Source organism: Bos taurus, chromosome 21, assembly GCF_002263795.3.
Source record: "Bos taurus isolate L1 Dominette 01449 registration number 42190680 breed Hereford chromosome 21, ARS-UCD2.0, whole genome shotgun sequence".
In the NCBI taxonomy this organism is placed as follows: domain Eukaryota; kingdom Metazoa; phylum Chordata; class Mammalia; order Artiodactyla; family Bovidae; genus Bos; species Bos taurus.
In genome coordinates this window covers 46013256-46157434 of record NC_037348.1, presented here as the reverse complement: position 1 = coordinate 46157434, position 144179 = coordinate 46013256, and the positions used below count along the sequence as shown (strand labels likewise).

Sequence of the window (144179 nt, the reverse complement as noted above, 5' to 3'; positions counted from 1 at the left end):
AATTTCACGGCTGCAGTCACCAACTGCAGTGATTTTGGAGCCCAGAAAAATAAAGTCTGACACTGTTTCCACTGTTTCCCCATCTATTTCCCATGAAGTGATGGGACCGGATGCCATGAACTGCCATATGACCCAGCAATCCCACTGCTGGGCATACACACTGAGGAAACCAGAATCAAAAGAGACACGTGTACCCCAGTGTTCATTGCAGCACTGTTTATAATAGCCAGGACATGGAAGCAACCTAGATGTCCATCAGCAGATGAATGGATAAGAAAGCCATGGTACATATACACAATGGAATATTACTCAGCCATTAGAAAGAATATATTTGAATCAGTTCTAATGAGGTAGATGAAATTGGAGCCTATTATACAGAGTGAAGCCAGAAAGAAAAACACCAATACAGTATACTAAGGCATATATATGGAATTTAGAAAGATGGTAACAATAACTCTGTATGCGAGATAGCAAATGAGACACAGATGTATAGAACAGTCTTTTGGATTCTGTGGGAGAGGGAGAGGGTGGGATGATTTAGGAGAATGGCATTGAAACATGTATATTTATCATATGTGAAACGAATCGCCAGTCCAGGTTCAATGCATGACACAGGGTGCTTGGGGCTGGTGCACTGGGATGACCCAGAGGGGTGGGATGGGGAGGGAGGTGGGAGGCAGGTTCAGGATGGGGAACACATGCACACTCATGGCAGATTCAAGTCAATGTATGGCAAAACCAATACAATAATGTAAAGTAATATAAATAAATTTAAAAAATTTTTTAATTAAAAAAAAAGATTTCAGACAAACAGTAAATTTTACAATATTACAAAAAAAAAAAGAATGAAAGGTAAAGTGGAAGCACTATCTTCTTATGATCTTGCCTCAGAAGTAACATAGCCTCAGTTCTACCATAGCCTATTGGTTGGAATAGTTCCTACCCATATTAAAGTGAGGGAGAGGGGAAAGGACAACATAGACCTCACCGCTCAGCAAGGAGAATTTCAGTTACTTTGTAAGAATATGTACAATCAGGTATAGTGATGTGTGAAGCCATCTTTGGAAAATACAATCTGCCACAGCCACTGACTACTTTAACTGTTATTTTACAGATAAGGAAACAGAGGCCCAAAGAAGTCTATAGGATCCAAATCACAGTCACTAGCAGAACAAGACTCTTCAGTTCAGTTGCTCAGTCATGTCCGACTCTTTGCAACCCCATGGACTGCAGCATGCTAGGCCTCCCTGCCCATCACCAACTCCCAGAGTTTACTCAAACTCATGTCCATTGAGTTCGTGATGCCATCCAGCCATCTCATCCTCTGTCGTCCACTTCTCCCACCTTCAATATTTCCCAGCATCAGGGTCTTTTCAAATGAGTCAGTTTGAATCAGGTGGCCAAAGTATTGGGAGTTTCAGCTTCAGCGTCAATCCTTCCAATGAATATTCAGGACTGATCTCCTTTAGGATGGACTGGTTGGATCTCCTTGCAGTCCAAGGGACTCTCAAGAGTCTTCTCCAAGACCACAGTTCAAAAGCATCAATTCTTCAGCGCTCAGCTTTATTTGTAGTCCAACTCTCACATCCATACATGACTACTGGAGAAACCATAGCCTTGACTAGACGGACCTTTGTTGGCAAAGTAGTCTTTTTAATATGGTAAAGTAGTAGCTTTTTAATATGCTGTCTCGTTTGGTCATAACTTTCCTTCCAAGGAATAAGCGTCTTTCAATTTCGTGGCTGCAGTCACCATCTGCAATGATTTTGGAGCCCAGAAAATAAAGTCTGCCACTGTTTCCACTGATTCCCCATCTATTTGCCATGAAGTGACGGGACCGGATGCCATGATCTTCATTTTCTGAATGTTGAGCTTTAAGCCAACTTTTTCACTCTCCTCTTTCACTTGCATCAAGAGGCTCTTTAGTTCTTCAATGTCTGCCATAAGGGTGGTGTCATCTGCATATCTGAGGTTATTGATATTTCTCCCAGCAATCTTGATTCCAGCTTGTGCTTCCTCCAGCCCAGCGTTTCTCATGATGTACTCTGCATATAAGTTAAATAAGCAGAGTGACAATATATAGCCTTGATGTACTCTTTTTCCTATTTGGAACCAGTCCTTGTGGTTCCATGTCCAGTTCTAACTGTTGCTTCCTGACCTGCATACAGATTTCTCAAGAGGCAGGTCAGGTGGTCTGGTATTCCCATCTCTTTCAGAATTTTCCACAGTTTGTTGTGATCCACACAGTCAAAGGCTTTGGCATAGTCAATAAACTAGAAACTGCATATCTCAACTCCTAGTCTATGTTCTTTTCCACTAAGTCACATTGTCTCATAATTTTTATAAAATTCACACTGGCGAGATTTATAGGGTTATTGCATAGACAGTATTTAGTATAGGTGAAGTCTGACCTGGCTCCTAGATAAGGTTTTCTTGATTCAGTAAATTCAGGACATAAAGAAACCGCTATTAGCCAGCAGAGCAATAAAAGTTAGGGATTTTTTTTTTTAAATAATTCTCTGACTGAAAAATTTAAATCAATGGAGAAATGTTTTACAAGTTAATCTTCCTCACTGCTGAGGACATTTAATGACATTACAAAATCTACAAGTATGTTTTCCATTGATAGTTTCATCCTTTTTTCAGGGAAATGGAGTAATAACAAGTAATTCTAGTGTGATTTAAATATCTAACCACAAGAATCAGGTATAGTTATCTAACCATTCTAAATTTCAACTGCATTACTCATTTTGATATGTTTTACTCTTTCTAATGTATACATTATTATAAATGAATCAGCTAGAGGTCCACCAACTATTGTAATGAATCAAAGTGTCGTTTTAAAACAGTTTTAAGTCATCCACAACAGAAAAGAGCAATTGGAAAAGGAGATCAGAAACTTCTGCCAGAGTAGCTTATATAAGACAAACACTCATATGCTAGTAATAACTAGAAAATCTCAATAAGCTACCTAAAAAAGTCATTTTCTAAGGCACTGGAGAGCAATCAAGACTGCCAGAACTTGAGAGCTAATCCTTGAGAGAAAGCAGATGCACTAGACTGACCATGACACCTCCTATTACCATTTCTTTCCTAAAAGGCTCAGGGCTAGGCAGTCAAGAAAGGAAACAGTGGTTCAGAGATTGTGTCAATTACATAGGGTTAGAAGATAAAAATTGACACTTACGATAGCCAGGAATGAGAAGGAGCAGGATCCAGGAGAAAAAGGAATCACAGAGAAGTGAGTTAAAAATTTTCTGCCAGTTTGCTAATTCCTAAATTACAAGTGAGCTATATTGCTGGCTGTCTTTTGGTGCTGAAGAGATAAAAAAAAAAATTGAGGGGACTTCCCTGGTGGTCCAGTGGTTAAGAATCTGCCTTCCAATGTAGGGTCTGGGCGTTCAGTCCCTGGTCTGGAAACTAAGATCTCATATGCCATGGGGCAACTAAGCCCACAAGCTGCAATGAAGACTCAGCACACCCAGGGGAAAAAAAAAACAAAACCAACACATTTTAATTTGAGCTCCACCAAAGAAGAGATGATCTGATAAACACCTCAGGCTTTCAGTTCAGACTCCCCAAAGTCTCTGCTTTTGTGGTAAAGCAAAACAAAAAATAGACCAGCCCTCACAAAAACTTAAATTCAGCTTTGAATCATCTTCCTTAGTGACTGAATCAAGATGGCCATTCTATCGTCCATTTTTTAAAAAAAGGAAAAAATAACTCATATTTTGAATAGGGTAACATTATCCAGAGCCTTTACAATTTTTTATATAATGTATACATTCTTTTTAAAAAAACTATTTAGCATACCAGGCATAGAAAAAAATCACCAAAACCAAAGTGGGGGTGGTGGGGGGGGGGGAATAGAAAATAGACAGTAGACCAGAAGGTGATCCAGATATTGGAGCTATCAGACATAAACTTTAAAATAATTTTAATTAAAAATTTCAATAAGATAAATGACAAAATAGAGACTTTGATCATGGTAATAGAATCTATAAAATACGATAGCTGAAAATAAGAACTCAGTAAACAGAGTTAAAGGCATATTAGATACAGAAGAAGAAATTAGGAAACTGAAAGATAGGTTAATAGAAAACTAAGACTAGAACATGGAGGGGGAGAAATATACAAGAGGAGCACAAGAGATATGTAGGATGTGGTAAAATGGCTAATATCTCTACAACTGCAGTTTCAGAGAAGTGGTAAGAAACAATGATTCTAAAACTGAATGAGAGTTTTCAAAAAATGATAAAAGATCTCAAGTCACAGATTAAAGAAACTATTTAAACACAATTGAGGTAAATACACCCCCCTCCCCCCAAAAAAATCACACTTAAATATTTTGGGCAAAGCTATTTAAAGCTAAAGTCAAAGAGAACATCTTAAAAGCAACCAGAGAAGACAGACACACCTCCTTTAGAGAACAAGAGTTGTCAACAGAAAAAAAGAAGCCAAGGAATTAAAGTGCAGAAAAAAATAAATTCGTTTGGCACTACATACCTGGCAAAAGATCCTTCAAATTTGAAATTGAAACAAAGATATTTTCAGGCAAATAAGAACTCTGAAACCTTATTCCAAAAGATCCACACTAAATATTCAAGTGAGTTCTTCAGGCAAAAGTACAAAGATTCCGGATGTAAGCAGAGAAATACAGGACAGAATGTAGAGCAAGAGAAGGTAAATATGTAGTTATATTCAAATGATTGTTGACTTTATAAAACAATAATACTGTAGGCTTAAAATACATGGAGAAATAAAATGATAACCATAGCACAAAATGGAAAGAGGTTAAATAGACCTCTTACTGACTGGACAGAGGTAAAAGCATCAATTTTTAGTGTATCTACTTAGTCAAGGATATCTGTGGTAATCTTAAGGATAATCACTAAAGGAATAGCATTGAGAGGGAAATTGATAATAAGAGGGAAATTTTTAAAACTTTAAATATTTTATTCATGAAAGTCAAAAAAGGAGAAAAAACAGAATAAAGAACATAAGACAAATACAAAAAAAGAATGTAACTATAACCTGAATATATCAGTAATTAAATATGTGAGTATACAGTAATACATTGTTATAGTCTTGATGTCTATGTCCCTTCAAAATTTATATTTTGAAACCCTAATGTCCAAGGTGATGGCATTGGAAGGTGGGACCTTTGGGACGTGCTTAGGTCATGAGAGTAGAACTCTCATGAATGGAATTGGTGCTCTTATAAAAGAGGCTTCTGAGGATGTGAGATCAAAGGGAGAAGATGCCAGCTATAAACCAGGAAGAGGGCCCACACCAATTGGCCAGACCATGCTGATGCCTTGATCTTGGACCACCAGCCTCCAGAGCAGTGAGTAATAAGTTTCTGTTGAGAAAGGAATGTGTAAATTTCCCTTTACATATTTCTTGCTCAAGGAAGTTTCAGATGTTACAAGTTTTTGCCATTACAACTCTTATACAAGTATGAGTTTCTCCAAGGTGTTATAAAACTAGAATCACTAAAGGCTGTACATCTTTATCAGTTCTTACCAACTTGCCTCCATCATATGACAGCTCCCCTTTCAGGACATTCTTGCCAATGCTTGGTACTACCAGACTTGTAGAAACTTGCCAGTCTGGTGGACAGGAACTAACACCTTATTGTTTTCATTTTGCTCATGCATGCTCAGTCACTCAGTTTCTTCTGACTCATTGGGACTCCATGGACTGTAACCCGCCAGTCTCCCCTGCCCATGGATTTATGCAGGAAAGAATACTGGAGTGGGTTGCCATTTCCTCCTCCAGGGGATCTTCCCCACCCAGGGATCAAACCCTTATCTCCTGCAGCTCCTGCACTGGCAGATAAGGATTCTTTACCACTGAGCCACTTGGGAAGCCTGGCATTGTTTTAATTCCGTTTACCTTATCACTGGTGAAGCCGAAATGTCTTTCATGTGTTAACTCTTAGGGTTTCTTTTACTGTTTGGCTTTTTCTTTTTCTTTCTTTCTTTTTTTTTTTTTTTTGCATCATTGCCCCTTTTTGGGGAGTTATTTTTATTTTTCGTATTGACTTGTCCCTTAATTTATTTCATCAACTAGTTGTTGGCTTGCGTGAGTAGGTCCATAATGATGCTCTTCATCAAGGTGGGAACTAAAGAAATTCAGGCACATTTTCCACGAACAATGAGTTCAGTATCAGATAATGTACTGCAAATAATTACTCAAAATGACTAACTTTTTTTTTTAATTTTTATTTTATTTTTTAACTTTACAATATTGTATTGGTTTTGCCATATATCAACATGAATCCACCACAGGTATACATGTGTTCCCCATCCTGAACCCTCCTCCCTCCCCGTACCATCCCTCTGAGTCATCCCAGTGCACCAGCCCCAAGCATCCAGTATCGTTCATTGAACCTGGACTGGCGACTCATTTCATATATGATATTATTCATGTTTCAATGCCATTCTCCCAAATTATCCCACCCTCTCCCTCTCCCACAGAGTCCATAAGACTGTTCTATACATCAGTGTCTCTTTTGCTGTCAAAATGACTAACTTTTAACTTTATAATACCTTTTGCATACAAATTTTAATATGGCTAACATATTCATTTTCCTCCTTGATGGGCTTTTAAAAAAATATTTATTTATCTAATTATTTACTTACTTGGCTGAGTCAGGTCTTAGTTGTAGGATGTGGGATCTAGTTCCCTGACCAGTGATCAAACCCAAGCACCCTGCATTGGGAGCCCAGAGTCTCAGCCAGGGAAGTCCCTTGATGTGCTTTTAATATAATAAATTTTCTTAGCCTGTAGATTAAAGATATTCTCTTGTTTTAAAGTTTTATTTTCTCTCTAGATCTTTATCTTTACGAATTTCATTTTGCATGTGACATGAAATAAAAATCCAATTCTTTTCCCATACTCAGAGCCAATTGTCTCAGTATTATTTATAAAAAGATCTATACTTTCCTTATTGATTTATCCTTCCAGCTCTATTACACATAATGTCACACTTGCATATGGGGTCTAACTGCCTGTCCTGTGCCAAAATCACACTATTTTAATTGCTATCATTTCATATTAAATCTTGTTATTCAACAAGGTAAACTCCCAATTTATTCTTTAAATTATTTTGGCTCTTTTGGACACTTTATTATTCCATATAAATTTTTATTTCAATTTGTCAAATTTCAAGATTAAAAAAAATTGGAATTTTATTAGAATAAAGTGACTTTATGGATTAGAGAGAAATGACAGATATTGTCTTCTCATTCATAATCTCTTTCGTATGTCCATTTATTTAATTCTATCTTGTCAGTCAGTCAGTTCAGCCGCTCAGTCATGCCCGACTCTTTGCGACCCCCATGGACTGCAGCATGCCAGGCCTCCCTATCCATTGCCAACTCCTGAATTTTACTCAAACTCATGTCCATTGAGTTGGTGATGCCATCCAGCCATCTCATCCTCTGTCATCCCCTTCTCCTCCCTCCTTCAATCTTTCCCAGCATCAGGGTCTTTTCAAATGAGTCAGTTCTTCTAGATTATCACAGAATACCTGACTTGAGCTCCCTACGTCATACAGCAAATCTCCACTGGCTATCTATTTTACTTGCTGTGTATGTTTCCATGCTCAGGTGGCACTAGTGGTAAAGAACCTACCTGCCAATGCAGGAGACGTTAAGGGATGTGTGGGTTAGATCCCTGATCAGGATGTCCCCCTGCAAGAGGGCATGGCAACCCACCCCAGTATTCTTGCCTGGAGAATCCCATGGACAAAGGAGCCTGGAGTGCTACGGTGCATAGGGTTGCAAAGAGTTGGACACAGTGGAAGCCACTTACCATAGTACAGCACAATGGATACGTTTCCATGCTGCTCTCTCAATCCGTCCCACCCTCTCCTTCCCTCATTGTGTCCAAAAGTCTGTTCTGTATGTCTGTGTCTCCTTTGCTGCCTTGCTAATAGGTTATCAGTACCATCTTTCTAGATTCCATATATATGTTTTAACATATGATATTTTTCTCTTTCTGACTTACTGCATTCTGTGTAACAGGCTGTAGGTTCATCCACCGCAAATACATAAAAATCCATGATTTCACCCTTCTATGAAGTCAGACATATATAAGAATACTAATTTTCAGCAGTGGCTTTGGAAGATGGCTCACTCTTCAGTCACTCTTTAAGTAACTATAGTGAAAAAAATGAGCCTGAAGACAGAGGGAGGAGCCAGGTCATGAATGACTCGTGTGCCAAGCTGAGGAGTTTGTATTTCATCCTGTAAACAATTAACTTAAATCAGATTTGCATCTTGCATTTGAATTTTAGAAACGGATTCAAGCTCACAGACTGAGCGTGTATTCTAAAAGTAGACACCCCAGTTAAGGGACTTCTCTGGTGGTCCAGTGGCTAAGACTCCACATTCCCAATGCAGGAGTTCAATCCCTGGTCAGGGTACTGCTGCTGCTGCTGCTAACTCACTTCAGTCATGTCCGACTCTGTATGACCCCATAGACGGCAGCCCACCAGGCTCCCCAATCCCTGGGATTCTCCAGGCAAGAACACTAGAGTGGGTTGCCATTTTCTTCTCCAATGCATGAAAGTGAAAAGTGAAAGGGAAGTTGCTCAGTCGTGTCTGACTCTTAGCGACCCCATAGACTGCAGCCCACCAGGCTCCTCCGTCCATGGGATTTTCCAGGTAAGAGTACTGGAGTGGGGTGCCACTGCCCTCTCCAATCTCACACGCTAGTAATGCTCAAAATTCTCCAAGCCAGGCTTCAGCAATACGTGAACCGTGAACTTCCAGATGTTCAAGCTGGTTTTAGAAAAGGCAGAGGAACCAGAGATCAAATTGCCAACATCCACTGGATCATCGAAAAAGCAAGAGAGTTCCAGAAAAACATCTATTTCTGCTTTATTGACTATGCCAAAGCCTTTGACTGTGTGGATCACAATAAACTGTGGAAAATTCTGAAAGAGATGGGAATACCAGACCACCTGACCTGCCTCTTGAGAAACCTATATGCAGGTCAGGAAGCAACAGTTAGAACTGGACATGGAACCACAAGGACTGGTTCCAAATAGGAAAAGGAGTACATCAAGGCTGTATATTGTCACCCTGTTTATTTAACTTATATGCAGAGTACATCATGAGAAACGCTGGGCTGGAAGAAGCACAAGTTGGAATCAAGATTGCCAGGAGAAATATCAATAACCTCAGATATGCAGATGACACCACCCTTATGGCAGAAAGTGAAGAGGAACTAAAAAGCCTCTCAATGAAAGTGAAAGAGGAGAGTGAAAAAGTTGGCTTAAAGCTCAACATTCAGAAAACGAAGATCATGGCATCTGGTCCCATCACATCATGGCAAATAGATGGAGAAACAGTGGAAACAGTGTCAGACTTTATTTTTGGGGACTCCAAAATCACTGCAGATGGTGATTGCAGCCATGAAATTAAAAGATGCTTACTCCTTGGAAGGAAAGTTATGACCAATCTAGATAGCATATTCAAAAGCAGAGACATTACTTTGCCAACAAAGGTCCATCTAGTCAAGGCTACGGTTTTTCCAGTAGTCATGTATGGATGTGAGAGTTGGACTATGAAGAAAGCTGAGCACCAAAGAATGGATGCTTTTGAACTATGGTGTTGGAGTAGACTCTTGAGAGTCCCTTGGACTGCAAGGAGATGCAACCAGTCCATTCTAAAGGAGATCAGTCTTGGGTGTTGATTGGAAGGACTGATGCTAAAGCTGAAACTCCAGTACTTTGGCCACCTCATGCAAAGCGTTGACTCATTGGAAAAGACTCTGATGCTCGGAGGGATTGGGGGCAGGAGGAGAAGGGGACGACAGAGGATAAGATGGCTGGATGGCATCACGAACTCGATGGACATGAGTCTGAGTAATCTCCAGGAGTTGGTGACAGACAGGGAGGCCTGGAGTGCTGCAATTCATGGGGTTGCAAAGAGTCGGACACAACTGAGTGACTGAACTGGAACTGGATGACAAATAATTAGCACAGAACCAAAAACAGAGGTCATGAAGATAGAGTGGGGAAGACAAAATCTCTAAATTGTAAGAGAGGGGCAATTGTATTATATACTCGTAGTGAGCAAAGGGAGAAATCTAGAATGCTTCCCAGGTTACCAGCTGGGATGACTAGATAGATAGAGGTACCCTAAAAAGACAGAGGGAGATGGTGAAGGACAGGGAAGCCTGGCATGCTGCAGTCCATGGGGTCATAAGAGTCAGACACACACACACACACACACACACACACACACACACAAAAAGTCAGACACAACTGCACAACAAAACTAGAGAGGGAATAAAGGAATACAGACAGGTGTTCAGGAACATATACTGAGTTAAGAAGTACTTGCAGACAGATTAGTCAAAAGGCATTTGGAACTCTGGATCTATAGCTGCTCAAGGGGAACCCAGACCTGGGAGATTGCTAAGGTTGTAGATGTCAGTGAGGTGTCACTGACATGTAGGTGTCACATGGAAGTGTAAACTAGTTCCAGTCTCTTTTCCCTATGACATGCTGTATCCATCTTACGTTACCCTAAGGTCTCAGTAAAGTACATTCAAGGACTTAAGCAGATGAGAAGTTGCCTCTTGAAGAAAATTTGGCCTCAGCTTCAGGGACCTTCATGACCCATCTCCATTTGCAAGTGAGTTGACCTTTCATTCTGGTAAAAACACAATTGAGCATTATCTTTATCTTTCATAAGATGTCACCCTGCCATCTGCTCATCTATAATCCAAAGCATATCGTTCTGCCATCAATAGTATATGCACACTTAACTTCTCATCACAGAAGTTCACCTGGAATAGTCAAGGCCCTTAGGTTGATAGGCTAACGCCTGAGATTTGTCCTCTGTCCACGCCTCTAAGCCTTCCATAGGCTACTTTAGTATTAATGGAGCACCACATTAGCTTAGTTCCTCTACCAAGTACCACTCCAGTGTTATTCCCAGACTGCAACAAAGCTCAGCATAAGAACTAGACACTTGAATAAGGCCCAGTGCATTTGCTTTTCTGGAGATACTGTCTTCTGTATTGTTCAATGTCTCCTATACAAATTTTTTCATGATACATTTTTCCTGCCTTTATTTCCAGTAGGATTTTTATTACAAATACAGTAAGTGCTTATTGTTTAAAAAGTTTTTTTCCCCCAAGCAATATAAAAGCTCCCGTATCCTTCTTTTCTTGCCCACACAGTTCTAACTCCCAGGGGTATTCAAGTAGTCAAGATTCTTTCTATTGTAAGTGACAGACCTGTAATTTGATGGAAGTTAAATGCCGGAGAAGAAGGGAAGGCCGCTAGGGATAAGGCAAGAAATCAAAGCAAACACTGCTGAAACCAGAGTGGTACCAAAGGCCTCAGGGAATGAGCCTGGGGTGTGAGCTTCTGGTCTCTGCTTCGACATGCACATTAGTTATTCTTAGTTATCTTGGGTGGTGAAGAACAGGGCTTCACATGACTAAGGGAACATACCCTGCATCACTGTCATCCAATGAGAAAAGGGATGTTTTTTTCTCCCTTAGAAAAATCCCAGGGATATGCTCTGATTAGCTTGGTTTGGGTCAAAGGAGTACCTGCAGTTGGCAGTGCTCAGAAACTCATGACTAAAATAGAAGGGGAGCTGTTCCCTTAAGGAAGAGGGACACTGTTATCAAAGTAAGGGGAAAGCATGCTAGGCAGCAAAAGTGTCAGGCAACTTAATATTACCATCAATAGTTTCCTGAGTATCTTCCAAACATTTTCTCTATATTTACAAGCATATAAAAATACTTTTTATGTTTTACACAAATAAAACATACTATGAAAAGTTCCTTTTAGGAGTTTAACAAGCAAAAAAATGTCCTTTCACTAAGTATACTTAGATGATATGCTTTCTCTTGATCAGATAATGATCATTTTCTAATCCACCATTTTTTTCTTGGATATAAAGAAGCTCAGAGCTAAATTTAATGTTCAATTACCATAACCATACTAAATCTCACGGTTAGAGTATTTACTTCCTTTTTTCATGCTTTTAGATTTCTAATTCCTAGCTCATCTAGCTTTATTGTATAAATGTTTTTTTATTGTAAACCATCTAAAATTCTTCCTCAAAGAAGACAGGATTTTTACAAGTTCGTCTAACACTTATTTTTCAACTTTATTATTTTTCATGATGAATGTTTATTATACAAAATTTAGAAAATAAGTGGGAAAGTAGGAGAAAAAAGAATAATCCATGTTCCCACCCCTCAATATTAACATTTTAGTGTACCACTTAATTTCAAGACTAGGAGAAACAACCAAGACATATAACCAGCTCAACTGAATAGACTCCTTGCTAATCAAAAAAAATCTCTGGAGCTTTTGACTTATGGGGAGATCCAAGGAAAGGAAAACACTGAACAGGAAAAAAGATCTCTGAAATTTTGACAGTGGTTGTCCAGAATCTATTCTCATAAAATTAGTACTAATATAGTCTATTAATCCATCCTCCCAAATGTAGTCAATCAGCACCTAAATTAAGATAGAATTGAAAAACAAAATGCTGCCTTTTTGTTAAGCTTCTGCAATTGTATCCAGCCACAAAAATAAGTGGGAAAATTATTGCAACTAAAACAAAAGGTCTTATTTTTCTAGGTTTCATAGCCAAAATAGTGTTTTTAAACACATTTAATAACTGTATTAGAAACCTTCAGATTCCAAATTATGTAAAGTTAAGGTAACAGTAACAAAAGACCAGTCCTAGAAAAACTTTGAGAATCATGTGCATACCTGCCCCCCTTTAACCTCTGACTCTAAAAGAAAATTAAGTAATCATACAAGTGTTTTTAAGTCTGTATCAGCTGGCTTGGGCTGCCATAACAAAATGCCACAGACTAAATGGCTTACGCTTATTTTGTCATGGTTCTGGAGATGGGGAGTCTGATATTAGGATGCCAACATGGTTACCTCCTAGTGAGGCCTATTTTCCTGACACAGATGGCTGCTTTCTCACTGTGTGGTCACGTGGCCTTTCCTCAGTACATGCACACAAACAGAAAGCTCTGGTCTCTCGTCTTAAAGAACACTAATCCTATTGGATCAGGGTCCTACCATTATGACCTCACTTAGCCTTAATCACTTCCACAAACACCTTGTCTCCAAATAAGAGTCACATTCAGGGTTAGGGCTTCAAGATATCAATTTGGGTGGGGGAGAAATAATCCAGTCCATGGCAGCCCCTTTGCTCTGATAATCACACTTGCATGTGTGCTCACACATGCCCAGTTGTGTCTGACTCTTTGTGGCCCCATGGACTGTAGTCTGCCAGGCCCTTCTGTCCATAGGATTTTCCAGGCAAAAACACTGGAGAGAGTTGTCATTTACTATTCCAGGGGGGTCTTCCTGACCTAGGGGTCAAACCTGCGTCTCTTCCGTCTCCTGCATTGGCAGGTGGATTCTTTACCACTGCACCACCTGGGAAGTCACATCTCTGCAATAATTTAATTTAGCTCTTCATATATTGAAAATCAGCATTAGAGAGGGGTGAGTTCTTTACCTCTTTTCAGAATAACAGTTCACCCACCAATAACTTCACACAATAAAAAAAGATGTTTCTTAAAACTTAAATGTGATATATAGGTGTTCTTTGGAAGGAATGATGCTAAAGCTGAAACTCCAATACTTTGGCCACCTCGTGTGAAGAGTTGACTCATTGGAAAAGACTCTGATGCTGGGAGGGATTGGGGGCAGGAGGAGAAGGGGACGACAGAGGATGAGATGGCTGGATGGCATCACCGACTCAATGGACATGAGTTTGAGTGAACTCCAGGAGTTGGTGACAGACAGGGAGGCCTGGCGTGCTGCAATTCATGGGGTCGCAAAGAGTCAGACACGACTGAGCGACTGAACTGAACTGATAGTTGTGAAAATATACATGTATATATACATGTATGTAGGTGTGTTGGTGGGTAGAGAGAGACAGAGTCAAAGTTCTCTATTTCTGCATCATCTGAAACCTTTATCCATCATCCTAAGATATGGGTCCTAAAATACCCAGTATAATATAACATAGCTAGGTTAGTAGGTAGATAGGCACTTTTCACTTTCTTCATGCATTGGAGAAGGAAATGGCAACCCACTCCAGTGTTCTTGCCTGGAGAACCCCAGGGACAGGGGAGCCTGGTGGGCTGCCGTCTATGGGGTCACACAGAGTTGGACACGACTGAAGAGACTTGGCAGCAGCAGCAGGCAGTTATGGAGAAATCACTAGGAACTAGAACTCAGTGACCAAAGTGGGTACACATAAAAATAACTGGATTCAGAACAGACAGTGCAAGCTGAAATTACAGTACTTTGTTTTGTCCCATATTTTACGTAAAGTCTGCTATGTTTAAATATAGAACCAGGGACTTTCCTGGTAGTCCAGTGGTTAAGACTCCATGCTCCCACTGTAGGGGGTATGGGTTCAATCCCTGGTCAAGGAACTAAAATCCCGCATGCAGTGCAGCATGGCCAAAAAACTTATAAATAACAAAAAGACTATGTTCGGTCAAATTTTAAATAGTCCTATTTTCTGTATGTCTGAGTAGCATGTTTTTCTTTGAATTCTTTCATCCAAAGTAAAAAATTAAACAAACAAACAAAAAACATAAATCAAACATTTCGGCCCTTTCCTGGTCCTCCTACCATGGCCTGACTCTATTCAGAAAGTCTATATTTTTCCCCATGACATCTGAAGTACAATATAGAAATTCATCCCTTTAATGAACTGGGCCTTTGCCCAAGATTTTTATTTTGCATTTAACAAAATAACAGCAAATTTCAGGTATTAGAAGGATCGAAACAACCTCTTTCTATTCTGTTGTCCTTAGAACACCATCTTTTATTCATAGCTTCTCTTGTGGTGCTAGGAGGCAGATTCTGTTGCTATAGTAACGCCCTGCATATCCTTGGGGATAGCTTACAGTTTTACTTTTTTTTTGAACAACAAAGAGCCATTGATACTACATGTTGCCAAAGGTTACAAAAGTTGAATTCTAAAATGAAAATATTTCTTCTATAGAAGTGGTACACCATATGCGTCCCACAAATTCAAAGAAATATGTACGGATATGACCTTTGTGTGAACACTGATGAATCTAGTATAATACTGTTTGGCTTCAATGGATTATTCACAGCAGAAGTAGTTGAAGTGTATGCCTTGTTTTCTAAGACTACTGTGGGGGATAAGGGGTTTACTCCCAGTATCTGTTAAGATCCAGGAGCAGGAAAGAAAAAAAAAAAAAAATCAAAGGTACCATCACTTACATTTTGTTACTTTGTAATCACCTTCCCTTGCCCACCCCCACTAAAATGAACTGCTATATCAAAATCCAATTACACTTTGACAGTAAATAGATCCTTAAAGAGTGGTTGTGACTGAATCCTTGTTCCTCGGGATAGATATTAAATATATGAGAGTCTCAAGAGCTCTGAAATCTGTATTCCTAGCTTCATTTTAACTTGATTCTCTTCATCTGTGAAAAAATAATATTCCTTAGCTAGCTGTTTTTTTAAAACTAGGAAAAAGTATTTCTTTTCAAGTATCTTTTCAGGATAAGTTATCTCATCCCCCTAGAAGTCTGAAGGGATGCTCTGAGAACCACTGGTGAAAAGTTAGAGGCTCCAAGGAATCACTTCCTGGGGAAACAGCTACAAGAGCTTATAAAGGGTCTGGAGGTAGGAATCTGGATTTTTCTTCTTAACAGGAGAGACAGCTACAGACTGAAAAAATGCAGATAAGATGCATATACAAATACATATACAAGGAATGATGTCAATCTCCTCCACTCACTACAGCCTGGGCAAATTCTCCTCCTAGCAAACTAAGCAAACCCCACAATTCAAGGCCATTTATTCACTCATTTATCAATATTTATTTACTAAGTACATGCTACATTCCAAGCCACTCAAAGGCTTTTCAAATGTTACTAAATGCCTGATTGTACTCTTGAAGAGTTAATCTCTAATTCAATAAAGTCTTTTTTGGTACAGTTTTTATAGCTACCATATGGAGAAATCTATTAAAAATAACAGATTCACAAGGTAATCAGAGCTAGCAACATAAGCTCAAAGACAGTGTTTCTAAATACCATCTCCCACCAAAAGGAACAAGGTTTCCTTAGAGAAATGACTGATTCCAGAAATGATTGGGATAGGAAAAACACAAGGTAGACTAGAATATCTTATTCAAGAAAGGAAGGAAGTGCTTAAACATCGATAGAGTCATATGGAAACATACTGGGGCTAGTTTGAAGAACCTCCCACTGGCCACATCTTGGACAATTTGATCACCGTGAAAAATGACAGAAACAGGTCATAATGCAGTTGATGAAAAATAACTCAATGAATCCATCATGAAACTCAGAAGAGGAGAAAATATGGTAGAGGTGGAGAAGGAAGAGGAGGAGGGAAGGGGTGGGGAGAAGAAAGCTCAGTTTTACAGAACACTATCTGTTATAATTGAATTGTCTCCCACCCAAAGTCCATATGCTGAAGCCCTAAGTCCCAATGTGACTGTATTTGAAGACGGGACCTGTAGGAAGGTAATTAAGGTTAAATGAGGTCACAAGGGTAGAGCTTTGATCCTACAGGACTAGTGTTCTGTAGGAAGAGGAGAGGAAGACACACCAAAGGGTTCTCTCCCTCCACAAGTCACACGGGAGAGGCCAGGGGGGACACCTTGAGAAGACAGCTGCCTACAAGTCAGAGGGAGGATTCACCAGAAACCAACCCTGACGAGACTTTGGTCTTGGACTTCCAGCTTCCAGAACCATGAGAAAATACATTTCCGTTGTTTAAGCCACCAAGCGGTGGTAGTTTGTTGTGGTAGCCTGAGGCAACTAATATGCCAACTATTGAATGTCAAGAAAATGATAGAAATAGAAAATCTCTATTTTCAACCCACAGTGAAAAAATCATAACAGATGCCAAAACCAAAGGGCAAAAAACTATTGGTTTTAAAATATCACCACACAGGTTAACTGTACAACAGGGGCTTTAGGCATGATACCAACTTAACCAAATGACCAAACTTAGCATCACCAATAGTGGGACAATCTGATATGAACCTCTTGATGGATCCACTAAGAATTATAGACCAGCTATCCAGTATCCTTGCCATGAATATTTAATCTGTATCTAATAATGAGAAAACAATCAAATAAATTCCAGAAAGGGATTTATACAGCATTTGGTGTCCTATTCATTCAACTTTCCTGTGGTTTGGAATTCCTCAAAATACACAGTTTAAAAACAAGAAATGTAAATGTATAAAAGGTTAAACGTTTTATGGCACATAGCTCACCCTAACTGCTACTGACCAGGCACCTACCAAGACCAACCTGTACAACTTAATGGTTAGAGAGCATGGATGCTGGTCCCCATAGACCTACCTTCCAAGCTTGCTGCTCAGACCTTCCACAAGTAACAGGATCACCAAGCCTTAGTTTTCTGCGGTAAAATGAGACCACCACCTAAGTGATAAGCAGTTGAGAAGATGAAATGAGGCAGATAAACTATCTGGCACACAGGAGACAGTGATTATTATTACCCAGAAGGATGAGGGTAGGAATTGGAGGCTATTTAGTCTCCATTACATACTGCATACTCTGTGGTAACCTCTCTCACTTACCAATCAGTTACTAATAACAAGTGACCGCACTGCATTATTAGTAACCATTTTTGTGGCAGGAGTGTTTTGAACCACATTAAAAGGCAAGGTCCAAGTCTTAACTCTAATATCTCCATCTCCCAAAGGACCTTGTACCACGTTATATGGTGATTTCTGATCTACATGCAGTGCTAGACCGGTGCTTCTCAACCCTGGCTATACATTGGCATCACTCAGGAAGCTTTTCAAAAAATCTGATGCCTGGACTCTACCTCCAAATATTTTTATTTAGTTATTAGTCTGGGGTACAGACAACATATTAAAAAGAGACATTACTTTGCCAACAAAGGTCCGTCTGGTCAAGGCTATGGTTTTTCCAGTGGTCATATATGGATGTGAGAGTTGGACTATAAAGAAAGCTGAACACCAAAGAACTGATGCTTTTGAACTGTGGTGTTGGAGAAGACTCTTGAGAGTCCTTTGGACTGCAAAGAGATCCAACCAGTCCATCCTAAAGGATATCAGTCCTGAGTGTTCATTGGAAGGATTGATGTTGAAGCTGAAACTCCAATATTTTGGTCACCTGATGCGAAGAACTGACTCACTTGAAAAGACCCTGATGCTGGGAAAGATTGGGGACAGGAGGAGAAGGGGACAACAAAGGATGAGATGGTTGGATGGCATCACCGACTCAATGAACATGAGTTTGAGTAAACTCTGGGAGTTGGTGATGGACAGGGAGGCCTGGCGTGCTGCGGTCGATGGGGTCTCAAAGAGTCGGACACGACTGAGCAACTGAACTGAACTGAGTCTGGGGTAGGACCCTGGCCTCAAGATTTTTTTTAATTCCTAGGGTGATTGTAAAAGCTCATGTTTTGTTTGTGTATCTCCTTAGTGAAATGGCACCAGCCATTGCTGCCAACTTTCTACCTTCTCTGGAGAAAGCTGGTGTGTAAGGTAAAGCTGGGTTTGCATTTTGACGTCATCCTTCTCATACAAGCAATGCTTAGCCTCTTGTCTCCTGAGAGAGAGTAGAAGCCAATTTCAGACAATCTGTCAGACTTTTATGTAGGTTGTATCAGTGAAGAAAAACATCTTTCTCCTCTACCCTTCTAAGTTCTTGACTGGGACCCCTGTAACAAAAGACAGATTTAACAGGGACTTCCCTGGTGGCTCAGATGGTAAAGCATCTGCCTACAATGTAGAAGATCCGGGTTCAATCCCTGGGTCAGGAAGATCTCCTGGAGAAGGAAATGGCAACCCACTCCAGTACTCTTGCTTGGAAAATCCCATGGATGGAGGAGCCTGGTAGGCTACAGTCCATGGGGTCGCAAAGAGTCGGACACAACTGTTACTTCACTTTCCCTGTGGTCCAGCAGTTAAGACCCTGTACTTCCACATCATGGGGCACAGGTTCAATCCCTAGTGGGGAAACTAAGATCCCATACGTGGCACAGTGTGGCCAAACTTTTTTTAAATAAATAAGTGATATAAATCCATATTCAGTTCAGTTGCTCAGTCGTGTCCAACTCTTTGCAACCCCATGAATCGCAGCACGCCCGGACTCCCTGTCCATCACCAACTCCCGAATCCATATGAGTCATCCACAAAAATAAAGAATATTGTAATGAAGTTTAACTCACGCATAAAAAAAATTTTTTTTAAGATTAACAAAAGAAAAGCATACAAATTTATTTAGCATACTTTTCATGTGATGTGGGAACCTTCAAAAGGAAGACCCAAAGAAATGGTTAAACCTGAGCATTTTTATATTAGGTTTGATGAAGAGCAGAAAGTCATGAAAAAGCAGCAGAGGGCAAAGGGCATGAAGCAAGTAGATAGGGAAGCTTAGCAATAATTGTTCATTCAGAATCCTCTCTGGTCCCTAGATTTTAAGACATAAGGATGCTCCTTTCCTCCAGATATAATGAGGGCATCTCTAATATGAAATTTTTTATCTACTTCAGGGGAAGGTCAGAAGGTCCTTCTTGCACATGCTGGTTTCTCAAATTCCTTCAGTTTAAAATACTCAATATGACAAAATACCATATTTGGCAGCAGCATGTCCTGAACCCCATCTGTTAACCTAAAATGTGACACAGTTATGCTTTACTTTATCAAAATTTATAATTACACCTAATGTGGCTCTTTTTTCAGTTGATGAAAACTGTAAAGGTGACTTTTCCTAAACCAGAAGTTTGGGTGAGGCTTCACAGCAGAATAATCATATAAACAGCAGAAATGTAACCATAATATTGCAATATTTGATAATTTGGACTTCTACAATTCAGAAAATATTTTCATATATTTCCTAGAGAAACTGAATCAGAAAGCAGACCATTTGAACTCTAAAAGAAATGGAAAAGTGTGAGATCAGAAATCAGAATCAGTGAGCATCAGAATATGAGAATAAGAACATGTTAGCACATACATCTAGCCAGTGGCCGATGCTGAAGAAGAAATTCAAATAAAAAGTACCGAGGCATTGGTTGGAATGCTGAGTATGCCCCTTCCCACAATCCTCCAGCCACAGTGGCCCCTCTGGCTGTAGATCTTAGCTGCAACCCTAGTAATATGACTTATCCAAGTACCATTTCCCTGCCCTTGGCTGTGCCCTTACAGACCTTGAACTGCTGGAAAAGTACCATGTGTCATCAATAAAGTATAAAGGGAAAGACATTCACAAAGCATAGTAAGATATAATTACTAATGATGGTCTTGTTTCTTCAAAGGAACCAGGTTGAGACCACTTCCAAAAACTATTCAATTTCCCACTTAATAGCCAGGTAACCATGGGCAAGTCATTTAACCTCTCAAAGTTCAAGTTTTCCTTGTCTGTCAAACAGAGATGATAAAGTACTTATTTTATAGGATTGTTATGAGGATTCAATAACAGAATGTATGTCAAATGCTTAACTCAGTTCTTCATACACAGTATCATTGCTAAATGGAAATTATTATTATATTATTAACATAATAAACCCAAACCCAGCAGTTTCTTATATGGAAAAGTAAAGATATGGAACCCAAACTAACCCTTATACCCATTAATTGATGTATGAGAAAGATTTAAAATTTCCAGACAGTAGTCAACTGATTCATCTCAACTTTGCTTTAACAGTATCTTCAAACAAAATTTAGATATCTAAAGCCATTGTCCTTTAAAACCCAAAGACTTTATTGCTTGTAGAAAAGATAGCTTAAGATTTTACAAATGAATTCCCATTCTTTTTACCATAAGACATGCCCTCCAAAAATAACAGAGGTGACATGATAGTGGGATCACATCCACTCATTGCCAAGATATTTCTAGCTAATAATAAGGCATTTGAGATCTAAAATTTTTAACTGAAAAGAAAAACTAATCAAACTCATCAAGAAGACCTAAAGAGCCTCTTGATGAAAGTGAGAGAGGAGAGTGAAAAAGCTGGCTTAAAACTCAACATTCAGAAAACAAAGATCATGGCATCCAGTCCCATCACTTCATGGCAAATAGATGGGGAAACAATGGAAACAGTGAGAGACTTTATTTTTCTGGGCTCCAAAATCACTGCAGATGGTGACTGCAGCCATGAAATTAAAAGTTGCTTGCTGCTTGGTAGAAAAGCTATGACCAACCTAGACAGCATAATGGAAAGCAGAGACTACTTTGCCAACAAAGGTTTTCCAGTAGTCATGTATGAGTGTGAGAGTTAGACTATAAAGTTCAGCGCTGAAGAATTGATGCTTTTGAACTGTGGTGTTGGAGAAGACTCTTGACAGTCCCTTGGACTCCAAGGAGATCCAACCAGTTTATCCTAAAGGAAACCAACTCTGAATATTCCCTGGAAGGACTGATGCTGAAGCTGAAGCCCCAATACTTTGGCCACCTGATGCAAAGAACTGAATCCTTGGAAAAGACCCTGATAGTGGGAAAGATTGAAGGCAGGAGGAGAAGGGGACGATAGAGGATGAGATGGCTGGATGGCATCACTGACTCGACAGACATGAGTTTGAGCAAGCTCCAGGAGTTGGTTCAGGGAAGCCTGGCATACTGCAGTCCGTGGGATTGCAAAGAGTCGGACATGACTAAGCGACTGAACTGTAGTGAACTGAAAAGGATGCAAATGAGAGGAAAACTGCTGGGTAAGACAACATGCAACAACAATGTACTAAAGAGTTGGAAACTGGAGGAGAAAAAGCAATATGACAGGCTTGATTGGAACAGAAGAGAAAATTTAGTGATTACCTAGTGTAGGGAAAGAAAAAACTTTTCCTCTATCCTCTCAGATTCCGAACATAGGGGCCTGTGAATCAAACAGAAAAAAGGGAACAGGAGAAAAGGCATACAAACTTTATAGATGTTAGTATTTTACAGACATGAGGGCTTCACAGAAAAAGTTAAAATGGAAAGCAGCAAACAGGGGAGGGGAATGCTTCTCAACCATTTTAACAAAGAATAAAACTGTGGAGGAGTGACTAGACACAGAAAAGGAGGCAAGAGCTCCCAGGAGCGGTGAGTTGTGGGAAGCTGGCTGTTTAACATGGTTTATTGTAAAGACCCACCCAGAGCTGCCTTCAGGATCTTGGTGGTGTAAGAGAGGGGACGCCTCTACAAATTTATGCCATGTTTACAAAGGAAGATTTATGCCCTTTTCTTTTTCAGGCCAGAGGGACTATGGTAGAGAACATTTCCTGTGACTTCCTCAACTGCCACAAAATAATCTTTATGCCAAAGTGGCATATTTGGGGGTGGCATATTCTGGACCCCTTCTCTAGAAAGCAACGGAGGACCCAGACGGAAGCGTTTCCAGAGACAACTTGCTCTGAATCACAGAGATCGACAAAACTGTCGATCGACAAAATCACAGAGATCGACAAATTTTACCACACATTATGAAGTGGCTTAAAGGAGAAATAAATGGCAACCTACTCTAGTACTGTTGCCTGGAAAATCCCATGGACAGAGGAGGCTGACGGGCTACAGGGTTGCATAGAGTCGGACACAACTGAACACGCACACACAGGCAGACAGAGAAGAAACAGAAGTAACCTAGACAGGGTATATACCTAAAGGAAGCTAAAGATTCTTAATACAAAGGTGGAAAGAAAGGGAATTGATTTTAGAAATGCTTTAAAAATAAAAGGGGCAAAGCAAAACTGGTACAAAGGTTTTGGGGAGAAAAGTGGAGTTTTGAAATTGTTGTTATCTTTTACTAGCGCTTTTTGAAAGTTTAGGAAACATATAACAAAAGTATCATAACCAAGACAGACATATAAATATAGATAGCATGTAAATCAATTTTACATTTAGTCAACTCAATATGAGGTAAAGTGAAGTTGCTCAGTTGTGTCCAACTCTTTGCGACCCCATGGGCTGCAGCCTACCATGCTCCTCCATCCATGGGATTTTCCAGGCAAGAGTACTGGAGTGGATTGTCATTTCCTTCTCCAGAGGATCTTCCCAACCCAGGGATCAAACCCAGGTCTCCTGCATTGTAGGCAGATGCTTTACCATCTGAGCCACCAGGGAAATCCCAATATGAGGTAAAACAGCTTCTAAATGTAAGGATTCTAGCCTTTAACAAAGAAAGATCTATTACTGTTGTAATGAAACAATTCCCACAAGATGAAGTGCTACTTTTAAGTCCAGATACTGAGTGGGTCTCTGGCAAACTACTAAACCCCTGGAGGCCTCAATCATACTATGGCTACAATAGGCTAAATGGACCCAGAAGCCCCCACCCTCATAAAATGCTGTTTCAGTATAAATGGATATGACTCGAGGTATATAACTCAATGGATATGATCTCAAGGTATGATTCTTCCTTTTCCTTCAGTTCCACTTTTTTTTTTTTAACATTTATTTATTTATTTTGCTGCACTGGGTCTTAATTGCAGCATATGGGATCTCTGTTGTGGTGATTTCGACTTGCAGGCTTAGTTGCTCTTTCTGTGATCTTAGTTCCCAGACCAGGGATCAAATCGGTATCTCTTGCAATGCAAGGCAGACTCTTAACCATCAGACCACCAGAGAAGTCATTCAGTCACATTTTTAAAATAGAATACTTCCCGCATAAAAACCATTCCCTTACTTATGACAGGATTTAAAACACACACACACACACACACGTTCTTCTCAGCTCCTTTTATGGAACAAGATTACAGGTATTACTAGGTTCCCCAAATCTCACAAAACCAAAATTCTGAATATTTTAAAACATATTGCTATCTCAAAAAGTTGTAAAAATTCTAATCATTTTAATAAAGCTGGTTTGGAATAAAGTATTCATATGTTATTAAAATACCATCTTGAAAAAATTACAGAACACTTTTCAAATTTCACATGCATCTGAGAATTAGTTCTTTAGACATCTACATTGATGACATCTAAATACGGGACGAATGTCTCTCCCATAGAATTGAGAAGCAACAGTGTAGGGTTAATCAGTATTAAGCAAGCTGTTATTATAATTAATCATGTAGATAGATCACAAATGACTCCTTAAGCTTTTTCAGTTATTCTTTTGTGTTTTTTGCAAAATTTCAAAACAATATATTTTTTATCCTATATCTTGAGTAAAAATGAAATCTACTAAAGTTATAATACTAAACATGCACAAATTCTGGTTCCCAAAGCACACTTTCTGGTCCCTTTAGACCCTGGAAATAATTCAGAGTACCAGCGACATTGGAAATGCTGTCCATGATCTTTCACTTTTAAGCATGTTTTTTCCAGTCAATTTTGCAACCCTTTCTTCTCATTCTAGTTATCGGGGGCCTTTTCTAAGTACTGCCAAATAGGAAATTACCACAAAGACAAGTGGAAGGAGAAAACATTTTTAAAATAACTTCACACACCGCCTGCAATTCTGGTAAATGCCTTCCTCTCAGAGAGGGAGGGCATTTTTGAGATTTCTGTCAAATAGCTCTAGCGGAGCAACCCCACAGGGATCCGTGTTCCCTTTTCAGCTCAGTAATCAAAAACTTTGACTGGTCCATGTCTGCTTTTGTCCACTTCTGACCTACATGTTCCTGTGAGGGATATCTTTGTCTCACTTTTCTTTGGTCACTGAGTTCATGTACCTCAATAGGCTAAGTCTCACAGTCCATTAACAAGAATTCTCAGCTCAGCCCCAGGCCACCCAGAAACCCTGGTTGCATGTTCTCGCTGAATGGCTTCACCGGTGGCCCATTCAAATGTGCTCATGTCGGAAAAAAGGGTTGAATGGGGCACCAATGTACACCATTGCCCAGGCAAAGTGACTGGTCTTCTAATAAAGCCTCCCCCAGGGTGATGTTAAGCAGAGTTATCAATGGTGCGGAGGCTGAGCCAGGACTAATGCTCCCATCATGCCATCAACAGGTGGCACAGATGCAGCCACTTCAATATGAAATCACAGTGCAAAGTTCACTGGCAATTCAATCCCCTCTCCAGCTTCCAACCTCCGGATGAAAGTGTAGTTACGTCTCCTTCCCTTGCTGGTTCCTGGGCAAGCTTGCAGAAGACCTTCTGGGTGGGAGAGGAAGTGGGTACGACTTGTTTCCAATTGTTCTAAGGTTTACACCCTCGTCTGAGAAGCTTTCTTAAAGCCCTTTTCTCATAGAAACAGATAAAGCATTGCCTCAGGTAACACCCTCAAAGCACTAAAAGGCCATTTTAGTTCAGCACAAGAATATTTTGATTATGCAAAACAGATGTTACATTATGGCCCTGGGTGCTAATTCTCATAAGAAAACATCTTGAATTGCAGCTAATTTTTGAAGGTATGATAACCAAACCAAGTCTGCAGCACCTCTTTCCCTAGTCAGGGCAGATGAAAGATACAAGAAAAAAAGTTGAAGTAGCTCCTAATTTTTCCTTCTAAGCAGGTATGTTTGAGAAGAAACATAAAAGGAACCAACCAGTTAAGATGTTCACAACTTTTTTTCCAAACTCACTTGACGACCCCTGGATTTCCAAATTATTCACAAACACACAGCATTCCCACTCACCAGAATAGTCCAAAATTAAGTCCCCCTATCACTCAAACTTGACACCAAGACGACCCACAGCACTGAAACAGTGACCCATAGAGTTAACAGAAGTTGATAACAGAAATTCTTAAGCTTGTCTCACAGAACAGAGAAGGGAATAGCTTGTTAAAATCCTTTCTTCATTGATTAACCTCAGTTTACTTAGCTTTTCGGGCCCCCCCCTCCTTTCTTTTTTCTCTTAAATTGCGTACCTTCCCAGCTTCATACAGTCCACTTGGATTACAGGAACCTGTAGTCAGCTCCTGTCCAATGCAGGCCAGCTGGGGCAGGCTGAGACCACGGGCCCCAAAACTGAGCCTGCGCAGATGTCTTAACCCTCACCTGGTGACATCAGAGGACTTGAAAACTCCATTCTCCAATCATGGCTCAGAGCCTGCATTTTGATATGCAGAAACGTCTAATCTAGATACACCTGTGTAGAACACCAATTACCTCACCTTTTCCCCTGCCTCCAATCAACTTCCCCTCTTCCCCTAAGACCACCCTTCTCAGTCCATAAATATCCCCACCCCCACACCTTCAGGGAAGCAGCTCAGGGACTTGTTTTCCAGTCTCCTGGCTTGATTGCTTTGTCAATATACCCCTTCTCAGCTGTAAACCTTATTTTTAATTTGGGGCGGGTGGGCCAAATGAATCTAATTTAGTAACACCATGGGCCCAATGTACCTAATAGTAGTAACACTGCTGCCTCCCAGATTCTTAATCCTTAAACCCTTGTGACAGTCTTCTGAGCCAGGTCATCATCAGAGCAACCTCAGCCTTGCAGGAAGGCTCAACATTCTGCTTGGCCCCTCCCTACAAGTCAAACATATGAAAACTGCCTCAGTTCTTTCAAACCATTTTTTCACTCTTAAAAAATGAATAGAGAATCTTACCATCACATCTTCCCCAGTGTGGAACTCATTAATTCATCCCTAATTTCTTATAATGGACATAGATTGTTTTTATACTTGGAAAAAGTTATTTTTAAAATAGTAAAGTCACTTAGTCTTCAATCTTCTATTGCTCAGAATTGGAATTTTTGTCCCCAATTCCCTAAGAAAATACTTGCATGACATGTTAGTAAGAGAAGCAACTGCTTCAGTTTTAGAAATGAAATACAAGTCCACTGAGAAAAAAATTTCCTGCCTTCTCTCTTCATAATTTCCCTCCTTAATCACATTTAACCCGAAGCTATTTAAGGTGTAAACTTAAATTTTTTTTTTTTTAATCTATGGCTTCTTGTCAGAATAGGTGTTTCTAGAATCCATACTCCTCTAACTGGGATAGCATTTGAGGGAACCTACTTAGGTCTTGGTCCAGGACCACAACCATGTTATGGGATGTGTGTGTGTCTGTGTGTTAATCGCTCAGTCGTGTCTGACTGTGCGTGTGTGTGTGTGTGTGTGTGTGAATCACTCAGTCATGTCTGACTCTTTGTGACCCCATGGACTGTAACCGACCAGGATCCTCTGTCTGTGGAATTCTCCAGGCAAGAATCCTGAAGTGGGTTGCCATTCCCTTCTCCAGGGGATCTTGCTGACCCAGGAATCGAACCGAGGTCTCCTGCATTGCAGGCAGATTCTTTACCATCTGAGCCACCAGGGAAGCCCCATGTGATACTGTAGCTCTCCTGTTTTGGTTCCTCTGGTATACTGCCAAATAGAGAATGTAATGGTCCCTTTAAAAAATAGCAAAGGTAAGTGAAAATAGGGTTGGGTTCATAGCTGGCCCACTGACTGGCATTATTTCTCTCATCTCTATTCCTTATGTAGATCAGCTTAAGAAGTCAGAACCTTTACAGCATTTTTTAAAAGATGCCTCTGAATTTTACTTTCTTCACTGCCTCCAAAGAGGCTTCACAGAATGCTCAGAAGAACCGGCCAATCCCCCAGCTGTCCCTTTGCTTACAATTCCTTCCCTCCTCCCTGTTGTCCCCTGCGCTACTTCCCCTCCCCCAACCACCCAAACTTCACTTTGAAGGCATCCTTGACTTCAGAGAAGTTAGAGCATGTCACGAACGTCTTCTTTCTCTATGGCAGGCTAACAGAGATAATGGGTCCCTTGGGAGACAGGAAGCTGAGGAAAGACAGGGATTCCTTTGGACACTTAAGCGACTTACTGACAAGGCTCAGCAGACTGGGATTAACAAATGAAAAAACGGAAAGCAGCTGAGGTCGTTCCACTAACCCCTTTTTGCTATCAGGAAAAGGCTGCTGGGGGTTGCTCCTCTTGCTTGGTAAGAGGAGGGGAGGTTGTTGTTGCCAAGGGAGTGATTTTCTAAACTATCTTTAGGTCACTTATTGAAGACTCTAAATAAATGTTTCAGATTATTGAGACTATTAATTAAGACTACACCCAGGAAAAGCTGTAGAGCATTTTTGCTCACTGGACAGAAATGGAACAAATGAATGAATTCTAGTTAAGGAAAATTCAATATCAATTTGCAGCTGCTGAGCAAATCAGAAAGAATCTAGCAGAAACCTTTTTCCCCCCACCAGTCTACATTTTTCACTGGAGATAAAGGACAAAGTTACTCTCCCAATCTCCCTAACTTCAGTAAAGAACTCTTAATAACATTCCTTTGATGTTAAAACCTGTCCTTTTCTTACATGAACTAGATAACACATGTAGGGACTTTAACTTAAGAATGTATCTACCAATCTGTCTCTTCAGAATAAAATCTGCCTCCATTAACCTTTATGCTGGAGCTCACTGACCATTGTTCTTATTGGATCTTAACTCCAAAATTTACTCAAACTTGCCACCTCCTTTCCAAAGAAAGACTAAATTGGAGGTTGCAATAGGGAAACATTCCAAATAGGAATTAGACTTCACGTTGGCTCTAATTCTTCCTTTGTGGCGACATAGTAGCCAGATGTTGATGATGCTGGTGAAGGCTGCATAACCATCCTTCACATAAACAGCCCAGTTTGGAAGGCAGAGGGAATAGATATTCATCCCAAAGTACAAAAATAGTATAGATCACATTTAAGGCATTAATACAGATACATAATGAACATTCTTCGTGTATTCTGTTATTGTTGTTCCAAGCAAGTGGTATTTATTTGGGAAAACTTGTATTTTTTTTACCTTTTTCCCTTGTGACCCTAGAGCAGAATTAGCTTGGCATTGTGTCATCTCTACCCCTAAGGGGAAAATCCCTTCACTGAAGAAAAATCTTGCTCCAAGAATCATATGCTCAGCTGCTAGAATAAGAGAACTAACCTAAAAAAGATGCAAAGAAGGTATGGGTGTGTGCTCAGTCATATCTGACTCTTTGCAACCACATGGACTGTAGCTCGCCAGGCTCCTCTGTCCATGGGTATTCTCCAGACAAGTACACTAGAATGGGCTGCCATGCCCTTCTCCAGGGGATCCTCCCAAACCAGGGATTGAACCCAGATCTCTGGAATTACAAGCGGATTCTTTACCGTCTGAGCCACCAGGGAAGCCCCAAGCTCCTAATGCAGTGGCATGGGTGGTGCCCCCTCTGGTGGGGGAACTAAGATCCTGCATGCCACACAGTGTGGCCTAGAAAATAAAACAAAATAAATTTTAAAATAAGTAAAAATACATAAAAATAATGATAAATAAATTTAAAAATGACAAATCAATTATGCCAACACCCCTAGCAAATTTGTCTACGTTTCCAGAGTTGGCCATAAGCTGCAGATGCCATCTTTCTGGACTGCCTTTGAAATTCTGATGTTTTTGCACTTCAAAGAGGTACCAAGACAATGGATGGGATGTAGAGAGTGGGTCCTAGTCCGCAATTCAGAAAATGTTAGACTTATTTTATGAGCCTAAATGACTTTGTTTCATTGTCAAAATCTTCCTTCACCAAAGGATTAAAACTAGCCAGAACACAATAAATTGTTAATTATGTAGTCTATTAATTCAGACTTTCTACATAAAATAATTATCAATGAAGTCTCTATCTCAACTGGTTAGTGAACATCTTTATTATTGATGTGGCAAAACAAATAGGAGGGCCTTTAACAAAATTATTTTAAATCTACTGTCACTTCCCTTTCTTGTAGCATTCTTAAAGACTCTTTATCATCATCAAATGAACCTTCTGTTCACTTCAATTCCATTGACAAGAACTGTAAGCTCCTGTGTTAATTCTATGTAATAAATCAACACTTCTAAATAAGATTTATATATTTAAAAATAAATATTGGTAACGTTACTGCTCAGTACAATTTTCTATATTAGAAAGGCCACATAAAGTTTTTAATCTTTTAACGGCTTAAAAAGTAAGTGGTGACTGGCACCCAAACCTAAAAGAAAGCCAGCAACAGGTCTCAAGAAAATTGCGCAGAGAGCCCATCAGACATTAAGTAAATATACTTTACTTCTGTTTCCAATCCCTTTTTGTTTGGTTACCATGGCAACCTGTTTTGTGGGGGTCACTTGGAATGTATAAGAATTTGCTGCAATTAGATGCTTGCATCCTATTGGCCAGTATGAGTAGTAGTAAAACTAGAAAGAAATAAAAGACAGCAAAAGGCCCTGATGAATGTGGACAAAGCCAACATGAACTTTAGGAACCAAAGAAAAAATTTGTAAGCCTAATTATCTTTCAGAGCTATTTTCAAAGTTGTTCTTAATAAAACATCCACATCCTCTAGCCTGTGATTTCTCACCTTGTTGACCTTCCAAACTACCCTTCAGCTGTAAGACCTATATTGCAATTGATTGTATTTTTGTTATTCTTTAATTGTTTTATGCATATGTCTTATGCCTTTAAGAGATTACAAAAGTCTGTTCGTGGTAGGGGCCACATCTTAAACTTTTGAGGCAGCAAAAAGGAGAAACCCACAGAAGGGGAATTACATGTGATGGGTTGGGGTCTAGGTTCTGAAACCAATGCATTGTACAGCATTTAGCCATGTCCCTTTAACTTCACTAAGTCTTGATTTCTTAACTGATTTTATTGAAGTATAGTTGATTTCCAATGTTGTGTTAATTTCTACTGTATAGCAAAGTGATTCACTTAAAAATATTCTTTTCCATATTCTTTTCCATTGTGGTTTATCACAGAATATTGAATATAATTCCCTATGCTACACAGTAGGACTTTACTGTTTATCTAGTCTCTATATAATAGTTTATATGTGCTAACCTCTGTTTCTATAAGAGTCACCATTTAGGGATGTCATTTTTAGATTATTTTCTTCTCTCTGCAGTGTTAGGCCTATGATATACTGTTTATTTCCTGAATTAAGTTTTAATTGCTCAATATTTTCTTTTAAAATTGTCTTAGGCAACCCTAAATATATAAAGATAATTGCCTTTTCTTCAATACTCACTTTGTTATGGACTCAGACTGTAAATTTTAAATCCATAGTTGGAGGGAGTGAAGGTGTTCTACTTCTAGGATGCAAAGAGGAAGCAAGTTAAATATATAGTTATATTCAGAGAAAAAAATAATAACAGCATCAGTACATGCTCAAAACCTTGCTTAGCCTGACTCATGAGAGGCAAAGCTACATTACTGTTGTGTGTCATCCAGGTCTAGAGATTCTGAATGACAGAAATTGTTTACTTACAATAGCCTCATTGTGGTGTGTGTGTTTTTTTATTTGAAATAGTATCTACTAAAGTTTAGACTTATCACTAGACATATCAAATGATTTCAATTCTCAGCTTGATTGTTTACAATTCAAAGATTATCTAAATTCTCCTCCACTCACTATGATCACTCCAAATGCTTTAAGCCCTTGTTCAGCCTGCTCAAGGAGGTTATCCACTCAGGCTTTATTTCAACACCTTCAATGGCAAGAAACCCACCATGTCCCAAAGCCGTTCATCCTGTGTTCAAGCAGCTCTGTTAGATAATTCTTCCTTATATTAAAACCAAAATCCCCCTTCCCTGTTATTCTCAGGCTAGAACTGGTCTCATGACATTGTTTGGAATTCTTTTCCTTTGAGTACATATAAGTTTTCCAAGACTTTCTTAAAAAGGCACCCAGAGCTACACACAATCCTCTGTGCTGACTAATGTTCAGTCGCCCAGTTTGCCCAAGTTCATGTCCATGATACTGTGCATATAATAGATGACTATCACCTCCAGAGGTTAATTCAACAAGCATGATTATGCGTCTGTTTGGGGCTCTGTGCTGGAGATACAAAGATAAATTAGACAACATCTCTGTTTTCAGGGAGACAATGGTCTAGAGGAAGAGCCAAGAATGTCAGCAAATATGTTCAACAGAAGGGATGAGGGCTAAGGCGGAGAATACAGTAACGTTTCAAGAGTATGTTTTCAGTGCTCCCTGGGGAGTAGGAAAGAGCCAGGAAAAGTTTCATAAAAGAGGTATTACCAAGGAATCCACACAGAAAGAGCTTTCTGGGAAGAAGCAATAGTATAAGCAAAGGCCCTGACATAAAGACTCAACATGATAAATTCAGGGAACTCCAAAAAGTTCATTATAACTGGGTATGAAATGCTGGGTATGAAGCATGGGAAGTATGAGCTCATATACATACTCAAAGAAGCATTTGAGTATGAGAACATCTATTTTAATTGATTTTTACCCCAAGAACTAGTCAAATATTAAGCATTACTGATATTTCATTTGAATTGACACTGGCACCCTCAATAGGTTTAAATGTCAAACTGTCACATATCACAAACAGTGACATGTAAGCAAAGCAACTTGAAAGAAAAATGGGAATTCCACACATGAAGCCCTGGACAGTTAGCCATCACCATTTTGTTTTTATTTAAAATGCTGTATATATTAGCTACTTTAAAGTAGATAATCCTCACAAAATAGACAAGTGACTTTTTTTTTTAATTTTATTTTTAAACTTTACAATATTGTATTAGTTTTGCCAAATATCAAAATGAATCTGCCACAGGTATACATGTGTTCCCCATCCTGAACCCTCCTCCCTCCTCCCTCCCCATACCATCCCTCTGGGTCGTCCCAGTGCACTACCCCAAGCATCCAGTATCGTGCATTGAACCTGGACTGGTGACTCATTTCATACATGATATTATACATGTTTCAATGCCATTCTCCCAAATCTTCCCACCCTCTCCCTCTCCCACAGAGTCCATAAGACTGTTCTATACATCAGTGTCTCTTTTGCTGTCTCGTACACAGGGTTATTATTACCATCTTTCTAAATTCCATATATATGTGTTAGTATACTGTATTGGTGTTTTTCTTTCTGGCTTACTTCACTCTGTATAATAGGCTCCAGTTTCATCCACCTCATTAGAACTGATTCAAATGTATTCTTTTTAATGGCTGAGTAATACTCCATTGTGTATATGTACCACTGCTTTCTTATCCATTCATCTGCTGATGGACATCTAGGTTGCTTCCATGTCCTGGCTATTATAAACAGTGCTGTGATGAACATTGGAGTACACGTGTCTCTTTCAATTCTGGTTTCCTCAGTGTGTATGCCCAGCAGTGGGATTGCTGGATCATAAGGCAGTTCTATTTCCAGTTTTTTAAGGAATCTCCACACTGTTCTCCATAGTGGCTGTACTAGTTTGCATTCCCACCAACAGTGTAAGAGGGTTCCCTTTTCTCCACACCCTCTCCAGCATTTATTGCTTGTAGACTTTTGGATCGCAGCCATTCTGACTGGTGTGAAATGGTACCTCATAGTGGTTTTGATTTGCATTTCTCTGATAATGAGTGATGTTGAGCATCTTTTCATGTGTTTGTTAGCCATCTGTATGTCTTCTTTGGAGAAATGTCTATTTAGTTCTTTGGCCCATTTTTTGATTGGGTCATTTATTTTTCTGGAGTTGAGCTGCAGGAGTTGCTTGTATATTTTTGAGATTAGTTGTTTGTCAATTGCTTCATTTGGTATTATTTTCTCCCATTCTGAAGGCTGCCTTTTCACCTTGCTGATAGTTTCCTTTGATGTGCAGAAGCTTTTAAGTTTAATTAGGTCCCATTTGTTTATTTTTGCTTTTATTTCCAGTATTTCTGGGAGGTGGGTCATAGAGGATCCTGCTGTGATGTATGTCAGAGAGTGTTTTGCCTATGTTCTCCTCTAGGAGTTTTATAGTTTCTGGTCTTATGTTTAGATCTTTAATCCATTTTGAGTTTATTTTTGGTGTTAGAAAGTGTTCTAGTTTCATTCTTTTACAAGTGGTTGACCAGTTTTCCCAGCACCACTTGTTAAAGAGATTGTCTTTAATCCATTGTATATTCTTGCCTCCTTTGTTAAAGATAAGGTGTCCATATATGCGTGGATTTATCTCTGGGCTTTCTATTTTGTTCCATTGATCTATATTTCTGTCTTTGTGCCAGTACCATACTGTCTTGATGACTGTGGCTTTGTAGTAGAGCCTGAAGTCAGGTAGGTTGATTCCTCCAGTTCCATTCTTCTTTCTCAAGATAGCTTTGGCTATTTGAGGTTTTTTGTATTTCCATACAACTTGTGAAGTTATTTGTGACAAGTGACTTTTGAAAGATCTCATCAAACAAAGGCAAAACTAAAAACTCTAATAAGATAAGCAAAATAAGAGTTTAAAAAAAAAAGGGGAGCGCTAATCCTTCTACTCTATGTAGAATCTTTTTGTCAGGTAAAAATACTAACAACACATTCAAATCTGTTAAGTCATTGACATATGACTTAAGATGTGAATTTACATGTAGAATATGAAGACTTTACAAAGTTTACTAAACTCAATAAAGTTTATAAGCCTCTTTTGCAGAGTTTTTACTTAATAACTTTGATTATTTTCTTCCTGCCTTAGGAAACATGGTCAAAAGCATTCTCAAGGCCATGTGGAGACCTCAGCAGATGATGCAGTGACTCTACCCAGAACTTTTTGTTGTTGTTCAGTCGCTCAGTCATGTCTGACTCTTCTTGACCCTGTGGACTGCAGCACGCCAGGCTTCCCTGTCCTTCATCATCTCCCGGAGCTTGCTCAAACTCATGTTTGTTGAGTCAGTGATGCCATCCAACCATCTCATCCTCTATCATCCCCTTCTCCTCCTGCCTTCAATCTTTCCCAGCATCAGGGTCTTTTCCAATGAGCCAGCTCTTCACATCAGGTGGCCAAAGGACTGGAGCTTCAAGTTCAGCATCAGTCCTTCCAATGACTATTCAAGGCTGATTTTCTTTAGGATTGACTGGTTTGATTTCCTTGCAGTCCAAGGGACTCTCAAGAGTCTTCTTCCTCCTGTGGACATCTTACAACAGCACCAGTATCCCTGTATCTGAGGGTTCACTCTAGATCTGCAAATAGGTAGGCCAAAAGTTTGTGTCAGGTGTGTGCAGGCTCAGTTATGTCTGACTCTTTGTAACTCCATGGATTATAGCCCGCCAGGCTCCTCTATCCATGGAATTTTTTACTGGGTGATTAATGTTTAGCCAATGACAGACAAGAGTCAGAGAGTATTTACTCTGCTTCAAGTGGAACAATTGAAAAAAATTCTTTAAAAAAAAAATTCTTTTTATTTTCGGCTGCGCTGGGTCTTTGTTGCCGTGCAGGCTTTTCTCTAGTAGCGGTGAGCGGGGGCTACTCTTGGTTGCAGTGTGTGGGCTTCTCGTGGTGACTGCTCGTCTTGCAGAGCACAGGCTCTCAGGAGCATGGGCTCTTCAGGAGCTGTGGCACGTGGGCTCAGTAGTTATGCCTCCCAGGATCTAAAGCAAAGGCTTAACAGTGTGGCACACAGGCTTAGTTGCTCCCAGGCATGATCAAGCTCCCGTCTCCAGCATTGGTAGGGTTGCGGATTCTTTACCCCTGAGCCACCAGGGCAGCCCTCAGAAAAATTCTGTACTGGCTCCTAAGCTCTCCATGGGAGTGAACCCTAGTTTCCCACAGCAGGAACTCACTTGATAACATCTCCTTTATTGGATCATCCCCTGCTTTCTTTTCTCACATCTGCCATCCCTCATCCATGCTTCCTGGGATCTACTCCTCCCAAATAAATTACCACCACTCAAATCCTTGCCTCAAGATCAGCTTCTTTGGGAACCCAGCCTAAGACGGTGACTAGTTCAAATGTTAAATAGATAGATAGATAAAGAGCTAAATATTTGAAGAAATAAGTACTAGAAAATTCACTAAACCATTGGATAAACTATAGATGTTTCTAACAAGTTTCTATTTTTAATGTTTGTTAGGCACTGTGTCAATAATAAAATATGTGAAGAACTTTTTTGCAAGCCAATACAGTGAAGTGTAGTGGAGAATATATGTTCTCATTAGTGGTACCGACCTCTTTTAAAAAGGCTACATTAAGGAAATACTGAGTGGAAATACAAACTTGACTAAAAGAAAAAAAAAAGGAAATCTTAAGATAAATGGAAAATGTTCATTACCTGCATAATTAAAGGCAAATTTGGGTACAAAAATGATGAATCCAGATGAATATTTTGCTGATGGCATTAATTTTACAAAAACAAATCCTTTAAAATGTAGCCCATATCTTAAAAATATTTTAAAATCACCTTTTAATGAGGTGAAAGTTATCATGCAAATTTGAGGTTAGTAGACATTTATCTCACAGCAAAGAATGTAAAAGGAACTTTCACATATAAAGATGAGTTGTACATTTTTCTGTTACAAATAAACAAATGTTCAAAATTTGTTTACCTATTCTATGATGAAAAAAGATTGTCATTAGCATACTACCCAGATTTTTTTAAAAGTAAACGAACACCAATCAAACTCCCAGCAAGTTATTTCATGGATATTCACAAACTAATTTTAAAGTTTTTATGGAGAGGTAAAAGGCCCAGAAAACTCAGCAGTGGCCACAGGACTGGAAAGGGTCAGTTTTTATTCCAATCCCAAAGAAAGGCAATGCCAAAGAATGCTCAAACTACCACACAATTGCACTCGTCTCACACGCTAGTAAAGTAATGCTCAAAATTCTCCAAGCCAGGCTTCAGCAATACATGGACCATGAACTTACAGATGTTCAAGCTGGTTTTAGAAAAGGCAGAGAAACCAGAGATCAAATTGCCAACATCCTCTGGATCGTCGAAAAAGCAAGAGAGTTTCAGAAAAACATCTATTTCTGCTTTGTTGACTATGCCAAAGCCTTTGACTATGTGGACCACAATAAACTGTGGAAAATTCTGAAAGAAATGGGAATACCAGACCACCTGACTTGCCTCTTGAGAAACCTATATGCAGGTCAGGAAGCAACAGTTAGAACTGGACATGGAACAGCAGACTGGTTCCAAATAGGAAAAGGAGTACATCAAGGCTGTATATTGTCACCCTGCTCATTTAACTTATATGCAGAGTACATCATGAGAAACGCTGGGATGGAAGAAGCACAAGCTGGAATCAAGATTGCTGGGAGAAATATCAATAACCTCAGATATGCAGATGACACCACCCTAATGGCAGAAAGTGAAGAGGAACTAAAAAGCCTCTTGATGAAAGTGAAAGAGGAGAGTGAAAAAGTTGGCTTAAAGCTCAACATTCAGAAAACGAAGATCATGGCATCTGGTCCCATCACTTCATGGGAAATAGATGGGGAAACAGTGAAAACAGTGGCTGACTTTATTTTGGGGGGCTCCAAAATCACTGCAGATGGTGACTACAGCCATGAAATTAAAAGATGCTTACTCCTTGGAAGGAAAGTTATGACCAATCTAGATAGCATATTCAAAAGCAGAGATGTTACTTTGTCAACAAAGGTCCATCGAGTCAAGGCTATGGTTTTTCCAGCGGTCATGTATGGATGTGACAGTTGGACTGTGAAGAAAGCTGAGTGCCGAAGAATTGATGCTTTTGAACTGTGGTGTTGGAGAAGACTCTTGAGAGTCCCTTGGACTACAAGGAGATCCAACCAGTCCATCCTAAAGGAGATCAGTCCTGGGTGTTCATTGGAAGGACTGACGCTGAGGCGGAAATTCCAATACTTTGGCCACCTCATGCAAAGAGTTGACTCATTGGTAAAGACCCTGATGCTGGGAGGGATTGGGGGCAGGAGGAGAAGGGGACGACAGAAGATGAGATGGCTGGATGGCATCACTGACTCAATGCACATGAGTTTGGGTGAACTCCGGGGGTTGGTGATGGACAGGGAGGCCTGGCCTGCTGTGATTCATGGGGTCACAAAGAGTCAGACACGACTGAGCGACTGAACTGAACTGAAGTGAAAAGGCCCAGGCTAGCCAACACAGTTTTGGAGAACAGAGTTAGAGCACTGATGACACTACACTTCAAGACTTACTGTAAAACTACTTATCAAGGACATGGAAGCAACCTAGATGTCCATTAGCAGACGAATGGATAAGAAAGCTGTGGTACATATCCACAATGGAGTATTACTCAGCCATTAAAAAGAATACATTTGAATCAGTTCTAATCAGGTGGATGAAACTGGAGCCTATTATACAGAGTGAAGTAAGCCAGAAAGAAAAACACCAATACAGTATAATAATGCATGTATATGGAATTTAGAAAGATGGTAATGATAACCCTGTGTACGAGACAGCAAAAGAGACACTGATGTATAGAACAGTCTTATGGACTCTGTGGGAGAGGGTGAGGGTGGGATGATTTGGGAGAATGGCATTGACATGTATATCATATATGTGAAACAAATCGCCAGTCCAGGTTCAATGCATGATACAGGGTGCTCGGGGCTGGTGCACTGGGATGACCCAGAGGGATGGTATGGGGAGGGAGGAGGAAGGGGGGTTCAGGATGGGGAACACATGTATACCCGTGGTGGATTCATGTCAATGTGTGGCAAAATCAATACAATATTGTAAAGTAATTAGCCTCCAATTAAAATAAATAAATTTATATTAAAAAAAACTATTTATCAAGACAGTGTGGCACTGGCAAAAGAATAAACAAATAGATCAATGCACAGAATAGAGAACCCAGAAATAGACACACATAAAGATAATTGGTCTTTGACAAAGGAGCAAAGGCAAAACAATGGAGTAAAGATTATATTTTAAACTAATTGTGCTGGAACAACTGGAAATTTACATGCCAAAAAAAATTAATTTAGACACATGCCGATACCTTTCACAAAAATTAACTCAAAATGGATCATAGATCTAAATGTAAAACAAAATACTGTAAAACTCCTAGAAGATAATAGGAGCAAACCTAGATGACCTTTGGCATGGTGATGTCTTCTCAGATACAACACCAGAGACATGATCCATGAAAGAAACAATTGATAAGCTGGACTTCTTTAGAATTTAAAACTTCCGCTTTGCAATAGACAACATCAATAGAATTAGAAGACAAATCACAGACTGGGAGACAGTACTTTAAAAAGACACCATCTGATAAAGGACTGTTATTGAAAATATACAAAGAACTCTTAAAACTCAGCAAGAAAACAAACAACTCAGTTGAAAAGTGGGATCTGAACACACACCTCACCACAGAAGATATATAGATGGAAAATAAACATATGAAAAGATGCTCCCCATCTCATGTCATCACGAAAATGCAAACAATGAGAAACATAAAACAATAATTGATAATACTACACACCAATTAGAATGGCCAAAATGTGAGATACTGACAACACCAACTGTAACCTTTGTGTAGAGTTCTACATTTGGGTCTTGTGCCTCAAAAACCAACAGTGCCTCCTCAAACAGAAAATCCCTTTGCCGTTTCCTGCTCTACTTGTAGACAATGCACACGTTTGACAATATAAACCAAACACACAAACTAACTTACATGACTGGACATGTGAACACACGTTCACATCTTTGAAAGTTCACAATTTGAAGGTTCATTCATATGTGGGTGACTTACTGTAATACTAAATGAAAGAGGCCAAAATGAAAAGGCTACATATTGTATGATTTCAACTATATGACATTCTGAGAAAGGTAAAACTGCTGCTGCTGCTAAGTCACATCAGTCGTGTCCGACTCTGCAACCCAAAGACGGCAGCCCACCAGGCTCCCCGTCCCTGGGATTCTCCAGGCAAGAACACTGGAGTGGGTTGCCATTTCCTCTCCAATGCAGGAAAGTGAAAAGTGAAAAGTGAAGTCACTCAGTCGTGTCTGACCCTCAGCGACCCCATGGACTGCAGCCTTCCGAGCTCCCCCGTCCCTGGGATTCTCCAGGCAAGAACACTGGAGTGGGTTGCCATTTCCTTCTCCAATGCATGAAAGTGAAAAGTCAAAGTGAAGTCGCTCAGTCATGTCCAACTCTTCTCGACCCCATGGACTGTAGCCTTCCAGCCTCCTCCATCCATGGGATTTCCCAGGCAAGAGTACTGGAGTGGGTTGCCATTGCCTTCTCCGAAGGTAAAACTATGGAGACAACAAAAACATCAGGGGTTGCCCAGAGTGGGGGATAGAAGAGAGATTAATAGAACAAAGAGGATTTTTAGGGCACTGAAATACTATGAATGGTATTAGCATGGATATATTTCATTATATATTTGTCAAAACCCATAGAATATACAGCATCAAAAGTGAACCCTAAGGTAAACCATGGACTTTGGGTTATTATGATGTCAAAATGTTGAATTTTAATGTCAAAAATGTTCATTTTTGGTCAAAAGTGTACCACTCTGGTGAATGATGCTGATAATTAAGGAGGCACTGTATACGGAGGTGTATGTGGAATCTCTGAACCTTCCTCTCAATTTTGTTATAAATCTAAAACTGCTGCAGAAAAATTGTCCTTAATAAATAAATAGACTCAATCTGTCCTTTCAGAACAAAGGTGAGAGTTTAGCCATGAGTGAGAAAGAAACAATTTTTCAAAAGAAACATGTATGGACAGAGCATATTTGAAATGGCACCATTTCTATTATTATGCAATTTCATTAGCAAAAACAATGTGAAAGTGTTGTTCTCACACCTGCACACTTAAAAGCACAAAAATGATTTTCTAACATTCTCAAATTTTGTAAATAAAGGATTTCATGGGAGCTCTTTTTGTTCAAAAAAAAAACATTAAAATGTAATGCCTTTTAGTTAGTTCACAAGAACAACTGATTGAAATTATCGAAGTTGGAAATGTATTACTCAAATTTTAGAAAAAAGGTTGGATAATTGTTGGATGTGACTGAAAAATACAAACTGTTTTAATCATAGCCAATGATGCATTTCTCTTTTTGTTTTTGAAGTACGCTGTGTTTAGCCACTGTAGCAATCAAAAGCAAGCATCAGAAATAAAAACCAAAAACTGTATCACTGTATCAAAAAAAAATTGTTTTTAAAAATTAATGAAGCCTATTTAAATACATTGCAAAATAGATGTTCTATTAATAAATGATATTTTGAACGAGTTAAATTCTTAGAGTACCTCATTTTAAAAAAATTTCTGTTTTGCGTATGTTTTATCATGTACTAAATAAACATTTATATATGTACATTTATACTTATATTGGATATGCATGCTCCAAATACTGTTATGGATAGAGCACAGGTAATGAGAAGGAAGAATGAAAACCAATGGAAGTGTTTCAAGTTGGGAAATATGATCATATTTGCATTTTAAGAACGCATACCCTAGAAATTGTGTAGCTAGTCATGCAAGTTTGGAGACTGACAAGCTAGGAAACTGAGAGTTGAGTAGGATAGAGAACAGAGGAGCCCGGCGGGCTACAGTCCATGAGGTCACAAAAGAGTTGGACACAACTTTGTCCACAACTAAACAACCACAGAGTAGTTAGGCCTAAAACAACATGATAGCAAGGGAGAGAGAGATGAACAATGGCTAACATGAAAAACAAAAACACGGAAAACCAAATGTATGTGGGGATAAGGAAAAGATCTGAAATAAGGACGACTTGACTCAATAGTTAGGGGCATAAGGAATTTCACTGGTAGTGTAGTACTTACGAAGACAGGCCCTCCCAGACAAGAAATATCAAGAGAACAGTGGATTTAGGAGAGAAAGCTCATATCTGTTGAATCTGAATTGCTATGAGAGATAAGTATTGATATCAGAAGACTGGGCTTACAGAGTCAAGAGTTTCAGCTTATATACTGCTAAGTCATTTCAGTCGTGTCCAACTCTGTGTGACCTCATAGACGGCAGCCCACCAGGCTCCCCCATCCCTGGGATTCTCCAGGGAAGAGTACTGGAGCGGGTTGCCATTTCCTTTTCCAATGCATGAAAGTGAAAAGTCAAAGTGAAGTCGCTCAGTCGTGTCCGACTCTTAGTGACCTCATAGACTGCAGCCCACCAGGCTCCTCCGTCCATGGGATTTTCCAGGCAAGAGTACTGGAGTGGGGTGCCATCTCAGCTTATATAATTATACTTTATTTCTTGATTAATGTGGCCTAAAAATGATTGTTTTGCTTTATTTGGGGAAGGAGAAGGGTCAGTTATTTCATCCTGTTAATTCATACTGAGCTTAAAATTAACTAAACTCTTAAATTTTTTACATGTGGTAATGTTAAGGCATTTCTCTTATACTGTGTTTTTGTCATTGAGTCTTTGGACTTAAGAACAAGGCTTCCCCCTTGTGCTTATCCTATTTTATTTTGTTCAAGACAATCCATCAACTGACTCATCAAGTGCTGTTTGGATAGTGACAACTATCAAGGCCATCAGAGTCTCCAATTTTATTTCATTACTTGCTGCTGCTGCTGCTAAGTCACTTCAGTTGTGTCTGACTCTGTGCAACCCCATAGATGGCAGCTCACCAGGCTCCTCTGTCCCTGGGATTCTCCACACAAGATAGCTTCTGTTAATTGAAAATTGTATTATTTCATTTTGCCCCTCCTGGCTCCCAAGCACCTGTTACTGAGTTGATTGGAGGAGAAGGGGACGCCAGAGGATAAGATAGCTGGATGGCATCACTGACTCGATGGACGTGAGTCTCAGTGAACTCCGGGAGTTGGTGATGGACAGGGAGGCCTGGCGTGCTACAATTCATGGGGTCGCAAAGAGTCGGACACGACTGAGTGACTGATCTGATCCTATTATCATCAATATCTGCCCAGCTGCTAATTTATTTTATGTTGTTGTTGCTGTTGTGTGCGTGTTCAGTCACTAAGTTGTGTCTGACTCTTTGTGACCCCATGGACTGTAGCCCACTAGGCTCCTCCGTCCATTGAATTTCCCAGGCAAGAATACTGGAGTGGGTTGTCATTTCCTTCTCCAGGGGATCTTCCCCACCCAGGGGTCGAATCCACGTCTTCTCATTACTACGCAGGTTCTTTACCACTGAGTCACCAGGGAGGCCCATTGTTGCCGTTACTCTCCCTTATACAACCTTTCCAATCCCACTTATCCTCCTTAAAGCTTCCCTCTACCATATTGGAACTGCACTGGAAGAAGAATTAAGGGCTCTACAACCTTTACTTTCCCACTGATTACAATGATGTATCTCTTCATTTTTTCAGATTCATTAATTCAACAAATATTTCTTCAGTGTCTACCATGTCTCAAACTCTTTTCTAAAAGCTATGATCAGGGCTTCCCTGGTGGTTCAGTGATGAGGACCCGGTGCTTTCACTGCCGTGGGCCCGGGTTTGATCCCTGACCAGGGAACTAAGATGCCATGCAACGTGACCAAATAAATAAAAATAAATAAATAAATAAAAGCTGTGATCATATTAGACAAAAGTTTTTTTGGGCCTTTTCATAGAATTTTAATATTTTTCTACAAGTATTTTCTACATTTTGTTAGATCACTTTCTAGATATTTCAAGTTTTGTTGCTATAATGAAGGCACAGTTTCTATTATTTTTTAATTGACCAGTGCAAATATAAAAACTCTGTTGTTGTTATAGTTGGTCTGCTATCCAGCATGTCATTGAACTCTTCCATCTGTTTTAATACTCTGCTGGCTGTTTTAAGTTTTCTGTGTCTTTCTTTTTCGTCCTTAACATTTCTTACATCTTTGTCTTGCCTTACTACATTGGCCAATGGCAATTACTTTTGCAAGAATTCACAAACCACTCTCTGGACAATTTAATACAAATCGATAGTGACTACCAGTTTACAGTTTATAAATTAGCTTTTCTTCTTTTTCTGGGAAGAAAGTCTGTTAAATTCTCTAGAACCTCTTTCTCCTCAGAATCTTTAAAAAATCTCAGTCCATATTGTACTGCATATGTGAAAGTTGCTAAAAGAGTAGATTTTAAAATTTCTTATCACAAGAAAAAAAATTCTGTAGTTATGGTGATGAATGTCAAATAGACTTATGGTGATCAATTCACAATATATACAAATATCAAATCATTATGTTGTACACCTGAAACTAATACAATGCTGTGTACCAATCAAACCTCAACAACAAAAAAATCTCAGCCCAGATTTTAAACAATTTTCTAAATGAGATTTTGTATACATTCCCTGAGACTACTTTATCTGCCTAAAGTCATGTTTCAATTTGTCTTATAAGAGATTCAGGTAAAGACTCTATAATAGCAGCTATAAACATAGGTTAAATATATTTAATTCCTGTCTAGCAATAGATGTATTCCTATCACATTATTATACTCAGAGTTGGCCCCTCCAAAAATGATGAGTGGAAAAAGAATGGAATGCATCATAAGGACTATAGCGTGCATGCATGCTCAGTCACTAAGTCATGTCTGACTCTCTGCGACTCCATGGACTATATCCCACCAGGTTCCTCTGTCCATGGGATTCTCCAGGCAAAAATACTGGAGTGGGTTGCCATTTCTTCCTCCAGGGAATCTTCTTGACCCATGGATTGAACCCATGTCTCCTGCATCTCCTATGTTGGCAGGAGGATTCTTTACCATTGAGTCACCTGGATAATGACAAATTTTAATAAGACACCAAATATTATAGTAAAAGGATGAGGGCTCTGAAGCTGAAGTTAATTTAGTATGTCATGGTTGCTGCTGCTGCTAAGTTGCTTCAGCCGTGTCCGACTCTGTGCGACCCCATAGACGGCAGCCCACCAGGCTCCCCCATCCTTGGGATTCTCCAGGCAAGAACACTAGAGTGAGTTGCCATTTCCTTCTCCAATGCATGAAAGTGAAAAGTGAAAGGGAAGTCGCTCAGTCGTGTCCGACTCTTAGCGACCCCATGGACCGCAGCCTACCAGGCTCCTCCGTCCATGGGATTTTCCAGGCAAGAGTGCTGGAGTCGGGTGCCATTGCCTTCTCCAATGTCATGGTTAGTTCAGAGTAAAATCAGTAGTTAGTGCCTAATTTGTACACATTGTGTGAAGAAAGAGATAACCTCTGTATTTTGTTATTTTTCAAAAGCACTAAATTTTTGTTCAGTTGAAAATATTTTCAGAATAAACCTATCTGGCCATTTCATGGACATGACACATTTGTTTATGAATCAATTATTGTAAATGAGATTGAATTATTATGCTTCTTTTCATTATGCAAATTCATTCATTACACTTTTTGGTTTGGGGGTGCTGTATTTCAGTGTCTGGTTATATTAACACTAAAACAAATACTTGACATATATTTGGAGTGTACTCAGAATAAAATTTAAGTGGTTTGTTGTGAAGTCAGGAAAATTGTTGAGACAGCAAACACATAAAAACAGATTTACTCAGCTAATACATGTTACTATCCATTGCTTGGGTAAAGAAATTTACTAAGAAATAGTACATATATATATATATAGAGAGAGAGAGAGCGAGAGAAAGAAAATATTTGAGCAGAGTTCAAGGTAACAATTATAGAAAAGCTGCCATATTAATAGGAATCAATAAACTGACCAACTTTTTTCTCTCTACTTTCTGCCAGAGAGACTATTATAAGCAAAATGACAGAAATGGAAAAGGGGAGAAATCCATACACTACATGTAGAGTATATTCTCCAGGATTATATTTCATTTTTTAAGTGATGATATTGTACTTTTTCATCTTCACAAGTTTGAATCACCTCCTCTAATAAAGTTTATTTATCATTTGCAATGACCACTTTCATACTCAAAAATAATAATAATTACATCAAGAAAATAGCAGGTGATACTCCTGATTTTAGCGTTTGCTTTCCAAGAAATGTAAACCATTCATTTAATTTTTTTTCCTGCCATCAATTTACTTAATAATTTGGATCATTCAACATCTCCATTAAAAAACCATAATGTGGCTATAAAAAGGATAAGAAAAACTCATACTAAAAGGAGAGCCAAGCAGCAGATAAGAACAGAGCTGGTTAAAAGCACTAAAAGCAGAAATATTTACAGATCATTCATCTTCAGCTTTTTCTAGAGCAACAAATCCAAACAGTGCTATGCCTTCTGTCGCTTTCTTTCACTTTACAGATGCTGAAAACTTTCAAGTTTCTATCTCCTAGAAGTGGGATAGGAAAAAAAAAGCTGGTTATTATTCCTAAACCCATTGAAATTGCATTTGTGGCATCAAAATGGATTTTTTTTTAAGCAGGATGTTGGATTGACAGTAAAGCAGCTGCTCTGCAGCAAACGAAAGCAAAAATTAATAAGAGACCTTAGCAAAAGAAAGACTATTGGTTTTGCACACCCAGAGCAAATTGGCTGGATTTAGAAGAGCACACTTTGATCTTTTCCAGACTAATTACTGCTCTGTGGTTTGACTGTTTTGTGCATTAGTTGCCCTTCATACAAAACCGAAACTGCTGTGGTACACAGCTGTAATACAAATGAAAATTTGACATTCAGTAAACAAAGCATGGCAAGGGTCATTCTTTTAGCACAATAACTGCATAATACAATTTTAGAATGCCTTTTGTATACAAAAAATTACACATTTTAAGGCAGTTTTGAACTCAGAGTAGGCAGTCAAGGCTGTTTGTAAAGGATAGAGAAATTGCTCCCAACTCTAATCTATAAATACAGATTGAAAACAGTTTATTTCAACATTTAGAAATGCTGAGGAATTTACATATTTACAGAAATAAGTGTGTCTGTTTTTAGAAGATGGTTTTTCATTTGTCTATAAGGTTAATTGGGAGCAGATTTCTTAAGTAGCTGTTTGCAGTGGCAATAATGGTGTTGATTCACCAATTTGATTCTAGATTTGCTTCTGGGAAAGAATTCAGATTATTTTATGTGGAGACTCTATATTAAAGTATTTAATGCTTTCTTTATGTTTCAGAAAATATAATGAATTAACATTTTCAACAACTACCAAAATTGAAGAACTTTCCATTTTTCATTATATAAATATCACCATAATTATTAAAGCATAAATCTCTATCTGCATAAGAAATACATTTACCTTACAACTGAGTTTTCCTTCAAAAAGGGCCTGACTTTATGCAGTTTGTATTTTTAATGTATTTTGACAATCACTCTAACAAGCTGTACAATAACTTATCATCATATTCCCAAAAAGTAGATCAAATATATTGAAAGGCTTTTATAATACCTGACTCAGTTTGTATTTAAACCAAATTAACCTTTGGAGCTAGCTATACAAATGTTACCTAGTTTTTTTTCCAACACACATATTTATGCAACTTTGAGAATATCTATAAATTCAAACAATTTACAATAATCCCATTATTTAATGCTGAAATATGTAAAATACAGAGAAATATTTGATCAAAGAATTGACTTATCAAAAAACATTGCTTTTTGCTTTGTTTATGCTTTGTTTCAAATGTTTCAAACATTTGAAAAGAGGTGATTTAAAGAAGATTAATGATACAGTTTACTCAATTAACTGTTCATTAGAAACTGAAAAAAAATTTATCCAGGATTGATTAATAACCAATAACCATAACCAAGCCAGTATACCATGAGTGTTGAAAATACTGAATTCTTCCATTCAACCATTTAAAAATACCACACATTAGATGTTGAGCAAGTTTTATTTCAGTCATTATTTCTTTAATTGCTATATGATTTATATAAATTTTATGACCTTCAGAGCCTCCCCTTTTTGCTTTCAAAATTTAGCTGGATACATTTTTCATAGACACACAAAGCTGCTTCATAAATGCCTGTTTCTCTGGCTCATTTACCTTTACCTCACAGAACAGCTATCTTGGGTGGGGGTTGAGGGGGGTAGTTACCTATTCACAGCAAGACTTGAGAATTCAGCACAAAAGATTTTCACAATATGTTTAGGAGAGGCCCAAAGCTCCGGTGCTAAGCGCCATGTGGAAAGGTAGATAAATACATAGAGACAGAACTGTAGACTTTAGCCAAGTGGCTTGAAGAATAACAGAGAATCTATAATGCTTTCTGCTTCAGTGGCAATCAAACTCAACCTCTGCAAATTAATCAGCCTGCAAAACACCAAGAATGGAGAAAAGAGGATATTGATTCCTGGAGAAGTCACCTATATTTTATTTTCCCATTAAAAATAATCACAGAACGCTATCTAAAATGTGAACATTTTCCCCTCCCTGAAGTATAAAATAGACCAGTTCCTTTTTGATAATATTTCAAAGATTATCTCAGAATGACTCCATGAAACACTTTGGTTTTAATTTTTATCATGGGAGAAAATTATTAAGTATACCCATAAAAGCATTATTGGCCATGCACTTTTTCCGAGGGTGTTAGTGTCCTGGGGTTATAGTAATTTACTGATGACACTGTTCGGTGTGCTTTCTTTCCTATGACCACTGACTCCTTAATGTCCCTTTCCATTTAATTTTATCCTCAGTTGTCCCTTCAGGTTTGGAAACTATCTGCAAAGAAACAAGAAATTTTAAATTAGTTTTATTTTTCCCTTTTCAAAATAAGTTTCCTGGTTAAACACCCAAATGAAAGACCCCCTTCTGACTTACCTTAACTCATAAATCTAAAGCAAATACGTTCATTGGGTTAAAATTTTTTACAACAAAACTTCTGAAAAACGGAAGTTGGGTTTTACTTAGCAGTGGAAGCTGTTTTTCATGTTTCCATAATTATCCTGTAAAACAATAAATAATTCTTTCATGTGCTATACAATCAATTACAGCCTTGTGATTGAAAGACTTTTTGAATACCACCCCCCACAATAGTTAATGTCCCAAGTTTGTGCTTTGGGAGTTATTAGAGTTAGTTATCATAAACACTGTTTTAAATTTTAAAAACACCTAATTAAATGGAAGCCATTCATAAATAGCAACAAGCACAAATCAGAATGAAATAATAAAGTCTCCATGTCTGTCCTCTTTTCCCACAAGACTCTTAGAACATTTTGTCCCCAGGGAAAAACTGAAATTTGTCAGCTAGCTAGACAGCTTTGTTGAGTAAACTGGCCACCACTGTCACCAGCGTGTTTGGATATTAAAAAATGGCAGCAACTATCATCCACCGCTAGAAATACTCCCCAAAGCAAGATGGCGCCAGGTCATTCCGAGACCAGGTCATATTGGTCATGCCACTCTGCTTCCTTCTGGCAAGAACTTAACTCCATCCAGATCAAGAGAGGAAAAAAACTCTCAACCTCTGGGTGAAATGTGTTTGCAAGAACTCTCATTGAAAAAACTTATCTTCATTTTCTTAAGGTTGGAGGTTACAGGGTAGTTTTAAAATGGACTTAATACTTGCTGATTACTGAGAAGATTAAAGGCAGAAATGGCCAAGACTGGATGGCAGGGTCACTACCAAAAACTTCACACCACCACTCTCTTTTAGCCTGCTTTTCACTCCTGTGTATTCAGATGCTCAACTAGATTTGAAAATTTCAGGATTTATCAAGAGCTAGGCAAGATAACATATTTCAAACATTTCATCATCAAATGAAGGTTGGTTATAGAGCTGATTGGCCTTTCGCCTTAGGGAAATTATTTCACATTTCTCTTCCTCATTTATAAAGTGGGGTAATAGACAGTTTGTGGAATAAAGCCTCACAAGGGCAAATGAATGAAATTGTACCTTTAAATGGTTTCAAGTCAGGAACAATTTGAGTTAAAAATATTACTTTTCACACATTGTGATCTTACATCAAAGCAAGGGGAATATGCTGCTTATTCATTTGAACAAATCCAGTAGCAATCATGCTTATTAAATCCTTGTACATAGTTCTGTGATAAAAGCTGTGTTGTCATACAGGAGGCTAATCATCTCAAATGAGAGACCTTATATGAAAGTAGTGTATAAAGTATAAAAATATAAAATACTACACTTGTAATAAAAATAGTAATAGTATTAAGTGCTTGTGTGTGAGTGCTAAGTCATGTCCGACTCTGTGACCGCATGGACTGTAACCCCACCAGGCTGCTCTGTCCACGGAACTTCCCGGGCAAGAATATTACAGTGGGTTGTCATTTCTTCCTCTAGGGGATTAAGTACTTATCCTGTACCAAACAGTATATTCTACAAGGGTTTATTTACCATCACAGCAACCTTGGGAGATAAATGCTTTTGTGTGTGTGTTAGTCACTCAGTCGTGTCAGACTCTTTGCCACCCCATGGACTGGGGCCTACCAGGCTCCTCTGTTCATGGGATTTCCCAGGCAAAAATACTGGATTGGGTTGCCATTTCCTTCTCCAGGGGATCTTCCTGACCCAGGGATTGAACCCGGGTCTCCCTCATTGCAGCCAGATTCTTTACCATCTGAGCCACACCCTAGGGCTGAAATGTTTTTATCACCATTTAAAAATCTGTACACCTAAGACCAAAGGACCCTGAGTCACTTGGCTGTTTCACACAGCAAGAAGGAGAAACTAGGGAAGAGAGAAACAAGGTCCGTCTGATTTCCAAAGCCCAGGACATGGAACACCCCACACTATGTACACGATGGCTCTGGCAATGATGTTTGCCTTTCCGCTGTATTAGATGGCAATATGGTGGTTTTGTCATGATTGACAATTTATACCTTTGAAAATGCAGATGCTGTTTTGAGTTAAAATGTTGAAACATGGCATATTTTGTACATAAAAGGTATTTTTCTAAATTACTCTTCTAGTGCAGCATTTACTTTTAGAGGAAAGGAAGTAAATAATGGATCCCAGAAGAAATTACTTTTGTTCTTATTTTGTTGTTCATATGGGTACAATAAGTGCTAGAAACACAAACCAATTACATCATTACTTGTTAACTAACAGTCACATTTTTAAGTGTTTAGTGCTAACCTTTGAGGCACCAGAAAATATTGCTGACAGTGGCTGTAATCACATCATTGTGTATTCAAATAAACACATGATTGCCAATTCTGCATATGAAATTTCTAACCTGGAAATTTCTTGGTATGAAAATAACAGCTCCAACAGTAATTCACTAAGTCATCTGAGTCAAGAATTTATAGTTAGTCGTAGTTCAGTCGCTCAGTCGTGTCCGACTCTTTGTAACACCATGGACTGCAGCATGCCAGGCTTCCCTGTCCAACACCAACTCCTGGAACCTACTCAAACTCGTCCATTGAGTCGGTGATGCCATCCAACCATCTCATCCTCTGTTGTCCCCTTTTCCTCCCACCTTCAATCTTTCCCAGCATCAGGGTCTTTTCAAATGAGTCAGTTCTTTGCATCAAGTGGCCAAAGTATTGGAGTTTCAGCTTCAACGTCAGTCCTTCCAATGAGTATTCAGGATTGATTTCCTTCAAGATTGTCTAGTTGGATCTCCTTGCTGTCCAAGGGACTCTCAAGAGTCTTCTCCAACACCACAGTTCAAAAGCATCAATTCGAAAAAAAAAAAATCTAAAAACAAAACAAAAGCATCAATTCTTCGGCGCTCAGTTTTCTTTATAGTCCAACTCTCGCATCCACACATGACCACTGGAAAAACCATAGCCTTGACTAGATGGACCTTTGTTGGCAAAGTAATGTCTCTGCTTTTGAATATGCTGTCTGGGTTGGTCATAGCTTTTCTTTCAAGGAGCAAGTGTCTTTTAATTTCATGGCTGCAGTCACCATCTGCAGTGATTTTGGAGCCCCAAAAAATAAAGTCAGTCACTGTTTCCACTGTTTCCCCATCTATTTCCCATGAAGTGATGGGACCAGATGCCATGATCTTAGTTTTCTGAATGCTGAGTTTTAAGCCAACTTTTGTACTCTCCTCTTTCACTTTCATCAAGAGGCTCTTTAGTTCTTCACTTTCTGCCATAAGAGTGATGTCATCTGCGTATCTGAGGTTATTGATATTTGTCCTGGCAATCTTGATTTCAGCTTGTGCTTCATCCAGTTCAGCATTTCTCATGATGTATTCTGCATATAAGTTAAATAAGCAGGGTGACAAAATACAGGCTTGACATATTCCCTTTCCGATTTGGAACCAGTCTGTTCTTCCATATCCAGTTCTATCTGTTGCTTCTTGACGTGCATACAGATTTCTCAGGAGGCAGGTCAGGTGGTCTGGTATTCCCATCTCTTTAAGAATTTTCCACTGTTTGTTGTGATCCACAGTCAAATGCTTTGGCATAGTCAATAAAGCAGAAGTAGATGTTTTTCTGGAACTCTCGCTTTTTCATTGATCCAACGGATGTTGGCAATTTGATCTCAGGTTCCTCTGCCTTTTCTAACTCCAGCTTGAACATCTGGAAGTTCACAGTTCACGTACTGTTGAAGCCTGGCTTGGAGAATTCTGAGTCAAGAATTTATAAGAATCCTGTTTTTCAAATATACATTCTATCATTTTGATTATGATAACAACAAGCTATATTCTTTACAACAGAAGAAACTGACAAAGAAAAGCTATAATAGATGGTGAAACAAAGTGCTTTAGTTTCTTCTAAAAGTGAAGTCATCTTAAACTGGTTCAACCACTTAAGGCTACTTCTAACTTCTAAAATATTTTATAAGAAAAAATCAATTCCAAACACTCATTCACCACAATTTATACTTCAGACTATTGTAATTAATTTTGGAAAGTGGTATATAAAAGAAAAACGGACTACAAGTTCACCTACAGTAATATAAATCTTGCTAAAATAGTGAAAATGATAACTAGAAGTTTCATTATGATGCAGAGGAAATATCTCCTAATATCAAATATTTTCCTTATTCTACCATTATAGATCTATGAAAAGCTTGGAGAAACATTAGGAGCTGTGTTTTGAAGAAACTTAGTGTGAACTTCGCTAACCATGATCCAAATTAGTTTTTTGATTACTCTTTCAAGAAATTGCAGTATTTCATGCAAAATGGTATCACTTTACTACTAAGGTAATTTTTTTTTACTCATCATGAAATAAAAATCTATATTTTGCTCTTCCTTGCATGTCTCTTTAAAACCTCAAACCAGAAGAATGAGTCATATTTTAAACCATTTTCTTTTTTAATCTTCTTCATTCTTCTATTTCTAAAGGGATATTTAGTTTTAACTAGATTGCAATTTCATTTGAAAAGACCTGAACAGGGTTTCTAGAAGGTTTTAAAGATTACCCACGGACAGTATTTTTGGCTGCTGCTGCTGCTGCTAAGTTACTTCAGTTGTGTCAGACTCTGTGCAACCCCATAGACAGTGGCCCACGAAGCTCCCCTGTCCCTGGGATTCTCCAGGCAAGAACACTGGAGTGGGTTGCCATTTCCTTCTCCAATGCATGACAGTGAAAAGTGAAAGTGAAGATGCTCAGTAGTATCCGACTCTTAGTGACCCCATGGACTGCAGCCTACCAGGCTCTCCCATCCCTGGGATTCTCCAGGCAAGAACACTGGAGTGGGTTGCCATTTCCTTCTCCAATGCATGTATGCATGCTAAGTCGCTTCAGTTGTGTCCGACTCTGTGCAACCCCATGGACAGCAGCCCACCAGGCTCCTCCGTCCACAGGATTCTCTAGGCAAGAATACTGGAGTGGGTTGCCATTTCCTTCTCTGGTATTTTTGGCAGCTACCTTTAAAGATGCAAGGAGCTGTAAAAAATGGTACATCTAGATTTAATACAGATAATATTTGGTTCTTTGAGATAGAAACAATGTAATGGTGATATTGCAGAAAAGATAGGTAAAATGTGCTTTTACATCTAACATCTCTTTGGACAAGCCGAGTGTTCTTTGTAGAATTGTATTATATTGACTGCTAACTACATGAGTGAATTTCTCATACAATGACAACAGAAACATCTGGTATTGTTTTTAATTCAAATAGTTAAATATACACAATATTATTTCATGTTTACTTACAATGAGAGTATGAAACTCAATGCATGTGGCAAAAATTATTGTCATATCATTTCTATGAAAAATAAAGGGGCAAGTATTAAACTCCTCATTTTTCAAATACTTAAAGCTAGCTATGAAAAGCCAAAGGTAAATATAAGAACTAATAATAACAAATTATAAATAATTAAGAAAAGTTTTTTTCTTCTTTTTTTATTGTATCTATATGAGATGACAAATTCTAATTAAATTTATTTAGCAATCATTTCACAATATATTCAGTTCAGTTCAGTTCAGTTGCTCAGTCGTGTCTGACTCTTTGCGACCCCATGAATCGCAGCACTCCAGGCCTCCCTGTCCATCACCAACTCCCGGAGTTCACTCAGACTCACGTCCATCGAGTCAGTGATGCCATCCAGCCATCTCATCCTCTGTCGTCCCCTTCTCCTCCTGCCCCCAATCTCTCCCAGCATCAGAGTCTTTTCCAATGAGTCTACTCCTCACGTGAGGTGGCCAAAGTACTGGAGTTTCAGCTTTAGTATCATTCCTTCCAAAGAAATACCAGGGCTGATCTCCCTCAGAATGGACTGGTTGGATCTCCTTGCAGTCCAGGGGACTCTCAAGAGTCTTCTCCAACACCACAGTTGAAAAGCATCAATTCTTCAGTGCTCAGCCTTCTTCACAGTCCAACTCTCACATCCATACATGACCACTGGAAAAACCATAGCCTTGACTAGATGGACCTTTGTTGGCAAAGTAATGTCTCTGCTTTTTAATATGCTATCTAGGTTGGTCATAACTTTCCTTCCAAGGAGTAAGCATCTTTTAATTTCATGGCTGCAGTCACCATCTGCAGTGATTTTGGAGCCCCCAAAAATAAAGTCTGACACTGTTTCCACTGTTTCCCCATCTATTTCCCATGAAGTGATGGGACCGGATGCCATGATCTTCATTTTCTGAATGTTGAGCTTGAAGCCAACTTTTTCACTCTCCACTTTTACTTTCATCAAGAGGCTTTTTAGTTCCTCTTCACTTTCTGCCAATATGTAAGTCAACCATTAAAAAATTCATTGTTTTCCTTTGTCCAGGTACTGTGCTATTTTACAAAAAAAATTAGTTAATGGGGCTTCCCAGGTGGTTCAGTGGTAAAGAATCTGTCTGCCAATGTAGGAGACACAAGGGACACAGATTTGACCCCTGGGTTGGAAAAGATCCCCTGGAGCAGGAACTGGCAACCTGCTCCAGTATTCTTGCCTAGAAAATCCCATGAACAGAGGAGGCTGGAGGGCTACATGGGGTTGCAAAGACTCAGACACGACTGAGCACACAAACATAGTTAATTCCTTATAACAATCACATGAGGTAGGTAGGCATCCATTTTAAAGATGAAGATAAGCTTAAAAAGATTAAACAACTTGTCAAAGGTCACAGGCTGACTTTAAGTCTACTAAAATCTTAAATATAGTCTAGTAACTGTCCCTCACTGTTCAACAGCTATGAAAATAATGAGAAGCATAACTTTCTTAAACACACTACAAATTACGGTAACAAAATACAAATTGGGGATTTTTGCGTGGAAAATATAGAAATTGGGATTTCTGGAATATATTAAATAAACATTTATTAGCAAATATATAGTAAATACCTTCTATGGTCTAGGTACTGGGCCAGGTGTCTATGATACAATGATGAAAAAGGACATAGTCCTTGCTCTCCAAATAAGCACTGTCTAAACAAATATTTAACAGATGATTGCAATACAACAAGAGAGGTGCTATCATAATTAGAATGCATGTGTGTGTGCTCAGTCATGTCCAACTCTTTGTGACACCATAAGCTATGGCCTGCCAGGCTCCTCTGTCCGTGGAATTTTCCAGGCAAGAATGCTGGAGTGGGTTGCCATTTCCTCCTCCAGGGGATCTTCGTGACCCAGGGATGGAACCCACATCTACTACATCTCTTGCATTGGCAGGAAGATTCCTTACCACTGAGCCACCTGGGAAGCCCCAGTGATGAGAATAGCTAATCCTTTTTGAGGACTTATAATGTGCCAGCTATTGTTAATAAGCACTTTATCTATTTACCCAAGTAACCCTCGCAGCAATCTATGGATACTATAGAGATAAAGAGGTAGGTTTAACATCTATTGGAACACAGAGAAGAAAATCTTCCACTGTCTAGAGAAGTCAGGAATTTGAGCTGAGTCTATAGGATGCATATCTCGACAAGAGGGAGTAACATATCCATCAGTATAACATAAATTATCCCCCAGGAACCCCAAATCCCCAAGTCTTGGTGGCTTATAACAACAAAGATTTATAGGTCCCAAACCTGTCAGCTTAGCTTGGGGACTCACTCCGGGACCCAGACAGAGTCTCCTTTGTCCAGAGCACCACTAATTACTACAGCAAGAAAAGGGGATTTCACAAATTATTCAATGGCTCTTCGAGTCTCTATCTATGAGATATTTGTCACTTCTGCTCTGTTTTCATTTGCCAAAACAAGTTACATGGCCATACCTACCTTTATTGGAGAAGGGAAGTGCCATCTTACAATATACCCGGAAGTAAGACACAGGAACACCAGGAAATAACCCTACTGCCTACAAGGTGGTGGAAAGGATAAGCAATCCGAGGAAAAGGACACATACAAAGGCATGGGAGTGAAAGAGTGTTTGGCACACAGTGGTTTCCACTGTAAAAGCACAGGATGCACAAGAGAAGTGTGAGGAGGAGAGGAAAAGGTAGGTGAGTGCCAGGGCAGGAAGGTTCTTAACACACTCGGCAAGTGTCAACGTCATCTTTTAGACCATGGAGAGTTATTGCAAGATTTTACGCAGAGGAGAAATCTCAATACTACCAAAATTTTCATTCAGAAAAACCATGCTATCCGAAGCATGAAAGAAAAATTAGAAGAGATTAGAGACGAGGGGACTGTGTGAGGTCACTGTTGCTGTGTGACAAGTTACCACAGACTTAGCAGTTACATAAAACACATCCATTACCTCACAGTTTCTGGAGGTCAGAAGCGAACTGAGTTGAGCTCTCTGCTTTCAGGGTTCACCGAGTTGCAATCCAAGCATCCACTGGGTCATCAGAGGCTCGACTGGGCAGAGTTCCACTTCCAAGCTCCCTCACACTGTCAGGAGAATTCTGTTCCTTGCAGTACAGAACTGAGGGTTTTAGTTTCTTGCTGAAGGCCACCCTCGGCTCCAAAGGAGTCACTCACAGTTCTTTGCTACCTGGGCTTCTCCACATGACCACTATTTTGTGACAGCTTATTTATTCAAAGCCAGCAAGGAAGAAAGTTTCTCACCTCAGGGAGGGTCCAGACCAGCTTTTAAGAGTCTCACCTGATTAAGCCAGGCCCATTTAGGATAATCTTGATGATCTACTGATTTTGAAGTCAATTGATTAGGAACCTTGAAAAGATATTTCAAGATTCAAGGTGAAAAGTATGAGATCCCAGACTGTTGGGTTCAAAAATGTTTGATTCACATACACCTTAAATTTATATAATTTGACTTTTTATTAAACTTTAATTATCAGTTTGGTCCTTTTTCTCTTATATGTAGAACTGAACTCTGATAATTCTTAAAGTAAATATTCTTTTAAAATATTTTGATCTTTATAAGAAAAAAGCCACAAATATTTCAAATATTTCTGGACATTCTTGCTGTTGTTGTTATTGTTCCATCATTAAGTCGTGTCCAACTCTTTGTGATGCTATGGACTACGGTATTGCTGAGTTTTCCAAATTTGCTGCCACGTTGAATGTAACATTTAAACAGCATTATCTTTTAGGATTTTAAATAGCTCAGCTAGAATTCGATCACCTTCACTATCTTTGTTCATAGTAATGCTTCCTAAGGCCCACTTGACTCCACATTCCAGGATGTCCAGCTCTGAGTGACCACATCATCATGGTTATCCAGGTCATTAAGATATTTTTTGCATAGTTTTTCTGTGTGTTCTTGCCACCTCTTCTTAATCTCTTTTGCTTCTGTTAGGTCCTTATTCATTTCTGTCCTTTATCATTGCAGGTAAGCTATTTAAAATCTTAAAAGATGATGCTGTTAAAGTGATGCACTCAATATGTCAGCAAATTTGGAAAACTTAAATAGTGGTCACAGGACTGGAAAAGGTCAGTTTTCATTCCAATCCCAAAGAAGGGCAATGCCAAAGAATGTTCAAACTACTATACAGTTGGGTTAATTTCACATGCTAGCAAGTTTATGCTCAAAATCCTTCAAGCTAGCCTTCATCAGTACATGAACCAAGAACTTACAGATGTACAAGCTGGGCCTTTAGCGGATTCATTTTGATATTTGGCAAAACTAATACAATTATGTAAAGTTTAAAAATAAAATAAAATTTAAAAGTAAAAAAAAAAAGAATAAAAATAAAATAAAATAAAAAAGAAAAGGAAGAGGAAGCAGAGATCAAATTGCCAATATTCACTGGATCATAGAGAAATTTCGCAAAGGAATTCCAGGAAAACAACTACTTCTGCTTCATTGACTACACTAAAAGCTTTGACTATGTAGGTCACGACAAGTCGTGGAAAACTCTTAGAGATGGGAATACCAGACCACCTTACCTATCTCCTAAGAAACGTGTATGCAGGTCAAGAAGAAGACATGGAATAACTGACTGGTTCAAAATTGGGAAAGGAGTACAACAAGGCTGTATACTGTCACCCTGCTTATTTAATTTATATGCAGAGTACATTATGTGAAATGCCGGGCTGGATAAAGCACAAGCTGGAATCAAGATTGTCAGAAGAAACATCAACAACCTCAGATACACAAATGATACTACTCTAATGGCAGAAAGTGAAGAGGAACTGAAGATTCTCTTGATGAAAGTGAAAGAGGACAGTGAAAAGAGCTGGCTTAAAACTCAATTCAAAAACTAAGATCATGGAATCTGGTCCCATCTCTTCATGGCAAATAGAAAGGGAAAAAATGGAAACAGTGACAGATTTTCTTTTCTTGGGCTTCAAAAATTACTGTGGATGCTGACCGCAGCCATGAAATTCAAAGATGTTTGCTCCTTGGAAGAAAAGCTATGAAAACCTAGACAGCATATTAAAAAGCAGAGACGTCACTTTGCCAACAAAGGTCCATATAGTCAAAGCTATGGCTTTTCCAGTAGTTAGGTATGGATACAAGAACTGGACCATAAAGAAGGAAGTCTGCCGAAGAACTGATGCTTTAAAATTGTGGTGCCAGAGAAGACTCTTGAGAGTCCCCTGGACAGCAAGATCACACCAATCAACCCTGAAGGAAATCAACCCTAAATATTCATTGGAAGGACTGTTGCTGAAGCTGATGCTCCAATACTTTGGCCACCTGATGCTAAGAGCTGACTCACTGGAAAAGACCCTGATGCTGGGAAAGACTGAAGGCGGGAGGAGAAGGGGACGACAGAGGATGAGATGGTTGGATGGCATCACTGACTCAATGGACATGAGTTTGAACAAAATCCAAGAGGCAGTGGAGGACAGAGGAACCTGGCGTGCTGCAGTATGAGGTCATAAAGAGGGGGACATGTCATAGCAACTGAACGACAATATTGTAGCATTTCCACAGCTTCCTATCAAAACAGTTGTTTTAAAACATGTACATATATATGCATAGGCTAACTTATACATATTTGTGCTATTTTTAAAGGGTAAAATAATTTAATGAGTATTGTGCAAAACTTCAGCTTATATAATCAGAATTCCGATTCTAAAAAAAATGAAAACCAAACATATTAAAAGGTGTTAGTTGAGCCAAAGGCATGCATTTAGGGCTTAAATGCAGAGACATTTAATAGCTACATTAGAAAGTGATGAACCATCTGCTTCAATTGGCTCTAACTAGAAATATCAGAAAGTGTGCTCATTATGAGCCATAAATGTACATAACTGACTAAAGGGAGAGAAAAAGCCAGGTAATGTCAACGGATGTCTGCACATCCACTGCCCTGTTTCACTTTCAGAGACGTTCTTAATGCTTGCATTTTTCAAATGTGACAAAAATGCCCAATACAATTATTTTAGATTCTGTGTCAGATACCATATAGTTTAGCTGAAATTAGAAATAGCCAGCAATTGAGGGAGATCAGTTGAGAACAGATGTTAAACTCACTGTAAAGAGGTTGATTTCACTCCTTTAGGAATGAAAAACACTAGTTAAGAAAGTTTTAAAATAATCTTTAAGTGAAGACTCAATCTCTCAACTAATCTTTACACCTGGGAGTAGGGGAGAAAAAAAGCTCCCAATTGTCGCTGTTCTTCAAAAAGAAAGTTCACAAAGAATCTCTGCTATCCAGAATTTCTAGGAATCCCAAATACTTACTGTTCAGAAATATTTTTTACATCCTGAGATTTGAAAAATGTCATATTATTTGCACCAAAGAAAACAACTTATTTCATAGAAAACAAACTATACTCCCATAAAAATTAATTTAAATAAATAAAGTGTGTTTCTTGTAAGCAGCATATAATTGAGTTTTACTCTTAATCCAATCTGGTAATCGATGCCTTACAATTATTAGAGTGTTCAAACATTTACATTTCATGCCATAATTGGTATGTTAAAGTCTATCATGTTACTATGTTTTCTGTATATCCCATTTGCTTTTTTTCCTTCTCTTTTTTGTCTTATTTGAGATTGAATAAAATATATATATTTTGATGGGTATTGAATTCTAATTAACAATTTTTTCCCTCAGTACTTGAAAGAGGCTGCTCCACTATTTTCTCATTTGTCTTGTTTCAGATGAGAAATATACTGTCATTTCTTTATCTTGATCTACTTATGCTCATTCCTCAGTAGGTAACATGTATGTGGTAGGCAGAAAAATCCCCCATACATGATTTAGATGATAGTTGTGATTGGGATTTTTGAGCTACTGAGACTTAGATGATTTTTTAATTTGTGTTGATGCTTTAATTGGAGATCTTGTGATGTGATGAATATATTTTCCACATGGGATGCATATTGGCATACTTAGGCTCCAGAAGATAGACTATGCTAGCAGAATAATGACTCCCAGAGACGTTCATATTCTGTTCCTGGAACCCTTGAATATGTTATATTACACCAAAGAGTAATTAAGGTTGCAGTTAGAATTACAGGGAGATTACCTCATATTATCTGGGGGTGGGGGGGAGGTCCAATTTAATCACAAGAGTCTTTAAAAGTGAAAGAAGTAAAAGAGAGTCAGAGAAAGACTGGATTTAAGTCTTTAAGCTCAAAATGGATTTAAGACTTAAATGTGAGACTGGAAACAATAAAACTCCTAGAGGAAAACAGAGGCAGAGCACGCTCTGACATAAATCACAGCAATATCCTTTTTGATCCATCTCTCAGAAAAATAGAAATAAAAACAAAAACAAACAAATGGGACCTACTTAAGCTCAAAAGCTTCTGCACAGCAGAGGAAATACTAAAGTGAAAAGACAACCCACAGCTTGGGAGAAAATAATTGCAAATGATGTGACCAATAAAGGATGAGTCTCCAAAATTCACAAACAGCTCATGACGCTTAACAGCATCAAAACAAAAAAACCCACTCAAAAAATGGGCAGAAGACCTAAGTAGACATTTCTCCAAAGAAGACATACAGATGGCCAATAGGCACACAAAAAGATTTCAACATTGCTAATTAGAGAAATGCAAATCAAAGCCACAAAATATAACCTCATATCAGCCAGAATGGCTATAATCAAAAAAATCCACAAATAATAAATGCTGGAGAGGGTATGGAGAGAAGGGAACCCTCCTACACTGTTGGTGGGAATGTAAATTGGCACAGTCACTATGGAGAACAGTATACTACTGCTACTACTACTAAGTATGGAGATTCCTTAAAAAACTAAAAATAGAGCTACCATGTTGTTCAGTTGCCCAGTCGTGTCCAACTCTGTGATCCCATGGACTGTAGCATGCCAGGCCTCCCTGTCCCTCACCATCTCCCGGAGTTTGCCCAAGTTCATGTTCATTGTGTTAGTGATGCCATCCAGTCATCTCATTCTCTGATCCCCTCTACTCCTTCTGCCCTCAATCTTTCCCAGCATCTGGGACTTCAGTGAGTCATCTATGCGCATCAGATGACCAAAATGCTGGAGCTGCAGCTTCCCCATCAGCCCTTTCAGTGAATATTCAGCATTGATCTTCCTTAAGATTGACTGGTTTGATCTCCTTGCTGTGCAAGAGACTTTCAGGAGTCTTCTCCAGCACCACAGTTCGAAGGCATCAGTTCTTTGGCATTCTGCCTTCTTTATGGTCAATGAAGCTATGAGCCATGCCAAGCAGCGCCACCCAAGATGGATGGGTCACAGCAGAGAGTTCTGATAAATGTGATCCACTGGAGGAGGGAATGGGAAGCCAGTATACTTGCCGTTAGAACCGCATGAACTGTATAAAAGGTCAAAAAAAGCTACCATACGACCCTGCATCCCACTCCTGGGCATATGTCCAGAGAAGAACATAATCCAGAAGGATACATGCACTCCAGGATTCATTGCAGCACTGTGTACAACAGCCAAGACATGGAAGCAACCTACCTGTCCATCGACAGAGGAATGAATAAAGAAGATGTGGCACATATATATAATGGAATATTGTATCAATATTAAAAATAAAACAATGCCATTTGCAGCAACATGAAAGGACCTAGACAGAGTCATACTGAGTGAAGTAAGTCAGACAGAGAAGGAGAAATATCGTATGTCGTCCCTTATACATGGAATCTAAAAAGAAATGATACAAATGAACTTACATGCACATTAAGGCTCCTCCATGGTAGAGAAGTGCTCAAAAATCAATAACATAAATGTTTCTATATGCACCCCTGAAGGACATAAAATAGGCTATTTTATCTTAATCTGGTCTAATAAATTCATTTCAAGAATAATGCTTTAATAATGCTATCTACTAATCCAACTAAATTCCATATTCTATCAGGATTAAAGAATTACATTAGGCTTTTAAAGCTCCTTTCTTCTGAGAAACTCAGACTGCTTTTCCATACAATGGCTTTAAATGTCACAGTGGCACCAATAATTTCATCAAAAGGCAATAAGCATTCCCAAATAAAGCTAAATCCCTACCCCAACCCCAATTGTTAACATCTGCTGGAATTAGGCAAACTCCTTGTTTTGTCACTTAAGAAACCCTGAGGAGGATATTGTTTAAGTAAATAAGGTTTAAGAGTTAAGAGAAGGCATTCAGATACAAAACAACTAAATTTTGGTAAAGCAAGTTCATAATTTCAGATAATTTAAGGTAAACTATTTTCACACACAAACCCATACAACTTTTAAAACTCATATGTCAGATATGTTCATTGTCAAGAAATTAGAAGAAACAGACAAGAATATGAATCCACCTGGGTGTTCTTTGGAAGGACTGATGCTAAAGCTGAAACTCCAATACTTTGGCCACCTCATGCGAAGAGTTGACTCATTGGAGAAGACCCTGATGCTGGGAGGGATTGGGGGCAGGAGGAGAAGGGGACGACAGAGGATGAGATGGCTGGATGGCATCACCAACTCGATGTACATGAGCTTGGGTGAACTCCAGGAGTTGGTGATGGACAGGGAGGCCTGGCATGCTGCAATTCATGGGGTCGCAAAGAGTCGGACATGACTGAACTGAACTGAACTAAACTCCACTCTCCAGCATAACCTCTGTTAACATACTGCTGTACATCTGTTGAGCTGGTATTTTCTGATTGTCCCCTTGGGATCCCCTTGAATCCTGCCACCCTGCTCTGTGTTTTATGGGTTGATCTACATGGACTGCATCAGTGGACCTTTTGCAGTCTGACTTCAGGTTAAACTCAAATGAATGAAGGACACCAGTAGGAGAGTAGGAGAGGAAGTAGGAGAGGAAGGAAAGAAAGGCCAAGATACTCATTTTGCAGCAACCACACTGTGGAGCTGCTCTGGGAAGACTCCATCACTTTAAGAAAAGTCTCAAATCCTGTCAAAAGGCCACAGAGTTCTCCCTAATGGCCTCTTCCTCTGGCTCCTTCAAGCCTCCCCAGTGGTTCAGTGGTAAAGAATCCACCAGCTAACTCAAGAGGTGCAGGGGTCATGGGTTTGATCTCTGGGTCAGGAAGATCCCCTGGAGTAGGAAATGGCAACCCACTCTCCAGTATTCTTGCCTGGATGATCCCATGGACAGAGGAGCCTGGCAGGTTACAGTCCATGAGGTCAGGAAGAAGTGACACAAGCACAGCTGGCTCCTTCAGGCAGGCACAGATGCGGCAAGAACATCCCACCCTCCACACCCTTATCAGCTGCAGGTTCTTGTACCATATCTCATTGTTTCTCTATGTCCTCCCTACACCTTGTGAATAACCCCTATATGGAACCTGGCCCAAATTACTCAAATTGAGTGTGCCATCTGGGTCCTGCTGGTACCTTAACTAAAACTGCTGTCCAGATTTTTAAGTATCAATTATATACAAACACACACATACAAACACATATTCATGCTTTTGCAAAATACCTGCATAATTCTCTAGCGATTGTTATAGCTATATCAGAATCTATACAAATTACTATTATTCAAAATTTCCAGTTTCCATTTTTCTGTTCTAAAGTGATGCAATGAATACCTATGTACATACACATATCTTTGCCCTTTTGTCTATATTATTATCCTAGGATATATTCTTAGCAGCAGTATTTCTGGGACAAACGGTATGTGCACATTTAAGTCTTTTGATATTACCAAATAGTCCATCATACTGGCTGTAATGATATTCATCTCCCCACACACAATACAAGAAGCCCAAATGCCCATTATCTCACCCACTCACAAACACTCTACCAAAACATTCTTGCAGAAAGAAAATTAACCTCTTCAATTCTATTGTATTCATACCATTAGTACTGTGCAATGAAGCTATACCCAAAGCCAGCAGGTTGCTAGCTGGATAACAATTCAAACATCATTTCTTAAGTCCAATTTCAGAAATCATAAAATAGAGTTTTCTGACATCTCCTTTCAATTCCCACATACCCTGTCCCCTACCCCCAGTAACAGAGCCTTAAAAAAATTTTTTTTGAAGTATAGTTGTTTACAATGTTGTGTTAATTTATTTTGTACAACAAAGTGACTCCATTATATATCAGTTCAGTTCAGTCGCTTAGTTGTGTCTGACTCTTTGAGACCCCATGAACCGCAGCATGCCAGGCCTCCCTGTCCATCACCAACTCCCAGAGTTTACTCAAACTCATGTCCATTGAGTCGGTGATGCCATTCAACCATCTCATCCTCTGTTGTCCCCTTCTCCTCCCATCCTCAATCTTTCCCAGCATCAGGGTCTCTTCAAATGAGTCAGCTCTTCGCATGAGGTGGCCAAAGGATTGGAGTTTCAGCTTCAGCATCAGTCTTTCCAATGAACACCCAGGACTGATCTCCTTTAGAATGGACTGGTTGGATCTCCTTGCAGTCCAAGGGACTCTCAAAAGTCTTCTCCAACACCACAGTTCAAAAGCATCAATTCTTCGGTGCTCAGCTTTCTTCACAATCCAACTCTCACATCCATACATGACCACTGGAAAAACCATAGCCTTGACTAGACAGACCTTTGTTGGCAAAGTAATGTCTCTGCTTTTTAATATGCTGTATAGGTTGGTCATAACTTTCCTTCCAAGGAGTAAGCGTCTTTTAATTTCATGGCTGCAATGACCATCTGCAGTGATTTTGGAGCCCAAAAAAATAAAGTCTGACACTGTTTCCACTGTTTCCCCATCTATTTCCCATGAAGTGATGGGACCGGATGCCATGATCTTCGTTTTCTGAATGTTGAGCTTTAAGCCAACTTTTTCACTCTCCTCTTTCACTTTCATCAAGAGGCTTTTTAGTTCCTCTTCACTTTCTGCCATAAGGGTGGTGTCATCTGCATATCTGAGGTTATTGATATTTCTCCTGGCAATCTTGATTCCAGCTTGTGCTTCATCCAGCCCAGCGTTTCTCATGATGTACTCTTTATATAAGTTAAATAAGCAGGGTGACAATATACAGCCTTGACGTACTCCTTTTCCTATTTGGAACCAGTCTGTTGTTCCATGTCCAATTCTAACTGTTGCTTCCTGACCTGCATACAGGTTTCTCAAGAGGCACCCAGACACACATTTTATATATATATATATATATTCTTTTCCATATTCTTTTCCATTTTGGTTTGTCACAGGATACCGAATAGAGTTCCCTGTGCTATACAGTAGGACCTTGTTGTTATCCAACCTATATACAATAATTTGCCTAGATGTGTTTAACCTATAAGGTAGAATGTGTAAAAGTTTTCCATTGATTTGTTGGAAGTGTAAAAACCCATACTGATAAGCTCTACACTAAAAAAAACTAGGGCAGATTTAATAAAATTTGTAATTTCTTTTAGAATCTAAAGGCAAATTACCAAACAGGAAGATTGAAGTCAATCTTATCAAAATGAACTGAATCCGTGGTTGTGGAAGACATTGGAGTCAAGTGTTCCCGGGGGTCAGAGGAACCCCCAGGTGTGTCTCTTTCTACTCACAGCCTACTGTCTAATGCAGGAAACAGAATCAGATGTGAATAGCCCTAAAACGGGCTTAGAACCAGCGCAACTGAAAGATAAATCTAAACAGCTTCCCTGAGGAGCAAAATGAAAACACCAATCTCTAGCTAGTCAAGAAAAAGGAATATATACAGACAGGCAGGAAAGATATGGGGGTGCTTACCATAGATATGGGCCTTCTCTGGTGGCTCAGACGGTAAAGAATCTGTCTGCAATGCGGGAGACCAGGGTTTGATCCCTGGGTTGGGAAGATAACCTGGAGAAGCACATGCTACCCACTCCAGTATTCTTGCTTGGAGAATTCATGGACAGACAATGGAATTTTTTTTTCTTTACAAAATACTACCTACAACTCTATGCTAAAACTTTAAAAATATGTATATATACAAACTTTTCTTAAAAAATAGAAATAACAAGCATTACTTAACCAGATCAACATCCATGGAAGAAATGGAAAATGTCAAGGCCAGAATAGACAACGTATTAAAATGAGCACAGCCTTGGGCAATTCCCTAGCAGCCTAGTGGTTAGGACTCTGCTCTTTCTCTGCCAGAGAAGCATTCGATCCCAGATCAGGGAACTAAAATCTGTCCCATGGTGTGGCCCAAAAAAAAAAAAAATTTACTCAGTTGTGTCTGACTTTGTGGCCCCCATGGACTGTAGCCCACCAGGCTCCTCTGTCTATGGGATTTTCCAGGCAAGAATACTGGAGTACAGCCTTAAAATTCCATTCCAGGATAAGGTGGTTGGATAGCATCACTGACTCAATGGACAAGTTTGAGCAAACTCTGGGAGATAGTGAAGGACAGGGAAGCCAGGTGTGCTAGAGTCCATGGGGCCACAAATAGTCATACATGACTGAGAAACTGAACAACAGCAACTGTGGTTTTAGGTCATAACCAAACATGGGCTCTCAACACTGAGAAGAAACTATGGAATTCTGTTTTTCTAGTTATGTTAATTTTCTATTTTTCACATCTCTATAACAGAGATAAAATCTCTATTCTCAAATTTTCTGATTTCTGTCCCCTACACACCCCTATCCCTAATCCTTGCAGAATCCCTCGGCAGGCAATCTGAGACAGACTTCTGTTACAGGCCCAGCAAAAATCACACAGATCAGGGCAGAACAGTGCACTGCTATAAACTTAACCAAGTGATAGCCCCAATTTGAGCTGCTGTGCTATGTTTAATGGAACGGATTGACAAACTCCAGCATATGGTATGTAGCTATTAACCTGGCAAATGCAGTCTTTTAAATCCTTATGAGGAAAAAAGATCAGAAGCAAATCACATTCATTTGCAACAGCTATCAATATGCACTCATGGTCTTGCCCCAGGGTTACATTAATTCTCCTGCTCTCTGTTACAATACAGTCCAAAGGGACTTTGATTATCTGGGCATTCCACAGAATATGACGCTGGTCGCTTACATTAATGACATTTTGTTAAACTACTTGAGCCCTGGGAGGATGCAGTGGGAGTCACGGAGGCCTCTAAATGCTGATAAGAAATACATGTATCAGAAAGTGGAAGATGACTACACAATCATTGAAGGACTTTCCCTGTTAATGAAGCTGTCCTGAGTGAGACTGGGTGGCCTGAGTCCTGCTGAAACATACCATCCAAGAAAAGACCAATTTACGGCACCTTGTACAATCTACTGCTAAGAAGGAAGCACACCAAACAGTAGTCCTCTACAGATTTTGGAGACTGCATTTCTGGGAATCCAACCCTTTGGCCGGATGACTCCAGACACTGCTAGTTTTGAATGGCCTCCATAGTAAGGGAGGGGTCGGCAGCAGCTGTAGGCTGTGCTCCAAGCAGACCTGCCACATGGATTAGGATATGTCAAATCCTATGAGCTAGAGGTATCTGTGGTAGATAAGGATGCCCTGCAGTCTCTGGCAAGTCTCACAGAGGAGAGCCGGACTTTAGACCACCAGGGCTCTGGAACAATAGCAGGAAGTTAGATATCATTTGTAAAGCAGCTTTTGACTTGCTTTTAGCCCTTAGTAGAGACTGACTACCTGATCATGGGACACCAAGGGACTATGTGACCAGAACCATTCCTCATGAGTTACATACAAGAGGAGGTAAGTTGGGGATCAGGGAGGACTGAGAAGATCCAGAAGGCAAAGATAAGTAACCAAACACATTGCCCAGTCCCCCCACTCACTTGCCTCTGAGAACCAACACCCCTCCTTCAGTTCACACCTGTGGCCCAATAGATGTTCCCTCCAATTAGCTGACAGAAAGAAAGAGCCAAGGCTTGGTTCACAGGTGAGATACAGAAGCACGTTGGTACAAGCTCAAAATTCATCTGGAATTAATTGCTTAAAATATTTTTATTGTAAAATAAAATGTGAAGACAGAAAAAGCATGCAATACACACGTAAAACTCAAGAAATTATTATAAGGCAAACATACATTGGTCAAGAAGTACAATCTTGTCAGCACCTCCAGAAGCTTCCTCCATGTGTCCCATCCCAGTTGCCACTCTTCCTTTTCCCACATGAAGAAGCTTCCCATCTAGATTTTTCATTCTTTGGCTGCTCTGAGTCTTAGCTGTGATTTGTGGGTTTTCTCTACTTGTGGCACAGGGCTTCTCATTGAGCACAGATTTCTCTTGTTGCAGACCACTGATTCTAGAGAATGCAGATTCAGTAGTTGAAGTACAGACTTCTCTAGATGAGCTTAGTTGCCCCACAGCATGTGGGATCTTAGTTCTCCCACCAGAGATTGAACCTGCATACCTTGCATTGGAAGGTGATTTCTTAACCACTGGACCACCAGAGAAGTTCCCATTTAGCTTTTATGATAATCATTCCTCTGCTTTTTAAAAATAATTTTGTCAACACACTATCAGTTATTCTTGCCTCATTTTTTAAAAATATGTCTTTTGAGTTCTCTTATTCTGTTAAGTTCTCCCTTTATCTCTTTCATTTCCTTATGCATTTTCAGTTGAAGAACCTGAGCCTTTTAACCTGTAGAGTCCCACAGACAGGATTTTGATGATTGCAATTTGTTGGTACAATCCAAAATTTTCTTCTGTTCTCTGAATTTCTGCAAATTTTCAGTTGCATACAGAAACTGGATTAGACTCAGGTTCAAGACTATAAAAGGCATATAATTTCTGATTATCTCTTTATTTTGTGATATTAGCAGTCATTAATGTTTAATGCTTATGGCCATTCATTAGAAATTGCCAAATAGCGATATTATTTTCATTTATTTGTTAGATTACCTTTATAATAATCTACTCTTTTGTTACCAAGTGGTAAAGGCAAGGCAGGGTAAATGTTGGACTCATTCTCTTTATTCATCAGTTTTCAAGATAATGAGTTGTGTCCTTGCTGCTGCTGCTGCTGCTAAGTTGCTTCAGTTGTGTCTGACTCTGTGCAACCCCATAGATGGCAGCCTACCAGGCTCTGCTGTCCCTGGGATTCTCCAGGCAAGAACACTGGAGTGGGTTGCCATTTCTTTCTCTGATGCATGAAAGGGAAAAGTGAAAGTGAAGTCGCTCAGTCGTGTCTGACTCTTCGCGACCCCATGGACTGCAGCCTACCAGGCTCCTCCGTCCGTGAGATTTTTCAGGCAAGAGTACTGGAGTGGGGTGCCATTGCCTTCTCCAGTTGCTTCCTTATCATTCTCTAAAAGGTATATAAACACATGTGCACATACACACAATCATTATAAGCTTTTCAATGTAAACATTTTTATGAGCTTCAATCCATTACAATTATCATCATGTTTGAGCTCAAATTGTCCCATCTTTGACCACTAGGAGGCCTTTAAAGCTGGCTTCTGAATCCTTTTGATGTAACCCTAGCAGTATTTGATAGTTTCCTTTTTCTCTGGTAATACAGGATATGCTGTAGGCTTGTCTTGCTCATTTCATGCCCAAGTCCTCAATTTGACCACTCCTCCCCAAAGCCCTGTTTTCTTTTAATGAGAAATTATAATGAGAATTTACACTGTATCACAATCTAAGCATAAAGGCTGCATGCTATTTCTGGGTTGATTATTGTTTTTGGACTGTTCATTGGACAGAATTACAAAATATATATAAAATGTTACTGATAATATCACATATTGATATCGATAATTCTAATTACAACTCAAACTTTTATGTAACCACTTTTCTATTATATCTCCTTTCTTCCATATGAGAATTCTGATTCTTGAGAATGCAGAGGATTCTGTCTGTGGTCAAGAATCTGCCTGCCAAGGCAAGAGACACAAGTTTGATCCCTGGTTTGGGACAATCCCATATTCCCCAAAGCAACAAAGCCCAAGCACCACAACTATTGCACCTGTGCACTAGAGCCTGGGAGCTGCGACTGCTAGGCCCACATGCTGCAACTACTGAAGCCCACGCTCTGCAACAAGACTTGCCATTGCAAAGAGAAGCCCTCACATCGAAACTAGAGAGTAGCCCCCTTTGGCAGCAACTAGAGAAAAGGCAATGGCACCCCACTCCAGTACTCTTGCCTGGGAAATCCCATGGACGGAGGAGCCTGGTAGGCTGCAGTCCATGGGGTCGCTAAGAGTCGGGCACAACTGAGCGACTTCCCTTTCACTTTTCACTTTCATGCTTTGGAGAGGGAAATGGCAACCCACTCCAGTGTTCTTGCCTGGAGAATCGCAGGGACGGGGGAGCCTGGTGGGCTTCTGTCTATGGGGTCACACAGAGTCGGACACGACTGAAGCGACTTAGCAGCAGTAGCAGCAGCAGCATGATTGCCTAGATTTAAGAAAGTGATGAAGGAAATGTTAATAATGCAAATTAAACTTAAAAGTATAGTGTGTCTATAGCCATTACATTTTGGAATAACACCCCAAAAATGAGAAAGTACTTAAGAACCACTACCCAATTTATCAGAGGTCATTTGCATCATTGACAAATGAGTGAACTTGTGATATACATCTTCACATTTGTCTTACTCCTTAATTTATATATATATATATATATTTATATATATATATAAACCAATATTCACGTTAGAAGCAGTCTCATTCTCTAGTGATCTGAATGACTTCTTTGCTGAATCAGATAATAATCAGGCATTTAATTTATTCAAGTTTGATTTTTGCAACACTACTCTTGGTGAGATACTTATTAAAACTGGTAGTAGATTTTGCAAGAAACAGCATCTCACACTAAAGATATAGGCTGAAAAACAGTGTTTTAACTTGAAATGCATATTATTTCTAAAATAATATAACACAACTCTTTTTTTTTCAATTTATTGTTTTATTGAAGGATAATCGCTTTACAGAATTTTGTTGTTTTCTGTCAAACCTCAACATGAATCAGCCATAGGTACACATATATCCCCTCCCTTTTGAACCTCCCTCCCATCTCCCGTCCATCCCCACCCCTCTAGATTGATAGAGCCCCTATTTGAGTTTCCTGAGCCATACAGCAAATTCCCATCGGCTATCTATTTTACACATAGCAATGTAAGTTTCCATGTTGCTCTTTTCATATATTTCACTCTCTCCTCATGCCCATAGGTCTATTTTCTATGTCTATTTCTCCATTGCTGCCCTGTAAATAAATTCTTCAGTACCATTTTTCTAGATTCCGTATATATACATTAGAATATGGTATTTATCTTTCTCTTTCTGACTCACTTCACTCTGTATAATAGGTTCTAGGTTCATCCACCTCATCAGAACTGACTCAAATGTGTTTCTTTTTATGGCTTATTAATATTCCATTGTATAACACAACTCTTAACCCCCAGTCTTAGTTATACAGTTAACCATATATTTAATACCTGTATTTTGACATCTCTCTAGTCATTTTGGTTGTCTGAAGCTCATTCTCTTATAGTTTGTTTAGGCAGTGTTCACTGGAATACAGGCATACCTCATTTTATCGCACTTCACTTTACTGCACTTTGTAGATATTGAGTTTTTAAAATATTGATGGGTGACTTCCCTGGTGGTAGTAGTTAACTTTTGGTGTTTTCACTGCCATGGCCTGGGTTCGATCCCTGGTCAGAGACCTGAGATCCCACAAGCCATGCAGTAGGGCCAAAAAAATTGAGTTTGCAGCAAACCCCCTTCAAGCAATTCTACTGGCACCATTTTCCCAACAGCATTATTTTATTTAAGGTAAGTACATTGTTCTTTTAGACATAATGCTAGTGTACACTTAATAGACTAAAGTATAGTGAAAATATAACTTTTATACACACCAGGAAACCAAAAAATTTATGCGGTCACTTTATTGTTATATTTGCTTTATTGCATTGGTCTGGAACCAGGCCTGCAGTACCTCCAAGTACATCGGTATTGTTCCCTGAGTGCTTGCTTGCTGACAATTTGCGCCTTTTATTTCTTAAAGTCAAGTGTGCTGAATATAAAATCTCTGCCTCACACTTTCTTTCCCTGAGTATCTTAAATATGTTTCTCAATTCTCTTCTGGGATAAAGCATTCCACTGAAAAATCCAGTGATAATCAAGTTTTCTATTTGTCATATGCATTCTTTTTAGATAACCTCCAAATATTTTTCCTCAAAATTTAGCAATTTTACTAGAATATGCCATTACTGTTTCTTCTGATTCAATATTCTCAGTTATACTTTCAACATAAAATTCAAATCCTTTTTTCATCTCAGAAAAGTTTTTTGTAATTACATTTTTAAAGTTGCTCTATACTGTGCAAAAAAGATCTTCACGACCAAGATAATCACAATGGTGTCATCACATCTAGAGCCAGATATACTGGAATGTGAAGTCAAGTGGGCCTTAGAAAGCATCACTACAAACAAAGCTAGTGGAGGTGATGGAATTCCAGTGGAGCTATTTCAAATCCTGAAAGATGATGCTGTGAAAGTGCTGCACTCAATATGCCAGCAAATTTGGAAAAGTTAGCAGCGGCCACAGGACTGGAAAAGGTCAGTTTTCATTCCAATCCCAAAAGAAGGCAATCCCAAAGAATGCTCAAACTACTGCATAACAGCACTCATCTCATACACTAGAAAAGTAATGCTCAAAATTCTCCAAGCCAGGCTTCAGCAATACGTGAACCGTGAACTTCCAGATGTTCAAGCTGGTTTTAGAAAAGGCAGAGGAACCAGAGATCAAATTGCCAACATCCGCTGGATCATCGAAAAAGTAAGAGAGTTCCAGAAAAACATCTATTTCTGCTTTATTGACTATGCCAAAGCCTTTGACTGTGTGGATCACAATCAACTGTGGAAAATCCTGAAAGAGATGGGAATACCAGACCACCTGATCTGCCTCTTGAGAAACCTGGATGCAGGTCAGGAAGCAACAATTAGAACTGGACATGGAACAACAGACTGGTTCCAAATAGGAAAAGGAGTACGTCAAGGCTGTATATTGTCACCCTGCTTATTTAACTTATATATGGGGTACATCATGAAAAACGCTGGGCTGGATGAAGCACAAGCTGGAATCAAGATTGCCAGGAGAAATACCAATAACCTCAGATATGCAGATGACACCACCCTTATGGCAGAAAGTGAAGAGGAACTAAGAAGCCTCTTGATGAAAGTGAAAGAGGAGAGTGAAAAAGTTGGCTTCAAGCTCAACATTCAGAAAACTAAGATCATGGCATCTGGTCCCATCACTTCATGGCAAATGGATGGGGAAACAGTGGAAACAGTGTCAGACTTTATTTTTTGGGCTTCAAAATCACTGCAGATGGTGATTGCAGCCATGAAATCAAAAGACGCATACTCCTTGGAAGGAAAGTTATGACCAATCTAGATAGCATATTCAAAAGCAGAGACATTACTTTGCCAACAAAGGTCCGTCTAGTCAAGGCTATGGTTTTTCCTGTGGTCATGTATGGATGTGAGAGTTGGACTGTGAAGAAGGCTGAGCACCGAAGAATTGATGCTTTTGAACTGTGGTGTTGGAGAATACTCTTGAGAGTCCCTTGGACTGCAAGGAGATCCAACTAGTCCATTCTGAAGGAGATCAGCCCTGAGATTTCTTTGGAAGGAATGATGCTAAAGCTGAAACTCCAGTAGTTTGGCCACGTCACATGAATAGTTGACTCACTGGAAAAGACTCTAATGCTGGGAGGGATTGGGGGCAGGAGGAGAAGGGGACAACAGAGGATGAGATGGCTGGATGGCATCACTGACTTGATGGACGTGAGTCTGAGTGAACTCCGGGGATGGTGATGGACAGGGAGGTCTGGCGTGCTGCGATTCATGGGGTCTCAAAGAGTCGGACACGACTGAGTGACTGAACTGAACTGAACTATGCTTTCACTTAGGCTTTCTTCTTCTGGGATATCATAATCCATGTAATCAATCTTCTTTGTCTTCAATATTTGTCATTTCTTCGTGAATCCCTTTCAACTCCTACTTTGTTGACTTTTTAATTTTCCTCTTTTCACCTTCTGTTTCTTTTAAGGAACATGTATTGGGTTTCTTCACTCTTGTGCTCCTTTTAGTTTCTTTTTCCCTTTTGAAATGATTTTTTTTTATTTTTTACTGTTTGCTGAGTTCTGTCACCTCATTTCTGAGTTTTTCTAATTGTGAAATATTTTGTTCTTTCACGTCTCGTAACGTTCTTTTAATTATCTGTGAGTGGTTTTGTAATAGTAGATCACTGTTCTGATCTGACTTGTAGACATGTCTTTCAGCATAGGGATGTTATTCTACTTCTTACTATCTTTTTCTTATACCAAGTTTGTATGGGATTTGAATTTGATACTTTCTTTTAATATGAAAATGGTTTTCCTGGGCAGCTAGAGTAAGCAAGGCACAGGACACCTTCTCCAATATTAGAGTTTCCTCTTGAGTTGTTTCTATGTGATGCTTAAAAACATGGTGGCTTATCTTCTGAACTCTTTTTGTTTCTGTTACCACACACAACTTCAGTCTGTACCTTCTCTCTCTCTTTAGTCTCTATTGTCTCTATCTTGGTCAACTTTGATTATATTCCCAGAAGTTTCTCCTCAGTGTGGATCCCTGACCATTTGGAAGGTTCATGGGGCTGGGTTTCTCCACACCGTCAGTCCATCTTCCTTCAAGGCCCTTGCTAGTGGAGAGAGCAAAGCCTCTGCAAGTGTCAGCCGCTCTTCTCTAAGTAGCCCATGTTGCTTTCCAGTGAACGCCTGTCGGTTACTTTACGGGTCTCCTCTTCCCTGTTGCTTCCCTCTTCCTCCTACACAGATGCTGTTTGTGTTTTGTGGCTCATGGTGGGTTAGCCCCATCCACCTATAGTTCAGGGTCTGTAGGAAAACTTCTCCATTCCATAAATGGAATCCATGAACTTTGGGTTCTGCTATCTGGTTTCTCGGACTGCTTTTATGTGAAAAATAAAAGAGACTGAAAAACCATGCTGCTGTCATCACCCTCTCTCCAGAATTCTCCATCTGAAATTTTTGTATTAAGGTAGAAGTCCAGCTTCCATATTTTCCTATAGGGGTAACTATTTTTCCACAACCAGTATGGAAAGTCCACTCTTTGCCCACGGCTCTGAAGTTCCCCCTCTCTTGTGTATCAAGCATCCACAGACATCCAGTGGGCCGAGTGTGCTCCTCCTCCTCTGTTCTCTTCCACTGATCTCAGCATCCAGTCTTGCAATACCTCAGTGTTTAACTACAAAATCTTTATTAAAATTCTAGTATCTGGTAAGACCATATCCCCTTTTTATTCTTCCTTGGAAGTGTTTGAGGTGCTTATTGGCCTTTTGTTTCTGCCAAACACACTTTCAAGTCAAGTGTGTCAGGTTCCTTGAAAAAAATCCTGTTTTTCCCCTATATTTCACCTTAGTATTTAGAAATGTAGATCCCTCCTTCATACATTATAAGAGTAAATGTTGTTTCAAGATACTCTTGTTTTAGGTGTGTGTGAGTGGTAGGTATGTGCGCATACATGTGTGTTAGGACAAGTGTCCCTGTCAGAAAGGAAGCCACTGCCCTAGGTCATCCAGAAGGTTACCTAGGCACTGGTTCCCCCTCAGGCTTCCCCTTTTCCATTCGGTGTTTACTTTCTTACGGACTAAATTAGACTGTTTTAGAACCACAGGCTTTCATTTCTGGCTGCTATTTTGATCTTTACGGAAGAGCTACTGACAGCGATGACAGAGTTTGAAAGGGGCTGGGAGAAAGAATTCAGGGAGTTTCCACACCCATCAGATTTCACCACACAGGACCATCACGCACCTGTTTGTGCTATCAGCTGGGACTGCAGCTGGCTTTTTTTTTTTTTTTTGAAGCTCTTCTTATCCCTTGCCAGACAGTCTGGGAGTTTTTAAATTGAGACAGAAAATGAAGAAATGTTACAAATGTCTTTACTCTTACTAAGACAATGTGCAAACAGTCTAGACTCAGGCTGCCAGTGTCTTGGGATTCTACTAGGGAAAACCTCAAAGCGCCCTCTGCTGACAGCCAGTATTAATCACCACTGCTGCTGCTACTGCTAAGTCGCTTCAGTCCTGTCTGACTCTGTGCGACCCCATAGACAGCAGCCCACTAGGCTCCTCTGTCCCTGGGATTCTCCAGGCAAGAATACTGGAGTGGGTTGCCATTTCCTTCTCCAATGCATGAAAGTGAAAAGTGAAAGTGAAGTCACTCAGTCGTGCCTGACTCTTAGCGACCCCACAGACTGCAGCCTACTAAGGCTCCTCCATCCATGGGATTTTCCAGGCAACAGTACTGGAGGGGGTTGCCATTGCCTTCTCCACTAGAGTCAATAATTACAAATAATTACTGATGGAGACTTACTTTGTAATAACTACATTTTAAGCTGGGGATCACAAATAGGGAGTCATATTTATATTTACTATTATGCTCTCCATCTGAAAAATGGAATTCAAGCACATAAGCTAAAAATAGCTCTAACTTACACTGAATCTACAGTTAAAAGACTTTCTTTTTGAATGACACTGATAGATCTTTAAAAATAATGTCCTTAAAAACAATACACACACACACACACACACACACACACAGAGCATAATTAGTGGCTCTCTGTAAGGGATAATGTTATAGGTGTCTCACTAAGTTAGATATATTCTATAATGAAAATATTAAAAAAGACTTTTTTTACTATTTTTTCAAGTATTACAAATAAATCAAAACACTATTTGAAAATGAAATAAACTAGTTATGTATAACTATTGAGAATAACTGCCATATTAAAAATGACTATTTTGGAAATTTTATACTATGACGATTTATTAATATTTCAGGAATAAATATACATGTCAGATATCTATGCTTCTTTATTTATATACACTTTTGGGCTCACCCTGTGGCATGTGGGATCTTAGTTCCCGACCAGGGGTCAAACCTACGTCCCCTGCATTGGAAGCACAGAGTCCTAACCACTGGACCCCCAGGGAAATCCCAGGATGTACTTGCTTCTAACTTTATATTTTTCCCTGGTCAAAAATAAACAAACTCGTGACTAACCTCTTTCACTCTTCATGTAAAATTTATGACTGCCTAAGAGAAACTACCATAAAAAATAATAAAAATAAATCATATGAATTATGAAAATTAAAGTTTTATTTACTGTGGTTAACAAAGTCATTTATTACTATACTATAACCTTAAGAATAGAGTTAAATAGTTTAAAATAGAGTTAATAAAATTAAGTGAAGAGATAAAATAATATCTTAAAATTTCAGACCATCCATATTTTAATAATTTCTAAACTGATAACAGCCATGAAATTAAAAGATGCTTACTCCTTGGAAGGAAAATTGTGACCAACCTAGATAGTATATTGAAAAGCAGAGACATTACTTTGCCAACAAAGGTCCATCTAGTCAAGGCTATGGTTTTTCCAGTGGTCATGTATGGATATGAGAGTTGGACTGTGAAGAAAGCTGAGCTCCGAAGAATTGATGCTTTTGAACTGTGGTGTTGGAGAAGACTCTTGAGAGTCCCCTGGACTGTAAGGAGATCCAACCAGTCCATTCTAAAGGAGATCAGCCCTGGGTGTTCTTTGGAAGGAATGATGCTAAAGCTGAAACTCCAGTACTTTGGCCACCTCATGCGAAGAGTTGACTCATTGGAAAAGACTCTGATGCTGGGAGGGACTGGGGGCAGGAGGAGAAGAGGACGACAGAGGATGAGATGGCTGAATGGTATCACTGACTCGATGGACGTGAGTCTGAGTGAACTCCGGGAGTTGGTGATGGACAGGGAGGCCTTGCGTGCTGCGATTCATGGGGACGCAAAGAGTCGGACACGACTGAGCAACTGAACTGAAGTGAACTGAACTGAAACTGATAATTAATGGTTGCCATTCCCTTCTCCAGTATATCTTCCCAACCCAGGGACTGAATATGGGTCTCCTGCATCTCCTACACTGGCAGGCAGATTCTTTGCCACTGAGCCACCCGGGAAGCCCCAATACATACAGTACCTATTTATTTTAACTTTAATCTAGTAAGGTTACAGAAATCCTGTTTCCCAATTTTCAAAGCTCAAATAATTGTGTGTCTATATACTAGGATCACTAAAAACATAACTCTAAATTTGGGTATAAATCAATGTACCAATGACAGTGAGAGATAATATAACAATGACAATGAAGAGAATGACTATGAGAAAGAACTATGAAATGGTCTTGTTTTAGATTTTTATGTTAAAGATCTGTAATTAATTCATTTTCCGATATGAATTAATATTTATAAACTTGCCATTTATAAATGTCCTTTATGAAATTGTCAGTTAGGCTATTCCTGATTAATAATGGTCTAGAAATCCTATTGATTATAGGTAGATCATTGGGTAAAACACAATCATACAAAACTATTTAAAGAATGTTGAGGATAAAACCAGGGAAGTGGAGAACAAAAGCTCACAACAGGGATATTAATTTAACAGACAAATTAAACTGTTTACTACCACATCCCTTCAAAGCACTTTGATCTGTATGAAAAGTTCTAATGTTTCATTTTATTCCATACTTTGTTTCTGTAGTAATTCTAAAGCATATAATCTGTTGCAATGTTCCTAAGCCTTTCACCTGGTAAATTCTTTTTAATCAGTAAAAAGTAATAACAGTATAATGCTTGTCTTCTTCCTGAACACCCCTTAAATAGTAGGAAACAGAATTAAATGCGACTGTGGACTCACTGTACAATTTTGAATGATTAGATGAAAAATTACAAATTCCAAACTAAGCACCTAAGACTTGTAGGAATTTACTGCCACCTTCAGGTTTTAATCAAAATGCAGTAGTAATACAACTTTTACATTTCCAGGAGACAGTCCCTGGTTAAAGGAGTTAAAATATTAACATTATTTTCTGGTGGGGGAAGCAAAGTGCGATATAAGTCAGATTGCAGTACAAGTGTCTTTCATGAAATGCCCTTTCACCTTGTCTTTTATTATTCTTCTACAATGTAACTGAAAAATCAAAGGTTACCATATTTTATCATTTAACTATAATCACACAATGGGAGCTCTAGACAGAACACTGTCTAGAATACACCTGCTGCTGCTAAGTTGCTTCAGTTGTGTCTGACTCTGTGCGACCCCATAGACGGTGGCCCACCAGGCTCCCCCGTCCGTGGGATTCTCCAGGCAAGAACACTGGAGTGGGTTGCCATTTCCTTCTCCAATGCATGAAAGGGAAAAGTGAAAGTGAAGTCGCTCAGTCGTGTCTGACTCTTCGCAACCCCATGGACTGCAGCCTACCAGGCTCCTCCATCCATGGGATTTTCCAGGCAAGAGTACTGGAGTGGGGTGCCATTGCTTTCTCCAAGAATACACCTAAGTATCTTTAAATCTAACAAGAACTCTTCAAGTAAAACAGGTTTAAAGGTTCCATGTGTTAACACCCTCCAGCCAAAGACCACTCGTGACAAACACACCTGTAGTTCACCAAGTTGCGTTTTCTGCTCACTGCACCAGGGAGCACAACACAGCACGGGAACTGCGGGCGTCTGGGAAAGAAGGTGCGAGGAAGGACATGAAAGATGTGGGCCTGCAGGAGGAGATTTGGGGTTGGATTCACAGAAGTGGGGCTTTGCTCTGAATAGGATACTGTCAGGAAGTGCAGCACTTCTGTGATCAGGAATCTTCATAAGTCTTATTAATAAGGCAGGAGGAATGAAACAAGGCCAAAGCCATCACTGATAGGACAGCAGCAGCTGTTCCTATTATGCAGGACAGGGGAAGGCTTTGGATTTTTGCGGTTGGCAGGCTGACCCTGGTTTTCTCTACTTATACAAGATTATGAGGGGGAGCAGGGTCTTGGTATTTTATCTCACTTCATCATGGACACAGAGTGGCCTTGTTTAGTGATGATGTTTTATGCAATTGTTGATGTTCAACAGATTACCAAAATAAGCACCAGACAGTTCCCAGTTGTCAGGGACTGCTTTTCCTTCTCACGTGAACAACTCTACCAATACCTTTAGTTTTATTCCTTGAATTCGTGGTGAAATTAAAGAAGTTTATTATGTTTTTTAAGACAGCATTCAATAGAATTTGAAGCCCTAGGGTTCATGATAAATGTTAAGTGTCAGGAAATCAACTAAAAAAAATTAGGAAAGGGGGTATTAACTTGAAGATTCCTGTAACATGAGGAAGACAAGGGTGCAGGTAGACTGAGAGTCAGCTGGAAGCAGGAAGTTAAGAGCCAAGAACGACCTGTCCATCTCTCAGCTCTTCAGCTCTCTATAGGATCTTTCTCCACATCACAGGAAACTTAACTGCCTGCTGCTTGTCTTCCCAGTTACAATATAAAATTTATATTTACAATATAAATATATATAAATTTTTATGTATTTATAAAAATATAAATTTTCCACAGATAAAATCTGCAAGCTCCTAGGGAAGGGTTCCAACTGGGGCAGCCTGAGTTACAGACCCACCTAATCTAAACAACTATGACCGTGACTGGCAGAACATGAGAGAGACGGCTGCTCCACTGCAACCACATGGCTGGGGAAGAAGTATTTTCCCGAAAAAGTAGAACTGAAGTGCTGGGCAAAGGTACTGAAGTTCAGCCAAGAGTGGAAGAAAATCAGTTTTGGGTTTTAGAAATAAAACACCTGCTATAGGCAGTACTCTTTACAACTGTCAGGGCATGGAAGCAACCTAAAGGCCCATCAACAGATGACTGGATAAAGAAGATGCAGTGTGCGTGTACACACACACACACACACACACACTGGATTACTCAACCATAAAAAAGAATGAAACAATGCCATTTGCAGCAACATAAAAAGACCTAGAAATTATCATACTCAGTGAAGGAAGTCAAAGAAAGACAAATATATCATTTACATGTGATATCTAAAATATATATATATATACTAATGAACTTATTTACAAAACAGAAATACACTCATAGACATAGAAAACAAACTTATGGTTACCAAAGGGGAAAGGGTGTGGAGAGAGATAAATTAGGAGTTTGGGATTAACAGATATACACTACTATATATAAAATAGATAACCAAAAAGGACCTACTGTATAAGCCCAGAGAACTATGCTCAATATCTTATAATGGAAAAGAATCTGAAAAAAAAAATATTTTTTATTTAAAACATTGTAAAGGCAATTAATCAGTTCTGACATTTAAAAAAAGGCACAGAGGAGTACACACGATATTCCTTTAGCGTCAATAATGGGTCCTGCTACGTCCTATTCTATCTACCTGGCAGAAAAACAACCACTATAAGTCACAGAATTGTAAACAGTCTTTTAAAGCTTAAAATGCAAGGAGAAAAAGAGAAAGTCCAGAGAATCAGGAGAGGACATGGGAGGTCTTGCAGGCAGTGGACAGACCAGCATCCTCTCCATCTTAGATCTCCTCCCACCTTGGTAGCCTCGTAGAGAGTAGACTTGGGCCATGACCATGACCCGTGCTCAGAACTCCCTTGAGCAGCCACACAAGGGGGAGGGAGAAGAGAGCTGTACCGGAGAGGAAGGGGAACGAGTGGACAAAACCCTTGAGCTCCCCTGACTATGAGAAGCCTGAGACCCCCAACAGATACTCCTGTGCATGAGGGAGAGAGTGAGGAGGGACAGCTCAAGGCTGTGTAGGAAAGGCCCAAACCAAGTTTGCCCTGGAGTAGTGGGTACTGTTATTATTTACACAAACATAAGTATGTTGATAAAATATGTATAGGTTAACACCGTGGAGTGTAAGCTTCAAATCAAAAATGGCCTTAGCCAATGAATAATTTAAACAGTGCCTGAAGTCTTTTTTTTTCCAAATCATCTTCCTTAATAAGTACAATTATCCATAAATGTACTTAAAACATAATATACTGAAACCATAAATTTATCTTCAAAAACGTAAGCACTTCACTATCTTTGCCATTAGCAATACCATTTCTATATTTGTTCAATAATAAGCAAAATACATTTCTTTCACCATCCCACTAACAGCAGATATCATTTAGCTTCTGCCTAAGGATTTGGTTTTCTAAGCAGTTTAATGTAAATTGTTATCTTTCCTAGAAGAGATGATCTGCTTCTGGACTAGAATTATGGCATTTTCTCTTCAAGAGTATGCAACGTCTCCTGGCAAGTTCACCCACTTCAGACTTCTATTAGATACAGAAAAATGGAAAAGGAAAGGAAAGGTGAACTCTAAAGACAGTTACTACATACCTTTTCCCCTTGACCTTCATTTAATAAATTGTGTCTTTGAAAGAGTATATATTAACTATAAGTTTAGGAGAAAAGAAATCTTAGGCTTATACTTGCTTCCTAGTTATAAACAGATTAATAGATAATGTATGTATCAAATACACATTTTTCAGAAAGATTAGAAACTTGAAATAATCAACTAAGTTTAAAAACCTTCAAAATGTAAGTTCTGCCACAATCTTTTGCCTCCCATACCTTGAGAAAAAGTTACCAGACATTTCCTATTAAATAGTAATTTTATAAAGAAAGCATATCAGAATTCCAACATTTAGGTTCATTTTATTTTAAACATGAAAAATATCAAATGACTTTCTGAAATGAAAAATGAAGTGAAAATGTTAGTCACTCAGTTGTATCCAACTCTTTGCAACCCCATGGACTGTTTGTAGCCCGCCAGGCTCCTCTGTCCATGGAATTCTCCAGGCAAGAATACTGGAGTGGGTAGCCATTCCCTCCTCCAAGGGATCTTCCAGACCCAGGGATAGAACCCAGGTCTCTTGCATTGCAAGCAGATTCTTTACTGTCTGAGCCACTGGGGAATTTCTACTTATATACTAAACATAGTTCCAGAAATCACTCCTTGAAGAACAAGAGGGCAGAGGAGTAGGTGGACGTGGGGTACATCTCTCTCCACGGATACATCAGGAATACACCTTCAGACACAGAACTGCATGCAGAACACCAGCTTAGAGGGGACAGGAGGACCTGACCAGTGGAAAGGAATATATAGAACCACGCAAAACTCGGCAGGAGGAAGGAACTAGGGGGGAAAACAGGAATGTTAGTAGGACTGGACCTGCCCTCGGTGGGTGGGGGAACTGAAGCAGGGGTCTGATCCTCACAGCGGGGCAGCTGTCTGAGTCAGAGGAGAAACATTTAAGGCTGAGAGTGAAACAGCAGACCTGTGGCATCCTTGCCACAGTCATATATACCCCAGATAGGAACCCTGGTCTCCGGGAAGGGGCAGAGGCTAGGAGCTGGAGTTTAGGGATTGTGGAGCAATCCCAGGGCAAGGGCTGCTGTTGACTGTGGAGAGACGGATTGAGGGGATGTGAAAGAGGGGATCATGGTGGGAAACGCCAGTGGAGAAAAGCTAGGCAGCCATGGAAGCAAGGCGATACTGCTGAGTCACGCATAGGGGGTAGAGCTATCACCATAGCCTCTCTCTTCCCACACACCAGCATCCGCAGCTGAATAATAGAGAGGCTGGCCCACCAAACACCTGACCAATGAACTACACAGTAGGACCCCACCAGGATGTCCCTTTTAAGTGGCTGATGTGCTGATCTAGAGAGTAGGACCCCAACCAGGGGTCCCTCTCTATGTGCCTGATGCACCAAACAACAGAGAAGGACCCCAGGCAAGGGAACCCTCTAAGTGCCTGAACGGGACGGAGCTATGGAGAAAGACTGGCCAAAGAGGCCTTCTGATCGCCAGCTAGAAAGGCTCAAAAAAAGACCCTGATAGGGCCATAACGCCTGCGCTTGAGGCAGTCCATGTCCCTGCAAGCCAAGCAGCTGCACCACCTTCACACTCAACTCTCACTGGGACAGAGCTGCCCCCAGCAAAAAAAAAGTCTTGCGTCTATGCATGCAGGGTCACTTTGGTTGTGTCCGACACTTCGCAACCACGTAGACTGTGGCCTGCCAGGCTTCTCTGTCAGAGAGGCGGTTCTCCAGGCAAGAATACTGGAGGGTATTAGCCAATACTAGTTGCCATACCCTTCTAGAACACTATATTTCCTGCTGCCCTAGCCGACAAACCCCCTGAATACCTGGAGCTGCCAGAACCCCTGCGACCCAAGCAGCTGCACCACCTCCACACCTGGCCCTCACTGGGGTAGGCTCAAGTCCTCCAGGGCAGCTGCAGGAGCAAACTCCAATGGATGACTCATGTGCAGAGGTGGAAATAAAACCACAATTGAAACCCAGGGGCAGTGTGACTAAGGAAGAAGACCCAAAACCTTCCCATCAGCTGTACAAGCTGCAGATTAAATCCACACGATCAACTAAGCAGACTCTGTCAACGGAATACATAAAAGGCCACTGAGAGCTCCCACAAAAGAAAACACACCAGCTCTGATAGCTATTGACATTGGAGACAAGAACACAGAGGCGTAGGACCAGATTAGAATCTAAGCTACACCCACAGCAGGTCCAGAGATCAGCACAGTGTTGGAGGTCATCCTACGGAGGTGAGGTGGACTGTGACTCCCAGCGAGGGAAAGGACTCTGACAGCAGTGACTCAAGAAAAACATTTATTATTCTTATTTTTTGACTTGTTATGTAGATTCTTTGGGTCTTCTTTTTTTCCCCACCCCCTCTGTTGTAATTGTCAAATGTATTGGCACTAAAATCCAATTAAGCTTTCCAGCTTTTTTTTTTTTCCTCAGTCACATTTTTTGTTGTCATAAACCTCTGCCTCTATATTAGGCTTTTGCAGTGGCATTTTCCTCTTTTCTTTCTTTTCTCTTTTTTAACTTTTTAAACCTATTATTATTTTTTCCACATTTATTCCTTTGCTTTTCCTACTGTTCTTTTCCCCTTGCAGTTAATCGTTAATGTATATAAATCTTCCTTATCTACCTCTATTTAACTTTGCATATCTATTCTTTCTTTCCTTTCTCTCCTTTCATCTCAACATATTTGTTACTTTTATTTTCATTGCTTTATTCCCCAATTGGCAGCTTGCTTTAGTTTTGTTTCCCAGTTTGTGCTTTAATTAGTTTTGTTCTGGTAGATATAATTTTTGGTTTCCTTTGTTTGCAGGGTCAATCTATTGTACTTTATTTTGGTTGTACTGTTTTGATTCTTACTGTGTATATGTATATGTGTATATTCATTCACACATTCTATTGTTGTTATAAACCTCTGGCTTTACGTTGGGCTTTTGCAGTTCAGTGGAGGTTTCCCTTTTTTTTCCTTTTTTCTTTCTTCTTCCATTTTTTTTTTCTCTTTTTTCTTTTTTAAACCTATTATATTTTTTATACATTTATTCCTTTGTTTGCCTTTCCTACTGTCCTTTTCCCCTTGCAGTTAATTTTTAATGTATGTAAATCTTCTTAATCAACCTCAAATTAACTTTGCATATCTAGACTTTTTTTCTTTCCTTTACTCTCAACATATTTGTCAGTTTTGTTTTCATTGCTTTATTCCCCACTTGGCACCTTGCTTGAGTTTTGCTTTCCAGTTTGTGCTTAAGTTAGTTTTGTTCCTAACTGATAAATATAATTTTTGATGTCCTTTGTTCGCCAGGTCAATCTATTGTACTTTATTTTTGTTGGACTGTTTCACATTGCTCGTGGGTGTATATGTGTATATTCCATTATTTTAATTATTATTTCCCTGATTTTGTAACTGCCACTTGTCTGGGGTTCATCTTTGGTTTCTCATTTTTGGATATTTGTTTTTATCTCATGTAATGCCATAACAAACCATTTGTGGAATCTTTGTTCCTGACCAGAGATCAAGTCCTGAGTTTTTGGAGTACAGCACTGACTCCAAGACCCTAGGCTACCAGAGAACTAATCCTAGAGAGTATCAGATAGTGAGAACTCACACAAAGGAAACCACTTGAATACAAGATCCTGCATCACCCAACCACCAATAGCACCCTGTGCAGGACACCTCATGTAAACAACAAATAAAATAAAAATACAAATCCATCCATAAGCAGACGGGATTACCAACTCACTCAGCCTTGCTCATCAGAGGAAAAACAAACAAACAAAAATTCAGCACAAATCTCACCCTAAACAAAGCTCACACAAACCACTGGATGAATCTTAGAGGGCACAAACCAAAAGGAAGAAAGAATTTTACTTTCTTCAAGGAAAGAATTCAACTTTCCTTGAAGCCTGGGAACACAGACCTCAAACACAATAACTTAAAAAAATAATAATAATGAAAAGGCAGAGAAATGCTGCACAAATGAAGGAACAAACTAGAAAACCAGAAGTGCAAATGAAGGGGAAATAGGCAAACTACCTGAAAAAGAATTCAGAATAATGATAGTAAAGATGATCAAAAATCTTTAAAACAAAATGGAGAACATGCAAGAATCAATTAACAAAGACCTAGAGGAATGTGAAGTCAAGTGGGCCTTCGAAAGCATCACTACGAACAAAGTTGGTGGAGGTGATGGAATTCCAGTTGAGCTATTTCAAATCCTGAAAGATGATGCTGTGAAACTGCTGCTCTCAATATGCCAGCAAATTTGGAAAACTCAGCAGTGGCCACAGGATTGGAAACGTCAGTTTTCATTCCAATCCCAAAGAAAGGAAATGCCAAAGAATGCTCAAACTACCGCACAATTGCACTCATCTCACATGCTAGTAAAGTAATGCTCAAAATTCTCCAAGCCAGGCTTCAGCAGTACATGAATTTGAACTTCCAGATGTTCAAGCTGGTTTTAGAAAAGGCAGAGGAACCAGAGATCAACTTGCCAACATGCGCTGGATCATCGAAAAAGTAAGAGAGTTCCAGAAAAACATTTATTTCTGCTTTATTGACTATGCCAAAGTCTTTGACTTGTGTGGATCACAATAAACTGTGGAAAATTCTGAAAGAGATGGGAATACCAGACCACCTGACCTGCCTCTTGAGAAACCTGGATGCAGGTCAGGAAGCAACAATTAGAACTGGACATGGAACAACAGACTGGTTCCAAATAGGAAAAGGAGTACGTCAAGGCTGTATATTGTCACCCTGCTTATTTAGCTTATATGCAGAGTACATTATGAGAAACGCTGGGCTGGAGGAAGTACAAGCTGGAATCAAGAGTGCTAGGAGAAATATCAATAACCTCAGATATGCAGATGACACCACCCTTATGGCAGAAAGTGAAGAGGAACTCAAAAGCCTCTTGATGAAAGTGATAGAGGAGAGTGAAAAAGTTGGCTTAAAGCTTAACATTCAGAAAACGAAGATCATGGCATCTGGTCCCATCACTTCATGGCAAATGGATGGGGCAACAGTGGAAACAGTGGCTGACTGTTTTGGGCTCCAAAATCACTGCAGATGGTGACTGCAGCAATGAAATTAAGAGACACTTACTCCTTAGAAGGAAAGTTATGACCAACCTAGATAGCATATTGAAAAGCAGAGACATTACTTTGCCAACAAAGGTCCGTCTAGTCAAGGCTATGGTTTTTCCAGTGGTCATGTATGGATGTGAGAGTTGGACTGTGAAGAAAGCTGAGCACAGAATTGATGCTTTTGAACTGTGGTGTTGGAGAAGACTCTTGAGAGTCCCTTGGACTGCAAGGAGATCCACCCAGTCCATTCTGAAGGAGATCAGCCCTGGGATTTCTTTGGAAGGAATGATGCTAACGCTGAAACTCCAGTACTTTGGCTACCTCATGCGAAGAGTTGACTCATTGGAAAAGACTCTGATGCTGGGAGGGATTGGGGGCAGGAGGAGAAGGGGACAACAGAGGATGAGATGGCTGGATGGCGTCACCGACTCAATGGACATGAGTTTGAGTGAAGTCTGGGAGTTGGTGATGGACAGGGAGGCCTGACGTGCTGCAATTCATGGGGTCGCAAAGAGTTGGACACGACTGAGCGACTGAACTGAACTGAAGAGGAATTAAAGAATAAACATACAGAGACAAACAACACAATTACTAAAATTAAAATGCTCTAGAAGGAACCAATAGCAGAATATCTGAAGCAAAAGAATGTATCAGTGAGCTGGAAGTAAAATGGTGGAAATAACTTCTGAAGAGCAGAATAAAGTAAAAAGATAGAAAAGAGCTGAGGAGAGTCTCAGAGACTTCTGGAACCATATCAAATGCACCAACATTCAAATTATTGAGGTCCCAGAAGAAGACAAAAGAAAGGGTATGAGAAAATTTTCAAGAGATTACAGTTGAGAATTTCCCCAACATGGAAAAGGAAATAGTCAATCAAGCCCAAAGGGCACAAAAAGTCAAATACAGGATAAACTCAAAGAGAAACATGCCAAGACACATACTAATCAAACTAACAAAGACTAAACACAAAGAAAGAATACTAAAAGCAGCAAGGGAGAAGCAACAAGTAACAAACAAGGGAAACCACATATGTTTAACAGCTGATCTTTCAGCAGAAATCTGCAGGCAAGGGAATAACAGGATATATTTAAAGTACTGAAAGGGAAATCTACAACCAAGATTACTGTACCCAACAAGGATCTCATTCAAAATTGATGGAGAAATAAAAAGCTTCTCAGATAAGCAAAAGTTAAGAGAATTCAGTACCACCAAACCAGTTTTACAACAAATGTTAAAGGGGCTTATATAGTCAAGAAATACAAGAGAAGAAAAAAGATGTACAAAATCAACCCCAAACAATTAAGAATGGCAATAGGAACATTTATATCAATAATTACTTTAAATGCAAATGGATTAAATGCTCCAACCAAAACACACAGACTGGCTGAATGGATACAAAAACAAGACCCGTATATATGCTGTCTACAAGAAACCCACTTCAGACCTCAAGACACACATAGACTGAAAGTGAGAGGATGGAAAAATATATTCCAAGCAAATGGGAAGCAAAAGAAACCTGGAGTAGCAATGCTCACATCAGACAAAATAGACCTTAAAATGAAGAAGACAAGAGATAAGGAAAGACACTACATAATGATCAAGGGATCAATCCAAAAGGAAGACATACCAATTGTAAATATCTATGCACCCAACAGAGAAGCACCTCAAAGCATAAGACAAACACTAACAGACATAAAAGGAGAAACCAACAGTAACACAATGATAGTAGGAGACTTTTAACTCCCCACTCACACCAATGGACAGATCATCAAAATAGAAAATTAAGAAAGAAACACAAGTCTTAAATGATACATTAGATGAGATGGATCTCATTGATATCTTCAGGACATTACATCCAAATGCAGAAGAATTACCAACAAACGTCCATCTAGTCAAAGCTACAGTTTTTCTAGTAGTCATGTATGGTTGTTAGAGTTGGACTATAAACAAAGCTGAAGAATTGATGTTTTTGAACTGTGGTGTTGAAGAAGACTCTTGACTGCAAGGAGATCCAACCAGACGATCTTGAAGGAAATCAGTCCTAAATAGTCACTAGAAGGACTGATACTGAAGCTGAAACTCCAGTAATTAGGCCACCTGATGCGAAGAACTGATTCACTGGAAAAGACCCTGATGCTGGGAAAGATTGAAGGTGGGAGAAGGGGACAACAGAGGATGAGATGGTTGGATGGCATCACCGATGTGATGGACATGAGTTTGAGGAGGCTCCAGGAGCTGGTGATGGACAGGGAAGCCTGGCGTGCTGTAGTCCATGGGGTCGCAAAGAGTTGGACATGACTGAGTGACAGAACTGAAATGAACTTCTTCTCAAGGGCACATGGAACATTCTCGAGGATAGACCACATCTTGGGTCACAAATCTAACATCAGTAAATTTAAGAAAACCGAAATCATATCAAGCATCTTCTCTGCCCACAATGAGACTAGATATCAATTACAAGAAAAAAACTGTAAGAAACACAAACACGTGGAGATTAAACAACACATTTCTAAATAACCAAGATTATGGAAGAAATCAAAAGGGAAATCAAAAAATTTCTCGAAACAAATGATAATGAAAACACGACAACCCAAAACCTATGGAATGCAGCAAAAGCTGTTTTAAGAAGGAAGTTTACAGCAGTACAATCCTACTTTAAGAAACAAGAAAAACATCGAATAGATGACCTAACTTTACACATAAAACAACTGGAAAAAGAAGAACAAAAAACCCCCAAAATTAGTAGAAGCAAAGAAATCATAAAGATCCAAGCAGAAATAAATGAAAAAGAAATGAAAGAAAAAATAGCAAAGATTAATAAAACTAAAAGCTTTTATGAGAAGGTTCTATGAGAAGATAAACAAAATTGACAAACCTTTAGCCAGACTCATCAAGAAAAAAAGAGAAGAATCAAATCAACAAAATCAGAAATGAAAAAGGAGTGGTTACAACAGACGATGCAGAAATACAAAGGATTATAACAGACTATTATGAACAATTATATGGCAATAAAATGGATAACCTGGAAGAAATGGACAGATTCTTAGAAAAGTTCAATCTTTCAAGACTGAACCAGGAAGAAACACAAATTATGAACAACCCATTACAAGCACTGAAATTGAAGCTGTGATCAAAAATCTCCCAAAAAAACAAAAGCCCAGAACCAGATGGCTTCACAGGAAAATTCTATCAAACATTTAGAGAAGAGCTAATGCCTATCCTTCTAAAATTCTTTCAAAAAATTACAGAGGAAGGAACACTTCCAAACTTATTCTGCGAGGCCACCATCACCCTCATACGAAAATCAGACAAAGACAAACACGAAAAAAAGAAAACTACAGGCCAATATCACTGATGAACATAGATGCAAAAATCCTCAACAGAATTTTAGCAAACAGAATTCAGCAATACATCAAAAAGCTCACACATCATGATCAAGTTGGGTTTATTCCAGGGATGCAAGGATTCTTCAATATACAAAAATCAATGTGATACATCATATTAACAAATTGAAAGATAAAAACCATATGATAATCTCAACAGATGCAAAAAAACCTTTGATAAAACTCAGCACCCATTTACGATTCAGTCAGCTCAGTTCAGTTGCTTGGTTGTGTCCAACTCTTTGCAACCCCATGGACTGCAGCACACCAGGCCTCTCTGTGCATCACCAACTCCTGGAGCCTACTCAAATTCATGTCCATTGAGTTGGTGATGCCATCCAACCATCTCATCCTCTGTCATCCCCTTCTCCTCCTACCTTCAATCTTTCCCAGCATCAGGGTATTTTCAAATGAGTCAGTTCTTCGCATCAGGTGGCCAAAGTATTGCAGTTTCAGCTTCAACATCAGTCCTTCCAATGAATATTTAGGACTGATCTCCTTTAGGATGGACTGGTTGGATCTCCTTGCAGTCCAAGGGACTCTCAAGAATCTTCTTCAACACCACAGTTCAAAAGCATCAATTATGATTAAAACTCTTCAAAAATGGGCATAGAAGGAACCTACCTCAACAGAGTAAAATATATGATAAGCCTACAGCAAACTTTATTCTCAATGGTGAAAAACTGAAGCATTCCCCCTGAGATCAGGAACAAGACAAGGGTGCCCACTTTCACCACTATTATTCAACATAGTTCTAGAAGTCCTAGCTACAGCAATCAGAGAATAAAAAGAAATAAAAGGAATCCAGATTAGAAAAGAAGAAGTAAAGCTCTCACTGTTTGCAGATGACAAGATGCTGGACACAGAAAACCCTAAAGACAGTATCAGAAAACTACTAAAGCTAATCAGTGAATTTAACAAAGTTGCAGGATACAAAATCTATACACAGAAATCACTTGCATTTCTATATACTAACAATGAAAAATCAAAAATAGAAATTAAGGAATCACCCTCATTCACCATTACAACAAAAAAATTAAATATCTAGGAATAAACTTACCTAAGGAGACAAAAGAACTGTACACAGAAAATTATAAGCCACTAATGAAAGAAATCAAAGATGACATAAACAGATGGAGAGATATTCCATGTTCTTGGGTAGGAAGAGTCAACACTGTGAAAATGACTATACTACCAAATGCAATCTACAGATTTAATGTGATCTGTATCAAATTACCAGTAGCATTTTTCACAGAACTAGAACAAAAAAATTCACAATTCATATGAAACACAAAAGATCCCGAATAGACAAAGCAGTCTTGAGAAAGAAGAATGGAGCTGGAGGAATCAACATTCCTGACTTGAGATTATACTACAAAGCTACAGTCATCAAGATAGTATGGTACTGGCACAAAAACAAAAATAGACCAATGGAACAAGATAGAAAACCCAGAAAGAAACCCATGAACCTATGGGTACCTTATTTTTGACAAAGGAGGCAAGAATATACAATGGGGCAAAGACAGCTGCTTCAATAAATGGTGCTGGGAAAACTGGACAGCTACATGCAAAAGAGTGAAATTAGGACACTTCCTAACACCATATACAAAGGTAAACTCAAAATGGATTAAAGACCTAAATGTAAGATGAGAAACTATAAAACTTTTAGAGAAAAACACAGGCAGAACACTTGAAGACATAAATCAAAGCAAGGTCCTCTATGACCCACCTCCTAGAGTAACAGAAATAAAAACAAAAGTAAACAAGTGGGACCTAATTAAACTTAAAAGCTTTTGCACAGCAAATGAAACTATAAGCAAGGTGAAAAGACAACCCTCAGAATGGGAGAAAATAATAGCAAATGAAATAACAGACAAAGGATTAATTTCCAAAATATACAAGCAGCTCATACAACTCAATACCACAAAAACAAACAACCTAATCACAAAGTGGGAAAAGACCTCAATAGACATTTTTCCAAAGAAGACATACAGATGTCTAACAGACACATGAAAAGATGCTCAACATAGCTCATTATTAGAGAAATGCAAATCAAAACCACAATGAGATATTACTTCACATGGGTCAGAATGGCCCTCATCAAAAAGGCTACAAATAATAAATGCTGGAGAGGGTGTGGAGAAAAGGGAACACTCTTGCACTGTTGGTGGGAATGTAAATTGATATAGCCACTATGAAGACAGTATGGAGATTCCTTAAAAAACTAGGAGTAAAACCAGAATAAAACCAACATATGACCCAGCAATCCCACTCCTAGGCATATACCCTGAGGAAACCAAAATTGAAACAGACACATGTATCCCACTGTTCATTGCAGAACTATTTACAATAGCTAGAACATGGAACAACCTAGATGTCCATTGACAGATGAATGGAAAAAGAAGTTGTGGTACATATACACAATGGAATATTACTCAGCCATAAAAAGGAATGCATTTGAGGCAGCTCTAATGAGGGGATGAACCTAGAACCTAATATACAGAGTAAAGTGAGTCAGAAAGAGATAGATAACGCACATATAATGTATTCTAACGCACATATATGGAATTAGAAAAATGGTACTGAAGAATTTATTTACAGGGCAACAGTGGAGAAACAGACATAGAGAATAGACATACGGACCTGGGAAGAGGGTGAGATGTATGGAAAGAGTAATGTGGAAACTTACATTACCATATGTAAAATAGAGAGCCAACGGGAATTGCTGTATGGCTCAGGAAACTCAAACAGGCTCTATATCAACCTAGAGGGGTGGGGTGGGGAGGGAGGTGGGAGGGAGGGTCAAAAGGGAGGGGATATATGTATACCTATGGCTGATTCATGTTGAGGTTTGACAGAAAACAGCAAAATTCTGTAAAGTAATTATCCTTCAATAAAAAATAAATTAATTTAAAAAAAAGTTCCTGGCACATAGCAGGCATTCAAATTACAAGCATTATTATTGTTGGCTGTCATGAGCCAGGGATCACACTGGGCCAATAAACAGGGCAGAGTGGCAAAGTACACAGTATAGAAAGAACTTGGAGGGGGGCTGTGCACCTGGCCTTCACAGTGAGATCCCAGTCAGCAGCGCACCAGGAAAAAACAAACCAAAAGCTAAAAATGGAGTTGCTATGATTCAGAAACCCCACTCTTGGGCATATATCCAGACAAAATTGTAATTAAAAAAGATACATGCACCTCTATGTTATGTTTATAGCAGCAGTATTTTACAATAGCTAAGACATAAAAAGACATTGTACAGGAAACAGGAATTAAGACCATGCCCAAGAAAAAGAAATGCAAAAAAGCAAAATGGCTGTCTGAGGAGGCCTTACAAATAGCTATGAAAAGAAGGGAAGCAAAAAGCAAAGGAGAAAAGGAAAGATAAACCCACATGAATGCAGAGTTCCAAAGAATAGCAAGGAGAGATAAGAAAACCTTCCTCAGCCATCAATGCAAAGAAATAGAGGAAAACAATCGAATGGGAAAGACCAGAGATCTCTTCAAGAAAATTAGAGATACCAAGGGGACATTTCATGCAAAGATGGGCTCAATAAAGGACAGAAATGGTAGGGACCTAAGAGAAGCAGAAGATATTAAGAAGAGGTGGCAAGAATACCCAGAAGAACTGTACAAAAAAGAACTGTATGCAGGTCAGGAAGTAACAGTTAGAACTGGACATGGAACAACAGACTGGTTCCAAATAGGAAAAGGAGTACGTCAAGGCTGTATATTGTCACCCTGCTTATTTAACTTATATGCAGAGTACATCATGAGAAATGCTGGGCTGGAGGAAGCACAAGCTGGAATCAAGAGTGCGAGGAGAAATATCAATAACCTCAGATATGCAGATGACACCACCTTTATGGCAGAAAGTGAAGAATAACTAAAGAGCCTCTTGATGAAAGTGAAAGAAGACAGTGAAAAAGTTGGCTTAAAGCTCAACATTCAGAAAACGAAGATCATGGCATCTGGTCCCATCACTCCATGGCAAATAGATGGGGAAACAGTGGAAACAGTGGTCAGACTTTATTTTTGGGGGCTCCAAAATCACTGAAGATGGTGATTGCAGCCATGAAATTAAAAGCTGCTTACTCCTTGGAAGGAAAGTTTTGACCAACCTAGATAGCATATTAAAACGCAGAGACATTACTTTGCCAACAAAGGTCCATCTAGTCAAGGCTATGGCTTTTCCAGTGGTCATGTATGGATATGAGAGTTGGACTGTGAAGAAAGCTGAGTGCCAAAGAATTGTTGCTTTTGAACTGTGGTGTTGGAGAAGACTCTTAAGAGTCCCTTGGACTGCAAGGAGATCCAACCAGTCCATCCTAAAGGAGATCAGTCCTGGGTGTTCATTGGAAGGACTGATGTTGAAGCTGAAACTCCAATCCTTTGGCCACCTGATGCGAAGAGCTGACTCATTTGAAAAGACCCTGATGCTGGCAAAGATTGAGGGCAGGAGAAGAGGAGGAAGACAGAGAATGAGATGGTTGGATGGTATCACCGACTCGATGGACATGGGTTTGGGTGGACTCTGTGAGTTGGTGATGGACGGGGAGGCCTGGCATGCTGCAGTTCATGGGATCACAAAGAGTCAGACATGACTGAGCGACTGAACTGAACTGAAGGCATAAAAACAACCCACATATTCATCAATAAATGAATGGAAAAAGAAGATGTGGTGTTGGGACTTTCATGGTGATGCAGTGGCTGAGACTCTGCACTCCCAATGCACAGGGCCTGGGTTCAATCTCTGGTGGGGGAACTAAGATCATATATGTCTCAACATGAGTTCACATGCTGCAAGTAAGACCCAGTACAGCCAAGTAAGTAAAAATACACATTAAAAAAAAAAAAATGTGGTGCATGTGTACAATGGATACTAACCATAAAAAGAATGAAATAATGCCATTTTCAGCAACATGAATGGGCATAGAGATTAACGTACTAAGCGAAGTAAGAAACAGAAAAACAAATACCGTATCATATCACTTATATGTGGAATCTAAAATAAAGCATAAATGAACATATATATAAAACAGAAATAGATTTCCAGGCGGAAACAGATTTGCAGTTGCTAAGGGGGAAGTAGCGTTGGGGAGACATGGATTCGAAGTTTGGGACTAGCAGATACAAACTATACAAGATGGATAAATGACAAGATCCTAATGTATAGCTCAGGGAACTATATTCAATATCCTTTGATAAATCATAATGGAAAAGAATATGAATTAGAATATATATGTGTACTAGAATCACTTTGCTGTAGAACAGAAATTAACATAACATTGTAAGTCAATTATACTTCAATAGAATTTTTTAAAAATCAGATTATAACAATGTGTCCAGCATAATGAGAGGACGGGTGGACTCCCTAAGGTTTCAACAAAACAATCTTTGGATTCCAAGTTTGATTTCACACAGATTTTCCTAGAAGGAAACAATATGCCAAGTAGTTGACTTGAGTCAGGTCTCCTTCTCAGTTATATTTCCCAATGTAAATTATTAAATTGACACCCAGCTGTCACTTCAATCCACCATGAGTGAGTTGGTTTAACTTTCCCAGAGTGGTCAACTCAGGGCGTGTTACTAGTTTGACAGACTTGCCATAACAAATACCGGACTGGGTGGCTTAGACAACAGAAATGCATTTTCTCACAGTTATAGAGGTTAGAAGTCCGAGATCAAAGTGTCAGCACGTTTGGTTTCTCCTGAAGCCTCTCTCCTTGGCTTGCAGGTGGTGGACTCCTGTCTTCATGTGGTCTTTCCTCTGCATGCACACATCTGCTATCCAAATTTTTCTGTGTCCAAATTTCCTCAAAAGAAATTTTGAAAATAAAAAATATAAGGACATTGGTCAGACTGGATGAGGGCCTAATGTAAACACTCTTTTTAACTTAATCACCTGTTCAAAGGCCCCATCTCCAAATACAGTCACGTCCTGAGGTAACGGGTATGATGGCTTTAATATATGAATTTAGGAGGAGGAGCAGACACAATTCAGCCCACAAAAGGGCATATGGATAAAGTTTAAGTCTGGGGCCTATGAAGGTAAAGGACAAGACTCTGAGCCACAGTGACCAATGACGGAAATGCCTCAATTAGTCCCACCTGATCTATCAGGCATACTTCTGGCAGCTCATCCATGAAGACAACGTAAGGAACATGCGTTTTCCCTAACTCCATTCTGAGCTTGCATGTTCTTTTAAAAATACTTCAGATTTCCTCATCTTTAGCAATTAAAATAGTTTATATTCCAACTTGGCAAGAAACTACATAAATCCTAACTAGTGTATTCATTCATCCTACATCCGTTTTCCTTATCTTATAAATTCATTTTAATTCAGTTTTAGTGTACTGGACTTAGTGGATCCAAAATTAAAATCAGAAATAACAGACAACATTCTTGTTGTTCTTTTAAAATAATTATCAATTATTTAAGATTGTATATGTTTCTGTCCAGGGGTGTCTGAGTACTGAGTAACAATACATATATCAAAATGACTTTTATGTGAAAGTTTGCAATGAAAAGTACTCAGTGGCCAGTGAGAAGAAGGGACAGAAAGGAGTGTGCATTTACCATTCGCCAACTAATTTTAGTGATGAACCAGATTAGTAATGATTAGATTCTTTTAATTGGAAATGCTGGGGAGGGATACTAAACATGAAATCCTGAAGGTTGAGACAGGAAAAGTCCACATACTGATCCTAAGACAGAGGCTGATTGTAAGGTTACCAGCAGCTGCTACATCACATTTTGCAGATTCTAACAATTCTCCTAGACAGCATATTAAAAAGCAGAGACATTACTTTGCCAACAAAGATCTGTCTAGTCAAGGTTATGGTTTTTCAGTGGTCATGTATGGATGTGAAAGTTGGACTATAAAGAAAACTGAGCACCGAAGAATTGATGCTTTTGAACTGTGGAGTTGAAGAAGACTTGAGAGTCCCTTGGACTGCAAGGAGATCCAATCAGTCCATCCTAAAGGAAATCAGTCCTGAATATTCATTGGAAGGACTGATGCTGAGGCTGAAACTCCAATACTTTGGCCACCTGATGTGAAGAACTGACTCATTTGAAAAGACCCTGATGCTGGAAAAGATTGAAGGAAGGAGGAGAAGGGTACAAGAGAGGATGAGATGGCTGGATGGCATCACCGACTCAATGGACATGAGTTTGAGTAAACTCCGGGAGTTGGTGATGAACAGGGAGGCCTGGCATGCTGTGGTCCACGGGGTCACAAAGAGTCGGACATGACTGAGCAACTGAACTGAACTGAACAGTTCCCCTAAACTATTTGACCAGAAGTCAAATGGCAAACTGACAACAATGAAATCTATTTTATAGTACTTCAATCACAGACAAGCATATGCTTACCTGAATCAGTATCAATATTATGAATTTGTTTTATTTGATATAAACATTGAAGTTCTGAAAGTAAATGTGCTAAATCATGGTTTTTAAAATAAAGACTTTTACTTAAAATTTCAGAACTTATACAATATATTTTTATTAAAGTAGAACATATGCGCATATATTAAAATTAAGTATAACTTCAGTTCAGTTCAGTCGCTCAGTCATGTCCGACTCTTTGTGACCCCATGAATCGCGGCACGCCAGGCCTCCCTGTCCATAACCAACTCCTGGAGTTCACTCAAACTCACATCCATCGAGTTAGTGATGCCATCCAGCCATCTCATCCTCTGTCATCCCCTTTTCCTCCTGCCCCCAATGCCTCCCAGCATCAGAGTCTTTTCCAATGAGTCAACTCTTCTTAGCTGTCTTAAATATCTGCAACAGAGGTTGAAACAGAGAAGCAGTAGCATTTGTTCAACACTCCATATCTATTAATGTAAATTGGCTCAAATCCTTCTCAGAAGTAGACAGGTTATAAAGAATAAAAGAACTCATGCACAAGTCATTCAAGACACTACGAATGACACTCAAACACATCTTTTTATTATATACTAAATTTAAAAATACAAATCTTATTAAAAATGCTTATGAAACATCGTATACATAAGTACTGTCAAATACTATCAGATTATGACATTATGTACACTTGCTAAGGTTAATTAGAAACAGAACAACATTCATAACTTTGCTGATAATGAATTTCAGAAGTCAATATTTTAATTAACATTTGGCAACTTTGAAGTAGTGATCTGCACAGGAAGATGTCTGCAGAGGTAAAACAGTGAGAAAACAAACGGAAAAATGCAGATATTCCTGCCCTAAGTGTTATTAAGTAGATCTCTTCTTCATCCTCTTAAGTCTCAATATAACAGAAATTAAAGTGCATAAGACCACCAGGAATACCTGATTCAGTTGTACCCTAATACATACTACAGCCAATTGTGCTGCCATACTGAGGGCTTCAATCTCTGTACTGTTCCTGAGGTTTTAGAAGTTAATTTTGAAGGTGACTAGGGGAAGAGAGGCCAATACTTTTTAAATTGCACAAAGTGGCCTTAAAGTGTAGAAACACCAAAGATAAAAATATTAATTTGGGAATAGATTCAAGGAGATCATCCCTGTCTATTTTGCCCTAGAAATAAAATTAGGATATGAACCTAGTTTTACCTCTGGAAAATGCTTACTAAAAATCTGTTTCAAAAGATCAGACATGTACAGCAAGTACCACAATACTGTCAGTTACTGTCCACCCACTTACATACTGTATCATAAATACCAGGCATCAATACCTGCCCTCCAAAGATTCACAAGAAACACAGGAAGAAGCATGTTATTACTTGACACTAATTTTGCTAATCAACATAAAGTATGATCTGTAAAAATAGGTCACCACCATATAATCAAGGAAGAGGAGAAGGAAAGCTGCTAGTCTACAAAAGTGCTCCTTTTCACTTTCAAGCCCAATAGCTTAATTTGGGGTAAAATAAGATTGTAAAGTAAGGCCATCAGTTATAAATAAGCTGATGAAGCCGTCTATACATACTCACGTATATATGTTTAAATTTCAGTTCTGATTTAACATGAATGTGCTATTACAAACCATTTATAGGAAACATTTTATCAGGCTTATTTACAAATATATGATCAGAGAAAAGATCTTGAAAATCAAAAAAACTGCAGATAAATGTAGCCATTGCTAACACAGTTCACTAAAGGTAAGACAGATTTACATAAAAACCAAAGGAAAAAGTTTAGTAAGAAACCCCTACCATATACACCTATTGGTCATTGGATCAAAAAGGCAAATAAATGTAATGATCATGACTAAACTTTTATTACTGTCTCTTTTAATAACATATCAACATGAGGTTTACTTAGAGTACTACCTATAAATACAGTCTCTCATGATTCAATGAGAATATTAAGTTATTGAATACATTTTTTTATTCCCATGGCACATCATACTTGGTAACACTAATAAGGTAGATTTAGATAACACTTAAATCATGATTACGAATGTTTAATTGAGTATTTTCCTTTCTGTAGCTGTGAAATGTAAAGCTTAGATTTGCTTCCATCAGGCCTCTTAAACCAAACTTCATCATGGTTAATTGTTGTAATTACAGCACTAAAAAGAAAAAAAAAATATGAATGAATGAATGACAATATGCCTCCCCTACTCATTTTAGAGCACTAGCTATAAAACCAAAAGAGCTGGACTGTAAGGGTAGACTCAGGTATGTAACTGTCATTTATCAGAATGCTACTAGCAGGGCATGCTGCCAAAAATACCACATTCAGCAACACAATTATCTTTCTTTTCTTAATAGAGTTGGTAAAATTTACTCTTGGAACTATTAAAAGCACATTGTCCATTTCCAACCCACCTCCAAAAGACAAAAAAATGGAGCTAAAACCACTCCTTATATGGTATTACAGCTCCAACTCATATGAATATGGTTGTAGGATATGTTCTAAATACAAATCTTAATTCCCAGTGTCAAGCATTTTTAGTACTCATACATATTTTTTTAACAGTATTAATCTTTATATATTAGGTTGGTGCAAAGGTAATTGCAGTTTTGCATTGTTGAACTTTGCCATTTGATATTGGAATACATTCTTAAATGCAGTTATGTTATACATCATTTTTTAACGTACATTTCTCACTTTATGCTTTTTTGCTAATGACTTATTACTTGCTGTGTATTTTGTATTTATTTTAGACAAGGGAAATGATGTTAGACAAAAAGCAGATTTGGGTAATTTTTGTTATTCAAGTTCAAAATGGGACATAAAGCAGCACAGATAACTCACAACATCAATGCACCTGACCCAGGAACTGCTAACGAACCTACAGTGCAGTAGTGGCTCAAGATGTTTTGCAAAGGAGCTGAGAGCTTGAAGATGAGGAATGCAGTGGCCAGTCATCAGAAGTTGACAATGAAATTGAAAGCCATCATCGAAGCTGATCCTATTACAACTACATGAGAAGTTGATCAACATTGATCATTTAGTTCAAATTGCCAACATCCACTGGATCATCGAAAAAGCAAGAGAGTTCCAGAAAAACATCTATTTCTGCTTTATTGACTATGCCAAGCCTTTGACTGTGTGGATCACAATAAACTGTGGAAAATCCTGAAAGAGATGGGAATACCAGACCACCTGACCTGCCTCTCAAGAAACCTGGATGCAGGTCAGGAAGCAACAGTTAGAACTGGACATGGAACAACAGACTGGTTCCAAATAGGAAATGGAGTATGTCAAGGCTGTATATTGTCACCATGCTTATTTAACTTCTATGCAGAGTACATCATGAGAAACGCTGGGCTGGAGGAAGCATAAGCTGGAATTAAGATTGCTGGGAGAAATATCAATAACCTCAGATATGCAGATGACACCACCCTTATGGCAGAAAGTGAAGAACTAAAGAGCTTCTTGATGAAAGTGAAAGTGGAGAGTGAAAAAGTTGGCTTCAAGCTCAACATTCAGAAAACTAAGATCATGGCATCCGGTCCCATCACTTCATGGCAAGTAGATGGGGAAACAAAGGAAACAGTGTCAGACTTTATTTTTGGGGGCTCCAAAATCACTGCACATGGTGATTGCAGCCATGAAATTAAAAGCTGCTTACTCCTTGGAAGGAAAGTTATGACCAATCTAGACAGCATATTAAAAAGCAGAGACAGTACTTTGCCAACAAAGGTCCATCTAGTCAAGGCTATGGTTTTTCCAGTGGTCATGTATGGATGTGAGAGTTGGACTATAAAGAAAGCTGAGCACCGAAGAATTGATGCTTTTGAACTGTGGTGTTGGATAAGACTCTTGAAAGCCCCTTGGACTGCAAGGAGATCCAACCAGTCCATCCTAAAGGAGATCAGTCCTGGGTGTTCATTGGAAGGACTGATGTTGAAGCTGAGACTCTAATACTTAGGCCACCTGATGCGAAGAGCTGACTCATTTGAAAAGACCCTGATGCTGGGAAAGATTGAGGGCAGGGGGAGAAGGGGACAACAGAGGATAAGATGGTTGGATGGCATCAGTGACTCAACGGACATGAGTTTGAGTGAACTCCGGGAGTTGGTGATGGACACGGAGGCCTGGCATGCTGCTGTCCATGAGGTTGCAAAGAGTTGGACATGACTGAGCAACTGAACTGAACTGAACTGAACTGATGGTCATTTGGCATTTGAAGCAAACTGGAAAGGTGAAAAAGCTCAGTAAGTGAGTGCCTCACAAGCTGACTGAAAATCAAAACACTCGTTGTTTTGAAGTGATGTCTTCTTCTCTTACTCTATGCAACAATGAACCATTTCTCAATTGGATTGTGACATGCAACAGAAAGTGGATTTTATACGACAACTGGTGATGACCAGCTCAGTGGCTGGACCAAGAAGAAGCTTCAAAGCACTTCCCAAGGCCAAATTTACACCAAAAAAAGGTCCCTGTCACTGTTTGGTGGTCTGCTGCCCATCTGATCCACTATAGCTTTCTGAATCCTGACAAAACCATTAGATCTAAGAAGTATGCTCAGGAAATTGATGAGATGCATTGAAAACTGCAATGCCTGAATCCAGCATGGGTCAACAGAAAGGGTCCAATTCTTCTCCACGAAAATCCCCAAACACACGTCACACCACCACCGTTTCAAAGTTGAACAAATTGGGATACAAAGTTTTGCCTCATCTGCCATATTCACCTAACTTCATGCCAACTGACAACCACTTCTTCACGCATCTTGACAACTTCTTGCAGGGAAAATGCTTCTACAACCAGCAGGGTGCAGAAAATGTTTTCCAAGAAATAGTTCATCACATCTTGAAGCATAGATTTTTATGCTTCAGAAATAAACTCATTTCTCATTGGCAAAAATGTGTTGATTGTAATGGTTCCTATTTTGATTAATAAACATGTGTTTGAACCTAGTAACAGTGATTTCAAATCCACAGTCCAAAACCACAAGTACGTTTGCACCAACCTAACAGAAGTCTTTCTAAAACTATGTTTGTGTTTAATCCTCTTTTATGCTATTTTATCTTCTTTTTAGTGCTATCCTGGTGACTCAATAGTAAAGAATCCACCTGCTAATACAGGAAACACAAGTTTGATCTATGGTGCAGGAAGATCCCCTGGAGCCTTCCCCTGGAGAATGAAAGGGCAACTCACTCCAGTATTCTTGCCTGGGAAGTCCCATGGAGAAGAGGAGTCTGGCCAGCTACAATCCATGGGGTCGCAAAGAGTCAGACACAACTTTGTGACAGAGCACAAGCATTTCCTTTTTAACCATATTTATGCTACACAGTAGTAGTTATATGTCTCAAAAGCAATAAGATAAGGCAAAGAAGCTAGGGGTACTTTATATATATATATATATATATATATATATATATATATATATATATGTATGCTTCCCAGGTGGTGTTAATGGTAAAAAAAACCCACCTGCCAATATTGGATATCTAAGAGACATGGATTCAATCCTTGGGTCAGGAAAATCCCCTGGAGGAGGGCATGGCAACCTACTCTCAGTATTTTGCCTGGAGAATCCCATGGACAGAGGAGCCTGGCAGGCTACAGTCCATGGGATCACAAAGAATCCGACACAACTGAAGCAACTAGCATGCATACACAAAGATTCTAAGTAGTAGTAGTTATATGACTCAAAAGCAATAAGATAAAGCAAAAAATCCAGGAGTATTATATATATAACCTAGTAATTAATTAGCTCAATGGACTTTTATGAGAAAAGTTTGCTCCTGAAATGAGTATTCAATATTAAATGCAAACACCTTATTTACTATTACTACCTAGAAAAAGTTATTTTCTTACTGTAGAGGATAAAAAAACTCTGAGGATTAAATAATAAACTATAAAGGAACTAAAGAAGTGATGCACATTAATATTTTCCAAAGGCCACACCAAAGAAAACTTAGAAGGCTCTATAAATAATTATACAAACTTTATTTAAGCTCAGACAGGGTTGAATCCTTTAAAAGGCAATTTTCAGTTTTCAAGTTATACTTTAATTACCATCACTCTAAATTTTCATTAATTTTCAATTCCTTTCCCATTCTGATTGATGCAATTTTTTTTATACAAAATACTAAAATATACCCCCAAAAGTTAACATTAACACTGGTGTTCAAACATGCTAATCAAATCATACATCAAGAAAAGAAAGAAATCCATCGCAATTATTAAGGTATTATGAATGCACCATACAAGCAGCAAAAATTTACTGACAATCACGCAGTACACTCTCATACTGAGCAGCAGTGAAACAATAAAGGCTTTTTACCTTGTAGGACATTCATCTTTTTTGTCAATACATATTGTCTGTCCACGTATATACCATTCACCGTCATAGTATAACCTTCCCTCTTCGGATCTAGCACTGTGCAGGTGTTTTTCCAGTTTCACAGGTGCTAAAGGGATCAGTTCAAAAACTGTTATATTAATAAGACATTGTCAGAAGAACAAAAGTGCAGAACACTTACGCATTAATACCAATCCACCCATATATGTGAAAATACACTAAAAATATTTTTTTAGATAAGAAACCTATATCTAAGAAAAACAAAGAGAATTTCATTTCCTACATTTTTTACATAATTCACTGTTTTTAATAGAGCTAAAAAATATATAATAAATTAATTAACTAGACAAGTGCAAGAGAGCAGATATATTATCCACTATTAATGCCAATTTTAAGTAAGATTTAAAATCTGAGTTGTCATATTTCCACTGAAAATTCCCTGATGGCTCAGACGGTAAAGAATCTGTCTGCAAAGCGGGAGACTCAGGTTCAATCCCTGGGTGGGGAAGATTCCCTGGAGAAGGGAATAGCAACCCAGTATTCTTGCCTGGAGAAATTCCATGGAAAGAGGAGCCTGGAGGGCTACAGTCCATGGGGTGCAAAGAGTCAGACACAATTGAATGCCTAACACACACACTAACAATATATCATAAATCAATAACTAGACAAGTGTTAGGAGAAAAGATGCATTTTGCTTTACCAGTGCCAATTTTAAATAAGATTTAAAATCTGAGTTATCATATTTCCACTGAAAATTATATTTTTTCATATTGTCTCGCCTGACACTTTTTATTGTCTCAACTGACATTTCAAAAAAGCAAAGTTTAACATATATTCCAAGAATTTTCCAGGCCTTTGATTCTAAAAAGCAAATGTACTCAGTAGAATTTTCATTTTGAAATTCTAGAAATGGTTTGAGATTCATCAGATAAACTCATGCAGAAAAAAAAAAACAAACCATTCTTTATGGAAGCACACTGTCAAAAGCACACCATGGAATAGAAATATACTCCTCTGCATCATTCAAATGTCACCACCTCAGAAAGGTCCTCCCCAACTACTCTACCCACTCCTCAGTTAATCTTCACCACAGCTTTATATTTCCTTCATAGCAATTATTACAATTTGTCATTATCTAGTTAGTTATCTATTTACATATACATTATCATTCTGCCTCCCTCAAGGAAGTTCCAGGAGATTCAACTCTTGCACCACTGCATTCACTGACCTCAAAAAGTACCTGGTATGTAAAAGGTTTTCAGTAAGTATTCACTCATTCATTCATTCAACAAATGTTTTCTGAGCACTGTGACTGAAACAGACAGATTTCTGACCTTTGTGGAGCTTACGATTCTCTCAGGAGACAGGTAAACATGTAAACAATCAAAAAATTACAAATTGTGGTAAGTGCCATGAAGAAAACAAAGAATACACATGCTAAAGATAACAGGGGCTGGGGAGGAGACCCACTCAACAGTGTAGCCAGACTCTTAAAGGAATCCATGGCTCAAATCTATACAGTGAAAGAAAGTAGAAACAGAGAAATTATTCTAGACAGTAATGTCCATCACTACTTCAGCAGTGATTTCAGGATTTTTGACGAACCCTACTGCCAGCATTCTAATCTCTCTCATAGAAAATATAGGTACAGAAGTAATTTTGTGCACAATTCTAGAGGCTTGTGGAATTGAAATTCCACAATTCCTATTCACAGGCTCTCTGAAGGCCATCCACGGACTCCAGACACCTCCCCTATAGAATTATTGAGCCCATTAAAAAACACTAAATACTTTTAAGATTACTGATCCATAATTAGCAATTGTAATGCAGTTGAAGCACTAAAGAAATACATTCCATTCATAAATCTTGAAACTTTTACATGAGGCAAAGACTCCAGAAGAATTTTTCACAGTTCTGCATATAGTGTTCACTGATGAAACGAAACCAGTGAGGGGGGAGTGGTTTAGTGTGTAGATGACTTAAAAAGTCTCCAAAGAGAAGATTTGAACTCAGACAAAATGACTTACGTTCTGTTTTCACTCTATGTGGACCAAGTGTAGCCATTGCCTTAATTAAAAGAAGAAGAAGAAAGATGTCTGAGTTCAAAATCAAAGTATATTTCAATATCCATTTAATATACAATACTTACAAGCTTAATAACAAACAGTGAAATATGATCTGCTTCAATAAGTTGGTAATGTCTAAAACCATGGGAAAATAAAAAGAATAAAAATTTCTTCTAGAGGTGTTATCAATACCTACTCTAAATTCTCAACTAAGAAGCTTTTGAGAATGGAAAATTTTAATAGGAAAACAAGTCTCCACTTTCAAACAAGCACAGAAAATCTTCTAACATTTCAATGTTTAATGACAAAATGCAAAAATGTACAATAAAGGTTCAAATATTCACTCACTCTCATTCATTCAACAAATACACCTGAATGCCTTCTGTGAGCCAGTACCAGGCTAAGAACTAGGCACAGAATGGTAATCCATTACTATTTTGGGGCAACCTAAATACTTTTGCATACTTTTGCATAAACTGTTAATTACATTATCACAGGAAAAAATACAATCAAACTGCTAACATGCCTCTCATAAAATACTCTTGCAATCCACAGTTATCTGTATTAGTAATGACTGCCTAGAGAGACTGTTGCAAAGTAAAGCATATTTACAATAATATTTTGATGTATTAGTGAAAAATTATATACTCTTAAAAAGTAGACTACAAAAAATATACTTGAATTCCATTGCTCTTTAAACATACCTTCCTTATTGTTGTCCAGTCTTCAAGAATATCAAGATCTTGTAACATATAAACTATATACGGACGTTGAAAAGTCAAGGTCAGTTTAGCTGTAAGAATTCCAATTTTAAACTATACTTCCAAATTTCTGTTTTTCAGAAACTGGAACAATGACTTCAGACAGAAACCATCAGCATGCTGAATTCTGACTCCAAATTGTTTTTCAAAAAACTTAGTACCAGCATAAGTATGTTCTAGTACTTCAGATGTTATAACCATATTCTCTTAATCCTATGGTGTCTCTGACAGTAAGATACACCAACAACCTAATCACTGTTTTAAGGTGGGCGAGGGGGAAAGCAGGAGCCAAGGGAGGGTACCATCGGGAATGCCAAGATTGAATGTATATATTAATTTAATTTAAAAACATACCAGTTTCAGAGACATTAAAAATTTCAAAAAGTACAATTGAGAATTTAGCAATCATGCTATATAATAAACAGCTGCTTCATTTCAAAGCCCTTGTGATCTACAAACCCATATTAATTTTCAGTGTTGAGATCATGGCTAAATTTCTTATCCACTCTACCTCCCTTAATCTAAACTATACCCTTCTGCTTTCAATCATTTTTAAAAAATCATCTGTTCTTATTACAGGATCATGCAAATAAAGATAAAGCATACTAATAAAAACTACAAAGATATGCACAGTGCAAAAACGTACATTAAAACAACTGAAAAAAAAATTTAAAAACCCAGAAAATTTGAAAAAGGATATCTGACACAACAACTGGCTTCTTTTTGTCAGGACTGAAAGGATCCTTCCTCTTTTTTCTTGACTGAAGCTCATCGTTCCACAGCTCTGGCAAGTAAATAAAAATTAAGTATTATCTGATTTCTTGAGATCAAAGGAAAAAAAAGACTAATTTCATAGTAGCAAAACTGCATTGGTGGCTATGTTTATATGCTATAAATATGGGTATATACTGTAATATATATGACTATATATAATTTAATGAGCAGCTATATATTTATGAATTTTCCTCTTCTTTCATTAGAGCAAAATTCAATTTGGCACTTAATGCCTAGTAACTGATGAACATATATGTCAGGCACTTAAATATTCATCATGTGAATGGTCTCAACTAATCTTTGAAGCTACCTCTCAGGCAGACAGTCTCATGACTTCAATTATACAAAGAGACTGACTTAGAAAAGCTAAAACTGTCACCCATGGTCAGCCGACGAGTCGAACAATGGCAGGAGAGCTCAGCTCGTCTGCTCTGCCTATTCTATACTGGAGAAACAGAATTTATAACAAGTAACACAATACACGTGCAAGAACCATAGGATAACCCAGTAAATCTTGCAAGGTGTAGAAAGACCTTCCCTGAAAAAGCCAATTTCACTTTGGCCTAATCTAATTATTAATAAGTATTTCCTTTTTTTGAGACAAAAACCTGCCTCCTTATAATATCCATCTTTGTGTCCTAGTTTGTGCACAACCAAGAGAAAAGACTTCTACTCCTTCTTCCACATGACAATCTTTCAAGACTTAGAGCAAAGAATATATACTGTAGCTGTCTTCCAATACTACTCTTATGTTGTAACAATATGCTTAACTATTCTTACAGTACATTATTCTTATGCCTGTTGTTCCAGTCACACTTCTATTTTATTCCTTTTCATGTGCTTCATTTTCTATATCTTTCTGAAGTATGAGTCCAAATTAAAGCAACAATCACAGCAAATTCTTTAGCAGTCTTCCTCCTTGCCCTCTCGTTCAGTTCAGTTCCGTTCAGTCACTCAGTCATGTCCGACTCTTTGCGAGCCCATAAATCGCAGCACGCCAGGCCTCCCTGTCCATCACCAACTCCCGGAGTTCACTCAGACTCATGTCCATCGAGTCAGTGATGCCATCCAGCCATCTCATCCTCTATCGTCCCCTTCTCCTCCTGCCCCCAATCCCTCCCAGCATCAGAGTCTTTTCCAATGAGTCAACTCTTCACATGAGGTGGCCAAAGTACTGGAGTTTCAGCTTTAGCATCATTCCTTCCAAAGAAATCCCAGGGCTGATCTCCTTCACAATGGACTGGTTGGATCTCCTTGCAGTCCAAGGGACTCTCAAGAGTCTTCTCCACCACCACAGTTCAAAAGCATCAATTCTTCGGCATTCAGCCTTCTTCACAGTCCAAATCTCACATCTATATGTGACCACAGGAAAAATCATAGCCTTGACTAGATGGACCTTTGTTGACAAAGTAATGTCTCTGCTTTTGAATATGCTATCTAGGTTGGTCGTAACTTTCCTTCCAAGGAGTAAGCGTCTTTTAATTTCATGGCTGCAGTCACCATCTGTAGTGATTTTGGAGCCCAGAAAAATAAAGTCTGACACTGTTTCCACTGTTTCCCCATCTATTTCCCATGAAGTGATGGGACCAGATGCCATGATCTTCGTTTTCTGAATGTTGAGCTTTAAGCCAACTTTTTCACTCTCCACTTTCACTTTCATCAAGAGGCTTTTGAGTTCCTCTTCACTTTCTGCCATAAGGGTGGTGTCATCTGCATATCTGAGGTTATTGATATTTCTCCTGGCAATCTTGATTCCAGCTAGTGTTTCTTCCAGTCCAGCGTTTCTCATGATGTACTCTGCATAGAAGTTAAATAAGCAGGGTGACAATATACAGCCGTGACGTACTCCTTTTCCTATTTGGAATCAGTCTGTTGTTCCATGTCCAGTTCTAAGTGTTGCTTCCTGACCTGCATACAGATTTCTCAAGAGGCAGGTCAGGTGGTCTGGTATTCCCATCTCTTTCAGAATTTTCCACAGTTTATTGTGATCCACACAGTCAAAGGCTTTGTCATAGTCAATAAAGCAGAAATAGATGTTTTTCTGGAACTCTCTTGCTTTTTCCATGATCCAGCAGATGTTGGCAATTTGATCTCTGGTTCCTCTGCCTTTTCTACAACCAGCTTGAACATCAGGAAGTTCACGGTTCACGTATTGCTGAAGCCTGGCTTGGAGAATTTTGAGCATTACTTTACTAGCGTGTGAGATGAGTGCAATTGTGCTGTAGTTTGAGCATTCTTTGGCATTTCCTTTCTTTGGGATTGGAATGAAAATGGACCTTTTCCAGTCCTGTGGCCACTGCTGAGTTTTCCAAACTTGCTGGCATATTGAGTGCAGCACTTTCACAGCATCATCTTTCAGGATTTGAAAGAGCTCAACTGGAATTCCATCACCTCCTCTAGCTTTGTTTGTAGTGATGCTTTCTAAGACCCACTTGACTTCACATTCCAGGATGTCTGGCTCTAGATGAGTGATCACATCATTGTGATTACCTGGGTCGTGAAGATCTACGCTTCATTTATGTACCATCTGTATAGGAGACTAGATGTGAGGAGACACCTCAGTAAACCAAAAGCTTAGTGTCACTTAAACATGACATCACAGCATTCCCCTCACCTGAGGTAATATCAATGCTGTGCCGGTCCTCTTCAAGCCTTCGTATCTTCTCCTCTAACTCACTCTGTACTGTATCATATAACAAAAGCTTTTCACTCTGAAAAAAAAAATAGATCACACATAAGTAGGAAGGAAAAAACTGTTCCATATTTAACTAACAGTACCAAATAACTCACTGTTAGAAGTATTTTAACATATGGTGCTTTTGTTTAAATTCAACTTAAAAGTTTTAATGATGAAATGTCAAATATATGAATGAACTAAAACTAGAAACTATGGAATCTAAGTATACAGAGAACTACATACAATTAAATTGTTTAAGAATATCTAAATCTGTATGTGATAAAGAGGCAAATATTTACTTCATAAAAAACTCATAGTGAGCTCCTGTAGCCCCTTTTAAATACAGGCAGGTCCCCTGTCAGCACAATGGAGAGCCTGTCCTGTAAAATGTATCATTGTAAAACAAACTATTTTTTCTCATATCAGAACAATTCCTCACTAATACGTCAATCATATTAAAAGAGACTAATATATCATCAAGAGAAAAATTCAAGTATAAATTTTATAATTATTTCAAACAATTCAATTAAAGATAAAATCATAATATTACAGACTAATTATATCCCAATCTTGGGATATATATATTATATCCCAATCTTGGGATATATAATTATATCCCAATTATATAGAAAGACTGAGCCACTGGCTAAGAGACAAGACAATTTACTAGTAAATCAGACTAGAATCCGGGTCCATTTGTTCTATCCCATAGTTTTTATTATAAAATACTGTATCCTTTATTTTAAAAGCCAGAGGATGAGCATCAGTGTGAGAATGAGCAATGTGTGTGTGTGCATGCGTGTGTGTGTGTGTGTGTGTGTATGTGTGCGTGCGCGCACATGTGCACATGTGCACTCAGTAGTGTCCAACTCTTTGCGACCCCATGGACTGTAGTCCATCAGGCTCCTCTGTTCATGGAATATTCTAGGCAAGAATACTGGAGTGTGTTGCCATTTCCCACTATAATTTTATATGACAAATAAAATCACATAGACTTATCATATAAAAGGCTGTGACAGATTGCCACCCACCTTCCACATGTGTATCTCTAGTAAAGACAATAGCCTATTGGGATATAGCTAGATATAACTGTCTCATAGTAGCTACTGCTGCTGCTGCTGCTAAGTCGCTTCAGTCGTGTCCGACTCTGTGCGACCCCATAGACGGCAGCCCATCAGGTTCCGCCGTCCCTGGGATTCTCCAGGGAAGAACACTGCGGCGGGTTGCCATTTCCTTCTCCAAAGCATGAAAGTGAAAAGTGAAAGTGAAGTTGCTCAGTCGTGTCCGACTCTTAGCGACCCCATGGACTGCAGCCTACCAGGCTCCTCCAGCCATGAGATTTTCCAGGCAAGAGTAGTGGAGTGGGATAGTAGCTACTAGAATACAGTTAGTTATGATTTCTTGTGGAAGGCATAAGCCATGCCCATTTTCAGCATTCCCAGTGTCAATCATGAAGTCTTCTCTTTTGGGTTTGAAATTTAGAGTCTACATATGCTTGAAGGTTCTCCCAAGTGGTAGAGAAAAGATGGTTTTTGTAAATTTGAAGCAATCCTGGAGGTAGAGAGAAAGCAGAGCTGAAGAAAGCTAAAACTAGATCCCCTTTGAAAAATTATCTCATTACATATTACTCTCTATGCTTACTTCCTTTTACTTTCTCCTCCGCTTTTGGTAAAATTTTATGGAATAGTCTAGCATTATCTACATTGTACTACAAGAACTGGGAACTGTTACATAGCAGATAAGAAGGGAGAACAGGCTACAGCTACAGTCAAGATCGTGTGATGGCTAAGAATAGAGCCAGATTCTCCAACCAAAGAGGACTCTGAAAGCTAAGCAGGAGTAATAAAGCCTTTGCTTTTAAAAATATTTCAATGAAAAAATGTTTTGTAAAAATTACCATTAAAAAAAGAATATGGACTTTTAACTGGTGAATTCTCTTTGTATTCCATTGATATATTTGCCCTAGGCCAAGCAGAAATTCTGAAATAAACCTACCAGTCATTGTTTACAATTGAAAAAAAAAGGTACAATGGGACTGAAATGTTTGAAGTTTTGAAGGCATCTCTAAAAAATATTACAGGTATACTTTAAATTACACAAATAGAATTGCCTTGACTCTATCCTCATTATTCCTTGTTCTTCTCTCCCTTATCCCCAGCCCCTCAACAGCCTTCCATAAGGAAAGAAAGTCATAAATGAAGCAGGTAAAAAGACATCGGAAAAGAAAGAGACATTCAAACTCCCTTGCTTTGGTGCCTGTAGAGGCTTCTATACTCAATAGGTAATTTAGCTTTTTTAAAGTATTATTAATTATAACTACATATTTGACTTCAAAATCCCACACCCCTCCAATCTTCACACGTATACTTAGCGAACCTGCTCACTGACCCCTTTCACCAACTGAGACCATATTCCTTCTCATCAGGGACGTGTTAGGGAATGCCAGCAAAGTGGCTCCAAGGTTCCACGTTTGCACTGGTCTCCCTCTGGCCTGGGTTCAGAATCAACTGCCTCTTGGCAGTTCCCTGATTAAGGCATCTCACAGTTTTGGACCTGGATAGCGTCTTGGGAGATTTTCAAGGACTAGCATTACCAGAGAAAGAACAAAACATATTAAAAAGCTACAGTCTTTTTTTTTTTTTTTTTTAAGTATGCTGCATTGGAATAAAAAGATAAGCAGAATAGGATTTAAAAGCCAAGAAACAGACTCCGGTTGTGGGAAATGTTACAAAAAAGGTGACTTCAAATTATTTGAAAACCAGATGACAATAAATGACAAGAGAAAAATGAGTTTAACTGTACAGAGAAAAAAAGTTGGCTTAAAACTCAACATTCAGAAAACTAAGATCATGGCATCCAGCCCCATCACTTCATGGCAAATAGATGGTAAAACAACGAAACAGTGAGAGACTTTACTTTTCAGGGCTCAAAAATCACTGCTGGTGACTGCAGCCATAAAATTAAAGGACGCTTGCTCCTTGGAAGAAAAGTTATGACCAACCTAGACAGCTTATTAAAAAGCAGAGACAGTACTTTGCCAACAAAGGTCCATATAGTCAAAGCTATAGTTTTTCCAGTAGTCATGTATGGATGTGAGAGCTGGACCATAAGAAAAGTGAGCACCGAAGAATTGATGTTTTTGAACTGTGGTGTTGGAGAAGACTCTTGAGAGTCCCTTGGAGATCCAACCAGTCCATCCTAAAGGAAATCAGTCCTGAATATTTTCAGGATTTTCAGGAAGGACTGATGTTGAAGCTGAAACTCCAATATTTTGGCCACCTGATGCAAAGAGCTGACTTACTGGAAAAGACCCTGATGCTGGGCAAGATTGAAGGCAGGAGAAGGGGACAATAGAGGATGAGATGGTTGGATGGCATCACCAACTCGATGGACATGAGTTTGAGCAAGCACTGGGAGTTGGTGATGGACAGGGAAGCCTGGCACGCTGCAGTCCATGGAGTCACAAAGAGTCAGACACAACTGAGTGACTGAACTGAACTGATACAGAGAAAAAATTCTATAACATGAGGTTCTTTGCCTTACGTTATACAAAACAATTAATGGACTAAACAGTTAAATTTACAAAATGAAACTTAAAGAAAGTAAGGAAAGATAGTGAATGATATTGGGATGAAGAAAGCTTTTCAAAGCATAAAAATCCAAAGGACAAGTTATGTTTTGAAAAACTATTTGTGAACACAGATATTAAAGATACATTAAAAAGCAAACAAAGGTAAGAAGAAAGCAATAAAAAATATCTGCAACATGAAAAAGCCTTAAAACCATCAGATGAAATTAAACAAGCATGGATAAATCAGTAAGAAAAATCTAAATACTGTCCATGCTGCTGCTACTGCTAAGTCCCTTCAGTCATGTCTGACTCTGCGACCCCATAGACGGCAGCCCACCAGGCTCCCCCATCCCTGGGATTCTCCAGGCAAGAACACTGGAGTGGGTTGCCATTTCCTTCTCCAGTGCATGAAAGTGAAAAGTGAAAGGGAAGTCGCTCAGTCGTGTCCGACTCTTAGCAACCCCATGGACCACAGCCTACCAGGCTCCTCCATCCATGGGATTTTCCAGGCAAGAGTACTGGAGTGGGGTGCCATCGCCTTCTCTGAAATACTGTCTATACTCACTACCAAAAACAGCCAAAAGAAGAGACAGAGAGACAAATACAAGTACAAATTAAAATGTACAGTATGTAATACTATTCTTCACTTGGCAAAGTTGTTTTATTCTTTTCAATTATAATAAACAATGCCTACCAGAAAAATAAATGACCCAATCAAAAAATGGGCCAAAGAACTAAACAGACATTTCTCTAAAGAAGACATACAGATGGCTAACAAACACATGAAAAGATGCTCAACATCACTCGTTATCAGAGAAATGCAAATCAAAACCACAATGAGGTAACATCTCACGTCGGTCAGAATGGCTGCTATCAAAATGTCTACAAACAATAAATGCTGGAGAGGGTGTATGGAAAAGGGAACCCTCTTACACTGTTGGTGGGAATGCAAACTAATACAGCCACTATGGAGAACAGTGTGGAGATTCCTTAAAAAACTGAAAATAGAACTGCCATATGACTCAGCAATCCCACTGCTGGGCATACACACTGAGGACACCAGAACTGAAAGAGACACGTGTACCCCAATGTTCATCACAGCACTGTTTATAATAGCCAGGACATGGCAGCAACCTAGATGTCCCTCAGTACATGAATGGATAAGAAAGGTGTGGTACATATACACAATGGAATATTACTCAGCTATTAAAATCAACGCATTTGAATCAGTTCTAATGAGGTGGATGAAACTGGAGCCAATTATACAGAGTGAAGTAAGTCAGAAAGAAAAACACCAATACAGTATATTAACACATATATATGGAATTTAGAAAGATGGTAACAATAACCCTATATGTGAGACAGAAAAAGAGACACAGATACACAGAACAGACTTTTGGACTCTGTGGGAGAAGATGAGGGTGGGATGATTTGAGAGAATAGCACTGAAACATGTATATTACCATATGTGAAACAGATCACAAGTCCAAGTTCAATGCATGAAACAGGGCACTCAAAGCCGGTGCACTGGGACAACCCAGAGGGATGGGATGGGGAGGGAGGTGGGTGGGGGATTCAGGATGGGGGACACAGGTATACCCATAGCTGATTCATGTCAATGTATGGCAAAACCACCACAATACTGTAAAGTAATTAGCCTCCAATTAAAATTAATAAATTAATTTAAAATAAATATACAATGCCAACTGATACAGAGAATATAAACCAACTCAACAATTTAGAAAGTAACTTACAAATAAGTTTTAAGGACTTCACTGACTACATCCTTTGATCTAGTAATTACGCTGAGGATTCCATTCTAAAGAAATAACAACCTTGGCCAATGTTCCATCGAAAAGGATGTCCACAACAGCAATACTTGTAATGCATAAAACCAGGAACAAAGTAAAATCCAATAACAGAGTATTGGCTACAGAAATTATTGTACATCCATACTACTACTCTGCAGATAACAAACATTCAGAATTCAAAAAGTAGGGGAAAATTCAAAAAGCTACAGTAAAATTACAAATGAATCCAGATCATAAACTCTCTCTTCCCAAAGACATAATGAAGTAAACAGAAAACAAGTACAAAATAAATCAACAAACACTTACAGTTATCAAACAAAGGAAAGAGCACAATGCCATGCCATAACCTCCGAACATAACTAAACTGAGACAGAACCCTAAGATCTGCATTATGTACACTATACACACACAGGCACTCTGTAAAGAAAGAAGTTGAGAGGGGCGAATATTCGAAAAGTCTGAGTCATACTTCCAAATCTACAAAGAAATGAAGAAGGGTCTGGATAGGGGAAAATACATGGGAAGCCCTAAAGAGAGAAAGGCTCACCAGTGAGAAGAAAACTTCTAGAGCTCAGCAGCTGACAAGCTCTGCACACAGGCAGATTATATTGACTCACTCCTAGATATGAATGATGGCCAAAGGTGGCTAGTTATTTGTGAAAAGCATCAAAATGAAACACAGAGAGACAAATGAACAAAAAAGAAGTATAAACAAACAGGAACAAGTCAAGATACAGAAAAAAAAAGTTTAAAACAACTGCATTTAATACCCATAAAAGGATGAGATTACACCCATGAGAAAAGAACAGGAGTTGGAAAAAGTATAAAAAATGGGTAATCAGAGGACATAAGGGCTTTTGGAAATTAAATACAGAATGGAAATAAAATATTTAGTAAAAGGATTGGAAAAGAAAGTTGAATACACTCTTAAAAAGAATAAAATAAGAATGAAGGGAAAAGGTGGAGGGAAGTACAATAAAAATATAATATATAAGATCTAAATACTATGTAATAATATAATATATATATGAAATATAAAAAAATTCAAAGATCAATCTTGGGGGTTCAGCAGCTAACCAGGAAGAGTTCCAAAATGAGAAAACAGAAAATAATGGAGAAGAAACAATGTAAGAAACTTCTCAGAGCAAAAGATATGTTTCCTGATATAAATGTTCCTCTGAGTATTCACATGAATGAAAAGAGAAGCACATATCACCTTGCTGTTCCATAGCATCAAGGATAAAGAAAACATCTTACAGCTATTCAGGAAGAAAACAGGTCATGTACAGAGGATCAAGATTCACAATGGTAACAGGCTTCTCAAAGCAATACTAGAGGCTAGAAGACAATGGAAAAATGCCTTCAAAATTCTGAGGAAACATCATTACTTACATCTAGAATTCCATACTCTGAAGGGTGAGTTAAAAGATGGTTCTGGACATGAAAGATGTTAAGGGTTTTAAAACATGTCCAATAAATCTTTGACATGCCTCCCTTCAAAAGCTGGACCCTAATTCCTGTCTCCCTGAAAGTGGGCAGGACTTAATGACTCATCTGTAAGGAACAGAACGTGGCAGAAATCTAGGTTATTAAAAACACTGTCACTTCTATCTTGCTCTTGTAAACCATTCACTCCCAGAGAAGCTAGTCACAAGGTCATGGGGGCCCTCAGTAAGCCTGTGGAGAGGCCTATGGGAATAAGGCTTCCAACTAACAACCAGCAACAACCTGCCAGTCTTTAAGTCAGTCACCGTAGAAGCAGTTCCTGCAGTCCCAGTCAAGCCTTCAAATAGCTGCTTCCCTGGCTGACCTCTTCACTGCAATTTCATGTGATTCCCTGAGCCAGAACCACCCAGCTAATTTGCTCCCAAGTTCCTGACCATAAAGACTGAAAAATAAAATGCTTATTACTGTTTCAAGTGACTAAATTTTGGAGTAATTTATTATAAAGCAATAGATAACCAATACAAGAAGTCTCAAACAACTAACTTCTATACACTTTTTCCCAAGAAGCTACTCAACAAAACTGAAAAAAGAAAGCAAGACTAGCAGGGAAAGAAGTAAAGGGAATTACTTTACTTGTGAAGAGATACCCATGAAGACAGAGATGCAGCTGGCATAGAAAGTATCTGAAAGATGGAGCAGAAAGGAACGGGGTCCAGGGATGGAAGACTTGCTCCCAGGATGAAGAACTCCAGAAGGAAATGGGTCTCACGGATTACCTGATGCATCTGACCATGTGGAAAATGGCACTGGGGGTTTTCATAAATCTGCTCGAGTCTCTGGGGAGAACTGATAAACAAGAGAAAACTAACAAACAATAAATGAAGCAATTAATTCCAAGGTTAAAAAAACACAGTTGTACAAGAAGGGACGTTTAAGCAAAGCATAACTCTGGGATCAGTAAAAAATAATTATTGTTACAACAAAAACAAAAATTATGACATAACAATATCAGAAGAATGAGATAAGGGGAACTATTATGGAATCCTCAGCTTTCAAAAGGTACTATCCAAAACTGGTATTATTTAGAAATGAGGCTAAACTCCAGAAGCAGTAGATAAAAGATTTACATAGACAATTGCTGCTTGCATGTAGAACACAGAGATGGGAGTGAGACTGCTGTTTTGCATTACAAGCCTGTGCTTTCAGAAATATGTACACACATTACCCAGTAAAAGCAGATTTTTAAAAGTATTTAGGGAGGGGGAATCTGGTTGAAGGCCATCCAAAGATACAAACTTCCAGTTATAAAATAAACAAGTACAACATGATTAATTAACACCACTGTGTGTTATATACAAAAGTTGTTAAGAGTAAATCCTAAAAGTTTTCATCACAAGGAAAAATTTATTTTTCTATTTTTTAATTTTGTATCTATATGAGATGATGGCTGCCCATTAAACTCATGATATCATGATGCTTATAAATTAAATCACTATGATGCACACTTTAAACTTACACAGTGCTATACGTCAATTACATCTTCATAAAACTAGAAGAAAAAAAATTTTTTTTTTATTGATGGATAATTGCTTTACAGAATTTTACTATTTTCTGTCAAACCTCAACATGAGTCAGCCACAGGTATACATATATCCCCTCCCTTTTGAACCTCCCTCCCATCTCCCTCCCCACCCCATCCCTCTAGGTTAATACAGAGCCACTGTTTGAGTTTCCTGAGCCATACAGCAAAATCCTGTTGGCTAACTATTTTACATATAGTAATGTAAGTTTCCATGTTACTCTCTTCATACACCTCACCCTCTCCTGCCCTCTCCCAATGTCCATAAGTCCATTCTCTGTTTCTCCACTGCTGCTCTGTAAATAAATTCTTCAGTACTATTTTTCTAGATTCCATATATGCATTAGAATACAATATTTATCTTCCTCTCTCTGACTCACTTCACTCTATATAATAGGTTCTTGGTTCATCCACCTCATCAGAAGTGACTCACATGCATTCCTTTTTATGGCTTAGTAATATTCCATTGTGTGTATGTACCACAACTTCTTTTTCCATTCATCTGTCAATGGACATCTTGGTTGCTTCCATGTTCTACCTATTACAAATGTACTGCTATAAACAATGGCATACATGTGTCTATTTCAGTTTTGGATATGCCTAGGAGTGGGATTGCTGGGTCATATGTTGGTTTTATTCTGATTTTATTCCTAGTTTTTTAAGGAATGTCCATACCGTCTTCCATAGTGGCTGTATCAATTTACATTCCCACCAACAGTGCAAGAGCATTCCCTTTTCTCCACACCCTCTCCAGCATTTATTGTTTGTAGACTATTTGATAGCAGCCATTCTGACCAGTGTGAGGTGGTACCTCATTGCAGTTTTGATTTGCATTTCTCTAATAATAAGCCTTTGACTGTGTGGATCACAAGAAACTGTGGAAAATTCTGAAAGAGATGGGAATACCAGAACACCTGATCTGCCTCTTGAGAAATTTGTATGCAGGTCAGGAAGCAAAAGTTAGAACTGGACATGGAACAACAGACTGGTTCCAAATAGGAAAAGGAGTACGTCAAGGCTGTATATTGTCACCCTGCTTATTTAACTTCTATGCAGAGTACATCATGAGAAACGCTGGACTGGAAGAAACACTAGCTGGAATCAAGATTGCCAGGAGAAATATCAATAACCTTAGATATGCAGATGACACCACCCTTATGGCAGAAAGTGAAGAGGAACTCAAAAGCCTCTTGATGAAGGTGAAAAAGGAGAGTGAAAAAGTTGGCTTAAAGCTCAACATTCAGAAAACGAAGATCATGGCATCTGGTCCCATCACTTCATGGGAAATAGATGGGGAAACAGTGGAAACAGTGTCAGACTTTATTTTGGGGGGCTCCAAAATCACTGCAGATGGTGACTGCAGCCATGAAATTAAAAGATGCTTACTCCTTGGAAGAAAAGTTATGACCAACCTACATAGCATATTCAAAAGAAGAGACATTACTTTGCCAACAAAGGTCCGTCTAGTCAAGGCTATAGCTTTTTCAGTGGTCATGTATGGATGCAAGAGTTGGACTGTGAAGAAAGCTGAATGCCGAAGAATTGATGCTTTTGAACTGTGGTGTTGGAGAAGACTCTTGAGAGTCCCTTGGACTGCAAGGAGATCCAACCAGTCCATTCTGAAGGAGATCAGCCCTGGGATTTCTTTGGAAGGAATGACGCTAAAGCTGAAACTCCAGTACTTTGGCCACCTCATGCGAAGAGCTGACTCATTGGAAAAGACTCTGATGCTGGGAGGGACTGGGGGCAGGAGGAGAAGAGGACAGAGGATGAGATGGCTGAATGGTATCACTGACTCGATGGACGTGAGTCTGAGTGAACTCCGGGAGATGGTGATGGACAGGGAGGCCTGGCGTGCTGCGATTCATGGGGTTGCAAAGAGTTGGACACGACTGAGCAACTGAACTGAACTGAACTGAATAATGAGCGATGTTGAGCATCTTTTCATGTGTCTGTATGTCTTCTTTGGAGAAATGACTGTTTAGGCCTTTTTCCCACTTCATGATTGGGTTGTTTGTTTTTCTGGCATTGAGTTGTACAAGCTGCTTGTATATTTTGGAAATTAATCCTTTGTCCGTTGTTTCACTTGCTATTATTTTCTCCCATTCTGAGGGTTGTCTTTTCACCTTGCTTATAATTTCCTTTGCTATGCAAAAGCTTTTAAGTTTAATTAGGTCCCACTTGTTTACTTTTGTTTTATTTCCATTACTCTAGGAGGTGGGTCATAGAGGATCTTGCTTTATGTAGAGTTTTCTGCCTATGTTTTCTTCTAAAAGTTTTATAGTTTCTTGTCTTACATTTAGGTCTTTAATCCATTTTGAGTTTATCTTTGTATATGGTGTTAAGAAGTGTTCTAATTTCACTCTTTTGCATGCAGCTATCCAGTTTTCCCAGCACCATTTATCAAAGAGGCTGTCTTTGCCCCATTGTATATTCTTGCCTCCTTTGTCAAAAATAAGGTACCCATAGGTTCATGGGTTTTTTTCTGGGTTTTCTATCTTGTTCCATTGGTCTATATTTCTGTTTTTGTGCCAGTACCATACTATCTTGATGACTGGAGCTTCGTAGTATAATCTGAAGTCAGAAAGGTTGATTCGTCCAGCTCCATTCTTCTTTCTCAAGACTGCTTTGGCTATTCAGGGTCTGTTGTGTTTCCATTTGAATTGTGAAATTTTTTGTTCTAGTTCTGTGAAAAATGCTACTGGTAATTTGATAGGGATCCACACTGAATCTGTAGATCGCATTTGGTAGTATAGTCACTTTGATAATATTGATTCTTCCTATGCAGGAACATGGAATATCTCTCCATCTGTTTATGTCATCTTTGATTTCTTTCATTAGTGTCTTATAATTATCTGTGTACAGTTCTTTTGTCTCCTTAAGTAAGTTTATTCCTAGATATTTAATTCTTTTTGTTGCAATGGTGAATGGGATTGATTCTTTAATTTCTCTGATTTTCATTGCTAGTATACAGAAATGCCAGTGATTTTGGCATATTGATTTTGTATCCTGCAACTCTGAGAAATTCACTGATTAGCTCTAGTAATTTTCTGATACTATCTTTAGGGCTATCTATGTACAGTATCATGTCATCTGCAAACAGTCAGAGGTTTACTTCTTTATTTTTTTTTATTTTATTTTTTAACTTTACAATATTGTATTGGTTTTGCCATACATCAAAACGAATCCGCCACAGGTATACATGTGTTCCCCATCCTGAACCCTCCTCCCTCCCCATATTTTCTTCTCTGATTTCTGTAGCTAGGACTTCCAGAACTATGTTGAATAATAGTTGAGAAAGTGGACACCCTTATCTTGTTCCTGATCTCAGGGGGAATGCTTTCAGTTTTTCACCATTGAGAATAATGTTTGCCGTAGGCTTATCATATATGGCTTTTACTATGTTGAGGTAGGTTCCTTCTGTGCCCACTCTGAAGAGTTTTAATCATAAATGGGTGCTGAGTTTTGTCAAAGGCTTTTTCTGCATCTATTGAGATGATCATATGGTTTTTATCTTTCAAATTGTTTATATGGTGTATCACATTGATTGATTTTCATATATTGAAGAATTCTTGCATCCCTGGAATAAACCCAACTTGATCATAGTATATAAGCTTTTTGATGTGTTGCTGAATTCTGTTTGCTAAAATTTTGTTGAGGATTTTTGCATCTATGTTCATCAGTGATATTGGCCTGTAGTTTTCTTTTTTTGTGTTGTCTTTGTCTGGTTTTGGTATCAGGTGATGGTGGCCTCGTAGAATGAGTTCGGAAGTGTTCTTTCCTCTGCAATTTTTTTAAAGAATTTTAGAAGGATAGGCATTAGTTCTTCTCTAAATGTTTGACAGAATTCTCCCATGAAGCCATCTGGTCCTGGGCTTTTGTTTTTTGGGAGATTTTTGATCACAGCTTCAATTTCAGTGCTTGTAATTGGGTTGTTCATAATTTCTTTCTGGTTCAGTCTTGGAAAATTGAATTTTTTTAAGAATCCATCCATTTCTTCCAGGTTATCCATTTTAGTGCCATATAGTTGCTCATAATACTCTCTTATAATCCTTTGTATTCCTCTACTGTTTGTTGTAATGTTTCCTTTTTCATTTTTAATTTTGTTGATTTGATTCTTCTTTTTTTCTTGATTAGTCTGGCTAAAGGTTTGTCAATTTTGTTTATCTTCTCAAAGAACCAGCTTTTAGTTTTATTAATCTTTACTACTGTTTCTTTCATTTCTTTTTCATTTATTTCTGCTTGGATCTTTATGATTTCTTTGCTTCTACTAATTTGGGGGGGGTTTTGTACTTCTTTTTCCAGTTGTTTTAGGTGTAAAGTTAGATTGTCTATTCAATGTTCTTCTTGTTTATTAAGGTAGGATTGTATTGCTATAAACTTCCCTCTTAGAATGGCTTTTGCTGCATCCCATAGGTTTTGAGTTGTGTTTTGTCATTTGTTTCTAGAAATTTTTTGATTTCCCTTTTGATTTCTTCAGTAATCTGTTGTTTATTTAGAAACATGTTGTTTAATCTCCATGTGTTTGTGTTTCTTTCAGTTTTTTTCTTGTAACTGATATTTAGCGTCATAGCATTGTGGTGCTCCTATGTTGGGTGCATAGATATTTACAATTGTTATATCTTTCTCTTGAATTGATTCTTTGATCATTATGTAGTGTCCTTCCTTAACTCCTGTAGTCTTCTTTATTCTAAGGTCTATTTTGTCTGACATGAGGATTGCTAATCCAGCTTTGCTTTCCATTTGCATGTAATATACTTTTTCATCCTCTCACTTTCAGTCTATATGTGTCTTGAGATCTGAAGTGGATTTCTTGTAGACAGCATATATAGTGGTCTTGTTTTTGTATCCATTCAGCCAGTCTGTGTGTTTTGGTTGGAGCATTTAATTCATTTACATTTAAAGTAATTATTGATATAAATGTTCCTATTGCCATTTTCTTAATTGTTTGGGGTTGATTTTGTAGGTCATTTTTCTTCTCTTGTATTTCTTGACTATATAAGTCCCTTTAACATTTGTTGTAAAGCTGGTTTGGTGGTACTGAATTCCCTTAACTTTTTCTTGTCTGAAAAGCATTTTATTCCTCCATCAATTCTGAATGAGATCCTTGTTGGGTACAGTAATCTTGGTTGTAGATTTTTCCCTTTCAGTACTTTAAATATATCTTGCCATTCCCTTCTGGCCTACAGAGTTTCTGCTGAAAGATCAGCTGTTAAGCATATAGGGTTTCCCTTGTATGTTACTTGTTGCTTCTCCCTTGCTGCTTTCAATATTCTTTCTTTGTGTTTAGTCTTTGTTGGTTTGATCAGTATGTGTCTTAGCGTGTTTCTCCTTGGGTTTATCCTGTATGGGACTCTTTGTGCCTCTTACACTTGATTGACTATTTCCTTTCCCATGTTGGGGAAATTTTCAACTGTAATCTGTTCAAAAATTTTCTCATACCCTTTCTTTTTGTCTTCTTCTTCTGGGACCTCTATAATTCAAATGTTGGAGCATTTGATATGGTCCCAGAGGTCTCTGAGACTATCCTCAGTTCTTTTCATTCTTTTTACTTTATTCTGCTCTTCCGAAGTTATTCCCACCATTTTATCTTCCAGCTCACTGATTCATTCTTCTGCTTCAGATATTCTGCTACTAATTCTTTGAAGAAAAGTTATGACCAACCTAGACAGCACATTGAAAAGCAGAGACATTACTTTGCCAACAAAGGTTTGTCTAGTCAAGGCTATAGCTTTTCCAGTGGTCATGTATGGATGTGAGAGTTGGACTATGAAGAAAGCTGAGTGCCGAAGAATTGATGCTTTTGAATTGTGGTGTTGGAGAAGACTCTTGAGAGTCCCTTGGACTGCAAGGAGATCCAACCAGTCCATTCTGAAGGAGATCAGCCCTGGGATTTCTTTGGAAGGAATGATGTTAAAGCTGAAACTCCAGTACTTTTGCCACCTCATGCGAAGAGTTGACTCATTGGAAAAGACTCTGATGCTGGGAGGGATTGGGGGCAGGAGGAGAAGGGGACGACAGAGGATGAGATGGCTGGATGGCATCACCAACTCGACGGACATTGCATTTGAGTGAATTCCAGGAGACGGTTATGGACAGGGAGGCCTGGCGTGCTGTGATTCATGGGGTCACAAAGAGTCGGACACGACTGAGTGACTGAACTGAACTGAATTTCTTATAGAGTATTTTTAATTTCAGTAATTTTGTTGTTTGTCTCTGCATGTTTATTCTTTAATTCTTCTAGGTCTTTGTTAATTGATTCTTGCATTTTCTCCATCTTGTTTTCAAGGTTTTTGATCATCTTTACTATCATTATTCTGAATTCTTTTTCAGGTAGTTTGCCTATTTCCTCTTCATTTATTTGGACTTCTTTGTTTCTAGTTTGTTCCTCCGTTTGTGTGGTATTTCTCTGCCTTTTCATTTTTTCTTTTTTAACTTACTGTGCTTGAGGTCTTCTTTTTCCAGGCTTCAAGGCTGAATTCTTCCTTCCTTTTGGTTTCTGCCCACCTAAGGTTGGTCCCAGTGGTTTGTGTAAGCTTCATACAGGGTGAGATTTGTGCTGTGTGTTTATTTGTTTGTTTTTCCTCGGATGGGCAAGGCTAGATGAGGCAGTACTCCTGTCTGCTGATGATTTGGTTTGTATTTTTTGTTTTGTTTGTTGTTTAGATGAGGTGTCCTGCACAGGGTGCTACTGGTGGTTGGGTGATGCAGGGTCTTGTATTCCAGAGGTTTCCTTTGTGTGAGTTTTATTTGATTCCACCTAGGGTTAGGTCTCTAGTAGCCTAGGGTCTTGGAGCCAGTGCTCCCACTCCAAAGGCTCATGGCTTGAACTCTTAAAGTGCTAAGGAGCGTGGCTTGATCTTACACGTACTGTTCTGCATCCTTTTCTGAGCTTTAAGTGCATAACTCTGTATTGTTCTGGGTTCCGGGTTCATCAGAGCAGTGAATGAGCCAGTGGTTTCCTGGATGCTCACTCAATTTTGAACTGAGTTGGAAGATGTCAAGTTTCTGAAGAGATTATAGACCTATCTCACACAGGGCTGGGTTTGTCGTTAATGAAACCCTACAAACAAAATCCCAGTCTGTCAACTAGTAGAAGTTTGTCTGTTCCTTTTCTCAACTGCCAAGCACTGGGGGCAGCCAGGCCACTGCAGGGAATCTTGAAGGAAAGAACCTCTGGACAAACGGTCCCAGCAGCTGCTAGGGTCTTGCCCCAATATTCCTTGATTAGGATCAGCTAGCCACAAGCAGCAGGATCCTGGCTGGCTAAGCCAAATTGATACTGAGTCCATGCTTGTTCTGCTCACTGCACAACAGGCCAATGAATCTGAGAGATAAGGGGCTGAGGCAAGAAAGAGACCTTTTTGGGGGGGCCAGCTGATCAAGAAGATGGCAGGCTAGCGCCTTATAAGAACCATCTTCTTTTAAAAATAAACAAAAAACACAAAATGACCCTTTAAAAAAAAAGTATTTAGAGCAATAAAGATATGCTTATGAAATGCTGCTTATAAAAAAGTTAGAATACAAATAGTATACATAGACTCACGCCAGCTATGTGAAAAACAATTATACAAACATACGCACAATTAGGGCTTCCCAGGTGGCTCAGTGATAAAGAATCTGCCTGTATGCAGGAGATTCAGGTTTAATCCCTGGGTTGGGAAGATCCCCTGAAGAAGGAAATGACAACCCACTCCAGTATTCTTGCCTGGGAAATCCCATGGACAGAGGAACCTGGTGGGCTACAGTTCATGGGGTCACAAAAAGTTGGATATGACTGAGCAACTGAGAATGCATGCACACTTATTAACAGTAATTACTTCTGCTTAGTAAATTATGGTTGCTTTTATTCTCTTCTTTAGACTTATTTCTCAAGTTTTCTCATCAAACACTTATTAATGTTATAATCAGAAAGAAAATAATCAAATGAATTGAAAACCAAAAAAAATCAGAGCTCTGAAGAGCTCTCACCAATTTTTAAAAATAGGAATGCTAACCCTGAACCCTAAGGGCCTGGCTGAAACCTTGCTACCACCTGCCATCACATCTTAAAACTCATTTCCAGCTCTATGGGGAGGCTTAAATGAGATAACCTAAATAAAGCATCTCTACCCATCTTAGTGTTTCAGGCACATTACAGTATTCTATAAATATGATTTTCTTCCTTAATTTGACACAAACCATCTGCTGCCTTGATTGCCTCTGTGGTTTTTGGAATACTCTCTGTGTGCATACCTGCGTGAACCTGTCTAGTCTCTGGCCCTGGCCCCTCTTTTCTATCTGCTGCTAATCAATCTTTTATTCTGACAACTAGCAGTGTGTCTTCCTTCTTCCCACTTCCCTCGTCCCAGGGGTTGTTTCCATTATTAATAAATGAGTCAAATGAAGAACTAAGGAATAAGCAGATACAAAGCCTTATATGAGAAAGTTCAGATTTAACACTAAACCACATAAATAACTAGAAAAACAAGGGTTTCAATCCTTGTTCTGCTGCTTATTAACTGTGTGACTCCCAAGCAAATTATTTAACCTCTCTGAGTCTTTGTTAACCCATTCGTAACAATCAAGACAATTCCTATTCTATAAAATTGTTGTAAGCATTAAAATGAAAGTGAATACAAAACACATAACACTCTAAATATTTAAAGCTCCTATTCACCTTCTATTTCCTATCTAAAAATGTCCTTGAACTACTGACGAGTATTTTCAAATTAGTTATATAATTAAACAGATTAATTATAATAGTAATTATATATTAAACATTTAAAATATCAAACCATAACTAAACCAGAAGAAATTGAGGTAACTATTCAGCATCTCTGTGAAGAAGTGAGGACTTTCTAAAGCTGAAACACGATGGAAGAGAGAGAATATCAATACAATTGCCTAAGAAAAAACATTACTTAAATGTATCTTGTTGACTTTTATCTATGGCAATGTAGTGCACTAGATATTCACAAAAAAACAAAACTAAATAAAACTCCCAACACATCTAGACATTCTAGATAGAATACCACAAAATCTTTTTAAAAATATAGCTAATCTCTCAAGAAAATAAGATATATCCCCAAGGATCAAACATAAACAAGGAGCTAGAAACCAGCACGCTAACCTGATACTGAAACTGTGGTTTCCTTGAGGGTATTTGTTGGTTACTGAACAGAGGAGGCATGGTTTTTAGTGACTGTTTGGTTAAAAGAGAAAGATCTTGGAGGTAGCTGAGATCCCTGTATGGTTCTGAAGGGTTACTACATTTTATGAAAAGGCTGACTTAAAACGATCCACCTGAGGAAAATTCAGCACAGAGCATAAGCGGAGAAAAAAGTTTTCCCTAAACATATATCATCTCAGGTCTGATTTCTACATATCTGAGATTTAAACACAGAAAATCCCAAGCCAAAAAACTAAAGCAGTTATGTGCTGGTGGCAGATAAGGATACCTGGCTAAAAAAATTCAGCAGAAAAAAAGCAGATACTATTTAAAGGGGGCTTCCCAGGCGGCACTGTGGTCAAGAACCTGCCTGCCAATACAGAAGATGCAAGAGACAGGGTTCGATCCCTGGGTTGGGAAGATCCCCTGGAGGAGGAAATGGCAACCCACTCCAGTATTCTTGCCTGGAGAATCCTGGACAGAGCAGCCTGGAGGGCTACTGTCCACAGGGTTGCAAAGAGTCAGACGTGACTGAGCATATGCACACACACACACATACACACAACCTGAAGAGCCACGTCTTCTGTCCAAGGCTCACAGAATTCCTACCAATAAAGCCTACAGAATCATGAAATAAGCAAACAAACTGTGAGGTTTGGCAGAAATAAGAAACAGCAGAATTAGGCTTTGAAGAATGTCTGATAATGACTTACTGAATAAAAATATGAATTAACTATTAAGCAGTATGAAAGACAGAATGAGGACTTACATATATGACTTATTAGAGTTCCAGAAGACAGAAGTAAAGACAATGGAAGAGAGGCAATACCAGAAAAGTTAACAGCTGAGAAATTTTTGGAATTAATGGAGGGACTTCCCTGCCGGTCCAGCGGTTAAGACTTCGCCTGGCAATGCAGGCGGTGCAGGTTTGATCCCTGGTCAGGGAGCTAAGATCCCACATGCCTCGTGGCCAAACAAACAAAAAAAAAACATAAAGAGAATTAATGGAAAACAAATTCTGAGATGCAAAAGTCACAACAAATCCAAGTCAAGAGAGAAAAATAATCCTGTGGAGACACACAGTACAGAAATTGAAGAACAACAAAGAGAAGAGCCTTTGCAGCCAGTGAGGGAAAGGGAAAAAAAATATCTACAAATGACTGTAGGCTTCTAGCACAGACTGTGGAAAGCAAGGTCCTAAAAATATTAACAGGAAGTAACTGTCATCCTAGAGTGTTATAACCCCCTAAACTGTTATTCCACAACGTTTACAAATAAAGCTATTTTGAACAAATAAAAACTGAACTAAAAGACTTTCAGGGAAGGAGTGCCTAGGATATTCTTCAAAAAGCAAAACATAAACCTGCAGGGAAGGGTTGCAACTCAAAAATAATGAACAAGGGGCTGCACTGGTGGTCCAATGGTTAAGAATCCACCTTCCAATGCAGGGGATACGGGTTCAATCCCTGGTTGGGGAACTAAGATCCCATGTGCCTCCAGGCAACTAAGCCTGCATGTGGCAACTACTGATCCTACGCTCTCTAGTGCCTGCGCACCACAAAGATCCTTCATGCAGCAGTGAAGATTCCGCATGCCACAACTAAGATCTGATACAGACAAATTAATTAATTTAATAATTAAAAAACAGTGAACAAGTAACTAGTATTAATAAATTATGTATAAACTTAAACACAACTAAATCTATGAGATCAAAGTAACATCTCATCTAAAGTATGAAAGGTGAGAAATTGTGAACTATAACTTGTAATTTGGGAGGGAGTAACTGCAGTTAGAGTTCTAAGGTCCTTTATATAGGAATTTTATCGAGGAGAACAGAGCTATTGATTGGTATTTAGATTCTACTAATGGAGGTATGTATACTGAAAATTTAAGATAATCTTTAAAATATAGAAATGGAAAATGTGGAGGTAATCAATAAAATAGAAATAGAGGATATAAATTTCTGATGTAATTTTAAAACTCAATAAATCACACATACTTACCAAAAAAAGGTCAGGAGAGAATTTTAAAAAAGGATAGAGAAGAACAAATTAAAAACACAGAATAAGTTGGACTTAAATACCAAAATAATTGGACTAAATTTATCAGTTAAAAGACAAAAATTGTTAGAATAGTTTTATTTTAAATCAAGGTATATGTTATTTATAAGTAATACACCTAAAATACAAGGCCAGAAAAAAGTGAAGAGATGAAAAAAAATAAAGAATGAAAAAACCTCTTATCAGGCAGATGCCAAGCCAAATAAAACTAGGGTACCTGCTTTAACTGTCAAGACAAAATAGACTTTAAGGCAAAAATCACTGTTACAGAGACAAAAGTGTATAAAAAAAGGATAAAATGTTACACTCATTAATAATACAAAAATTTTAATATGTGTGTGCTAATACAGACTCTCTTTCTCTCCCTCTCCCTCTCCCTCAGTCATGTTCGACTCTTTGCGACCCCATAGACTGTAGCCTACCAGGCTCCTCTGTCCATGGGATTTTTCAGGCAATAGTACTGGAGTGGATTGCCTTTTCCTGCTCCAGGGGATCTTCCCAACCCCAGGCTCGAACTCGGGTCTCCTGCATTGTAGACAGACGCTTTACTGTCTGAGCCACCAGGGAAGTCCTCTCTCTCTATATATATATATACACACACATATATAAAGTAAAAACTGATAGAATTAAGGAGATATGGGAAATTAAATATCTTATTTACAAGAGTATCTAAAATAATAAAATACTTAGGAATAAACTAAAGTGAAAGATTTGTATACTGACAATATAAAACACTGATGAAAGAAATTAAGGAAAACACAAAAATAAGTGGAAAGAAAGCCCATGTTCATGGGTTGGAAGACTTATTATTGTTAATATGTCCATACTACCCAAAGCAATTTAAAAAAATCAATGTAACCTCTATCAAAATTCCAATGACTTTTTAACAGCAATAAAAAAACAATCCTAAAATTCATATGGAAATACAAAGGACCCCAAGTAGCCAAAACAATTTTGAGGAAGAACAAATGTGAGGAGGCCTCACACATCCTAATTTTAAAACATATTATAAAACTACAGTAATTATAACAATATGGTACCAGAATAAAACTTAGACCAATGGAATAGAAATAGAGAGCCTTGAAAATAAACCCATGCATGTATGGTCAACTAAACTTCACCAAGGGTGCAAAGAATATATACATCACTTTCACTGCAGCATTATTCACAAATCACATTATTACTTATATGATGATTTATTTATATTATTCACACTCTAAATTAAGAAAGGGTAACATGGTTGGATATAGTATCAATATATAAAACTCACTTTTTTATGCAGCAGCAGAAAATAAAAAGTAAAAAAGGTAATTTTAAAAAAGCTGTTACTAAACAACAAATAAAATTAATAATAATAACAACTGTAAGAAGGAAAAGAGCAAGGTAAAATTATTAGGCTATTGAGTCATCATCTCACTAGAATGAAAGCTGCAAAAAGAGAAATTGTGATACTGATGCAAGAGGAGCTAAACACACCACAGGAATAGATGGAAAAAACGCTAAAAACAAGCCAGCACACACATGGATATTTGGTATAAAAAAGAGATGGAATTGCTGATTAGTGGGGAAACAATGAAGTATGTAATAAACAGTGAGATCACTTATCCATAAGCAAAGAAGTAAAATTAGATCCATACTTTAATCACACAAAAATGAATTAAAGATAGTTTAGCAACAAAAAGCAAAATTTCAAATTTTAAAAGAAAACATATCGTTTTACTCAAAGTGGGGAAAACACAAGAAACATATACAGTATTATAAAGGAAAGATGATAAATTCAACCACATTAAAATGTGAAATTTTGTTTAAAAGGTCATTAAAAAGAGTGAAAAAGATTCCCCATTGCCTGGGTAAAAATATTTGCAAAGCTTATAACCAGCAGTGCATTTGTATCCAGAATATATGAAGACTCTCTACAGTCAATGAGGAAAAGACTAAAAGCTCAACATAAAGGTAAAAGATATGTACAGGTACTTCTTAGAAAAGAAAACCCAAACAGCCAGTAAACATCAAAAGATGTTTCATCTCAGTTATAACCAAGAAAATGACACAAGCTCCATCATTTTTATATCTATCTACTCCCAGTACTTTAATGGTTTATAAAGATATGGTACATTAAGATAAGAATCATCATAGAACTTGTTCTTATTTTCACTAGTTATTTATGATCTTGTCTAGGTCTTATGAAAAGTAATCTGCAAAATCAACACTATGTTTTCCAGTGCTAGAGAATCCATTTTTCCCCCATAGAGAATTTTGCCCTAAGATGTGGAGACAGATCAAAAAATTGAGAAATTAATACAACTACCGGTTATACATTTTTTGCGTCTTTAGCATTATCCTAATTATACTACTTTTGGTGATGCCAGATGACATAATCATTACAAAGTCTTTTTAAGGCGACAGCTGCAAAACTTCTAAAATTATATCACTTAGTTCTTTTGTATGATTCTTTCTTTGTGTCCTATTTCCAATATAGCTTCCAGTGAAACTGTATTAAAAAAAAATTGCATAAGTGGGCTGAACTAAAGTACTATTCAATTTTGTTTCATTTATTTTACTTTTTTAACTGCTGCACTCAGAAGAAGACTTGAAGAACTGAAATCAGCTTAAAAGTTAAGCAAAATAACAGTACCTCACAATGCTGGCGAGAAGCTTGAATTTCACATTCATATTTGTTCTTTACAGATTCTAAGCAGAGCTCTCTATAGATTCCTGCAACCAAACACAATTACTCTGATTATGTTAGCAATAAGGAGTTTCATTATCACTTCCCTGTAAGAATTCTGTCCTATTTTATAAAATGAATCAAGAAGAAATTGGCGGGTCTAACTTTACCTTTAAAAACTAGAAATAACAAGGCTCAGTCAAAATATATGTCAAAGAAGACTACAAAACTAAGAGCTAGAGAGAAACTACACTGCAAATTTTAGTTCTTACCCATTTTTCTAAAAAATATTTCTAAATGCTTGTTAGAGAATGATTAAAACAAAAATAAAACTCTTCACCTATGAAAAACAATGTCTCAGGATTCATAAGGGAAAGAGTCAAAAAACTCTGGTTTCTCAATCATATATACTCAAACTAACAACTGGATACCATAACCATGGAAACCACTATTTTTTAACTATTACTTATATTCAGAGTCCGAAGCTTCCAAGAAGACTAAATGTATAAACTAATATAACGAAATTTATAAATTAACACCATGTTTGAGTGCTCCTGACAGAGCTTTACCTAGAGAATAGATGTTCAAGAGAGTTTAACTTAGAGGTACCGAGACAACCACATAAAATAGGCACCCTAAAAAAACCACATAAAATAGGCCATGCAAATACACCATCACAAAAATGGCAAAGAGGTCTAGATGTACATACTTAACTCTATGCCATAGCTGCCTCTAGAACTGCAATACTCTTTCTTGTAAAATAAAGGCAAGGAACAGATATCTGGAACTATGCCGTCAGCAACACAATCACACACACTACTCTTTGTACAATCAAAAAGTACAGGAGGCCACCTAGTAGCAAAGTGAATAACTGACTCAAGTAATATTTTCAAAACATTAGGAAGTCCACTTAGTTCTTTTCAAATGTCAAAGAAAAGTAAGGACATGTTTACTTTTAAGGATGTGCTAAGTCAATATGCAAAGATAGCAGATTAAGCATCACATTATCTATATACTTAAGCACTCAAGACTAAAATTCGGTTTAAGGAGGATTCAGTATAAGAAGAACCTATTATCAACAATGCCATAGGTATTATTAAGATATAACAGGTGTATGAGGATCAATTATTGTTCCCCCAAAAGAAAACAATCAGCATCTCCAGTAAATTTCAGTTTTCAGTTTGACTATGAAAAATCATTAAATGATCTTCAAATAGATATATCCTTTGTTAGGCATGGTAGGACACAATTCTGAGGCCAGATCCCAGTTACAAACAGAAGACTGAAATTTAACCATACAAATAAAATACGTGTCCATTTATTCATAATCACAAATGCATCATCAAACTTTTCAAAATAAAAACTTATAACTGAACTACAGGTTTGAAGGTTAATTTCCTGTTCTGTAACATCCTGATCAAATTTTTTTTAATGTTTTTATAAATAAGAACTCTTTATCACTCTTAAAGATGAAAAATACTAAGAGGACTTAAATTGAACATTAATAGAAAAATAAACTATGGTAGTAACAGTATCTCTTAATGAAAATATCCTGGTTTCTAATTGTTTCACATGTGGAAATACCTTTTCAACAACACTGTGACCAATTTGAGGGCTTTTTTTTTTTAACCCTCCACAGCAGCAGAGAAAAGCAGGAGGCATTTAATAAATTAAAATAACTGTGGGCTGATTGATAGTATAATGTTCTGTTCAATGTAAATACATTTGTACTTCTATTAACAACAACCACTCATTTGACAAACACCTTTTAAATCTATTGAAGAATTCATATTCTACTATATGGAAAAGATGTTTCACTTTCCTACCTGCTACCTTTGTACGAATTTGCATATTTTCCTGTAAAGTTGCCAGTGGTTCCAAATATTCTGGTGCTTTTCCAGCTATGACTTCTTGTAGTTTTGCATCCACCTGACTTAATCGTTCTTTATAAAGTCTTAACAAAGCAAAAATTAATATATTAATTTTAAAAGCCCAGCAAAGGCTAACAATTTATCATTTCTATACATTATCTCTTAATATCATTCATATTCTGATAGCCTACCAAATGTATTTTTTCCTTGATCTCAGGTGACAAGAACACAGTTACATCATTTGACTTAAATGCAAATCATCACAAAGAAATGTTTTTCTATTTTTTAGATATATCACTTTTTAATGGTGAATTTACAAATCAAAAAAATACAACCAAAATAACTACCTCTGGACACTGCAGATGTTTTTAACTGCAGAATAAATCAATTCTAAGAGAAAAGGTCAAATAAACACTGAGTTTAAAAGGAACAAATCATTTTGATTAATTTAGATACAGGCATTACTAGCTGTCAAAAATAAATAATTCCCTGTCTCCTCTCCAAATCTCCTGAAAAGAAGTCAGTATAACAATATTCAGCCTACTAATTTTTAAGAGAACAAAGCAGCAGCAGAGTAAAACCAAAGGCTAGGGAACTTAAGACCTGGCATATTCAGCTCATCTAGACTGCGAATGAAGAAGCTGTAACAACATGAGTTGCTTGGCAGATGGGGAAGTGAAAAGCGGGGCAAAGAATCCCCGTTGCTCTTTTTACGAGTCTACATGCAAACAGGCCTAATGTAACAGCTGTCACATCAATACCTTCAGCTTGATTATCAAAGATGGTATATGAGGCAACTCAATGTTTATTTTTACCAATAGTCCTTCAGGATAGAACGTTTTTTTTAACAAGAAAATGTTGAAACTGTCATTCTTTGTGAGAAGCACTTCTAACCCTGGTTTTGTAGCATTTCAAAGGTATCCTAAAATTTCAAAGCAGATTAACAATTTAAGATCATTATGTAAAAAAAATTTTTGCCATTTATTACTGCATCATAAGTGACTATGTCACAATACATCACAAGGATGGCATATAGTAACTCCCAGAAGAAACCACTGATTATGCTTATAGTTGTTTGTATAAATAGCAGTTGACTATTGAAAACATGATGATACTTGGCGTTCATGTAATATTCCACTCTTTCCTCTTGAAAATACCAACTAAGACAACTAAGACAACTAGTATTGTCTATTATTGATCATTATATTTAGCATAGCAATTTATATAATGATTTTAAAGGAATAAAGCAAGTTTGAGTGTTCATACTAGTTAATATTCTTTTTTTTAAACCAGAAAGGAAAAATTATTTGAATCAACTTCCAAAATAATACATTATCATGTCTGAGTTAAATTTTTCTAAAACTCAACATACAATGTATGAAATCCAAAAAGTATAACACGATACTAATAGTTTTTGAAATTATAAATACAACTTCAGACAAAATGCTAAAAAACTAATACAAAACATGACTGCACCTGAAAAACATCAAACTCATACAAAATATGGATAATAAGGTATCCTGTATAGGTGAACATCCTGAATGAAGAGGATATGTGAATTAACAGTATTCAATTAACTCACTTTTAAAAGAAGAGGTTCCTCAAAATCAGTATAATTTCTACAACCTTGGAATCAAGTATAAACTCATCAAAGGCAAGGATCATGAGTCCGGCAGCAGCAACCACAATACTCTTCACAGAATAGAAGCTAATTAATGTTTGTTGGATGCTGAACACTGTAATGAATGGACACTTGGGTGGGACAAGTCCCTCTTTCTTTTTAAGAAGGTGGAAGAACTCACCTTCCACCACTTTACAAACTGCAAATTGTGGATTTTCTGCCTTAGGAAAGGAGTGCTATATGTGCCCTATAGTGCTAGAACAGGCAAAAGCAGGATATTCATTATTATTATTAATATATCTCTCACCTCTTCCAAAGAGGATTTGAGACAGCTTAAAGAGATACACAGTATGAGAAGACAAAAATAAAAAACAAAGCAACAGGGCAAGACAAAAAAATAATTATAAACCTTGTGCCGAGATCTTTTTTTCAAAAACATTTATAGATACCAATTCCTTGAGAAAGAATCCTATTAAATAGTGTTAATGAGTCTACTTTTAATACTTTCAGAAATGAATAATGCTGATAGGGGGAACTGGCTGGTGATCATGGTGAGCCATGAGAAAGCAAAAACCAAGGCAACTGCCTGCCCCAAGGGGAACAAGATTAGACCAAATGACTCACTAGATGCAAACTTCTCCTATGTAATATATTATACTAGAGCTTTACAACAATTTTAATTTCTTGGATAACCAAAAAAGGCTCTATAAAAGCTCAATAACTGTTTAAGAATCACTCGTTCATGGATTTCTTATGCTAAAATACAAATTTGCTTCCTCTTTGCCAGAATGACCCCAAATGAACTGAATGAAGTCTCTGTGTTGCCCAAATAATGGATTCCTGGGAATCCAAACTAATTTTAACTTCAAATTAATAATGTAAATCTTTAGCATTAGAAAGTATCATGCTTTTTAAAGGTAAAATTTTATACTATGGATTATTTTGGATTGCTTATATCAATTTGTCACACTAGCATAGAACATTATCTATATATTCATCACTAATACCAATGAAAGTTAACACCAGAAATGGCATAAACAGCAGGATTCGTCTGGTAACGAAATCTGTCTTATTTCAGGCTGGCAATTCCAGATATTAAATGGGCTTTCATCTCTTCTTTGGGCCTCTCTAGGGAAGAAGTAGGAAAAAGAGAATAAGCAGCAAAATCACAAAGAATCCATAAACTGAAGAGGCAGCTTCTGAATAAGTTAAGCTATCTATGGTCTCAAAGGTTTCTCCCTTTCATCTACGTTTCCTAAAGTATGCCCCATGACCTTGCCGGCAAGTTCCAAACTGAATGTTCACCTTTAAGATGTCTTTAAAATCTGCATCTATTCTATTCTCTCCAGTCACTGGAGCCCCTTCGTGCATTACCAACTTTACATAAGAGTTCTGGCATTATAAAGAGGGGGAAAAAACAGTATCTATAAACACACACTACATGCCAGACAAATGGCTGAGAATTTTATACACTGTTCATTCAATCTTTACAGTAGATAATAAAGAATCTATTATTATATTTTTAAAATCTATCAAGAAAGCCTGGATTCAGGGCCTGTGATTCCACTACGATTCCTCCAAAGTAATGTGCCTTAGTGGAAGGAACATGATAGCACCTAAGAGGCAAAGCCTAGCTTAATTTATCACCTTCTGATAAACTATGAACAAATCACTAAACCTCTGTGAGCATCAATCTTCTCAAGAGTAAATGAGAGAGAAAACTATCTTCCAACCTTACAGAGAAGCAAACTAAACAATGCATGTGAAAACATGCAATGTATACATTATCCAATGTTAAGATATAAATAAAAATCACCATGCCATCTATGGGAAATAACTCTTATTCTCAAATTTTTTAAAAAATGTTATCTTTATCCAGTTATTTAACAAAGGAATGAATGAAGCATATTAGAACCAAGGGTGCAGCAATCCAAGGAAAACACTTTCATAACCAATACCCACATAAAAATCTTATTAAATCCCCCCCAAAACCAGCCTCAATTAGTTAATGAGGCCTTCAACAGGAAAACAATAGTTGAAGCCTTTTTCAGGGCTGTCAGTCCCATAAAAAACAAAAAGGAAAATAGAAAGAATATAATTTCTCTCATGCTAGTATACATGTGACAAGGTTGAGATCCAATGACAGTGACCTTCAGAAGTTACTACTTACTGATCCTTGAGATCGGTAAACTGTTTTTCAAGATTGGACATTTCATCTAAACATTCCATTCTTCTTCTTTCACAGTCTTCATCATCCATTTCTGTTAATAAAATGCAAATATCAAAGATAAAACTAATGTTATGTTCCAAATACATCTGAACGTTAATTCAAATGGTTAAAGAAAAAAAAAAAAAAAACACAGAAAAACTACATTAGGACTTAAATATTTATCAAAAATAATTTCCACTGTAGATTTAATGTAAAATACAGATAAAAGTTAAAACAGTCGCTAGTGTAATAGTGTAGTGTTAGTCGTTTAGTTGTGCCCGACTCTTTGAGACCCCATGGGCTGCAGCCCACCAGGCCCCTATGTCCATGGGATTCTCCAGGCAAGGATACTGGAGTGGGTTACCATTTCCTTCTCCAGGGGATCTATCGAACACAGGGATCCAATCTGGGTCTACCTGCACTGCAGGCAGATTCTTTACCGACTGAGTCATCAGTAAACAGCCATTTTACTGATGAAAACATCAGTAAAACAATCGCTGGACCTTCTTAATTTTATCCGTTTTTTAAAATAATTTTATTTATTTATTTTGGCTGTGCTGGGTCTTTGTTGCTGTGTGGGCCTTTCTCTAGTTGCAATGACTGGAGGCTACTCTCTAGTTGAGGCACATGGGCTTTTTATTGTGGCAGCTTCTCTTGTTTCAGAGCACAGGCTCCATGGCGCCCGCCCTTCAAGAGGTGCAGCACTCAGGCTACAGCTACGTAGTTACGGTTCCTGGGCTCTAGAGCACAGTCTCGATAGTTGTGGTGCGTAGGTAGGCTCAGTTGCTTCATAGCATGTGGGATCTTCCCAGATCAGGGATCAAACGTGTCTCCTGCATTGGCAGGCAGATTCTTTATCACTGAGCCACCAGGGAAACCTCTTTATTCACTCTTAAATCATTTTATTAAAGGGCTGATGGGCAGTGGTCCAGTGGTTAAGACTGTGCTCCCACTTGTAAGGGGCATAGGTTCGATCACTGATCAAGAAACTAAGTTCCCACATGCTGTAGCACAGCCAAAAAGAGAAAGGTTGACCTTAAACTATGACTATAAAGTAATTAATCCACTTTCAACTTGTTTTCCACCAACTCACCAGAACTTAAGCACCAAAATGATTATGTCCTTTAAAGGTTAATATTGCTCAAGAATACTTATGGAATTACACTTATGGAATGCTCACATAGATAATTTGCAAGTCAAATAAAAAAAGAAAATTAATCTCATTATGTTTACCACAGAGTATCTTGGTTTCCTACTCCTAGGCTACCACTGTTCCCTCTCCCCAAATTTCTGTCAGTCAGTGAGAAAGAGGAAAGAGGAAAACAAGCAAACTTTTCAAGGAAAACAACTGATAGCTACCAGCTCTCTCCTATATTTCACATTGTCTGTTTTTATCAATACATCACATATAGTTGACAACATCAGAATAACTTAAGCACAAAATGATATTCGTATTGATCATCATCAAATAAAAGTCAAACTATGAGAAAAAATTAAATTATGTTCAGTTACTTTCTACAGCAAGAGAGTATGATTTTTTTTTTATTTTTCTGAAACAGATTAAAATTATTTCTGGCTCTTAAGAGCTTATTCCTTGACTCTTTAAAATGTGGTCCCTCAAGATGACTCACTCCCCAATATCTCTGGATGGAGTTTTTCTGTAGCCTTAAGACTGGCCCAGTACCAAGGTTGGAGAGGAATAAACCTGTGGGAGTTAAACATGCAAGATGAATGGTAGAAAAGAGATGAAAAACAACATGCAACTGGAAAATTAATTTCTTTGTACTTAAAAAATCTGACTTGTGCTTCAAATTATTATCATATTCTCCATAAATTAATGTGTTCATTATTTGGGGGGATAGAACAAAAAACAGTTAAAAAACAAAAGCCCACAAGAATCAACATAAAAATTAGAGAGGCAGAATTTTAGTAAATAGATGTCATTTTGAGAGATCCTGACTCCCATAAAAACAAAAACAAAGAACATGTGAAGATAAAATGTTTTACAGATGCAGAAAACGTACTCACATATAGTAGAGATGTTCTCTGTATTCTTCACTTTTGAAATCTCACCTATTTTCATGACTAAGCAGATGAGTTCCAAATTATGCTTCCCATCCCAAGCAGGTTCCAATGCCACATTACCACCTGTCAGTTGGGCACTCTGACTCAAATATACCATCAGGACCTCAAAAACAACATGTCTGTAATACTTTATCTTCTATCTTCATCTCAATCTTTTTTTTTTTTTTCTATTTCTGTTCAAACTACCACCATTCTCCTTGTATTTGGATTTTTCTTCTTACATTGACTCCTAAACTTGTAGTCATCAATCCCACTTTCTGCTTTTTCTGAAGTCTTTCACACCTATATCTTTTCCTTTTCTAGCTCAAATCCTTCTCCCAACCAAACTGGTTTTCTCACTCTTAAATAAGGCTTAAGCTCTGGCCTTGCACTTTTTCTTATATTCCTTCTTCTACAGAAACACCTGAACGTTACCACTCCAATCCAAATTCCGCCCATTCTTCAAGATAATTTAGGTAATCCCACTAGCTTTTGCTGACCACCCTGTACTGAAAAGATTTCCTCTACCTCTGAATTTCTACAGTATTGTTTATAAAGAAGCATTCATTTGGCAATTGATTCAAGTGGTGACCTATGACAGCTCTTTAATTGTGGTCAGATCATAACTATTTATACCGTCCACTGAGTAGAACCCAATACTGCAAAAGGAAGTCACTCAGAAACACTTATTCGGGGTGGCTGATTTATTGACTGAAATTACATACTTCCATGGACTTTTCTTTGAAAGGGAAGCCTAAAAAAGGAGAGTGTCACGGTGATGATAGGCTGTCGTTAACCTGTCATCAATCCTTGCTTCACATGGCCAAAATCAGGCCAAAGCAAAGAATAAGTCTCGTCTTCGTCGTATAGATAGAAGGAAAAGAACCCATATAATCATGAATTTCATTTCTTTTTAAAATAACCGTTCCTAAAATTTTGCAAAAATTGATGTATGGTGTTAACCTGCCCCCCTCCACTCTACCCCATGCCACTCCCTTCAAAACAGAAAACAAAAACAAACAAAAAAATCTGAAACAGCACAAAGTTAGAAAAGACTGCAGGGAAGAAAAGATTTGGAGAACTTCAAAGCTGCCAAAAATCAGCCAGTTATTTATAAGCATATGAAGATCTCCAATCAATCCTGATGTTGGGCTCTTCTTCTCAGTCTTGAAAAGTTCACAGAAATGATGCAGATGACCCAGCTCCCACGTCAGTCCCCAGAAAGAGGACGAATGTCAACTACTGACTGACACGCTGACTTGGAAGCTGACATTAATAAATTCTAAACCAGCCAAGAGCGAGTACCCTCGGCTCCTGACAACCCACACACGCTGAGAAGGGCTGCAAAGGTGCAATATAAGAAGTCGGCGGTGTGGGGAGAGGAGGCATTTCCAGCGTCTCCCAGATAAGATGCGGGACATTTTCCTCTCCGGATAGCCCGAGGCACTACCCAGAGGTCCCAAGGGCGGGGCGGATCGAGAACAGAACCGAGCAGCGTCCGTGAGCTGGACGAGTCCAGGCCCGCGCCCTGCTCCGCTCCGCCCCGCCAACTGGGACCGGCCAGGAGCTGGGCAGCGCCCCGCGAACAGTTTGGGTGCCACGGAGGGCCGGGAGCCAGTCTCCGCCCCCTCCCTCTCTCCCCGCCCCGCTCTCCCAGCAGGACGCAGCTGCCGGCGTGTGGAGAGCGGCCTTTCGCTATCCTGGCGCGAGGACTCGGGGTCCCAGCCCGCTGGGTCTCGTACCTGAGCTATCTCCATCCTCAGAGACCGACGAGCTCTCGGTGTCTTCGTCCTCGGAGCTGCTCCCCTCGTTTTCGGCGTAGTCCACCTCCATCTCATCGTGATGGTTCGTCTCCTTCTTATCCCCTCGGGAATGGACTGGCATTTTCCAGCCGCGCCGTCGCTTCCCACTCCCGGCGCCCAGCCCGGCCACCGCCGCTTCAATGAAGGGCGCGCCGAACGCCCCGACCCACCCAGCCGCCGAGCTCGTTCAGAACCCCCTCGGCTCCTCCCCGCCCCCGCCGGAGCCTCACAACCTAACCCGCAGGCTCAGCACTGAGAGCTCTGCCATTGGTGGAGGCAGTCCTCCCGAGCCGGGGGATGGAGCTAATCCTGCTCCGGTCCGGTTGGTTGCCGGTAATTACGGCGCGGCCTCGCGGTGTGTGTCGGGAATTGTAGTCCTTACTGTTCAGACCTGCAGAGGCCGCCGGCTTCGAAGCTTCAACTACCCTGATTGCTTCTCCCCTCTGGACTTCAAGTCCCACAAGGCACGAAAGCTGCCAGACTCGGTCGCAGTTTATAAACTAAACAGAAACAGATTGTGAGATTTTGTTCTGTATTTATTCTTTTCCCGCCAAGTGCTTGTCTGAGCTTCCAGGCCATCCAGGATGTTACTGTCAGATGTGAGAAGGTCTTTTGCCTGAGGGTTTTCCCTCCTCTTTAAGCCTACAGGAACTGGAGAAATGTCTCTTTACCTAAGCACTTTTATTACCACTATTAAACTATTGTTGAATTAGTTTCTGCAGACAACTTGCACTTTCTATGTTGCACAAAAATCTTTAAATTATTCTTGAAACTTTTGCAATATGAAAGGAAAGGAAGCTTTATCTTGGCACTTTTCTCTAGTACGTTTTACATTTGTGGTTTTTTTTTTTTTTTTTTTTTACCATATGCGGGTTTCCCTGGTGGCTCAGACGGTAAAGAATCTGCCTGCAATGCAGGAGACCAGGTTCGATCTCTGGGTCGGGAAGATACCCTGGAGAAGGGAATGGCTATCAACTCCGATATTCTTGCCTGGAGCATTCCATGGACAGGGCAGCCTGTTGGGGTACAGTCCATGGAGTGAAAAAGAGTCGGACACAGCTGAGCGACTAACACAGTTCCAGTTTGCCATACGCAGCCTGAATATGCCTCCAGTCTTAACTGAAGTTTTCAATGAAAAATACATATTTGACTTAATGAAATGTTTGATTTTTTCAATGGTAGGGATGATAGACAAGGAAAACTCATTATGTA

The 144179-nt window shown here is 38.6% G+C and overlaps 1 protein-coding gene and 1 long non-coding RNA gene across 3 annotated transcripts; both read right to left on the bottom strand.

Moving 5' to 3' along the window:
- Nucleotides 1–40950: 40950 nt before the first annotated feature.
- LOC101907487 (uncharacterized) lies at nt 40951–64924 on the bottom strand. Its single transcript, XR_003031452.2, has 5 exons — nt 55127–64924; nt 48247–48371; nt 47976–48147; nt 47524–47739; nt 40951–45818 (listed from the first exon to the last, which is right to left on the bottom strand). It is a non-coding gene; the product is annotated as an uncharacterized lncRNA (long non-coding RNA).
- Nucleotides 64925–72018: 7094 nt separating this feature from the next.
- BRMS1L (BRMS1 like transcriptional repressor) lies at nt 72019–143176 on the bottom strand. Of its 2 annotated transcripts, none has more exons than XM_015459278.3 (10): nt 142908–143176; nt 139063–139153; nt 135227–135354; nt 133368–133447; nt 111052–111148; nt 108364–108447; nt 107607–107671; nt 106864–106903; nt 104819–104966; nt 72019–100645 (listed from the first exon to the last, which is right to left on the bottom strand). In XM_015459278.3, exons 1-10 carry the CDS (start codon nt 143047–143049, stop codon nt 100528–100530), a joined length of 993 nt encoding a protein of 330 aa, XP_015314764.1. In that variant the 5' UTR covers nt 143050–143176; the 3' UTR covers nt 72019–100527. The 2 variants fall into 2 exon arrangements, with proteins under 2 accessions (XP_015314764.1, NP_001076897.1); NM_001083428.1 differs by having other exon boundaries at nt 99039–100645; nt 104819–104945; nt 142908–143071.
- Between the last annotated feature and the right edge of the window lie 1003 nt (nt 143177–144179).

Bases quoted from the DNA above. Each gene is read 5' to 3' on its own strand.
- BRMS1L (XM_015459278.3), bottom strand. From the start codon at position 143,049: ATGCCAGTCCATTCCCGAGGGGATAAGAAGGAGACGAACCATCACGAT. The intron at 135,355-139,062 runs GTAAGTAGTAAC...TGCTTTGTTAAG, and splicing joins TTTACCGATCTCAAGGATCA to ACTTTATAAAGAACGATTAA. The intron at 106,904-107,606 runs GTATGTTTAAAG...CTTTTAATTAAG, and splicing joins ACTGGACAACAATAAGGAAG to GCAATGGCTACACTTGGTCC.